This window comes from Atractosteus spatula, chromosome 5, assembly GCF_055471065.1.
Source record: "Atractosteus spatula isolate fAtrSpa1 chromosome 5, fAtrSpa1.hap1, whole genome shotgun sequence".
Classification (NCBI taxonomy): domain Eukaryota; kingdom Metazoa; phylum Chordata; class Actinopteri; order Semionotiformes; family Lepisosteidae; genus Atractosteus; species Atractosteus spatula.
Genome location: NC_142710.1, coordinates 9854669 through 9957012, shown reverse-complemented (window position 1 = coordinate 9957012; position 102344 = coordinate 9854669). Strand labels below are relative to the sequence as shown.

The 102344-nt window shown below is 46.0% G+C and overlaps 3 protein-coding genes and 1 pseudogene across 6 annotated transcripts; 3 read left to right on the top strand and 1 right to left on the bottom strand.

Annotated features, from left to right (window-relative positions):
• Positions 1-4810: 4810 nt before the first annotated feature.
• LOC148834037 (E3 ubiquitin-protein ligase TRIM39-like) lies at positions 4811-24088 on the top strand. Of its 2 annotated transcripts, XM_088916218.1 has the most exons (10): positions 4811-5452; positions 6587-6682; positions 6828-7061; positions 7188-7347; positions 7669-7728; positions 13260-13292; positions 14281-14307; positions 18441-18473; positions 18916-18942; positions 23209-24088. In XM_088916218.1, exons 1-10 carry the CDS (start codon positions 4862-4864, stop codon positions 23760-23762), a joined length of 1815 nt encoding a protein of 604 aa, XP_088772344.1. In that variant the 5' UTR covers positions 4811-4861; the 3' UTR covers positions 23763-24088. The 2 variants fall into 2 exon arrangements, with proteins under 2 accessions (XP_088772344.1, XP_088772345.1); XM_088916219.1 differs by lacking the exons at positions 13260-13292; positions 14281-14307.
• Positions 24089-26929: 2841 nt separating this feature from the next.
• On the top strand, positions 26930-30321 carry LOC148834036 (uncharacterized; annotated as a pseudogene).
• Positions 30322-46522: 16201 nt separating this feature from the next.
• Positions 46523-63012, top strand: LOC148834035 (E3 ubiquitin-protein ligase TRIM39-like). 2 transcript variants are annotated; one of them, XM_088916225.1, is made up of 8 exons: positions 46523-47184; positions 50513-50608; positions 50754-50987; positions 51112-51271; positions 51593-51652; positions 57251-57283; positions 58145-58171; positions 62242-63012. In XM_088916225.1, exons 1-8 carry the CDS (start codon positions 46594-46596, stop codon positions 62784-62786), a joined length of 1746 nt encoding a protein of 581 aa, XP_088772351.1. In that variant the 5' UTR covers positions 46523-46593; the 3' UTR covers positions 62787-63012. The 2 variants fall into 2 exon arrangements, with proteins under 2 accessions (XP_088772351.1, XP_088772352.1); XM_088916226.1 differs by lacking the exon at positions 62242-63012 and adding an exon at positions 59111-60661.
• Positions 63013-73621: 10609 nt separating this feature from the next.
• LOC148834034 (E3 ubiquitin-protein ligase TRIM39-like) lies at positions 73622-84828 on the bottom strand. Of its 2 annotated transcripts, XM_088916230.1 has the most exons (7): positions 84186-84828; positions 80809-80904; positions 80430-80663; positions 80146-80305; positions 79765-79824; positions 75560-75585; positions 73622-74493 (listed from the first exon to the last, which is right to left on the bottom strand). In XM_088916230.1, the coding sequence occupies exons 1-7, from the start codon at positions 84774-84776 to the stop codon at positions 73906-73908; spliced, it is 1755 nt and encodes a 584-aa protein (XP_088772356.1). In that variant the 5' UTR covers positions 84777-84828; the 3' UTR covers positions 73622-73905. The 2 variants fall into 2 exon arrangements, with proteins under 2 accessions (XP_088772356.1, XP_088772355.1); XM_088916229.1 differs by lacking the exon at positions 75560-75585 and having other exon boundaries at positions 73622-74459.
• Between the last annotated feature and the right edge of the window lie 17516 nt (positions 84829-102344).

Here is a 102344-nt window from a genome sequence, read left to right as displayed (position 1 = left end):
CAATCTGTCCTCAGATCCAGACTGAAGACCCATGACTGCAGCCTAGTCTACTCACAGCTGACATCATAGCCTGTACCTGCGAGTCAATCTGTCCTCAGATCCAGACTGAAGACCTACTACTGCAGCCTAGTCTACTCACAGCTGACATCATAGCCTGTACCTACGAGTCAATCTGTCCTCAGATCCAGACTGAAGACCTACTACTGCAGCCTAGTCTACTCACAGCTGACATCATAGCCTGTACCTGCGAGTCAATCTGTCCTCAGATCCAGACTGAAGACCCATGACTGCAGCCTAGTCTACTCACAGCTGACATCATAGCCTGTACCTGCGAGTCAATCTGTCCTCAGATCCAGACTGAAGACCTACTACTGCAGCATAGTCTACTCACAGCTGACATTATAGCCTGCTGCAGCCATGGCTGCTGGTGCTGCTGTACAGGCCATTGTGTGTCTGTGTTGGCCCACCAGGCAGATACATCTGTTCTGACCAGACTATCCTATTCTCCTCCCCACGTCTGGATGGCACCCAGGCTGGGCACCATCTGAGCTGGATGCTGCATCACTGCCATGGATCCAAGAGGGACATCGTTGATATAGCTGTCGTTTAGGAGGATTTACTGGTCCACAGAGATCTGCATGGAGTACTGACACACAGAAGACATGATGGATGGATTAATACCCTCATTCATTTATTCCTTTTTTAATTCTATAATGTTAGCATGCCCAGAGGGGTTGGGCAGCCAGCTGACCTTGGACCCCCAGAGGATTTTTTCTCTCCTTACTGAGGGGTTTGTGGTTTCTCTCCTCCGTTGTCTCCTGGTCTTTTCTGTCCTGTGTTCACAACTTGAGGGTCACTTGCTATGTTAAGCACCTGGGGGCAACCTCGCTGTGAAAGGCACTATATAAAAACACCTTGAAATGAATGGAATATTCTGTCAAGATGAACAACACGAGTGCTTGTGCCTAGTGCTCTGCTGCTCTAAAATGATAGATTATACGGTCACATCGCCGCCGCCGCCGCCGCCAACCTGATTCTCTCAAAGTTATCGCTCTCAGGCTCTACTGCAGCAGCCCTGAGCGTCACACGATGAAGCGGTGCGGACGTCAGCTCTGTTTAATTTCATTTGAACTCGTCTGGATCATTCTGAAGTGATTTCGTCATGTGTACCCGTTCTTTTTATCTCGAGATGTTAGATGCTCTCTGGTTTGGATTGTATTTCTTTTGTTATCGTTTATGCAGAAAGTTAAGAAAAAGACCGTTAGTGGTGGTGGTGGCGAGGGCGCAGACCCCCCTGAACCCCGAAAGCGCTACATCATTATATGGCTCTGCGGCTCAGGCCCTGCGCCTCCTTCAGGTGTGCAGTTCACAGCTGAAGAAAGGAAGAGGAGCTGTTACCTGTAGAAATTCCTTAACTTCCTTCATGTTGTCCTCAAAGACAAACTGCAGGCAGCACAGATAAAAAGACCATTACCTTTGCTGACCGCCCTGTCTCTCTCACACCTGAAGATGCTCCACAGCCGGGGCTGGAGGGAAACAGGGGTGTTCGGGGGAGGTGTGTCCCCCGGCTCCAAGACCCTCTTACAAACTGCAGGGCCACGCCGCTGACGACACGCAGGGCCCCTTTGACGCAGAAGAGCTACAGCAGGGAAACCGGCCGGCCGAGCGCGTCTCTTTCCGGACCCTGGGCAGACGGCACAATCCGGGGAGGAGTGAGGAAAACAGGGGGAAAGAGGCAGGCAGGGGGCTGGAGGGAAACAGGGGCGTGTCCACGGTGTTCGGGGGAGGTGTGTCCGAGGCAAACTGTCCAAGGGAGTCCGAGGTGAATCCATGAGTGTAGCAATAGTCCAAGACCGGGTGATCCATCCTGACAGACGAACAGAGTTACAAGCCGGAGCGGGATCTGGCGGAGGGTCGGGGGAATAAAAGGGGGTCACGGGGCCAGACGCTCCCTCATCCCGGACCCAGAAGATCAGGACACCGTGATGAAGCCTGTGCCGCTGAGTCGCTCCTGGACTTCCGGGTGTCCATCTTCCACAGCTGAGCCCAGACTGGCAGGAACGCCTGGCTTGTATAGCACGGGGGGCAGGAACCGGAGGCAGGTGCAGGAGATCAACACTAAACTAGGAAGGGCTGGAGCCTCCTTAAGAGGAGGGGTTTACGAGCGTGACAGGTGTTTGTATTAAGGATTCCATTTGCTTGTGGTTCTCTTCCTAAAAGAGGGAACTTGCTTGTGTTTTAGGATGCCTTTGTTGTAAAAGACTTGAGGACAAAATCCTGGCTTTTCCCAGGAGTACAGCCCTGAGATTCCAATTGGTTGTGACCAGACGACCTCTGAAAACGTCACACTGAACACCAGTGAATCTCAGCTGCAGGAGATACAGGAGGGACTTACTGTATCCAGACTGATTAACTTCTCAGAGGTGTTGACAAGAAAGTGGGTTTCCATCACAGCACAGGAGTACTGCTTTACACAAACAGTGGTGGGAGTGTGAAACAGGTTCCACAACCCCTAAGAGCAGTGGTTCTCAAACTGTGGTACGCGTACCGGCAGGGGTACGCGGAATGCCGCTAGGTGGTACGCCAAATGATCCTGGAACTGTGTCGTGTGCGCTGAAAAATCTGGATGGGATTTCATATTTTGTATTTTAATACGTGTCGAATACGCAGCCTACGTACTGCGATACAGTGCGCGCTAATACTTCAGTGGACACAAGAGATACTCTGTAATTCTATACCACTCTATAGGAATGCGTGCTACGGACGCAAGTGACCAATTGTATTTAAAAAAGCTACTTTATCTCCAGCAAATAAGGAGAAAGGAGAATGTGCGTGATTGTGGAACAATGCCAACGTTGTAAACACAGGAATGCATAGAAATACGTGCTACGAACGCAGGTAATCTTGTGAGCACAGGAAAGCGTGATAGATAACAGAAAAATATTTAAGAACTGTTCTAAGTTAATTTGAGAAAAATACACCGTCTCTGTGTTTCGCTCCCATGCACATGAAATAAAAACTTTAAATAAATACGGAAATAAAAATGGAAACGCGGAAAAATGCGAGCTTGCAGAATGCTAAAGCAGGTAAGCTACACTATTTCTGAAGAACCTTATTTACCGTTGGCAAAAGAGCTGACACGTATTATGTGTGGAGAAAAAGCTGCTAAACAGCTCGACCTGCTGCCCCCCTCCCCCTGAAAGACACAGTCATTCATACAATTATTGAAATGAAGGATTATATCAAAAGTACACTGATAGAGCGCGTTAAGATGAGCAGATGTTTTTCACTGCAATTAGATGAGTCTGTAGTCGATTTGGCCAATTTGCTCGTTAACGTTAGATACGAGTTTGAGGGCATGTCCCATGAGGACTTTCTGTTCTGTAAACCGCTACCAACAGGAACTACAGGAGAGCATGTATTTCAGCTTCTGAATGAATTTATCGAAGAGAATGGCCTCGACTGGATAAAATGTGTCGGCGTTTGTACAGACGGCGCTAGAGCAATGACAAGCCGACATAACGGTGTAGCTGCACGAATTAGAGAGGTTGCTCCAGAAATTAATGTACGCATTACAACATCCACCGCGAGACCTTTGCCGTCAAGAAAATGCCTGACGATTAAAATCTGTTAGACTCTGTTGTGAATTGTATCAAGGCTCGAAAAATTAATTCACATCTGCTTTGCTCGACTAAACAGACTCACCCCTCTCACTGAAATGGTGCTTTTTTATTAGTTGTTGTTACTGTTTTTTTTCTGTAAAACACTTTGAGAAGCCACCTTTAAAGGCGCTATATCAAATAAAGTTTATTATTATAATATTTATTATATGTATGTATGAGTGTGTGTGCACGCGCGCTCATGTTGGTCATTGAGAATTTCTGGGGTTCCTATGAGATGATGATGTAGGTGGTACTTGGATGCTTTGGTTGGATTAGGGGTGGTACTTGGTCCAAAAAGTTTGAGAATCACTGCCTTAGAGTAACATGAGATGATCAGACTAATGAGTTTCTAGTAATTATCAGACACGCGGGGTGTTGTCAGTCCCTGTGGAAGGAAGGAGAGCTGCTGCACACAGAGATCAGGGGCTCGCTGTTGCGCTGGGTGGATGGAGATCACAATCACACCCACATGACACTGCCCTGTCCACCTGCTCCTCTAGCGTCTCTCGGGGGAGAGATGGGCTCGTGAGTCTCTGCAGCGCTCCGCAGGTCTGTGCGGCTCACAGGGGGGTCACTGCGCAGGTGAAGCACGAAGCCCTGGACGTACCCTGCTGGCCCACACGCTGCAGGGCAGAGCCAGACAGCAGGCTGGGCTCACTGGCCTGGAGAGAGAGACACAGCAGGCTGGACTGCTCGCAGTAAGAGCTCACACCCGGACAGTGAAATCCTCTGCACCATGTGGAGCTGTGACACCCCTCTGTCACAACACAGCTGGAGGAGATCCTGGAGCCAAATAACTCCCAACGATTAAACAGCTGGATGGGCCAGCTGGCCTCCTCTTGTCTGTCACCATCATGCTCTGATCTTCTCATGCTGTGTGAGCGAGTTAGTATTTTATTGTTTTGATTATTGGGAACACAAACAACTGGATTGACTTCACCTGAGCAGGTACTGACATCGACGTTTATTAAAAAAACTTTAAAAAAAACAAAGCCGTTTCATAACTGCAGCTCTAAACCACACCCCCTGACAACCCTAATCACACCCCTAACAACCACACCCCCTAATAATCACACCCCTGCAGCTCTGTGCAGATCCAGGAAGTGAAACTCAGAGATCAGTTTCGTTTTACTAGAAAAAGCCTCACTGCAGCTCCGTCTCTACTGCTCCTCTCTGTGTAGGTTTTACTTGTCAGAAAAATGGCAGAAGGCAGTATTTCAGTTTCTCAGGACCAGTTCAGCTGCTCAGTGTGTCTGGATTTGCTGAAGGATCCAGTGACTCTGCTCTGTGGACACAGTTACTGTAAGGACTGTATTAAGAACTGCTGGGATCAGGAAGATCAGACTGGGATCTACAGCTGCCCCCAGTGCAGACAGACGTTTACCCCAAGACCTGATCTTCACAGAAACACCATCCTGGTTGAAGTGGTGGAGAAACTGAAGGAGACAGGGTGCAGTGGCCCTCCTCCTGCTCACAGTCCTGCTGGCCCTGGAGATGTGCTGTGTGATGTCTGCACTGGGAGAAAGAGGGGAGCTGTGAAATCCTGTCTGGTGTGTCTGGCCTCTTACTGTCAGACTCACCTCCAGCCTCACTATGAATCTCCTGCTTTCAAGAGACACAAGCTGGTTGAGGCCACAGGACAACTGCAGGAGAAGATCTGCTCCACTCATGACAAACCGCTTGAGGTCTATTGCCGTACTGACCAGAAGTGTGTTTGTTATCTTTGTGTAATGGATGAACACAGAGGCCATGATACTGTCTCAGCTGCAGCAGGAAGGACAGAGAAACAGGTGAGGACTTTGTGTCTGTTCATAAAGTGTCTAGTACAACATGTAAAAAGGATATTAAGGATATTTGGAGGCTTTAAGTGATCTCTGGACTGTATTTACTGTATCTGTAATGCTGGAACTCCACTGTTGAGTCCTGCTCATGTACTCAGCTGTGATCCACACTGGTTGTGTCTCTGAAGTGTCTCCTGTTCTTCTGTCTGTTGTTCATTATCTCGTCCTCCTCTCCTTCACTGTTTCCCTCTTTACTGTCCTCATGAAGCACCAGTGAACCTGTACAACTGCACACAGCACACTCAACACCTCTAGAACAGACTGCACCCTCATTAATGCACAACACACTCAACACCTCTAGAACAGACTGCACCCTCATTAATGAAGTCCTGCTTTAATTTCAGCACAATAGTATTATTATTTATAATAATAAACTCTATTTTTATATACGCTGGGCTCTCATGGAGTCAATCTGACACAGAACATGTTTCCTTTTGTCCTCTGAAATGATCTGCCTGGTCCAGAACCTCATCCAGCGGTCAAGCATGTCAGCCACAGGGTCTCCTCTGAGCACTCAGAGAAACTAGTGGCAGCAAGGCTCATCAGCACTGCTGTAGTCCTCTGTTTTGAGATGCCGAGAGCAGTCAGGACACTACTGTATATTGAGATGAATGAAATCTGAAATCTCTAGATCATGAAGGAACAAGTAATAGGTTTATTCTTCTTCAGGTGTGAGAAGGCTCCACGGCTGAAACGTTGTGTTTTCTTTCTTCTTTTTTTTCAGTATGGAATAAACCTATTGCTTGTTCCTTTGCAGCCTACGCATGCTGACGCAGCTCCCCACCTGAACTATCTCTAGATGATGTTTTATATATCATTTGAAACACAATTATCTTCTTTTTACATTTCACCTCACATACAGATGTGCAGACCCAGGTGTCAGGTGTCTGCTGCGCTGCACACGCTGCCGGTGTAGATTAGACATAAAACAGGAGCATCTCAGACAGGACCAGGAAACACATCTCGTGTGGATAAGACATCAGGGATACAGAGTGTGGATTTCCCAGGGTGACTCTAAGGGGTGTCTCTGTGATGTGATTCTCTTACAGCAGAAATGTCCTGAGTGTCTCTGTTTCTCCACAGAAGCAGCTGGGGGAGACACAGACACAAACCCAGCAGAGACTCCAGGAGAGAGAGAAGGAGCTGCAGGAGCTGAGACAGGCTGTGGAGTCACTCAGAGTGGGTATTCACCAGATGAGTGGACACACAGACACACATTTCCACAGCTGGACACTGGACAGTACCCTTTGGAAACAGAGCATACAGCATAATGTAGTTTGAGTGTTTTCCTGTGCAATAATCCACTGTGTGTCTCCTCCCTCAGAGCTCTGCAGGCACAGCAGTGCAGGACACTGACAGGATCTTTACTGAGCTGATCCGCTCCATTGAGAGAACACGCTCTGAGGTCACAGAGCTGATCAGAGCTCAAGAGAGGGCTGCAGTGAGTCAGGCTGAAGGACTTCTAGAGCGACTGGAGAAGGAGATCGCTGAGCTGAAGAGGAGAGACTCTGAGCTGAACCAGCTCTCACACACAGAGGATCACATCCATTTCCTCCAGGTAACATCACTGCTCTGTGACTCTGCAGTACAGAAGGGTGTCTCTCACACAGAGCTGCTCCTGGCTTCTCCCCAGGAATGTGTGTTGTGTTTGACTGGAAACTCCTCTTTCTCTTCCCTGCTGCAGGATTTCCAGTCTGTCTGTGTCCCTCCTGGAGCTGGAGACTCACCCAGCACCCCTGTCCGTCCACACTTCTCTCCTGAGGCAGTGAGGAGAGCTGTCTCTGGACTGAAAGAGCGACTGGAGGATCTTTGCAAGAAGGAATCAATAAAGATTTCCACAACAGGTTAGTAGAGAAACACACTGATGTCTTTCTGGACAGCTTATATATTTCCTGTTTCTCTCTTATATTGTCAATGGATTTTCTGTGCAGTGACTGTATTTATCAGAGCAGCTTATCAGTCAATGATTCAAATTCTAGGTGAAATATCTTAAAATCTCCAGTCTCACAAATCTTTATGACAGTAAGTGTGTTGTTATATTGTGCTGTATATATTTTAACAGGAACGTTTTAATAGGGGCTACAGTCCCAGTCCAGTAGAACATGTTATTCCTGTTACTCTGTTACTGCAGCCCTGATGAGACATTTCTCTGTGTGTCTCCCCAGTGACTGAAGTCTACAGTCTGCTGACTCCAGAGCCCGGGTCCAGAGCAGAGCTTTTACACTGTGAGTCTGTTTTCGCAACAGTTCCCCCCTGAAATATACCTGGAGCTCAAACACACAGCAGGAACAGTGATACAGAAACGGATACACACTCTGACACACACACTGATTCACACTCTGATACATGCTGATACACGTCTGAATTCAGAAAGTCAAGCTTGCAGACAGTCACTCTGTGTGGATCAGAGACACACTGTGTCAAACACACAGATGGACACAGAAGTTCCAGTGGGTGTAGTTTATTTAAGAAAATGCACTTTATTACATCAATGTGCAGTGCACAGTGCTTACAGAGAATACAATTCTGACAACAACTCTTCTACAGAATTTAAATCGTCTCAAAAAGAGTGATTGTCCATTATCAATCATTCTATTTTGCAAGTGGTCAGTGAGGCTGGTTCACACAATAAGAGCCCCTCCAAGCCTCCTGGGTGTTACCACTGGCTGCAGTCCTGGCTTTGAAACTGCGATTGTCCATTTCTCAACAGGAGCACTAAGGAACAGTTTTTCTGGGTTTTCTTCAGCCCTCAATACTGTGCAGTGCTCTGATGAAACAGTTCAGCAGTTCAGGAGTCGTATAGAAACCAATGCTCTCAGACAGCGGACGTGAGGCGTCCTGGTGCTAGGCGGGTCTCAGGACATCCGAACGTCAATGGTGAGCCAAGGGGAATGAGAGACCCGGAAATATATATCTCCAGAGAGAGAGAGACACCGGAATGACAGCAAAGCACAAGAAACTAGGGTCAGGACAAAGTAGGAGCTCCCTCTGGCTGCAGAGGCCATGACAGTACCCCCTCCCCTTCATGGGCGGCTCCTGACGCCCATACAAATAAGCTGGGGGAAGGAAAAACCTCATTTACCTGAAAGGAAACCTCTGGGAGTCCATGGCTGAGAGCTACCCACTCCTCCAGGGTAGAAACCTTTATTGGGTAGAGGAAGGGGGGGCTGGGGTAGTGCTCCGGAGACATAAAACTAAAAAAAGGCAAGTAAACAAGCACAAACAACGACAGAAATAAACCTGGGAGACCAGGGTAACAAACCACAATAAACAGATAGGAACCAAGAGTTCTACAACACAGGGGACAGGGGGACCAGAGAGAAGGGGAAACCAGGAAGTGAAAAAAGCAAAACACCAGGCAGAAACAAACAAAAGGACAAAAACCCGGGAAAAATACCGCAGACTGGGCAATAGGCACCTTCAACATTCTATCACTGATATCGGAGTGGACAACCCGAGGAAAGCCAGGCACACGGCCCGCTCACAGGCACAGGAGTCGGAAAAAGAATCTCGCGATTAGAATAGGAGAGCTGAGAGAAAAAAAAAGCCCAGGGGAAAAAAAACTGCGGAAAAACAAAAAAGCGCTGCTCGCAGGGTCAGTAGGAGGCTCAGCATTCTGTCACGGATGTCGGAGGGGACAAATCGTGGAGAGGCAGGAGAGTGAAAAAGACCCTATGCGTAGTGGTGGGACAGGGGTTAGCCTGGGCTCAGCTGTTCAGGAGTCGTATAGAAACCAATGCTCTCAGGCAGCGGACGTGGGGCGACCTGGTGCTGGGCAGGTCTCAGGACATCCGAACGTCAATGATGAGCGAAGGGGAATGAGAGACCCGGACATATATATCACCAGAGACAGAGACACCAGAAGGATAGCAAACCACAGGAAACTAGGGACAGGACAGAGTAGGAGCGCCCTTTGGCTGCAGAGGCCATGACACCTCTCTGGTCACCAGCTCTGGTGCACAGTCATCCAGCTGAGGGCCTTCAGCTTGTTGTCTAGTCCTCTGGGTTGAGTCTTTACCCAGGATTCCCATGGGATCGTCAGCCCCTCCCCGGTGACCTGTAGGATCATCTGTCTCTCCCTGGTGACTAGTTCCTCCCTTCTCTTCCTTGTATAGTGCCTTTTGTTGGTGCAGAGCTCTGGCTGTCTCATGGCCTCATACCTCCTAGTAGGTCTCCGGTCAGTTTTCTGCTTTAGGACTAGTGTTTGACACCGGATCAGATGCTTCACTGGGAGGGAGAACCACAGCCTGACAAAGTACTGAGAATTGTGACCGATGGGGTCCAGCCCCTAGTGACAGAGGTTGCAGAAGAAGATGCAGTGGAGTTTCAGGGGGAAATTCGGCACATCTCTCCCCCTTCCTCACTGTCTGGCACATCTGGCTCCTTGTGATGTACTCGTACCTGTTCCACCATCCCTTGCAGCGCTTGTCTGAGTCTGGCTGACAGAGGGTACACCACGACCAGGTCAGCTAAAGCCAGCAGGGTGTCTGCCTTCAGCACCCTCACTTTCCCCATGAGAGTCAGTGTGCGAGTCCTCCACAGGCCCAGTTACACGTTGACCTTGACGGTCCTCTCTGTCCAGTTTATGTTGTTGTTGTCCTGGCTCTGGAATGAAACCACCAGTATCATTAGGGGCTCCATGCAAAGCTTGAGACCTGCTGGCGGCATGTTCCTGTCCCTCCAGGGTCCAAAGAGCTTGCCCTTGCTCTTTCTGTTTATTAGCCTCAAGTCTGAGGCCCTGCAGTACTGCTCCCTGACCTGCAGCCCACTCTGCAACCCCCTGTCTGAAATCAGGAACAGCGTCATGTGTACTGGGAGATCGTGAGGACTTCCCCTGTTCCTCTGCCTACAGCTCTATAATGAGAACATAGAGAAGAGGAGAAAGAGGACACTCTTGTCCTACTCCAGATTCCAGGGGGATTAAATCCCAAAGATGTCTGTTCATGTTGACCCTACTGCCCACTTCAGAGTACAGTATCTCTGTCCAGCAGCTGAAACTTTCTCAGAATCTGAAGTGCTCCAGCCCTCTGAACAGATAGCTGTTCTTTACTGTGTCGAAGGCTTTCTCCTGGTCCAGGCTCACCACCATCATGGGCACGTTCTGGTCCTCGGCCCAGGTGATGGCATCTCTGGTGAGCTGGAGGTTCCAGCTGACTTATCACCCTCCCACCCCACATGTCTGGTCACTGTTGATGAAGTGGGGCAGGGCGGTCCTCAGTCTAATGGCCAGTAGCTTGGACACGATCTTGATGTCCATGCAGAGCATCTTTTGAACCCCTCCTGAAGTGCTGAGAGATGACACCTTCCCTCATCCTGTGTCCAAGCTTTTTGCTGATGGAAGAGCTCTTGTTCCACCTCCACCAGGTCTGCCACTGGGGTGTCCCAGAAGCAGGTGTGGAATTCCTTGGGAAGTCCGTCTTGCCACAGCCCCTTGCCATTCTTCATCTGTCAGAATGTGTCAGAGTCTGAGACCCTGGATTTGTGAATAACTGGAATATTCAGGAGCAGAGCCAGTCTCACAATAATGATGGTATGATGACAGTGCTCTTCCCCTGCAGCTTCACAGACACACAGCCTCTTGTGAGAGGCAGCAGTGGGACTCTGGTACAGGGGCTCCTCTGGGGCCTGTAGGCCTCTCTCTTGTCTGAGAAATGGCTGCTTCTCTTCACACATTAACCAGGCTGATGGGTCAGCAGGAAGAAACAGTCAGGACTTGATCTGTCTGAACAAACAGAGCGATAGAAAAACCCAACATCATTTATTCTTGATATCCTGCCAAAATAAGAATGTCTTAGGTTATTGTTGGTCAGTCACTAAATCTTTAAGCACAAAAACCTCAAACGCTTTTAGACTACAGTCTGCAGACATCAAATACACTTGAACTGGGAATTACACAGTAAAATGCAGGAGAGGTATAAGTTGAAGGGGGAAGAAACAGTATTTCTGTGTATTTTGCGCAGATGACTGTGAAGAGATAGGGGAATGACAGACAAAAAGAAAAAGAATTCAGGACGACACACAACCCGTTACACAGTTTGTCCATTGCTGGCTTGCTGTTTACTGGGACCAACAGTAACAGGAAGCCAACAGCAGGTATAAGTCATCGTAAATGTATTCTGTTCAGTGTTGAAAGAGTGAGCAAACACTCTGTACAGGACATGTTTCTGCAGTTTCACATCAAGAAGAACAGATGTTTGGAAAGCTGTGTCAATTCTACTTGTCACAGAAATGGTAAAAATGACACACGTTTAAGATCAAGATCTCTTTATTTGCCATATACAATCTCTTGCATTAGGAATTCATCTTTTCACATACAGGACCCCAGCTTGCTCTCCATGAGACACAGACACACAGACAGAGAGAAGCTTGGGGTCACAGTACAGCCTGTTTTCCTCAGAGCAGCTCAGACATGTCAGAGTCAGGTGCTCATGGTTAAATTAAGAGGAGTATTTACTGGGGCTGCAGGGCTCCTCTTACTGGCCAGGGGTAATAACTTTGGGGTCTTTCTCTTCAGCCCAGCTGGTGTTCTCACATGGTCCTGGTCATTAAGAGAGCCAGTGGTGTGTTTCACTAAGAATGACACTGGAGTGTCAATATTATTTCACTAGTCCCACCAGAGTGAGTGTGAGAGAGGTTTAAAAAGAAAGGGGAGCAAAAACCTGTTTAAAAACATAATGGAAGAGATTCTATTAAAAAACAAACAAGGAAACGGAATACTGGAAGTAACAAATGAGGTTTAATTCTATGAAATGCATGAAGACTTCAAAGGTGAAATGTTGCATATTTTGCTGTCTTACATTACTTTGCAGCATAGAATTAGCTTCTTCTTTTTCTTTTGCAACCTGCAACAGCTTATACAGCTCTCCCACTCTACACAAATAAGTAGAAGATTATGTTTTAAATATTTGACATATTTCCCACACCATAAACCTATTCACTTTCCTTAAAGGACATTTTTCTCATCATAAATAATAGCTTGCATCTTGTTTTACATTCAGGTTTTTCTGAAATATTCTGTGTTTGGGATAGCAGATATTTTAATGTATTAAAATTAGGTACAATTACCATTTTTTGTAAGATACTATATATCATTTATTTATATTCTACACATGTGTACGATGGATGAGGTTGTCTGAGATGTCTTGATGAATGCATGAGCCATACACAAAAACACAGGAGCGCACTGTCTGTGTGTCAGTCTTCCTGGATCAGGCCTGGTGTGGACATGTGCTCACCATCGAGTGTGACTAGTCATCTCTCACTGTCCAGCTGATGTCCAGAGATCAGGCAGTGTGACCAGTGAGCAGGACATCACTGTATCTCAGTCAGTGATACTGGTCACTGTGGGGACGGGTCACTCAGGCTGTGTGAGAATTGCCAACACTTTCACTCATCTGACTGAACAAGGAACAGTTTTCAGTATCAATGATTGGTCTTGAAATGTGAAATATTCCTCACTGTTGTTAACAGCAGACTGTTAATTTCTCATCTCTCAGTGGTCAAGCACCAGACTCCAGGGTGTCCTGTGATGTGTCTGTGTGTCTTATTGCCTTGTGCTGCTCAGTCTTATTGAGTGAGACTCCAGTCTTACAGCCACTGCTGCTCACACTCCCTGACACTCTGATCCACACTGCAGTGGAGACTGGGGATCCTGAAATGGACTGACTGCAGACTGTAGGATAAACTCTGGTATAATAACAGGTATGAAGCAAGAAAGGTCTTTAATACAATAAAGATCTACTCTCTCTTTCTGTAGATGCTGTGAAGCGAGCTCCTATCCCAAAATCACGTATGTACACTGTGTGAAACTCTGCTATCTGACAGCACTGACTGTACTGACATCTTATTACCAGTGTGTGACTGTGATTAACAGTGTCTGTGTCTCTGTGTTCCAGTGTGTGTCTGTGATTAACGGTGTCTGCATCTCTGTGTTCCAGTGTGTGACTGTGATTAACAGTGTCTGTATCTCTGTGTCCCAGTGTGTGACTGTGATTAACAGTGTCTGTATCTCTGTGTTCCAGTGTGTGTCTGTGATTAACAGTGTCTATGTCTCTGTGTCCCAGTGTGTCACTGTGATTAACAGTGTCTGTATCTCTTTGGTCCAGTGTGAGACTGTGATTAACAGTGTCTGTGTCTCTGTGTTCCAGTGTGTGACTGTGATTAACAGTGTCTGTATCTCTGTGTTCCAGTGTGTGGCTGTGATTAACAGTGTCTGTATCTCTGTGTTCCAGTGTGTGTCTGTGATTAACAGTGTCTGTATCTCTGTGTTCCAGTGTGTGTCTGTGATTAACAGTGTCTGTATCTCTGTGTTCCAGTGTGTGTCTGTGATAAACAGTGTCTGTATCTCTGTGTTCCAGTGTGTGTCTGTGATTAACAGTGTCTGTATCTCTGTGCTCCAGTGTGTGTCTCTTATTAACAGTGTCTGTATCTCTGTGTTCCAGTGTGTGACTGTGATTAACAGTGTCTGTATCTCTGTGTCCCAGTGTGTCACTGTGATTAACAGTGTCTGTATCTCTGTGTTCCAGTGTGTGACTGTGGTTAACAGTGTCTGTATCTCTGTGATCCAGTGTGTGTCTGTGATTAACAGTGTCTGTGTCTCTGTGTTCCAGTGTGTGACTGTGATTAACAGTGTCTGTATCTCTGTGGTCCAGTGTGAGACTGTGATTAACACTGTCTGTATCTCTGTGTTCCAGTGTGTGTATGTGATTAACAGTGTCTGTATCTCTGTGCTCCAGTGTGTGTCTGTTATTAACAGTGTCTGTATCTCTGTGTTTCAGAATGGCAGTGGATCTGCAGTGCTGCAGGTAGGTCTGTCTCCTCTTGATGACACAGGGGCTGTTTTAAGCCCTCGTGTCAGAGGTTCTTGAATTCACTCTCAGACGATCTCTTTAGTGTTAATTGGTTGTTCCTGTTAGGTAAATAGAAGATGTATTTCAGTGTCACGTCTGTAATGTAGTACATGAAATCCTATTGGGATCCTTAAGAGATCTTCACCTAGTGGCCAGTAGAAAGTTCTTCCAGAGGGGCTGAAGGTGTTCCAAAACTCATTCTACCCAAAGGCCATGTCCTGTGAGCTCTGCTCACTCCTTAATCAGTCTCACTCCTTCGTGAGGGTCTTCAGGCTGAATTTTGCAGAGCCTGTGACCCTGGATTTTGAGAATAAATGTGAAATATCAGAGGAATCAGGAGCAGAGCCAGTAACAATCAGCTGTCCAAATCCTAGGGTACATGACCGTTATACATGAAAAAACTGACAGCAACATCTTCACCTTTTGTAGTACAGATAATATAAAAAATACAGTCTCTTGCTCATTTCTCAGCTGCTGTAATCTTTCTGTTGGTGTCGGTCATTGTCCTCTGGGCTCTCCTGCAGCTTGTTGTCCCCTGTCTCTCTCTTACTCTGGGCTCTCCTGCAGCTTGTTGTCCTCTGTCTCTCTCTTACTCTGGGCTCTCCTGCAGCTTGTTGTCCTCTGTCTCTCTCTCTCTTACTCTGGGCTCTCCTGCAGCTTGTTGTCCTCTGTCTCTCTCTCTCTCTTACTCTGGGCTCTCCTGCAGCTTGTTGTCCTCTGTCTCTCTCTTACTCTGGGCTCTCCTGCAGCTTGTTGTCCTCTGTCTCTCTCTCTCTCTTACTCTGGGCTCTCCTACAGCTTGTTGTCCTCTGTCTCTCTCTCTCTTACTCTGGGCTCTCCTGCAGCTTGTTGTCCTCTGTCTCTCTCTCTCTTACTCTGGGCTCTCCTGCAGCTTGTTGTCCTCTGTGTCTCTCTCTTACTCTGGGCTCTCCTGCAGCATGTTGTCCTCTCTCTCTCTCTCTCTCTCTTACTCTGGGCTCTCCTGCAGCTTGTTGTCCTCTGTCTCTCTCTCTTACTCTGGGCTCTCCTGCAGCTTGTTGTCCTCTGTCTCTCTCTCTCTTACTCTGGGCTCTCCTGCAGTTTGTTTTCCTCTGTCTCTCTCTCTTTTACTCTGGGCTCTCCTGCAGCTTGTTGTCCTCTGTGTCTCTCTCTTACTCTGGGCTCTCCTGCAGCTTGTTGTCCTCTGTGTCTCTCTCTTACTCTGGGCTCTCCTGCAGCTTGTTGTCCTCTGTCTCTCTCTCTCTTACTCTGGGCTCTCCTGCAGCTTGTTGTCCTCTGTCTCTCTCTCTCTCTTACTCTGGGCTCTCCAGCAGATTGTTGTCCTCTGTCTCTCTCTCTCTTACTCTGGGCTCTCCTGCAGCTTGTTGTCCTCTGTCTCTCTTTCTTACTCTGGGCTCTCCTGCAGCTTGTTGTCCTCTGTCTCTCTCTCTCTCTCTTACTCTGGGCTCTCCTGCAGCTTGTTTTCCTCTGTCTCTCTCTCTCTTACTCTGGGTTTTAAAAAAATATCTTCCCATTCCATGTTTAAAAACCAGTTTCCAATCTGAAAATGACATAAACTAGATTTGACCCCCTGTAAACCAGTCCTTGTACCTGGGGACAATTTTTGCTTCCTGTACCTGTTTAACTACCGTATGTCTCCTAACAGCAGTGCCCTTTTTCAGATTACCGTTCGTCTTGTAAGACTGGGCCAAAACACAGAACACACAACAAACCCCATTTTTCTCTGTTTTTATATATCCTGATTTTCAGGAGGATGTATCAAGTAAGAAAAGTTTATTTTCATCTGGGTATGAATGTTTTTCCCCATATGCTCCCCAGTCTCAGTGTGTGTTTCAGTCTATACAGCCCATGCAGTGTATAAAAGTGGAGTGAAGGCAGTTCTGGTCAGGCCTGTCTGAAGGCACAAGAGAAGCACTGTCTCTCTTATAGGGCTTTAAAGCTGGTGCTAAATCCTTGGAAGTAGGGTGAGTTTTTTTTTTGCAATATAAGGATTATTTTTGTGTTTTTCTCCATGGTAAGGATTGTTTTTCTTTTTGTACAGTTTGTGGCCTTATTCATCTTGTTTGGTGTTTCTTCCCTCTTTTGCATTGCTTTTCCAGGGAAACTGTAGCTACACTTTGTCTTTTTCCCACTGTGCTGCGCTAGGAAATCAGACCCTTCCCACTGCGCTCCCTGAGGCTGTGATTGATCTGGAGAATACATCTGAGAGCTGTGAGCTCTACTGAGACAGGCTGCAGTGATGGGGGTTCAGTAAGAGACTCAGTGGGGTGTTTGTCTCAGAATAGATCAGTAATTTCAACATCAGCTCATTAATCACTACTGTCAGTAGAGATTGGGGTTTTTACCTCAGATTTTGGTGTTTCTTTACAGGGCAGGGGGAGTAAATTTAGCTTCTGTGTTTCCATATCAGACAGGTCTTTATCTCCTTAGTGTGACACAGTGACTGTGTGTCTAAGAATGTATGTGTGAATAAAACTACTATAACAGTTGGGGATATGTAATTTGAATTGAGGGACTATTCCTAGGCCAAGAGTAATACAATAAATAATGTATTTCCTACCAAAATAAGAAGTTCAGTTACTCATGCCAGCACTGTGAAAGGAAGGAGCAGTAGAGTATTGAGCTGAGAATTGCCCTCCTCTCAGGACAGGGGGTAATTAATTCTGATCTCTCTTTACTGACAGTGTTTCAGTGACATGAAGTCAGTCAGTGTCTCTGTGGCCTGTTTTCTTCAGAGCAGCTCAGACATGTCAGAGTCAGGTGCTCGTGGTTAGTTTAAGAGGAGTATTTACTGGGGCTGTAGGGCTCCTCTTACTGGCCAGGGGTAATAACTTTGGGGTCTTTCTCTTCAGCCCAGCTGGTGTTCTCACATGGTCCTGGTCATTAAGAGACCCAGTGGTGTGTTTCACTAAGAATGACACTGGAGTGTCAATATTATTTCACTAGTCCCACCAGAGTGAGTGTGAGAGAGGTTTAAAAAGAAAGGGGAGCAAAAACCTGTTTAAAAACATAATGGAAGAGATTCTATTAAAAAACAAACAAGGAAACGGAATACTGGAAGTAACAAATGAGGTTAAATTCTACTGCATGAAGACTTCAAAGGTGAAATGTTGCATATTTTGCTGTCTTACATTACTTTGCAGCATAGAATTAGCTTCTTCTTTTTCTTTTGCAACCTGCAACAGCTTATACAGCTCTCCCACTCTACACAAATAAGTAGAAGATTATGTTTGAAATATTTGACATATTTCCCACACCATAAACCTATTCACTTTCCTTAAACGACATTTTTCTCAACATAAATAATAGCTTGCATCTTGTTTTACATTCAGGTTTTTCTGAAATATTCTGTGTTTGGGATAGCAGATGTTTTAATGTATTAAAATTAGGTACAATTACCATTTTTTGTAAGATACTATATATCATTTATTTATATTCTACACATGTGTACGATGGATGAGGTTGTCTGAGATGTCTTGATGAATGCATGAGCCATACACAAAAACACAAAAGCGCACTGTCTGTGTGTCAGTCTTCCTGGATCAGGCCTGGTGTAGATGTGCTCACCATCGAGTGTAACTGGTCATCTCTCACTGTCCAGCTGATGTCCAGAGATCAGGCAGTGTGACCAGTGAGCAGGACATCTCTGTATCTCAGTCAGTGATACTGGTCACTGTGGGGACGGGTCACTCAGGCTGTGTGAGAATTGCCAACACTTTCACTCATCTGACTGAACAAGGAACAGTTTTCAGTATCAATGATTGGTCTTTAAATGTGAAATATTCCTCACTGTTGTTAACAGCAGACTGTTTATTTCTCATCTCTCAGTGGTCAAGCACCAGACTCCAGGGTGTCCTGTGATGTGTCTGTGTGTCTTATTGCCTTGTGCTGCTCAGTCTTATTGAGTGAGACTCCAGTCTTACAGCCACTGCTGCTCACACTCCCTGACACTCTGATCCACACTGCAGTGGAGACTGGGGATCCTGAAATGGACTGACTGCAGACTGTAGGATAAACTCTGGTATAATAACAGGTATGAAGCAAGAAAGGTCTTTAATACAATAAAGATCTACTCTCTCTTTCTATAGATGCTGTGAAGCGAGCTCCTATCCCTAAATCACGTATGTACACTGTGTGAAACTCTGCTATCTGAAAGCACTGACTGTACTGACATCTTATTACCAGTGTGTGTCCGTGATTAACAGTGTCTGTATCTCTGTGTTCCAGTGTGTGACTGTGATTAACAGTGTCTGTATCTCTGTGTCCCAGTGTGTCACTGTGATTAACAGTGTCTGTATCTCTGTGTTCCAGTGTGTGACTGTGGTTAACAGTGTCTGTATCTCTGTGATCCAGTGTGTGTCTGTGATTAACAGTGTCTGTGTCTCTGTGTTCCAGTGTGTGACTGTGATTAACAGTGTCTGTATCTCTGTGGTCCAGTGTGAGACTGTGATTAACACTGTCTGTATCTCTGTGTTCCAGTGTGTGTATGTGATTAACAGTGTCTGTATCTCTGTGCTCCAGTGTGTGTCTGTTATTAACAGTGTCTGTATCTTTGTGTTTCAGAATGGCAGTGGATCTGCAGTGCTGCAGGTAGGTCTGTCTCCTCTTGCTTACACAGGGGCTGTTTTAAGCCCTCGTGTCAGAGGTTCTTGAATACACTCTCAGACGATCTCTTTAGTGTTAATTGGTTGTTCCTGGTAGGTAAATAGAAGATGTATTTCAGTGTCACGTCTGTAATGTAGTACATGAAATCCTATTGGGATCCTTAAGAGATCTTCACCTAGTGGCCAGTAGAAAGTTCTTCCAGAGGGGCTGAAGGTGTTCCAAAACTCGTTCTACCCAAAGGCCATGTCCTGTGAGCTCTGCTCACTCTTTTGTCAGTGTCACTCCTTCGTGAGCGTCTTCAGGCTGAATTTTGCAGAGCCTGTGACCCTGGATTTTGAGAATAAATGTGAAATATCAGAGGAATCAGGAGCAGAGCCAGTAACAATCAGCTGTCCAAATCCTAGGGTACATGACCGTTATACATGAAAAAAATGACAGCAACATCTTCACCTTTTGTAGTACAGAAAATCTAAAAAATACAGTCTCTGCTCATTTCTCTTGTAATCTTTCTGTTGGTGTCGGTCATCATCCTCTGTGTCTCTCTCTTACTCTGGGCTCTCCTGCAGCTTGTTGTCCTCTGTGTCTCTCTCTTACTCTTTGCTCACCTGCAGCATGTTGTCCTCTGTCTCTCTCTCTTACTCTGGGCTCTCCTGCAGCTTGTTGTCCTCTGTCTCTCTCTCTCTTACTCTGGGCTCTCCTGCAGCTTGTTGTCCTCTGTCTCTCTCTCTTACTCTGGGCTCTCCTGCAGCTTGTTGTCCTCTGTCTCTCTCTCTCTTACTCTGGGCTCTCCTGCAGCTTGTTGTCCTCTGTCTCTCTCTCTCTCTCTTACTCTGGGCTCTCCTGCAGCTTGTAGTCCACTGTCTCTCTCTCTCTTACTCTGGGCTCTCCTGCAGCTTGTTGTCCTCTGTCTCTCTCTCTTACTCTGGGCTTTCCTGCAGCTTGCTGTCCTCTCTTACTCTGGGTTTTAAAAAAATATCTTCCCATTCCATGTTTAAAAACCAGTTTCCTATCTGAAAATGACATAAACTAGATTTGAATCCCTGTAAACGCATCCTTGTACCTGCGGACAATTTTTGCTGCCTGTACCTGTTTAACTACCGTATGTCTCCTAACAGCAGTGCCCTTTTCAGATTACCGTACGTCTTGTAACTGGGCCAAAACACAGAACATACAACAAACCCCATTTTTCTCTTTTTATATATCCTGATTTACAGGAGGATGTATTAAGTAAGAAAAGTTTATTTTCATCTGGGCATGAATGTTTTTCCCCATATGCACCCAGTCTCAGTGTGTGTTTCAGTCTATACTGCCCTGCAGTGTATAAAAGGGGAGTGAAGGCAGGTCTGGTCAGGCCTGTCTGAAGGCACAAGAGAAGCACTGTCTCTCTTATAGGGCTTTAAAGCTGGTGCTAAATCCTTGGAAGTAGGGTGAGGGTTTTTTGCAATATAAGGATTATTTTTTGTGTTTTTCTCCATGGTAAGGATTGTTTTTATTTTTGTACAGTTTGTGGCCTTATTCATCTTGTTTGGTGTTTCTTCCCTCTTTTGCATTGCTTTTCCAGGGAAACTGTAGCTACACTTTGTCTTTTTCCCACTGTGCTGCGCTAGGAAATCAGACCCTTCCCACTGCGCTCCCTGAGGCTGTGATTGATCTGGGAATAAACCTGAGAGCTGTGAGCTCTACTGAGACAGGCTGCAGTGATGGGGGTTCAGTAAGAGACTCAGTGGAGTGTTTGTCTCAGAATAGATCAGTCATTTCAACATCAGCTCATTAATCACTACTGTCAGTAGAGATTGGGGTTTTTACCTCAGATTTGGGTTTGTCTTCACAGGGCAGGGGGAGTAAATTTAGCTTCTGTGTTTCCATATCAGACAGGTCTTTATCTCCTTAGTGTGACACAGTGACTGTGTGTCTAAGAATCTATGTGTGAAGAAAACTACTATAACAGTTGGGGATATGTAATTTGAATTGAGGGACTATTCCTAGGCCAAGAGTAATACAATAAATAATGTATTTCCTGCCAAAATAAGAAGTTCAGTTACTCATGCCAGCACTGTGAAAGGAAGGAGCAGTAGAGTATTGAGCTGAGAATTGCCCTCCTCTCAGGACAGGGGGTAATTAATTCTGATCTCTCTTTACTGACAGTGTTTCAGTGACATGAAGTCAGTCAGTGTCTCTGTGGCCTGTTTTCCTCAGAGCAGCTCAGACATGTCAGAGTCAGGTGCTCATGGTTAGTTTAAGAGGGGTATTTACTGGGGCTGTAGGGCTCCTCTTACCGGCCAGGGGTAATAACTTTGGGGTCTTTCTCTTCAGCCCAGCTGGTGTTCTCACATGGTCCTGGTCATTAAGAGACCCAGTGGTGTGTTTCACTAAGAATGACACTGGAGTGTCAATATTATTTCACTAGTCCCACCAGAGTGAGTGTGTATTGGGGTGTTTGCCTGCGATATTGGGGACCTCGTTTCAAACAAGAGTGATCTAGAGGGTGTCTGTGTTTCCAGACTGATAGACTCTCCTGTGGAGTAAGTCAGTGTTTGACACTGTGTCCTGTTCTACACAGAATAAGTGTGAAATATCAGTGGAAGATGTTGTCATGATGGCTTCAGAGTTGCAGTGTCCAGAAGAGGGCGACCTCTCTCATCACTGAAATAAAGGCGCTCTGAGCCCAGAAATGAATTCAGGTATTAATAATAATTGCTTACACTTATATAGCGCTTTACAGGTAATGGGGACTCCCCTCCACCACCACCAGTGTGTAGCCCCACCTGGATGATGCGACTGCAGCCATAGTGTGCCAGAACACTCCCCACACATCAGCTCTCAGTGGGGAGGAGAACAGAGTGATGAAGCCAGTTCAAAGAGGGGGGTTATTAGGAGGCCATGATGGGTAAAAGCCAGGGGGAAATTTGGCCAGGACACCAGGGTTAAACCCCTACTCTTTTCAAGAAACACCCTGGGATTTTTAATGACCACACAGGACCTTGGTTTTAAGTCTCATCCACAGGACAGCACCTGTTTACAGTATCATGTCCCCATCACTATACTGGGGAATTAGGACCCACATAGACTGCAGGGTGAGCACCCCCTGATGGCCCCACTCACACCTCTTCCAGCAGCAGCCTTAGTTTTTTCCAGGAGGTCTCCTATCCAGGTACTGACCAGGCTCACACCTGCTGAGCTGCAGTGGGCTGCCAGTTGTGAGTTGCAGGGTGATATGGCTGCTGGTGTTTTTATAAATTCATGTAGGTGACTGTGTCAGCCTTTCTAGGCTCCAGGAGTCAAAAAATAAGAGCTGATAAGAATATCTTTGATCTTCACTAGATTGACAGGCAGACAGGCAAAGGGGAGTATTTACTCAGTATTAAGTATTAAGAGTTTACACTGAAGTATTAAGTATGAGGAGAGTATTCAGTCAGTGTTCATTAGTCATGCGAATAAAGCTTCTTGAATCGATTAAAACCCCCATTCGCTCTGGACATGTATAAGCCCCGCCCCCGTCTCTCAGTGGTCAGAGCTCACTGATTGACAGCTGGAGTCTCCTATCAGAGAGGCGGACAGTGAGCGCGAGCAGTCTGAAGTCAGTATGAGCGCCTCTGTTTCTCTCGTCTTTCTCTCCGGGTTTCTGGATGTGTTATTTCTGCTTTAAACTGAACACTTTGGATATTTCTTCGCATTTTCAAAGGAAGTGGGAAGGCTTTCTTATATTTCAGCAAGGTTTTGCTTTTTCCATTATATTTTTTTCTGTAAAAACGAGCATTATTCAGCATTTGAATTCAGCACTTTTTTATTCTGCGTCGTCAGGAAAATGGTCTCAGAGAAGATGAACGAGCTGCTGAACTGGGATTTGAAATAAACCGGTTTAACAGACAGGCTGTCCAGTTTCTTACAGTATACAGGTCGCTGTGGTGGGTTGTGAAGTGTTTGAAAGCGAGTGGTCGGGCTGTAGTTTCTCCTGCAGTCCGGTCGGTCCTGTGTTTATTAATAATGTCGTTTAAAAAAATAAAGTTTCATCGCTGTGAAAACAAGTGTTTAATGTTTGTATTTAGAGGATATTGGGATCACTCCCATGTGTAACACTAGTGAAACAGTGAAGAAGATGTCGTTTCTCTGGAAGGGAAGAGCAGTCATTAGTAACTGACTGGTGTTTCTCTCTCGGTGTGTTTGGGGACAAAGACATTTCACAGTCTGATGGAGTTGAGTTGGACTGTGATCGGCAGGAGCCTGTTGTGATGTTTGTGTTTTATTCCCCAGCTGCTGTGACTCTGGACCCTGATACAGCTCACTGTGAGCTCAGCCTGTCTGAGGATGGGAAGAGAGTGAGACTGGGAGAGAGGAAGAGTCTCTCTGACAATCCTCACAGGTTTGATTACTGGGAATGTGTCGTGAGCAGGGAGGCCTTCACCTCAGGGAGACACTACTGGGAGGTGGAGGTGAATCGATACTGGAGAATAGGAGTGACCAGAGAGTCTGCAGAGAGGAAAGGGAGGTTCAGCTTCTCTCCCCAGCTGGGTTACTGGTGTCTGGACTTTGACCCTGGTGTTTTATCTGCTCTCACTGACCGTGAGACCCGTCTCAGTCTCCCCCTCAGTCTGAAGCCCAGGAAGCTGGGGGTGTGTGTGGATATTGAGGAGAGGAAGGTCTCCTTTTACACAGTGGAGTCCAGAGCTCATCTCTACACTTTCACTGACATGGCCTTCCCTCAGGGGGAGAAGATCTATCCTGTCTTCTATACTGAGGATTCAGATAAAGACCTTGAGCTGCTGCCTGCTGTCAGTGTGGAGATTAAACCCGTCACTGACTCATGAACACAGGCTGACTCTCTCCCAGCTCTCTGGCCCACTGCTCCTGCTGGGAGACGGGTTTACTGACGGGCAGTGAGGTGAGGTCAGAAATATAGTAGTTATTGTAGAACTGATGATGTTGTGTCGTGTTTAATTTTTTTTATTTACTATAACGCATTTAAACGGGGAAAAATAACATGTACGAGAGAGGGCGAGATAACTCGCTACCAGCCTGCTGTACTCCTGACTTGTAAATATCTCTGGAAACCCTCCCGTGTTTTTTTTCTAATTTTTAAGAAAATAAACTTTTAAAAATGAAATCCCGTGTGAGTCTCTCCTGCGCGCGCCGGTGACTGTGAAGCTGTCAGAACGGGGAGGGACCCGCTGACGTCACCACAGCCAGGAGGAACAGGGACTGTGACGCAGACAGGAAGTGGCTCAGGGTGGTTATGGGAGTTGTAGTTTATCACCAGCGCTGTGTCTGTGAGCAGCTCCAGCCAGTCTAATACCCGGCTCCCTTTAATACAGGGATACATGACTATATTCAGTATTGTATGTTCGTTTGGGGTTTATTTTTACTGTGGTGGTTTGTGAGAGACGTTTTATTTGATCTCTGATCGTGATCCAGGGAAAAGTGGATGCTTCTTTCTAGTCTTTTCTTTATTTTATTTCCCAATGAAGTTTGGTAATGGGCCAGTGAAAGGTCTGCTTTCCTTCATATGAAGCCCAAAAGTTTGTTGGTAGCGGCAAGTTTTTTTCTTCACGGACAGAAACTTGGGCTCCGTGTCAGTCTTGTCTTCCGTCCTGCCGTTTGGACATTTTATGTGGACGATTCTCTGTCCACAGAGGGACTGTGTCGTGAGAGGTAGTTTTAACACACTCCCTTGTGCGCTGGTTAGTGTGGTAGTTGTGAGACGCTCCCTAGAGCAAGCGGGTTAGAAGATGGCGACAGACCTGCTGTTCTAGTAAGAAGTGAAGTTAAACTCATTCCTGGTGTTGTGTTCAGCTGTGTTTAATATATATAAACTAGCCTGAAACACGAGAGACTGCACCGGGAGATTACTGCACCGCTTCGGCAGTTTGTGTATTCAACATCATTATCTGAGGGATTCTTTGTGAAACTTTGGCATGTACAGTATATAAATATATTTCATTTCGCTTATTTTAGTTCCTCTGTATTGGAACAAAACGCGCTACAATTCGTTACTTGTTCCACTTTTGTTTTAATCCCAGCCGTGTCCAGACTCTCAGAACAAGCTGAGAAACGTCCAGTTCAGGACTCTCAGTACCGCCCTCTCCGACCGCATCTGAGATATTTCACTTTGTTCACTTCGTGACGCAGCGCTGTACCGCGGGAAAACACTGTTGACAAAATGAGTATCGAACTTCGAGCTGTTCATTTATTCTCTTAGACATACATTTTATTATGCACATAAATTAAACCGCTTGACTAAAATGTCTCTATGACTACAATGTGGTAAAAACAATGTTGGTGGTGTTTCATCACCACCATTAACATCTGTGGTGATGAAATGCCCGGAGAAGCTGGTGTTGTCACACATCAACTCCTCCATCGCAGAGTCCCTGGACCCCTTGCAGTTCGCCTACCAGAACAACACATCAGTGGATGATGCCGTCTCCCTGGCTCTGCATACCTATGGAAGCCCGTTTCCGCCAGGGAGTAAAAAAAAAAACGCGCTATGGTATCTCAGAATTGCGACTTCAAGTCTCACAGTTTTGACGTCACTTCTGGCGCCAGCAATGAAAGTACAGTAGGTTGCTCATCTGGCATAGGAAATCCACTGTTCACAATCCAGTCCAGGTACAGCGCCACTGATACTGATACCTTCATACAATTCACAGACTTAAATACCGTCTGCGTAAACTGTACAGAGACTAACGTAGCTAAGTAAAAAAAAACATATGCAAGAGCTACTTGGATGGTTTTGGTTGATCGATTTAACCTTTCCAAGAGCAACCTAATTAATGAGGCAAAACTAACAGTAGGCCTGTACTCTTGTGGGGGTTTCGCCCGTTTGTACAAGGCAGCTCCTGCAAACACTTTACCAGCAGCTGTTTCAGCACAGTCACATAGCTGTGGACCCATATGAGCGAGGATGGTGCTATGAGCTTCTACGCGAGTCAATCTGGGGTCGCCTATTCACGATCAAAACATAAATTTGCTTCGATACAATTAATGAAACCCGTAACAATACAGACATACATTAAAGGGAACGTCTTTTATTATTTTTGTTTACTCTCCCCCTTTGTACGTTAAGAGATTTGATATGCTTATTTATTTTCAATATCCTTCCAATAATGTACTTGGCCAAACCCCAGTATCTCTCCGTCTAATTGCTCAGATACAATTCTGTGATCGCGTATCTCTCAGAAACATACCAGGATCACAAGCATGTTTATGTTGACTAAACATGATCAGGCGACATTAAACTGTCGCAAACGTCCTGCCATGGGAGCGGCCCGTGTGTCTCCCGAGCCGGACTTTGATAGGCACAACGGTCTCATTTTTACAAACCCTCCATCCGGTCCTTTCGGCTTCCTAAGGCTGTAAATTACCAAGTGACACGCACAAAACAACCGTAATCATAATGAAGACATTCGTGTGTGTTTAGTAACAATTCCAAAACTTAGTTATATCAATTTTTGTTTTACAGAACATGTTTTTACAGCTGTGGTTTGATTCAGCTTTCTGTAACTTTTTGATAAGTTAGCTGCTCTTAAGATGATTACAAGGTAGAGTAGGTTAAAACTAGTCACTAGGTTAGTATTGACCAACCCTCTTTCAGGAGCTATAACTTTCTGCAGAGTTTAGACTGTTTCAAATCTGTATCTTTGAGCTCAGGCTAACCGGGTGTTCTATAGACAGTGATTAGTTGAGTGAGGTGCTGCCTGTGTATGCATACTGTGTGTGACAAGTCAGATTAAATTGAAAAGCCTACTCTACATTTGTCATTCACATACCCTTGGGGTGTGACCTACTGTATGTGCACCCTGTGAATGCAAATGTGTGGCGAGTGTTGGTCATCGTTGCCTGTCCTGGACTACTTCTAAATGTACTACAATGCATACTGTTGGAGTCTGGGCAAACAGGAGGCTAGGTAATTCCACTCTGCTAACTACTCAATGCTGCACCACTGTCCCATGTGGGCTTCCTAGGCCACAATTGCAGGATGGAGGATCTTATCGATTTCCTCAGGGAGAGGGACATTCCAGAGTCCACTATCGGAAAAATGAAGGAAGAAAAGGTAGTTAACAGAATGAGTGTGTTCATGTTTATTATAACTAACTCCCACTGACCTACTGTAGATATTGACAGCACTTTCAGTACTGTGAAAAGTCAGAGACCACCCTTTCGCTTATTTAATTTCCAGTCAAAACGGTCATTAAGTGCAATTGATTTATTTTTCAATGTCAGGAATTATTCCAGGAAACATATATTTAACACAAAATTACACAAAAGCATCCACAACTAAATATAATGTCAGATCTTTCATTGTTTAGTGTGTCCACCCTTTGCCTTTATTACAGCTTCCATTATTTACAGGAGACTTTCTTTGAATTTTTCAAATAAATCCACTGGGATATTTTTTCATGCTTCCTGTAAACACCTCCAAAGTTCAGTCTTAGAAGTTGGTTGTATTTTCTGCTTCTGCTGGTTCAAATCCAAATCCACTCTGTAACTCATCGTCCATAAAACCTTACTTATCTCAAGTGTCCAGTTTTGGTGTTCTAGGGCAAATTTTCTTCTCTTTTGTCTATTTCCTTTTCAAATAGTGACTTTTTGACAGATACACATCCCTTCAGACCCATAGCATTGTGTTGTCTTCTTACAATGGAAGTATTGACAGAAACACTTGTGGATTTTTTTCAGATCTGATGCAAGAGTGATCAAAACGTTCACTTCTGTCTATGTGATGGTGATGCTCTCAGTGGTCTACCAGGCCTTGCACGATTGTTAGGAGTCCCATTTTCTCTATATATTGTAGTAATTTTTATCTCCAGTTTTGGAAACTTGTTTTTCACTTATTTTCCTTTGGCTTATATTTTCCTAATGCCAGTGAACTATCTTTATAGCCATTCTCATCAGAAATATCGCCTCTTGCCATTTCAGATGCACATGACAAAGACATGTGCAAGGCAGCTGTGGTGTGTTTGGGTAGTTGTTTGAATGTCAGTGTCACTTTTAATGGAAAGTGTTCTAATATAATGTCCGTGACAGTTTTGGGATCAACTTGTGTTGGGAGGACACAGCTGTAACTTGTTTGATTGGACGGATGGAAGACTTAAAGTGCCAGAGGGTGCACAAAAGTAAAGAGTGGGCAAATTAAATACTGATAGATTTGATATTATATTTAGTGTACTCTTCTGTCAAATATATGTTTCTTGCATTATTTTCTGACACCAAAAACTAAATAATTTGCACTGAATGGCTGTTTGAACTGGAAATTAAATAAATGCAAGGGTGGTCTCTGACTTCTGCACAGTACTGTACAGTATATTGATATTTTCACGTATTGTAGATTTTTTCACTTCATACAGTAGCTCCACAATCCCGAATGGACTTTTTCCTTAAACCAGTATCAGCATATTGATCCACATAAAATGATGCTTTAAGTATGGTATTTTGAAACTGAAAATTGATAATACACTATTCATTTTTAGATTGATGCCAGTGTCCTGATGTTAATGACAGATGAACAGATGAGGGATTATTTGCCGTCTTATGGAGACAGATTGGCAGTGATGGGATATTGTAGGAGACACGAAAAAGAGCCCAACAGTAGGAAATCAAAGCTTTTTGATAGACTGAAGTCAAAACTGAATAAAAGAAAAAAGTGTAAGCATCCAGAAAATATCACTCCTCATCAAGAGGTGACCACAGAGAGGAAAGTAAGGAAAGTGGAGTTGGGCTGGATGCTGTATGAGGAAGGAAAAGGAGGCTTGATCCAGGTGAGAACCAAAAAGGGTGGTGGAACACGAAAGTTAAGTGTTTCAAAGCACTGGAAAAAAAAGACCTCATAACGGAGGCAATACGTTTGTTTTTCCCAGATGGAAAGAATGCACATGGAAATATTTCTGGGTTTGAGGTGGATCTGACAAATTATCAAGACGTTTCCTTAGATGAGGACAGTACAGTGGGAGCTCTATATGAAGCCTCAAAGTTAACTGTCATGAGGTTCTATCAGTCAATCAAAAAGAAACATGACAGTGGTGGTGTGGAGACACAGCAGGAATCAAACACTACAGGTCCCTCACAGGAAAACACACAGGAGTTTCCCTCTACAGACTCACTGATTGATCCAGCATTGGAATTAGAAACATTAGATGTCATCTATGTTGGAAATACTGGAAATGATTTGAACTTAGACAGCGATGACGTGGCACAATTTCATCCTGCAGATGTCACAGACGATTCCAGTTTAGCTCAGCAAAGTTCTACCATGTTTACTGGGGAAAATGTGGAGGATAGCAATATCATTACAATTTTCAATGGAGACCTCTCTGAGATGGGAGAACAAAGTCTAGAAGATACTTTGCCTCTGGCACAAGAACTCAGGGAACCAGACAAAAAAATCCTTGTTGTCCATCACAGCCAGATACTATCTGAGCTTATTGAACATTTCACTGATGAACGCTTTTCATATACTCAATCAGAAATTCAAGTAAAGCTTCTACTACCAAATGGGCAGTATGAGAATGGATATGATGAGGGAGGCGTTCTCAGAGATGGCCTCTCTGAATTCTGGCATGAATTCTATGAACAATGTACAACAGGCAGCACTTTCAAGATACCATTTCTCCGACATGACTATGGCAAGAAAAAGTGGCAGAGTATAGGTAAAATTATTTCTCTTGGTTGGCAGAAAGAGAAGTATTTGCCCATCAAGCTTGCTCCTGTAATCTTGGAACAGGCAGCTCTTGGATATGTGAAGAGTGATCTGGTTGACAATTTTCTAAAGTAAAGTATGTCTCAGAATCTGACCGTTATACCTTGGAATGTTGTCGCAGAGACTTCAACAGTTCTGACCAAGATGAATTACTGGAAATCTTGGACAACTACAGCTGCCGAAGAATGCCAAATGCACACAACATTGAACAAATTCTGCAAGAACTGGCTCACAAAACCCTTATTCAAGAGCCTGCTTATGTTATCGAACAGTGGGAAAGTGTACTCGCTCCCCTCAGCAAAGCCCTTGAGGAAATGGAAACTGTGTATGAAAACTTGCAGCCAACGGCAAGGAAAATCATACGGTCACTGAAGTTTCCCTGCACAATGAATGCACAGGAAAAGGAAATATCAAAGCGTATTACAACATACCTGCGAGAGTGTGATGGAAGGAAACAGTCTCTGTTCCTGAGGTTCTGCACAGGCTCAGATCTCTTTCTTGGCAAGACTGTAACTGTTGACTTCACGGACATGCAAGGATTTGAGAGAAGACCTATGGCACATACATGTGGCTGTTATTTGAGAGTGTCTATTCATTATGATAGATATCCTGACTTCAGGTGTGAAATGAACAAAATTTTGGAAAGTAATATATGGGTAATGGACATAGTTTAGTATTTTAGTCTGTCGACCTACAGACTACACAGATTAGAAATATGTGCATCTTTCACCATTCAAAACTTTTGGTAAAGTATACTTATTCACAGTATGCATGTAAAGGCCATCTGACCTAGTCTGTACCTTTACACATATAAGCATATAAGATATACTGAGTTTTGAGTGTACTTATGATAGAATGTTCATAATTTCACTGAAGAAATTAAAAAGTCTCAGGTTAAATTGCACTTTTATTTTTGTCATTTTGGTACAAGAAGTTCTTTTAGACTGATTGTTCATGCAGTATATTGAGTGATAAACTAATGGATGTTTTTTCACCTTAAAAAAAATATGGTGATGCAGTTTAATAAAAGTTCTTTTTTGAGCGATGTGCATTCTCTAAGCTACCAAGCACTTTTGTGCCAATGAACTCTGGTGCCATGTAGTGTCTAATAATGTTACAACTTTTGCGTTGTATGTAATTTAGTCACAATATGGCAGCAGAGTTTATTTGCACAATAACTGGACAGTTCATGGCAAAGATGAATTCTAAGTGCTCACTTTGGTCAGCACTTGATTTAGAATGAATCTTTGTCATTAACTCTTCAGTTAGATGTTTCTTGGGGTCGCGGTAACTTTGCAGAATCTGAATTTGTTTATTTGTGTTTGACTAGTTTGGCTATTTGTAGATTTTGTCTGACATTTTTATGAAACGTCAAGATTGCAGATGGGTTCAAATGCCTTGCGTTTAGTGAATATTATTTGTACTGTATTTACATTGCATTTGGTGAAAGGAAATGAGAGAAGTGAGGTAATGTTATTGTCAAACATTTCATATAATGTTAGATAATGTTATTGTCAAATCAAAGTTGGGTTGCTTTTATGTGTGAACATTATCTATAGTCCATTAAAGATTGTTACACTGTTTGCATCTTTTGGCACATTTACTTTCATTTGTTCCTTGTTTCATCCTATTTCACACTCAATGTTAAATCAGATCTAAAGACAACACATTAAAAGTGGTAACATCTTTACCACTTTTAATGTGTAACATCAAATGCTGTGGCATTTGAGAAAAACAAAACACCCTTATACCTAGATCCCACATTTGTAAGCAGTTTATCTTATCCAGAGAGTGCAAAGTCCCCTATTCCTACTCAAGGTCCAGCCCATTGAGGACCATTTCACGTAGTCTTAAGTAAAGGTCAGTGATTTCAAACACATCATCTGGCATTGCAAGGTTGTGTTCAGCCATCAGTTCAACACAAAGATGGAAGACATCCTCATCACGGGGGTAGTCCTTTACACAACAGTCTTCTTGACAGATATCGACTTTGATTTGGTCAACTGCCTGCAAATAGTTCTGTGCGCCATATAAACTAGGGGCAGCATACATCACTGAAGGTCGTCCACTGGGAGCGCGAGGGTTGTGGGTCGGCCTTATTCTGTGATTATTCCAGGCAGTCAGCACTTCATTGAGCTCCTCCTACACAATAGAAATCAATTGTTTTGAAATAAGGTTTGTTAAATCACTTTATGGAACTCAAAGAAGAGATCTAGTAGAAATAGTAGAATTTTATGTTTTACTATTCATATCAAAATCTGTAATGACAGGTATGTTACATTTACCTGTATGGTGTTTTGGAAGCAAAACTGAATGAGTGATTTGTCGATGAAGGTGTCAACAAAATGCCCATCTTCTCTCAGCTGTTCAAAATGGTCCATCCAAAACTGACTGCACTGTGCTCTTAGTGTAGCCCACCAGCGTTCAATTTTCTGATTCCCAGTGCTTGGGCCAAGAGTGACACATTCTGTGCTATCCTCATTCATTTCGCGCAGAAACCTTTGCATTACAGCAACGTGGGTGTTTTCGGTTCCATGATCAAGTCGTACTCTTTGTGGAAGACCGTTGTTGTTATAGACAGCGTCTATAAAATAACCCGCAATAATTCGTGGGTCATTATTGGTTTTGTATGCTTCTAACCAGATCATTTTTCTCGAGAAGCCATCAATGCACCCATTGATGCATATCCCGTAAGGTTTTAATTTGTCATACCCATCAATATGCCACACATACAGATGCAGCCATTCAAAGTGCGCGTTACAGACACGTACCGTAGGTGAAGTCGCGAATTGTGACGCAAGATGACGCGCGGCACCGCAGTACATGATTGGTTGACCGACAGGGGCACTCGTGGTCCGTTGGTCTGTCGTAGAAAGACTTACAGTAAACGTCTTTGCTGTGCCCGTTGTAGATATTGAATTTTACCACTGAAGGGAAATCTTAGTAGCTGAGCATAAAAAGAATAAGAGCATACTGTAACGCGTGTGAAGGCCATAAACGATATTAATTTTGGAACATAAACATACAGTATATGGCTGGTCTTGGTACTTTAAAGAAAAAATACACACCAGTATTCCATTTCTCCCTAAACATTTTAAGCATCGAAGTCTTTAACTAAAGAGATACCGGAGTCAACAAGCATACTTTTAGAATTTGATTAAAAGGGAATATAATATTGAATCGCGTATATATTTTATGAAAGCAAGATTGCTCAGCTGGACAAAAGTACACAACCTACCTTTATCAGAAATATTTATACATCAAAGCCTTTACCGAAGATATTACTAATAGTATTAATAATGAATGACTTTGGACAAGCTGTATACTCAAAGTATAATTTCTTTAGCACATTTGTACAAGCACTTGGAATCTGTCCAAGCCATACTTTGTCAGGCATTTTGTTTTACTTCAACGGGCATAAAAACTCCCTTGCTTTTAACAGGTCGTTTCATAATTTCTAACTACGAAAATGATTTAAAATGCGACACTTATCATTCAACTAGAGCTCAAAATATCACAAGGATCCTCAAGAGCACAGCAAAGACTGTATTAAAAGATACTTGTATGAGATACATGAGAATCCAGGCTTTTTTTATCAATGCTTTCTTTTCTGTATACCAGATTTTATGGAACCACTTCAGAAGCTTTCTACCCGTTAAGATTTATATTTCTTGGGATTTTGGGATCAAATGTGGAAGGATAAGATTGTAATCGTTTTTTATTTGTCAAATACGTGATTGTATTTCTGAATGTTATGTTACACCTACAGTAGTTCACTGCTTTAAATACATCGAATTAAGAAAGTTAGGTGTAGCACTTTAGATCTTTTTGTCTGAACCAGGGAAAATCTGATCATGTTTCTCTATAACAATAATAAAAAACTTTATTTTACATATCACCTTTAAAAGTGGCATCTCAAAGCAATACAGTAGATCAAAAAACAGTTAAAAGGGACCAAAGTAAATACCAGACAAACGCAAACGCGTTTTTAATAAAATGCTTTTATTCATTCAGCAGAGAGTGAGAGGGACATCCAGCAGAGAGAGACACACACACCGGTTTCCACTGAAAAAATTGTTTTTTTTCCAATTCCTCTTGTCTAACAGGAATGTTTTGTTTGTGGACAGACTGTTAGACTAGAGGAAAAGAGCGCCTCCTTCTACGAAGCATTTCGTTGATCCGATCACGAATTCTTTTCCAGTCGCACGAAGTAAGGGTAAACTTACACCATACCGATGAGCTAATGCCAGGGAAAGACACCATTTCCTTTTTCTGATCACTCGCTTTCTGGATACACATCTCACCTGTCCTGTTCTTTGTTTTCCTGGTTTGCTGATTATGCCTGATGTGGTCCACTCCTACCCTCATACCTAAAGAATACTATTTTAAATTTCTTGGCGCAGTTCATTAACCCTTGTATGTGCTCTCCGCGCCCAAAATGCAATTTAAAAAAAAATCAAAAACCGCGCTCAAAATGCAATTTAGAGCTTTCTGGCAAGAGGAGACACCCAAATCAATGTAACATGCCACAGTTTGTGCATGAACAGGGTTATACTGCCTATTCCCTTCGATACCCGATTAAAAAAAAATAAAAAATGTTTTGAATCCCCGGCGGAACCGGGCATCCATATGAATCAAGTAACAGGTTTATTCCATGCTGAAAAAAAGAAGAAAGAAAACACATTCCATAAGAATTGCTTGAGCTCCGCTCTGTACCACAATGATCCCCCGGAGTCTCTGCCCCGGGCTATTTGGGTTTTTAGACAGAGGGTAAAAAACTCTCTCTCTGGCTTGACCTCCCCCTCCTTGGGTATTGTCTGTTTTTTTTTTTGTTAACAAGGCTCGCCAGCTAATGTGAATCGAAACCTCTTTCTAGCTTTTAAAGTCGTGCGATGTGTAAACCACAATTCAAATAGAGAAAAAAGACCTGACTGACAAGCCGATACGTACTCTTAGAGTTTGATTAATAGGGAATATAATACAAAAATATAGTACTAAAAATAAGATACACTCTACAGACATTCACAACGGCGACTGTCAGCAGATAGGACACAGCGGCTCAGGCACCCGCTGAATGGAAAAGGGGCACTTTAATGTTCTGTATGGCCAATACTAAAGCCAATACTGGCTCAATACCCTCAATGGGCTCTGACGTGCTAATGCGTTGGTTTAACAGTCCGGGTGTGGCAGGCTTCCAATGTCAACTCGACTCGATTGGAAGACAATGAACGTATTTTAGCCCTAAATGAATTAATAGCAAACATGGCTTACATAAAATACATTTTTCCAAGAAAGTTTATAATAATACGATCTATAGTTGAATTCTGAGCCTAAATATAAAGGAAAAGCATTTTCAGAGAGCAATCACGCTGTGTTTATGTAGAAAAAGCAATTAGGGTTTTTGAGCAATCTAATTACCTATTCGCCTAAAACGCTATATAAAATAAAGTTTATTTAGAGATGAATGATCAGTGTCGCAGTTTAATGCAGTTTAATGCAATTTAGAGCTTTCTGGCAAGAGGAGACACCCAAATTATAATGTAACATGCCACTGTTTGTGCATGAACAAAGTTATACTGCAATTTTCCTTAGATACGCGATTAAAAAAAAAAAGTTTTTTGAATCCCCGGCGGAACACACTCCATAAGAATCAGCGCTTTTATACAGTATATCGCCTTTAAACACATATATTTAAACACGCGTTTACGATTTAAATCAAAACGCGATTCAAATCAATATAAATGTTTATTTTGTAACGCATAGGTATTCATTGTTATTAAAAAGACTTAAATTTGATCATGTTGCGATATTTAGAAATATAAATTTGTTTGGTGCGAGTGAGGTTTTATTTAATCTCTGACCAAGGGAAACGTTTCATTTTTTCAAAGAAATGTTTGTTAAAAAATAAAGTGATACTGTACAGTAGTTCCATGGGATTCAATCACAGACCATGTGACATGGGAGTCAGGAAACTAACACACAGCGCCACCAGATTTGATAACGCTATAAAAACGCTATAAAATAATGTGACTAGGCACAGAACAAGTTTACAGCACAGTACAATAATAAATGCTGACCATGACTTTAGAAGCATAAATTACCTTACACTCAATTTAAACACAAGCTGTCTTTAGCCCTCTAAGCTGGTTCATACAGAAATGTAGAGATCCAGGCTCAGAACACACAGCTTCATACATGGCGAATACATATGCAGGACAACTAGAGAAGACGTTTTACAGAGGATGGATTTTTAGAAACATCCCATCAGTGACATCACTGAAGTCAACTCCTACTGTGGGTAACTGTCGTGTGGATAGTTTCACAAGAATCAGACAAAGGTTTAAGCATCGCTTGTTCTAGATAAAACTGCAAAAAAAACAACAACCCATAATGTACTTCTTTGCGGCTCTGTTTGCCCAAATCATATATTCACAAAGTTAAATTAGAAAATAATATTACGTAACCAAAATCCGCAATATGGAAACAGAACCTGTGTAATTGTTGACAGATGATGTTCTCGTAACATTTTTACAAGACGAACTACAACATTTAAAAAATGACTTGTATGTACTTGATATCTCTAATCAATCCACGGCGATATAGTTAAAGCAGTCCCGGCACAAAACGAAACTAAAACGCCCTGGGCATACCGTTTCGCGCTTCTTATCAGTTGCTCAAAAGTAATTTGACCGTATGAAATGCATAATATAAACCTAGAAACATATACAGTACGTGAGCAGTACTTACGTAGTATCGGTGTCAAGACATACCTCTCAAATACTGTAAATCAAGTTAAAAATATCTCAAGACCGATTCTGGTCATAATGAAACCATGTTTCGTGTATGTTTTCTTTAAAGTACCGAGACCAGCCATATACTGTATGTTTATGTTCCAAAATTAATATCGTTTATGGCCTTCACACGCGTTGCAGTATGCTCCTATTCTTTTTATGCTCAGCTACTAAGATTTCCCTTCAGTGGTAAAATTAGATATGACTATTCAATACTTAAACGCGCACAGTTAAGACATTAAATACACATATACATACTGTATACAGTACAGTTTGCAGACGGTAATATGTTTATGTTCCTAAATCAATCTCTTTTATGAGCATGTGAAAGGCATGGTGAATCACTGTACTTTGCACGATTGGAAACAAATGCGTGATTGTGAAATGCTGTGGTGTTACTTTTACAAAGACGGTCAATGAAAAAAAGAATGTGGACCAGGGCAATACTTTGAGTTTACAGCTTGTCCAAGGTCATTCATTATTAATACTATTAGTAATATCTTCGTTAAAGACTTTGATGGCCACAGCTCAAACATGAGAGGTTGAGCTTTATTAGCTCCACCTTGCGGAAATTCCGGATACTATTATTTTGCTAGCGGTATTTACCGGTAACTCGCGGTATTTACCGGTAGCTTGCGGTAGACTGCGTACAGCGCACCGGAAAATAATGCGGTATCGCCCGCGCATTTTGAATGGCTGCATCTGTATTAAATTTTTAAAAATTAAACGGGGGAAAATAACATGTACGAGAGAGGGAGATATACCTCACCACCAGCCTGCTGTACTCCTGACTTGTAAATATCTCTGGAAACCCCGCTGTGTTTTTTTCCCATTTTTAAGAAAATAAACTTTTAAAAATGAAAACCCGCGTGAGTCTCACCTGCGCGCGCCGGTGACCGTGAAGCTGCCAGAACGGGGAGGGACCCGCTGACGTCACCACAGCAGGAGGAATAGGGACTGTGACGCAGACAGGAAGGGGCTCAGGGTGGTTATGGGAGTTGTAGTTTATCACCAGCGCTGTGTCTGTGAGCAGCTCCAGACCCTGACAGTCTAGTACACGGCTCCCCTTAGAGTTACGTTTAATGTTTAAATAAAATCAGTTTTATTTGATCTGTGTCTCAGGGGAAAGTGCGGTGTGGACGCGCTGTGCCCGTTACTCCTTTTTCCTGCTCTTTTCTTTATTTTAGTTCCCAATAAATCGAGATAATCACCCGGTGAAAGCTCTGTTTTCCTTCATATTGTAACGCATACGCCATCAGGGTGTGTAAGAGCCGGCTTACCAGAGCGGTGACGTCGCCGCCCTTCCCTGTGATAGCAGGACCACAGCTACTGGGCTGTACAGAGATCTCTCTTTGGCTCACTGGGCTGGGTCCCTGTTGAGTGACGCGGGAGTCCCGGGTTCGAGTTCCTGACGGTGGGGGGCCGACCTGATGCGGGGAGGGCGCCCGCTTGAACCCCGAAGCGTTACAATATGAAAGCCCAAAATCCTAAACCGAACTCAGGATTTTACATCTGTTTGGTGGCAGCGGCGAGTTTTTTTCTTCACGGACAGAAACTTGGGCTCCGTGTCAGTCTTGTCTTCCGTCCTGCTGTTTGGACATTTCATGTGGACGATTCTCTGTCCACAGAGGGACTGTGTCGTGAGAGGTAGTTTTGACACACTCCCTTGTGCGCTGGTTAGTGTGGTAATTGTGAGACGCTCCCTAGAGCAGGCGAGTTAGTAGATGGCTGAGCTGCTAAATAACTGTTCGTGTAAACAGTGAAGTTAAACGCTTTCCTGGTGTTGTGTTCAGACTTGTTTAATCTATATAAACCAGGGTGCCCAATCAGTCGATCGCGGAGTGCTTGCCAGTCAATCGATCGCAAGAATGTTTGGCAAAAAACAAATGGGCTATTTATTTACTTTTTTCGAGAGCCTAAAATGTCATGCCGGAGGACTGCGGGGAGCACGGGGGGGGGGACACTGCTCGCTTTCCCCCTCAGCGCCGGACCAGGAGGGCACAGGGCATCATCCCCTGATCGAAACGGGGTCACCCGAGCGCTGGGACACGCCTCGCGCAGGCCTTACCCGCCACAGTCGACACGGTCGGGTTCGAGCAACGGGAAGCTGCCCCCCCCCAACCCCCCTGCAGACAGCACAAACGAAGAAACCCCCCCCCCTCCTTCGTCAGCGCTGCGCTCGTGTGCCGTTGAAGGTGGCGTTGGTGCTGCTGTCGTTCCCCAGATGTAGCGCCTTGTCGTTTCGGGGTCGTGACGTCACTCAGCCCCCCCACAACCTCATAGGGGAACTGGACCGGTCTCACTCGTCAGTGCCAGGTCAGACGTCAATCGTTAGACGTTATATCTCGGGAACGAGAGCAGCAGGGAAGTTACTTTCACCGGCACAAGCGCAGCGCTCGCGCACGAGACCGCTGTGGCTTCCCCGCCGCGTCTTCAGCGCGTTGCCAGGTGGCGCAGGCTGCCTTTTATCCATACACTCGCAGGTCAACCCCTCGTCAAGGGGAGATCTGCCCTCTAGCTCAGCTGGCTGGGTCCCTGTGGAGCGATGCCGGAGGCCCGGGTTCGAGTCCCAGTGGTGGGGGGACTGACCTGAGGTGGCAGTGGTGAAGGTGCAGACCCACCTGCACCCCGAACCCCGAACACCAGGTGATCCGCTGAAGCCCGTGTAGCCGGTTCAAGAGATCTGCTAAAGCCCGTGTAGCCGGTACTGGAGTTCTCCTGAAGAATACATTTACACGCAAAATCCGCGGAACACGCTTCGCCCCAACACTCCCAGCCTCGTTTGTCGTGAGCGTGAGGGGTGAGGAAGAGTGTGAACATCCACCTCTTTTCAGCCTGTACTGCAGTGACTCTTCGCTCATCTGCCTGCTCTGCTCAGCAGCAGTGTCAACGGACAATTCAAGCGCGTTACTGGACTTTGACATTAGTGCCACAATCGCAGAGCCACTAGCTCATTTCACACTTCCTGTTTCCTCCCTTGTCTCTGTCAACAAGGTAAAATCGCTTCTGAAGAAGAACGTGGTCAGTCACAGCGAAGTGTTGTGTAGAGAGAGAGAGAGAAACACAACTCCGAATGTGGAGATCTGTGTGAAACCCAGCGCCTTTCCCACCGCGGGGGAGAGGTTACCCACAGATCTGTGCGGGAGGCTGCTCTCCGATCCGCCTGGTGGCGTCTTCCCCGCGCGCACGGATCAAGGACTCGAGTGCCCCCCCCACCCCCGTCACGACCCGCCCACGAGCACGCAAGCACTCCGCCATGCCCACGAGCTCCAGTCACGCTGAACGGCCCCCGCACCCTGTTCACACCCCCCCTCTCTCTCTCTCTCCCTGAGCTCTGAAACCAGTTACTCGTCTCTTCTATTGGCTGGATTACCTTTCGCCTGCCGACTCCTCGCCCTCGTTTCAGAGCCCGGCTGCTCCTCTCGTTCTTGGCCCCACACTGTTTTGGGACCCAGTCGATCTCCCGCCCAGACTCCACCGGGGTGAGCCCCGCACCGGGTCCCGCCTCCTGACCCCACCTCCCCCGATCGAGAGACGAGTTTTCTTCGACACGGGCGGGAGCGTCGTCCGGGGTGCGCGTCCCCGTTTCCTGCGCGTCCGTGTGTGAGATTGTGGGGGTCTCCACAGGCGGCCTGTCGCACAGGTGCGTGTCAGGGGTGTCGATGAGGGCGTTACACCGGCGGCACAGCTTCTCTTCACGACTTGTGATGATTTGCGAGGTTATAAACCCCCCATTTCTCACAGCGACCGACACCCGCCGCCGCCCTTCTGAACGCGTCCCGACCCGAGACCTCGCGCACAGGGCGGTTCTGAACGTCTGCCTCCGTGCCGCAACACGCGGGACCGAAACACGTTTGACGGGCTTTAACGCCGGCGAGCGCGGCGCTGCCGTGGCGATCCGCGGCGTGGCCGTGACTGCGAAGATCCGCGGATCGATGACAACAGCTGGACTGTTTAAAAAGATGAGCCATGACCTTCCCGCAGTAGAACAAACAGCGGTTTAGATTCTGACGGCGGGGGACCCGGCGTGAAATATTTCCACTCGCCCCGCTTCACGGCACAGAATTTGAACGAGCGCCTCTGAGGGCTTTTTGTTAAAGAAAAAAGCTGCAGCGTCTGACAAGCTCGTCTCCCGATCCTCTGAGCGACCCGACTCGCTGCGTGTCGGCTCAGCCCCCTGTCGCCACAGCCAGTGTCCACCAGGCCGCGCACACGACCTGGCGAAACACAGAGGACCGTCGACAAGGTGCGCTTTTCCCCCGCTCAGCGACCCCCCTGTACAACAGGGATCGAGACCTCCTGCCGTCACCGTTCCGGACCGCCCGTCAGAGATCGGGCCAACGAACCCACTCGCGGGAGCCGGAGGAGTGACCCTGCAGGAGATCTGCACCGCCAAACAAGCCCACGTCCACAGGGGAAGCCAGTGACCCCCCAAACCAGGGAGAGAGGAACCGAAGCCAAGCCCTGATCCTGAAGCCGTGGTCGAAGGAGAGAACCAAGAGTCCGTAACCACAAAGCAGCAGAGAGGAATAAGGCAATTTTTTAATTAATATACAGAAATAACAAGTCACAACAAAAAAACTCAATCACGTTGCAGAGCGCAGTCCATCCTTATCCTAAACCAAAAAGGGTTTTCCCCCCCTCCTCGGCAGCACGGTAGCCCTGCTGGCTGTACTCGTATGTACTCATGGAGCTGGTGGCCGAGAGGAGAATGCTGACCAAGCTCACAGCCATCATGAACGACGCCTCTCCTCCGCTTCATGGGACTGTTACTGGGCAGCGGAGCACCTTCAGCACCAGACTGCTCCAGCTGCGGTGTTCAAGGGAACGTTTCCGCAGGTCTCTCCTCCCGGCGGCTGTCAGGGTGTAGAACGCTGCCCTGGGCGAGGACTGTCAGCCCTTCATCTGCTCGTCTATGGACAGCATGGTGCTCCATTGGACTTTTTGGACACTTTTTGGATGTTTTTACAGTGACTATGATCAGCACATTTTGCACACACCTGTGTATTTATTCATTGTTATTTATTTTGTTGTCTTTTGTTTTATAACTACTCCGATGTCTGTTTTTGCTTGTCTTGGGCTGTCCTGCTGTAACACATCAATGTCCCTACGGGATCAATAAAGTCTCCTCTATCTATCTATCTCGGCCGCCTGCGCGATTCGCCCCTCCCACGGCCGCTGGGACGAGGAACTAGGCGTAGCGCGACACAGCGGCTCACACCGAGGACCGGCGCTGAGCGGGGAGGGAGGGGGAACCGTGCTGGAGGACCAGGCGGGCGGGGGGTGTGGTGGGGGAGACGCGCTCTGAGACGCGGTCTCGCTGGACTCGGGCTTCTGCCTCTTCCGCTGCCGTGCCTGCCCGTCGGGGGGTGTCGTCTGTGAGGACCCCTGTGCGGCTCTGTGAGGGGGCCGGGGTGTGGCTGGAAGTATCGGCAGCGTTTCAATTCCCCGGGTCGCCGTCTGGGCGAGAACAGCGGGTTATTAAACCGGCCGGAAGACAAACGCAGCTGAACGAAATCGCTCGGCGACAGCTCGTCGGATGATCTCCGGGCGGCCCCATGCGCAGCGTCCATCGCCTGTACCTGCGGGTCAATCTGTCCTCAGATCCAGACTGAAGACCTACTACTGCAGCCTAGTCTACTCACAGTTGATATCATAGCTTGTACCTGCGGGTCAATCTGTCCTCAGATCCAGACTGAAGACCCATGACTGCAGCCTAGTCTACTCACAGCTGACATCATAGCCTGTACCTGCGAGTCAATCTGTCCTCAGATCCAGACTGAAGACCTACTACTGCAGCCTAGTCTACTCACAGTTGACATCATAGCTTGTACCTGCGGGTCAATCTGTCCTCAGATCCAGACTGAAGACCCATGACTGCAGCCTAGTCTACTCACAGCTGACATCATAGCCTGTACCTGCGAGTCAATCTGTCCTCAGATCCAGACTGAAGACCTACTACTGCAGCCTAGTCTACTCACAGCTGACTTCATAGCCTGTACCTGCGAGTCAATCTGTCCTCAGATCCAGACTGAAGACCTACTACTGCAGCCTAGTCTACTCACAGCTGACATCATAGCCTGTACCTACGAGTCAATCTGTCCTCAGATCCAGACTGAAGACCTACTACTGCAGCCTAGTCTACTCACAGCTGACATCATAGCCTGTACCTACGAGTCAATCTGTCCTCAGATCCAGACTGAAGATCTACTACTGCAGCCTAGTCTACTCACAGCTTACATCATAGCCTGTACCTACGAGTCAATCTGTCCTCAGATCCAGACTGAAGACCTACTACTGCAGCCTAGTCTACTCACAGCTGACATCATAGCCTGTACCCGCGAGTCAATCTGTCCTCAGATCCAGACTGAAGACCCATGACTGCAGCCTAGTCTACTCACAGCTTACATCATAGCCTGTACCTACGAGTCAATCTGTCCTCAGATCCAGACTGAAGACCTATTACTGCAGTCTAGTCTACTCACAGCTGACATCATAGCCTGTACCCGCGAGTCAATCTGTCCTCAGATCCAGACTGAAGACCCATGACTGCAGCCTAGTCTACTCACAGCTGACATCATAGCCTGTACCTGCGAGTCAATCTGTCCTCAGATCCAGACTGAAGACCTACTACTGCAGCCTAGTCTACTCACAGCTGACATCATAGCCTGTACCTACGAGTCAATCTGTCCTCAGATCCAGACTGAAGATCTACTACTGCAGCCTAGTCTACTCACAGCTTACATCATAGCCTGTACCTACGAGTCAATCTGTCCTCAGATCCAGACTGAAGACCTACTACTGCAGCCTAGTCTACTCACAGCTGACATCATAGCCTGTACCCGCGAGTCAATCTGTCCTCAGATCCAGACTGAAGACCCATGACTGCAACCTAGTCTACTCACAGCTGACATCATAGCCTGTACCTACGAGTCAATCTGTCCTCAGATCCAGACTGAAGACCTATTACTGCAGTCTAGTCTACTCACAGCTGACATCATAGCCTGTACCCGCGAGTCAATCTGTCCTCAGATCCAGACTGAAGACCCATGACTGCAGTCTCGCCTCCTCACACCTTACATTATAGCCTGCTGCAGCCATGGCTGCTGGTGCTGCTGTACAGGCCATTGTGTGTCTGTGTTGGCCCACCAGGCAGATACATCTGTTCTGACCAGACTATCCTATTCTCCTCCCCACGTCTGGATGGCACCCAGGCTGGGCACCATCTGAGCTGGATGCTGCATCACTGCCATGGATCCAAGAGGGACATCGTGGATATAGCTGTCGTTTAGGAGGATTTACTGGTCCACAGAGATCTGCATGGAGTACTGACACACAGAAGACATGATGGATGGATTAATAGCCTCATTCATTTATTCCTTTTTTAATTCTATAATGTTAGCATGCCCAAAGGGGTTTGGCAGCCAGCTGACCTTGGACCCCCAGAGGATTTTTTCTCTCCTTACTGAGGGGTTTGTCGTTCCTCTCCTCCGTTGTCTCCTGGTCTTTTCTGTTCTGTGTTCACAACATGTAGGGTCACTTGCTATGTTAAGCACCTGGGGACAACCTCGCTGTGAAAGGCACTATATAAAAACACCTTGAAATGAATGGAATATTCTGTCAAGATGAACAACACGAGTACTTGTGCCTAGCGCTGTGCTGCTCTAAAATGATAGATTATACGGTTGCATCGCCGCCGCCGCCACCGCCAACCTGATTCTCTCAAAGTTATCGCTCTCAGGCTCTACTGCAGCAGCCCTGAGCGTCACACGATGAAGCGGTGCGGACGTCATCTCTATTTAATTTCATTTAAACTCGTTTGAATCATTCTGAATTGATTTCGTCATGTGTCCCCGTTCTTTCTATCTTGAAATGTTAGATGTTCTATGGTTTGGATTGTATTTCTTTTGTTATCGTTTATGCAGAAAGTTAAGAAAAAGACCGTTAGTGGTGGTGGTGGCGAGGGCGCAGACCCCCCTGAACCCCGAAAATGCTACATCATTATATGGCTCTGCGGCTCATGCCCTGCGCCTCCTTCAGGTGTGAAGTTCACAGCTGATGAAAGGAAGAGGAGCTGTTACCTGTAGAAATTCCTTAACTTCCTTCATGTTGTCCTCAAAGACAAACTGCAGGCAGCACAGATAAAAAGACCATTACCTTTGCTGACCGCCCTGTCTCTCTCACACCTGAAGATGCTCCACAGCCGGGGCTGGAGGGAAACAGGGGTGTTCGGGGGAGGTGTGTCCCCCAGCTCCGAGACCCTCTTACAAACTGCAGGGCCACGCCGCTGACGACACGCAGGGCCCCTTTGACGCAGAAGAGCTACAGCAGGGAAACCGGCCGGCCGAGCGCGTCTCTTTCCGGACCCTGGGCAGACGGCACAATCCGGGGAGGAGTGAGGAAAACAGGGGGAAAGAGGCAGGCAGGGGGCTGGAGGGAAACAGGGGTGTGTCCACGGTGCGCTGGTGTTCGGGGGAGGTGTGTCCGAGGCAAACTGTCCAAGGGAGTCCGAGGTGAATCCATTGGTGTAGCAATAGTCCAAGACCGGGTGATCCATCCTGACAGACGAACAGAGTTACAAGCCGGAGCGGGATCTGGCGGAGGGTCGGGGGAATAAAAGGGGGTCACGGGGCCAGACGCTCCCTCATCCCGGACCCAGAAGATCAGGACATGATGAAGCCTGTGCCGCTGAGTCGCTCCTGGACTTCCGGGTGTCCATCTTCCACAGCTGAGCCAAGACTGGCAGGAACGCCTGGCTTGTACAGCACGGGGGGCAGGAACCAGAGGCAGGTGCAGGAGATCAACACTAAACTAGGAAGGGCTGGAGCCTCCTTAAGAGGAGGGGCTTACGAGCGTGACAGGTGTTTGTATTAAGGATTCCATTTGCTTGTGGTTCTCTTCCTAAAAGAGGGAACTTGCTTGTTTTTTAGGATGCCTTTGTTGTAAAAGACTTGAGGACAAAATCCTGGCTTTTCTCAGGAGTACAGCCCTGAGATTCCAATTGCTTGTGACCAGACGACCTCTGAAAACGTCACACTGAACACCAGTGAATCTCAGCTGCAGGAGATACAGGAGGGACTGACTGTATCCAGACTGATTAACTTCTCAAAGGTGTTGACAAGAAAGTGGGTTTCCATCACAGCACAGGAGTACTGCTTTACACAAACAGTGGTGGGAGTGTGAAACAGGTTCCACAACCCCTTAGAGTAACATGAGATGAGATGGTCGGACTAATGAGTTTCTAGTAATTATCAGACACGCGGGGTGTTGTCAGTCCCTGTGGAGGGAAGCAGAGCTGCTGCACACAGAGATCAGGGGCTCGCTGTTGAGCTGGGTGGATGGAGATCACAATCACACCCACATGACACTGCCCTGTCCACCAGCTCCTCCAGCGTCTCTCGGGGGAGAGATGGGCTCGTGACTCTCTGCAGCGCTCCGCAGGTCTGTGCGGCTCACAGGGGGGTCACTGAGCAGGTGAAGCACGAAGCCCTGGACGTACCCTGCTGGCCCACACGCTGCAGGGCAGAGCCAGACAGCAGGCTGGGCTCACTGGCCTGGAGAGAGAGACACAGCAGGCTGGACTGCTCGCAGTAAGAGCTCACACCTGGATAGTGAAATCCTCTGCACCATGTGGAGCTGTGACACCCCTCTGTCACAACACAGCTGGAGGAGATCCTGGAGCCAAATAACTCCCAACGATTAAACAGCTGGATGGGCCAGCTGGCCTCCTCTTGTCTGTCACCATCATGCTCTGATCTTCTCATGCTGTGTGAGCGAGTTAGTATTTTATTGTTTTGATTATTGGGAACACAAACAACTGGATTGACTTCACCTGAGCAGCTACTGACATCGACGTTTATTAAAAAAACTTCTTTCTGTCAGTCCAAAATGACACAGTAAGTCACATCTCTTACAACACCACACCTTCCCCAAACAACAACCACCAAAGCCGTTTCATAACTGCAGCTCTAAACCACTCCCCCTGACAACCCTAATCACACCCCTAACAACCACACCCCCTAATAATCACACCCCTGCAGCTCTGTGCAGATCCAGGAAGTGAAACTCAGAGATCAGTTTCGTTTTACTAGAAACAGCCTCACTGCAGCTCCATCTCTACTGCTCCTCTCTGTGCAGTTTCTACTTGTCAGAAAAATGGCAGAAGGCACTTTTCCATTTTCTCAGGACCAGTTCTGCTGCTCAGTGTGTCTGGATTTGCTGAAGGATCCAGTGACTCTGCTCTGTGGACACAGTTACTGTAAGGGCTGTATTAAGAACTGCTGGGATCAGGAAGATCAGACTGGGATCTACAGCTGCCCCCATTGCAGACAGATCTTCACCCCAAGACCTGATCTTCACAGAAACACCATCCTGGCTGAAGTGGTGGAGAAACTGAAGGAGACAGGGCTCAGTGGCCCTCCTCCTGCTCACAGTCCTGCTGGCCCTGGAGATGTGCTGTGTGATGTCTGCACTGGGAGACAGAGGGGAGCTGTGAAATCCTGTCTGGTGTGTCTGGCCTCTTACTGTCAGACTCACCTCCAGCCTCACTATGAATCTCCTGCTTTCAAGAGACACAAGCTGGTTGATGCCACAGGACAACTGCAGGAGAAGATCTGCTCCACTCATGACAAACTGCTGGAGGTCTATTGCCGTACTGATGAGAAGTGTGTTTGTTATCTCTGTCTACTGGATGAACACAGAGGCCATGATACTGTCTCAGCTGCAGCAGGAAGGACAGAGAAACAGGTGAGGACTTTGTGTCTGTTCATAAAGTGTCTAGTACAAGATGTAAAAAGGATATTTAGGATATTTGGTGTTTTAAGTGATCTCCAGACTGTATTTACTGTATCTGTAATGCTGGATCTCCACTGCTGAGTCCTGCTCATGTACTCAGCTGTGATCCACTGTGGTTGTGTCTCTGAAGTGTCTCCTGTTCTTCTGTCTGTTGTTCATTATCTCCTCCTCCTCACCTTCACTGTTTCCCTCTTTACTGTCCTCATGAAGCATGTCCTCATGTCGCACCGTACAACTTCACAGCATACTCAACACCTCTAGAACAGACTGCACCCTCATTAATGCACAGCACACTCAACACCTCTAGAACAGACTGCACCCTCATTAATGCACAACACACTCAACACCTCTAGAACAGACTGCACCCTCATTAATGCACAACACACTCAACACCTCTAGAACAGACTGCACCCTCATTAATGCACAGCATACTTCACCCTCATTAATGCACAACACACTCAACACCTCTAGAACAGACTTCACCCTCATTAATGCACAGCATACTTCACCCTCATTAATGCACAACACACTCAACACCTCTAGAACAGACTGCACCCTCATTAATGCACAACACACTCAACACCTCTAGAACAGACTTCACCCTCATTAATGCACAGCATTCTCAACACCTCTAGAACAGACTTCACCCTCATTAATGCACAGCATTCTCAACACCTCTAGAACAGACTACACCCTCATTAATGAAGTCCTGCTTTAATTTCAGCACAATAGTATTATTATTTATAATAATAAACTCTATTTTTATATGATAGATTTAAAATGGTTTCTCAAAGCACTTTACAGAACACAAAAGGTAGAAGGTAGAAGGGGGTTTTGGAAAACAGTATAAAAGCAAAGAAGCAGAAACAGACCCAGTTAAATTAAAACCCTTCTGAAACAGAAGATTGTGAGTCTGGATTTGAAAAAGCTCAGGGAAGGTGACTCTATGATATCCACAGGGATAGAATTCCAGAGCTCTGGGCTGCAGCAGGAGAAGCCCTGTCACCCAGAGTGCTGGCTTGGGGGACAGACAGGAGAGCAGAATTAGAAGAGTGAAGGTTGTGAGGTGGGGAGTAGGATGATAGTAACTCTGACAGGTACTGAGGTGTCAAGCCATGCAGAGACTTTTAGGGGATCATGAGGACTTTGAAGTCAACATGAAACCCGATAGGAAGCCAGTGCAGGGACTTCAGGACAGGAGTAATGTGATCACTTGCACTAGACCTTTTCAGAATTCTGGCTGTCATATTCTGGACATACTGAAGTTTGTTCACTGTGGGTTTAGATACTCCAGCGAGTGGAGCGTTACTGTAGTCAATATGAGTAAAGATGAAAGAGTTGACCAGCTTTTCAGCAACAATTAGATATAACATAGGACGCAGCCTGGCAGTATTTCTGAGGTGGAAGAATGATGTTTTGATCATTTGTTGAATATAGTTCAGGTGGGTAGCTGCGTCAGCATGCGTAGGCTGCAAAGGAACAAGTAATAGGTTTATTCCATACTGAAAAAAAGAAGAAAGAGAACACAACGTTTCGGCCGTGGAGCCTTCTTCAGGTGTCATAGGTGATCTTCTTCAGGTGATCCAGGATGACATATTTGTTGAATATGTCATCCTGGATCAGATACCACCCTCAAGTTATTCAATTTTGACTGTGACTCCAGTACAGTGTCATCCACAGATAAGGATACTGCATTGGTGTGCCAAGAAGCATGACTTCTGTCTTGTAGCAGTTTAAATGAAGGAAATTGTGAGTCGTCCATGAGTTTATGTCAGAGAAGCAATTAGAGCAGAGACATGTCAGTGTCAGTTTAGTATGGATGTACTGTACTGTAGATTTGAGTATCATCAGAATTCATACATGCTGAAGGGTAGGGGCCCAGTGTCAACCCCTGAGGAAGACCAGACTTAATGAGTCCAATTTCAGAGCTACAATCGCCGAGAGAGACAGAGTGAAAGTGATCAGTGAGGTAAGACTGGAACCATTGAAGAGCAGTGTCAGAAACTCCAAACACCGTCTCAAGACAAGAAAGTGAGAGGTCATGGCTGACAGTGTCGAAAGCAGCACTGAGTTCAGTAAGAATGAGGACAGAAAGAGAACAAGAATCAGAAGGCGTTAGAAGATCGTTAGTGACTTTGACCAGGGCAGTTTCTGTGCTGTGAGGTTGTCTGAAACCATATTGGAGTTCAAAGAGGATTATTTAACTGAAATCTAACAGCACACTGTAAACTTTCTGCATGAAAAGGTAATGAAAGGGTATGAAAGTTGGAGAGAGGGTGAAAGTTGTTCAGGCTGTCCAGAGCCATGATTCTCTTTCTCACACAGGGGTAACAGCAGCAGTTGTGAAGCCACTGGTACCACATCAGTGCTTAAGGATTCATTTCTTATACTGAGGACTATGGGGCAGAAAGCAGAGAAACAGGATTGAAATAAAGTGCTGGGAAGGGGATCTAATAGGCAGGTGGTGGACCTCAGACACATAAACCAGTGAACTGTGGTATAATACCTTCACCTGCTTTATTAAATACAAGACTCACGCTGGGCTCTGCTGGAGTCAATCTGACACAGAACATGTTTCCTTTTGTCCTCTGAAATGATCTGAATTTTCCCAGAAGCAGACAGGATGTGAGATGTGGTCGGACACAGGGTCTGCCTGGTCCAGAACCTCATCCAGCGGTCAAGCACGTCAGCCACAGGGTCTCCTCTGACCACTCAGAGAAACTAGTGGCAGCAAGGCTCATCAGCACTGCTGTAGTCCTCTGTTTTGAGATGCCGAGAGCAGTCAGGACACTGGTGTATATTGAGATGAATGAAATCTGAAATCTCTAGATTATGAAGGAACAAGTAATAGGTTTATTCTTCTTCAGGTGTGAGAAGGCTCCACGGCTGAAACGTTGTGTTTTCTTTCTTCTTTTTTTCAGTATGGAATAAACCTGTTGCTTGTTCCTTTGCAGCCTACGCATGCTGACGCAGCTCCCCACCTGAACTATCTCTAGATGATGTTTTATATATCATTTGAAACACAATTATCTTGTTTTTACATTTCACCTCACATACAGATGTGCAGACCCAGGTGTCAGGTGTCTGCTGCGCTGCACACGCTGCCGGTGTAGATTAGACATGAAACAGGAGCATGTCAGACAGGACCAGGAAACACATCTCGTGTGGATAAGACATCAGGGATACAGAGTGTGGATTTCCCAGGGTGACTCTAAGGGGTGTCTCTGTGATGTGATTCTCTTACAGCAGAAATGTCCTGAGTGTCTCTGTTTCTCCACAGAAGCAGCTGGGGGAGACACAGACACAAACCCAGCAGAGACTCCAGGAGAGAGAGAAGAAGCTGCAGGAGCTGAGACAGGCTGTGGAGTCACTCAGAGTGGGTATTTACCAGAGGAGTGGACACACAGACACACATTTCCACAGCTGGACACTGGACAGTACCCTTTGGAAACAGAGCATACAGCATAATGTAGTTTGATTTTTTTCCTGTGTAATAATCCAGTGTGCGTCTCCTCCCTCAGAGCTCTGCACGCACAGCAGTACAGGACACTGACAGGATCTTTACTGAGCTGATCCGCTCCATTGAGAGAACACGCTCTGAGGTCACACAGCTGATCAGAGCTCAGGAGAGGGCTGCAGTGAGTCAGGCTGAAGGACTTCTAGAGCGACTGGAGAAGGAGATCACTGAGCTGAAGAGGAGAGACTCTGAGCTGAACCAGCTCTCACACACAGAGGATCACATCCATTTCCTCCAGGTAACATCTCTGCTCTGTGACTCTGCAGTACAGAAGGGTGTCTCTCACACAGAGCTGCTCCTGGCTTCTCCCCAGGAATGTGTGCTCTGTTTGACTGGAAACTCCTCTTTCTTCCCTGCTGCAGAATTTCCAGTCTGTATGTGTCCCCCTTGGAGCTGGAGACTCACCCAGCACCCCTGTCCGTCCACAATTCTCTCCTGAGGTAGTGAGGAGAGCTGTCTCTGGACTGAAAGAGCGACTGGAGGATCTCTGCAAGAAGGAATCAATAAAGATTTCCACAACAGGTTAATATAGAAACACACTGATGTCTTTCTGGACAGCTTATATATTTCCTGTTTCTCTCTTATATTGTCAATGGATTTTCTGTGCAGTGACTGTATTTATCAGAGCAGCTTATCAGTCAATGATTCAAATTCTAGGTGAAATATCTTAAAATCTCCAGTCCCACAAATCTTTATGACAGTAAGTGTGTTGTTATATTGTGCTGTATATAGTTTAACAGGAACGTTTTAATAGGGGCTACAGTACCAGTCCAGTAGAACATGTTATTCCTGTTACTCTGTTACTGCAGCCCTGATGAGACATTTCTCTGTGTGTCTCCCCAGTGACTGAAGTCTACAGTCTGCTGACTCCAGAACCCGGGTCCAGAGCAGAGCTTTTACACTGTGAGTCTGTTTTCACAACAGTCCCCCTCTGAAATACACCTGGAGCTCAAACACACAGCAGGAACAGTGATACAGAAACTGATACACACTCTGACACACACACTGATTTACACTCTGATACATGCTGATACACGTCTGAATTCAGAAAGTCAAGCTTGCAGACAGTCACTCTGTGTGGATCAGAGACACACTGTGTCAAACACACAGATAGACACAGAAGTTCCAGTGGGTGTAGTTTATTTAAGAAAATGCACTTTATTACAACAATGTGCAGTGCACAGTGCTTACAGAGAATACAATTCTGACAACAACTCTTCTACAGAATTTAAATAGTCTCAAAAAGAGTGATTGTCCATGATCAATCATTCTATTTTGCAAGTGGTCAGTGTGGCTGGTTCACACAATAAGAGCCCCTCCAAGCCTCCTGGGTGTTACCACTGGCTGCAGTCCTGGCTCTGAAACTGCGATTGTCCATTTCTCAACAGGAGCACTAAGGAACAGTTTTTCTGGGTTTTCTTCAGCCCTCAATACTGTCCAGTGCTCTTTTGCTCTGATGAAACAGTTCAGCAGTTCAGTAGTCATATAGAAACCAATGCTCTCAGGCAGCGGATGTGGGACGACCTGGTGCTAGGCGGGTCTCAGGACATCCGAACGTCAATGCCGAGCCAAGGGGAATGAGAGACCCGGAAATATATATCCCCAGAGAGAGAGAGACACCGGAAAGCAGCAAAGCACAGGAAACTAGGGACAGGACAGAGTAGGAGCTCCCTCTGGCTGCAGAGGGCATGACAGTACCCCCTCCCCTTCATGGGCGGCTCCTGACGCCCATACAAATAAGTGAGCTGCACAGCACTGGGGGGAGGAAAAACCTCATTTAACTGAAAGGAAACCTCCGGGAGTCCACGGCTGAGAGCTACCCCCTCCTCCAGGGTAGAAACCTTTATTGGGTAGAGGAAGGGGGGGCTGGGGTAGTGCTCCGGAGACATAAAACAAAAAAAGAGAAGTAAACAAGCACAAACAACAACAGAAATAAACCTGAGAGACCAGGGTAACAAACCACAATAAACAGATAGGAACCAAGAGTTCTACAACACAGGGGACAGGGGGACCAGAGAAAAGGGGAAACCAGGAAGTGAAAAAAGCAAAACACCAGGCAGAAACAAACAAAAGGACAAAAACCCGGGAAAAATACCGCAGACTGGGCAATAGGCACCTTCAACATTCTATCACTGATATCGGAGTGGACAGCCTGAGGAAAGCCAGGCACAAAGCCCGCTCACAGGCACAGGAGTCGGAAAAAGAACCTTGCGATTAGAATAGGAGAGCTGAGAGAAAAAAAAAGCCCAGAGGAAAAAAAACTGCGGAAAAACAAAAAAGCGCCGCTCGCAGGGTCAGTAGGAGGCTCAGCGTTCTGTCACGGATGTCGGAAGGGACAAATCGTGGAGAGGCAGGAGAGTGAAAAAGACCCTATGCGTAGCGACGAGGCGGAGGTTAGCCCAGGCTCAGCTGTTCAGGAGTCGTATAGAAACCAATGCTCTCAGGCAGCGGACGTGGGGTGACCTGGTGCTGGGCGGGTCTCAGGACATCCGAACGTCAATGATGAGCGAAGGGGAATGAGAGACCTGGACATATATATCCCCAGAGACAGAGACACCGGAAGGACAGAAAAGCACAAGGAACTGGGGACAGGACAGAGTAGGAGCGCCCTTTGGCTGCGGAGGGCATGACACCTCTCTGGTCACCAGCTCTGGTGCACAGTCATCCAGCTGAGGGCCTTCAGCTTGTTGTCTAGTCCTCTGGGTTGAGTCTTTACCCAGGTCTCCCATGGGATCGTCAGCCCCTTCCCGGTGACCTGTAGGAATATCTGTCTCTCCCTGGTGACTAGTTCCTCCTTTCTCTTCCTTGTATAGTGCCTTTTGTTGGTGCAGAGCTCTGGCTGTCTCATGGCCTCATACCTCCTAGTAGGTCTCCGGTCAGTTTTCTGCTTTAGGACTAGTGTTTGACACCGGATCAGATGCTTCACTGGGAGGGAGAACCACAGCCTGACAAAGTACTGAGAATTGTGACTGATGGGGTCCAGCCCCTAGTGACAGAGGTTGCAGAAGAAGATGCAGTGGAGTTTCAGGGGGAAATTCGGCACATCTCTCCCCCTTCCTCAGTCTGGCACATCTGGCTCCTTGTGATGTACTCGTACCTGTTCCACCATCCCTTGCAGAGCTTGTCTGAGTCTGGCTGACAGAGGGTACACCACGACCAGGTCAGCTAAAGCCAGCAGGGTGTCTGCCTTCAGCACCCTCACTTTCCCCATGAGAGTCAGCGTGCGAGTCTTCCACAGGCCCAGTTACACGTTGACCTTGACGGTCCTCTCTGTCCAGTTTATGTTCTTGTTGTCCCGGCTCTGGAATGAAACCACCAGTATCATTAGGGGCTCCATGCAAAGCTTGAGACCTTCTGGCGGCATGTTCCTGTCCCTCCAGGGTCCAAAGAGCTTGCCCTTGCTCTTTCTGTTTATTAGCCTCAAGTCTGAGGCTCTGCAGTACTGCTCCCTGACCTGCAGCCCACTCTGCAACCCCCTGTCTGAAATCAGGAACAGCGTCATGTGTACTGGGAGATCTTGAGGACTTCCCCTGTGCCTCTGCCTACAGCTCTGTAATGAGAACATAGAGAAGAGGTGAATGAGGACACCCTTGTCCTACTCCAGATTCCTGGGGGATGAAATCCCAAAGATGTCTGATCATGTTGACCCTACTGCCCACTTCAGAGTACAGTATCTCTGTCCAGCAGCTGAAACTTTCTCAGAATCTAAAGTGCTCCAGCCCTCTGAACAGATAGCTGTGGTTTACTGTGTCGAAGGCTTTCTCCTAGTCCAAGCTCACCACCATCATGGGCACGTTCTGGTCCTCGGCCCAGGTGATGGCATCTCTGGTGAGCTGGAGGTTCCAGCTGACTTATCACCCTCCCACCCCACATGTCTGGTCACTGTTGATGAAGTGGGGCAGGGCGGTCCTCAGTCTAATGGCCAGTAGCTTGGACACGATCTTGATGTCCATGCAGAGCATCTTTTGAACCCCTCCTGAAGTGCTGAGAGATGACACCTTCCCTCATCCTGTGTCCAAGCTTTTTGCTGATGGAAGAGCTCTTGTTCCACCTCCACCAGGTCTGCCACTGGGGTGTCCCAGAAGCAGGTGTGGAATTCCTTGGGAAGTCCGTCTTGCCACAGCCCTTTTCCATTCTCCATCTGTCAGAATGTGTCCGAGTCTGAGACCCTGGATTTGTGAATAACTGGAATATTCAGGAGCAGAGCCAGTCTCACAATAATGATGGTATGATGACAGTGCTCTTCCCCTGCAGCTTCACAGACACACAGCCTCTTGTGAGAGGCAGCAGTGGGACTCTGGTACAGGGGCTCCTCTGGGGCCTGTAGGCCTCTCTCTTGTCTGAGAAATGGCTGCTTCTCTTCACACGTCAACCAGGCTGATGGGTCAGCAGGAAGAAACAGCCAGAACTTGATCTGTCTGAACAAACAGAGCGATAGGAAAACCCAACATCATTTGTTCTTGATATCCTGCCAAAATCAGAATGTCTTAGGTTATTGTTGGTCAGTCACTAAATCTTTAAGTACAAAACATTCAAACGCTTTTAGACTACAGTCTGCAGACATCAAATAGACTTGAATTGGGAATTACCCAGTAAAATGCAGGAGAGGTATAAGTTGAAGGGGGAAGAAACAGTATTTCTGTGTATTTTGCGCAGATTAATGTGAAGAGATAGGGGAATGACAGACAAAAAGAAAAAGAATTTAGGACGACACACAACCCGTTACACAGTTTGTTCATTGCTGGCTTGCTGTTTACTGGGACCAACAGTAACAGGAAGCCAACAGCAGGTATAAGTCATCGTAAATGTATTCTGTTCAGTGTTGAAAGAGTGAGCAAACACTCTGTACAGGACATGTTTCTGCAGTTTCACATCAAGAAGAACAGATGTTTGGAAAGCTGTGTCAATTCTACTTGTCACAGAAATGGTAAAAATGTCACACGTTTAAGATCAAGATCTCTTTATTTGCCATATACAATCTCTTGCATTAGGAATTCATCTTTTCACATACAGGACCCCAGCTTGCTCTCCATGAGACACAGACACACAGACAGAGAGAAGCTTGGGGTCACAGTACAGCCTGTTTTCCTCAGAGCAGCTCAGACATGTCAGAGTCAGGTGCTCATGGTTAGTTTAAGAGGGGTATTTACTGGGGCTGTAGGGCTCCTCTTACTGGCCAGGGGTAATAACTTTGGGGTCTTTCTCTTCTGCCCAGCTGGTGTTCTCACATGGTCCTGGTCATTAAGAGAGCCAGTGGTGTGTTTCACTAAGAATGACACTGGAGTGTCAATATTATTTCACTAGTCCCACCAGAGTGAGTGTGAGAGAGGTTTAAAAAGAAAGGGGAGCAAAAACCTGTTTAAAAACATAATGGAAGAGATTCTATTAAAAAACAAACAAGGAAACGGAATACTGGAAGTAACAAATGAGGTTTAATTCTACTGCATGAAGACTTCAAAGGAGAAATGTTGCATATTTTTCTGTCTTACATTACTTTGCAGCATAGAATTAGCTTCTTCTTTTTCTTTTGCAACCTGCAACAGCTTATACAGCTCTCCCACTCTACACACATAAGTAGAAGATTATGTTTGAAATATTTGACATATTTCCCACACCATAAACCTATTCACTTTCCGTAAACTCTATGATTTAGACCATTGTGAACTAGAAATATAACCCGAGGAGATTTTTCTCATCATAAATAATAGCTTGCATCTTGTTTTACATTCAGGTTTTTCTGAAATATTCTGTGTTTGGGATAGCAGATATTTTAATGTATACAAATTAGGTACAATTACCATTTTTTGTAAGATACTATATATCATTTATTTATATTCTACACATGTGTACGATGGATGAGGTTGTCTGAGATGTCTTGATGAATGCATGAGCCATACACAAAAACACAGGAGCGCACTGTCTGTGTGTCAGTCTTCCTGGATCAGGCCTGGTGTGGACATGTGCTCACCATGGTGCGTGACTGGTCATCTCTCACTGTCCAGCTGATGTCCAGAGATCAGGCAGTGTGACCAGTGAGCAGGACATCACTGTATCTCAGTCAGTGATACTGGTCACTGTGGGGACGGGTCACTCAGGCTGTGTGAGAATTGCCAACACTTTCACTCATCTGACTGAACAAGGAACAGTTTTCAGTATCAATGATTGGTCTTTAAATGTGAAATATTCCTCACTGTTGTTAACAGCAGACTGTTAATTTCTCATCTCTCAGTGGCTCAAGCACCAGACTCCAGGGTGTCCTGTGATGTGTCTGTGTGTCTTATTGCCTTGTGCTGCTCAGTCTTATTGAGTGAGACTCCAGTCTTACAGCCACTGCTGCTCACACTCACTGACACTCTGATCACACTGCAGTGGAGACTGGGGATCCTGAAATGGACTGACTGCAGACTGTAGGATAAACTCTGGTATAATAACAGGTATGAAGCAAGAAAGGTCTTTAATACAATAAATATCTACTCTCTCTCTCTCTCTCTCTCTCTGTAGATGCTGTGAAGCGAGCTCCTATCCCTAAATCACGTATGTACACTGTGTGAAACTCTGCTGACTGACAGCACTGACTGTACTGACATCTTATTACCAGAGTGTGACTGTGATTAACAGTGTTTGTATCTCTGTGTTACAGTGTGTGACTGTGATTAACAGTGTCTGTATCTCTGTGTTCCAGTGTGTGACTGTGATTAACAGTGTCTGTATCTCTGTGTTCCAGTGTGTGTCTGTGATTAACAGTGTCTGTATCTCTGTGTTCCAGTGTGTGTCTGTGATTAACAGTGTCTGGATCTCTGTGTTCCAGTGTGTCACTGTGATTAACAGTGTCTGTATCTCTGTGTTCCAGTGTGTGACTGTGATTCACAGTGTCAGTATCTCTGTGTTCCAGTGTGTGACTGTGATTAACAGTGTCTGTGTCTCTGTGTTCCAGTGTGTGTCCGTGATTCACAGTGTCTGTATCTCTGTGTTCCAGTGTGTCACTGTGATTAACAGTGTCTGTATCTCTGTGTTCCAGTGTGTGTCTGTGATTAATAGTGTCTTTTCTCTGTGTTCCAGTGTGTGTCTGTGATTCACAGTGTCTGTATCTCTATGTTCCAGTGTGTCACTGTGATTAACAGTGTCTGTATCTCTGTGTTCCAGTGTGAGACTGTGATTAACACTGTCTGTATCTCTGTGTTCCAGTGTGTGTCTGTGATTAACAGTGTCTGTATCTCTATGTTCCAGTGTGTCACTGTGATTAACAGTGTCTGTATCTCTGTGTTCCAGTGTGAGACTGTGATTAACACTGTCTGTATCTCTGTGTTCCAGTGTGTGTCTGTGATTAACAGTGTCTGTATCTCTGTGTTCCAGTGTGTGGCTGTGATTAACAGTGTCTGTATCTCTGTGTTTCAGAATGGCAGTGGATCTGCAGTGCTGCAGGTAGGACTGTCTCCTCTTGATGACACAGGGGCTGTTTTAAGCCCTCGTGTCAGAGGTTATTGAATACAGTCTCAGACGATCTCTTTAGTGTTAATTGGTTGTTCCTGTTAGGTAAATAGAAGATGTATTTCAGTATCATGTCTGTAACGTAGTACATGAAATCCTATTGGGATCCTTAAGAGATGTTCACCTTGTGGCCAGCAGAAAGTTCTTCCAGAGGGGCTGAAGGTGTTCCAAAACTCGTTCTACCCAAAGGCCATGTCCTGTGAGTTCTGCTCACTCCTTTGTCAGTGTCACTCCTTCGTGAGGGTCTTCAGGCTGAATTTTGCAGAGCCTGTGACCCTGGATTTTGAGAATAAATGTGAAATATCAGGAGGAATCAGAAGCAGAGCCATTAACAATCAGCTGTCCAAATCCAAGGGTACATGAGCATTATGCATGAAAATAATGACAGAAACATCTTCACCTTTTGTAGTACAGATAATATAAAAAATACAGTCTCTGCTCATTTCTCAGCTGCTGTAATCTTTCTGTTAGTGTCGGTCATTGTCCTCTGTCTCTCTCTTACTCTGGGCTCTCCTGCAGCTTGTTGTCCTCTGTCTCTCTCTCTCTCTCTCTCTCTTACTCTGGGCTCTCCTACAGCTTGTTGTCCTCTGTCTCTCTCCCTTACTCTGGGCTCTCCTGCAGCTTGTTGTCCTCTGTCTCTCTCTCTCTTACTCTGGGCTCTCCTGCAGCTTGTTGTCCTCTGTCTCTCTCTCTCTTACTCTGGGTTTTAAAACAATATCTTCCCATTCCATGTTTAAATACCAGTTTCCTATCTGAAAATGACATAAACTAGATTTGAATCCCTGTAAACACATCCTTGTACCTGGGGGGAATTTTTGCTGCCTGTACCTGTTTAACTACCGTATGTCTCCTAACAGCAGTGCCCTTTTTCAGATTACCGTACGTCTTGTAAGACTGGGCCAAAACACAGAACACACAACAAACCCCATTTTTCTCTGTTTTTATATATCCTGATTTACAGGAGGATGTATCAAGTAAGAAAAGTTTATTTTCATCTGGGCATGAATGTTTTTCCCCATATGCTCCCCAGTCTCAGTGTGTGTTTCAGTCTATACTGCCCTGCAGTGTATAAAAGGGGAGTGAAGGCAGGTCTGGTCAGGCTTGTCTGAAGGCACAAGAGAAGCACTGTCTCTCTTAAAGGGCTTTAAAGTTGGTGCTAAATCCTTGGAAGTAGGGTGAGGTTTTTTTTTGCAATATAAGGATTATTTTTGTGTTTTTCTCCATGGTAAAGATTGTTTTTCTTTTTGTACAGTTTGTGGCCTTATTCATCTTGTTTGGTGTTTCTTCCCTCTTTTGCATTGCTTTTCCAGGGAAACTGCAGCTACACTTTGTCTTTTTCCCACTGTGCTGCGCTAGGAAATCAGACCCTTCCCACTGCGCTCCCTGAGGCTGTGATTGATCTGGGAATAAACCTGAGAGCTGTGAGCTCTACTGAGACAGGCTGCAGTGATGGGGGTTCAGTAAGAGACTCAGTGGGGTGTTTGTCTCAGAATAGATCAGTCATTTCAACATCAGCTCATTAATCACTACTGTCAGTAGAGATTGGGGTTTTTACCTCAGATTTGGGTTTGTCTTCACAGGGCAGGGGGACTAAATTTAGCTTCTGTGTTTCCATATCAGACAGGTCTTTATCTCCTTAGTGTGACACAGTGACTGTGTGTCTAAGAATTTATGTGTGAAAAAAACTACTATAACAGTTGGGGATATGTAATTTGAATTGAGGAACTATTCCTAGGCCAAGAGTAATACAATAAATAATGTATTTCCTGCCAAGATAAGAAGTTCACTTACTCATGCCAGCACTGTGAAAGGAAGGGGCAGTAGAGTATTGAGCTGAGAATTGCCCTCCTCTCAGGACAGAGGGTAATTAATTCTGATCTCTCTTTACTGACAGTGTTTCAATGACATGAAGTCAGTCAGTGTCTCTGTGGCCTGTTTTCCTCAGAGCAGCTCAGACATGTCAGAGTCAGGTGCTCATGGTTAGTTTAAGAGGGGTATTTACTGGGGCTGTAGGGCTCCTCTTACTGGCCAGGGGTAATAACTTTGGGGTCTTTCTCTTCAGCCCAGCTGGTGTTCTCACATGGTCCTGGTCATTAAGAGACCCAGTGGTGTGTTTCACTAAGAATGACACTGGAGTGTCAATATTGTTTCACTAGTCCCACCAGAGTGAGTGTGTATTGGTGTGTTTGCCTGCGATATTGGGGACCTTGTTTCAAACAGGAGTGATCTAGAGGGTGTCTGTGTTTCCAGACTGATAGACTCTCCTGTGGAGTAAGTCAGTGTTTGACACTGTGTCCTGTTCTACACAGAATAAGTGTGAAATATCAGTGGAAGATGTTGTCATGATGGCTTCAGAGTTGCAGTGTCCAGAAGAGGGCGACCTCTCTCATCACTGAAATAAAGGCGCTCTGAGCCCAGAAATGAATTCAGGTATTAATAATAATTGCTTAGACTTATATAGCGCTTTACAGGTAATGGGGACTCCCCTCCACCACCACCACCACCAGTGTGTAGCCCCACCTGGATGATGCGACTGCAGCCATAGTGTGCCAGAACACTCCCCACACATCAGCTCTCAGTGGGGAGGAGAACAGAGTGATGAAGCCAGTTCAAAGAGGGGGGTTATTAGGAGGCCATGATGGGTAAAAGCCAGGGGGAAATTTGGCCAGGACACCAGGGTTAAACCCCTACTCTTTTCAAGAAACACCCTGGGATTTTTAATGACCACACAGGACCTTGGTTTTAAGTCTCATCCACAGGACAGCACCTGTTTACAGTATCATGTCCCCATCACTATACTGGGGAATTAGGACCCACATAGACTGCAGGGTGAGTAGTTGGCCCCACTCACACCTCTTCCAGCAGCAGCCTTAGTTTTTTCCAGGAGGTCTCCCATCCAGGTACTGATCAGGCTCACACCTGCTGAGCTGCAGTGGGCTGCCAGTTGTGAGTTGCAGAGTGATATGGCTGCTGGTGTTTTTATAAATTCATGTAGGTGACTTTGTCAGGCTTTCTAGGCTCCAGGAGTCCAAAAATAAGAGCTGATAAGAATATCTTTGATCTTCACTAGATTGACAGGCAGACAGGCAAAGGGGAGTATTTACTCAGTATTAAGTATTAATAGTTTACACTGAAGTATTAAGTATGAGGAGAGTATTAAGTCTGTGTTCATTAGTCATGCGAATTAAGCTTCTTGAATCGATTAAAACCCCCATTTGCTCTGGGCATGTATAAGTCCCGCCCCGCGTCTGTCAGAGGTCAGAGCTCACTGATTGACAGCTGGTGTCTCCTATCAGAGAGGCGGACAGTGAGCGCGAGCAGTCTGAAGTCAGTATGAACGCCTCTGTTTCTCTCGTCTTTCTCTCCGGGTTTCTGGATGTGTTATTTCTGCTTTAAACTGAACACTTTGGATATTTATTTGCATTTTCAAAGGAAGTGGGAAGGCTTTCTTATAGTTCAGCAAGGTTTTGCTTTTTCCATTATATTTTTTTTTCTGTAAAAACTTGCATTACACAGTCTTTGAATTCAGCACTTTTTTATTCTGCGTCGTCAGGAAAATGGTCTCAGAGAAGATGAACGAGCTGCTGAACTGGGATTTGAAATAAACCGGTTTAACAGACAGGCTGTCCAGTTTCTTACAGTATACAGGTCGCTGTGGTGGGTTGTGAAGTGTTTGAAAGCGAGTGGTCGGGCTGTAGTTTCTCCTGCAGTCCGGTCGGTCCTGTGTTTATTAATAATGTTGTTTAAAAAAATAAAGTTTCATCGCTGTGAAAACAAGTGTTTAATGTTTGTATTTAGAGGATATTGGGGATCACTCCCATGTGTAACACTAGTGAAACAGTGAAGAAGATGTCGTTTCTCTGGAAGGGAAGAGCAGTCATTAGTAATTGACTGGTGTTTCTCTCTCAGTGTGTTTGGGGTCAAAGACATTTCACAGTCTGATGGAGTTGAGTTGGACTGTGATCGGCAGGAGCCTGTTGTGATGTTTGTGTTTTATTCCCCAGCTGCTGTGACTCTGGACCCTGATACAGCTCACTGTGAGCTCAGCCTGTCTGAGGATGGGAAGAGAGTGAGACTGGGACAAAGGAAGAGTCTCTCTGACAATCCTCACAGATTTGATTATTGGCCCTGTGTCGTGAGCAGGGATGCCTTCACCTCAGGGAGACACTACTGGGAGGTGGAGGTGAATCGATACTGGAGAATAGGAGTGACCAGAGAGTCTGCAGAGAGGAAAGGATATTTCAGCTTCTCTCCCCAGCAGGGTTTCTGGTGTCTGGGCACTTACCCTGGTTTCTCTGCTCTCACTGCCCCTGTGACCCCTCTCCCCCTCAGTCTGCGGCCCAGGAAGCTGGAGGTGTGTGTGGATATTGAGGAGAGGAAGGTCTGCTTTTACACAGTGGAGTCCAGAGCTCATGTCTACACTTTCACTGACATGGTCTTCCCTCAGGGGGAGAAGATCTATCCTGTCTTCTGGACCCGGGATTCAGATAAAGACCTTGAGCTGCTGCCTGCTGTCAGTGTGGAGATTAAACCCATCACTGACTCATGAACACAGGCTGACTCTCTCCCAGCTCTCTGTCCACTGCTCACACTGGGAGACGGGTTTACTGACAGGCAGTGAGATGAGGTCAGAAATATAGAAGTAATTATAGAAACGATGATGTTGTGTTGTGTTTAAATGCGTTATATTAATTTTTTCAAAATTAAACGGGGGAAAATAACATGTATGACAGAGGGAGATACACCTCGCTACCAGCCTGCTGTACTCCTGACTTGTAAATATCTCTGGAAACCCTGCTGTGTTTTTTTTTCTAATTTTTAAGAAAATAAACTTTTAAAAATGAAATCCCGTGTGAGTCTCTCCTGCGCGCGCCGGTGACCGTGAAGCTGCCAGAACGGGGAGGGGCCCGCTGACGTCACCACAGCCAGGAGGAACAGGGACTGTGACGCAGACAGGAAGTGGCTCAGGGTGGTTATGGGAGTTGTAGTTTATCACCGGCGCTGTGTCTGTGAGCAAGTCCAGCCAGTCTAATACCCGGCTCCCTTTAATACAGGGAAACATGACTATATTCAGTATTGTATGTTCGTTTGGGGTTTATTTTTACTGTGGTGGTTTGTGAGAGGCGTTTTATTTGATCTCTGATCGTGATCCGGGGAAAAGTGGATGCTTCTTTCTAGTCTTTTCTTTATTTTATTTCCCAATAAAGTTTGGTAATGGGCCAGTGAAAGCTCTGCTTTCCTTCATATGAAGCCCAAAAGTTTGTTGGTACCGGCGAGTTTTTTTCTTCACGGACAGAAACTTGGGCTCCGTGTCAGTCTTGTGTTCTGTCCTGCCGTTTGGACATTTCATGTGGACGATTCTCTGTCCCCAGAGGGACTGTGTCCTGAGAGGTAGTTTTAACACACTCCCTTGTGCGCTGGTTAGTGTGGTAATTGTGAGACGCTCCCTAGAGCAAGCCGGTTAGAAGATGGCGACAGACCTGCTGTTCTAGTGAAAAGTGAAGTTAAACTCATTCCTGGTGTTGTGTTCAGCTGTGTTTAATATCTACAAACTAACCTGAAACACGAGAGACTGCACCGGGAGATTACTGCACCGCTTCGGCAGTTTGTGTATTCAACATCATTATCTGAGGGATTCTTTGTGAAACTTTGGCATGTACAGTATATAAATATATTTCATTTCGCTTATTTTAGTTCCTCTGTATTGGAACAAAACGCGCTACAATGCGTTACTTGTTCAACTTTTGTTTTAATCCCAGCCGTGTCCAGACTCTCAGAACAAGCTGAGAAACGTCCAGTTCAGGACTCTCAGTACCGCCCTCTCCGACCGCATCTGAAATATTTCACTTTGTTCTTCGTGACGCAGCGCTGTACCGCGGGAAAACACTGTTGACAAAATGAGTATCGAGCTTCGAGCTGTTCAGTTATTCTCTTAGAAATACATCTTATTATGCACATAAATTAAACTGCTTGACTAAAATGTCTCTATGACTACAATGTGGTAAAAACAATGTTGGTGGTGTTTCATCACCACCATTAACATCTGTGGTGATGAAATGCCTGGAGAAGCTGGTGTTGTCACACATCAACTCCTCCATCGCAGAGTCCCTGGACCCCTTGCAGTTCGCCTACCAGAACAACAGATCAGTGGATGATGCTGTCTCCCTGGCTCTGCATACCTATGGAAGCCCGTTTCCGCCAGGGAGTAAAAAAAAAACGCGCTATGGTATCTCAGAATTCCGATTTAGCAACTCAGAATTGCGACTTGGTAACTCAGAATTACGACTTAGCATCTCAGAATTGCGACTTCAAGTCTCACAGTTTTGACGTCACTTCTGGCGCTAGCAATGAAAGTACAGTAGGTTGCTCATCTGGCATAGGAAATCCACTGTTCACAATCCAGTCCAGGTACAGCGCCACATTCTACTGATACCTTCATACAATTACAGCTTCCATTATTTACAGGAGACTTTCTTTGAGTTTTTCAAATAAATCCACTGGGATATTTTTTCATGCTTCCTGTAAACACCTCCAAAGTTCAGTCTTAGAAGTTGGTTGTATTTTCTGCTTCTGCTGGTTCAAATCCAAATCCACTCTGTAACTCATCGTCCATAAAACCTCACTTATCTCAAGTGTCCAGTTTTGGTGTTCTAGGGCAAATTTTCTTCTCTTTTGTCTATTTCCTTTTCAAATAGTGACTTTTTGACAGATACACACCCATAGCATTGTGTTGTCTTCTTACAATGGAAGTATTGACAGAAACACTTGTGGATTTTTTTCAGATCTGATGCAAGAGTGATCAATACGTTCACTTCTGTCTATGTGATGGTGATGTTCTCAGTGGTCTACCAGGCCTTGCACGATTGTTAGGAGTCCCATTTTCTCTATATATTGTAGTAATTTTTATCTCCAGTTTTGGAAACTTGTTTTTCACTTATTTTCCTTTGGCCTATATTTTCCTAATGCAAGTGAACTGTCTTTATAGCCATTCTCATCAGAAATATCGCCTCTTGCCATTTCAGATGCACATGACAAAGACATGTGCAAGGCAGCTATGGTGTGTTTGGGTAGTTGTTTGAATGTCAGTGTCACTTTTAATGGAAAGTGTTTTAATATAATGTCAGTGACAGTTTTGGGATCAACTTGTGTTGGGAGGACACAGCTGTAACTTGTTTGATTGGACGGATGGAAGACTTAAAGTGCCAGAGGGTGCACAAAAGTAAAGAGTGGGCAAATTAAATACTGATAGATTTGATATTATATTTAGTGTACTCTTCTGTCAAATATATGTTTCTTGCATTATTTTCTGACACCAAAAACTAAATAATTTGGTCTCTGACTTCTGCACAGTACTGTACAGTATATTGATATTTTCACGTATTGTAGATTTTTTCACTTCATACAGTAGCTCCACAATCCCGAATGAACTTTTTTCCTTAAACCAGTATCAGCATATTGATCCACATAAAATGATGCTTTAAGTATGGTATTTTGAAACTGAAAATTGATAATACACTCTTCATTTTTAGATTGATGCCAGTGTCCTGATGTTAATGACAGATGAACAGATGAGGGATTATTTGCCGTCTTATGGAGACAGATTGGCAGTGATGGGATATTGTAGGAGACACGAAAAAGAGCCCAACAGTAGGAAATCAAAGCTTTTTGATGGACTGAAGTCAAAACTGAATAAAAGAAAAAAGTGTAAGCATCCAGAAAATATCACTCCTCATCAAGAGGTGACCACAGAGAGGAAAGTAAGGAAAGTGGAGTTGGGCTGGGTGGTGTATGAGGAAGGAGAAGGAGGCTTTATCCAGGTGAGAACCAAAAAGGGTGGTGGAACACGAAACTTAAGTGTTTCAAAGCACTGGAAAAAAAAGACCTCATAGCGGAGGCAATACGTTTGTTTTTCCCAGATGGAAAGAATGCACATGGAAATATTTCTGAGTTTGAGGTGGATCTGACAAATTATCAAGACGTTTCATTAGATGAGGACAGTACAGTGGGAGCTCTATATGAAGCCTCAAAGTTAACTGTCATGAGGTTCTATCAGTCAACCAAAAAGAAACATGACAGTGGTGGTGTGGAGACACAGCAAGAATCAAACACTGCATTTCCCTCACAGGAAAACACACAGGAGTTTACCTCTACAGACTCACTGATTGATCCACCATTGGAATTAGAAACATTAGATGTCATCTATGTTGGAAATACTGGAAATGATTTGAACTTAGGCAGTGATGACGTGGCACAATTTCATCCTGCAGATGTCACAGACGATTCCAGTTTAGCTCAGCAAAGTTCTACCATGTTTACTGGGGAAAATGTGGAGGATAGCAATATCATTACAATTTTCAATGGAGACCTCTCTGAGATGGGAGAACAAAGTCTAGAAGACACTTTGCCTCTGGCACAAGAACTCAGGGAACCAGACAAAAAAATCCTTGTTGTCCATCGCAGCCAGATACTATCTGAGCTTATTGAACATTTCCCTGATGAACGCCTTTCATATACTCAATCAGAAATTCAAGTAAAGCTTCTACTACCAAATGGGCAGTATGAGAATGGATATGATGAGGGAGGCGTTCTCAGAGATAGCCTCTCTGAATTCTGGCATGAATTCTATGAACAATGTACAACAGGCAGCACTTTCAAGATACCATTTCTCCGACATGACTATGGCAAGAAAAAGTGGCAGAGTATAGGTAAAATTATTTCTCTTGGTTGGCAGAAAGAGAAGTATTTGCCCATACTTGCCGAATATGCAAATACATATTTGCGCATACACCGAGCAGCTGAACTGGTCCTGAGAAACTGAAATACTGCCTTCTGCCATTTTTCTGACAAGTAGAAACTGCACAGAGAGGAGCAGTAGAGACGGAGCTGCAGTGAGGCTGTTTCTAGTGAAACGAAACTGATCTCTGAGTTTCACTTCCTGGATCTGCACAGAGCTGCAGGGGTGTGATTATTAGGGGGTGTGGTTGTTAGGGGTGTGATTAGGGTTGTCAGGGGGAGTGGTTTAGAGCTGCAGTTATGAAACGGCTTTGGTGGTTGCTGTTTGGGGAAGGTGTGGGGTTGTAAGAGATGAGACTTTCTGTGTCATTTTGGACTCAGCCTGACAATAAAATACTAACTCACTCACACAGCATGAGAAGATCAGAGCATGATGGTGACAGACAAGAGGAGGCCAGCTGGCCCATCCAGCTGTTTAATCGTTGGGAGTTATTTGGCTCCAGGATCTCCTCCAGCTGTGTTTTGACAGAGGGGTGTCACAGCTCCACATGGTGCAGAGGATTTCACTGCCCGGGTGTGAGCTCTTACTGCGAGCAGTCCAGCCTGCTGTGTCTCTCTCTCCAGGCCAGTGAGCCCAGCCTGCTGTCTGGCTCTGCCCTGCAGCGTGTGGGCCAGCAGGGTACGTCCAGGGCTTCGTGCTTCACCTGTGCAGTGACCCCCCTGTGAGCCGCACAGACCTGCGGAGCGCTGCAGAGAGTCACGAGCCCATCTCTCCCCCGAGAGATGCTAGAGGAGCAGATGGACAGGGCAGTGTCATGTGGGTGTGATTGTGATCTCCATCCACCCAGCGCAACAGCCAGCCCCTGATCTCTGTGTGCAGCAGCTCTCCTTCCGTCCACAGGGACTGACAACACCCCGCGTGTCTGATAATTACTAGAAACTCATTAGTCTGACCATCTCATCTCATGTTACTCTAAGGGGTTGTGGAACCTGTTTCACACTCCCACCACTGTTTGTGTAAAGCAGTACTCCAGTGCTGTGATGGAAACCCACTTTCATGTCAACACCTCTGAGAAGTTAATCAGTCTGGATACAGTAAGTCCCTCCTGCAGCTGAGATTCTCAGGGCTGTACTACTGAGAAGAGCCAGGATTTTGTCCTCAAGTCTTTTACAACAAAGGCATCCTAAAACACAAGCAAGTTCCCTCTTTTAGGAAGAGAACCACAAGCAAATGGAATCCTTAATACAAACACCTGTCACGCTCGTAAACCCCTCCTCCTAAGGAGGCTCCAGCCCTTCCTAGTTTAGTGTTGATCTCCTGCACCTGCCTCTGGTTCCTGCCCCCCGTGCTATACAAGCCAGGCGTTCCTGCCAGTCTGGGCTCAGCTGTGGAAGATGGACACCCGGAAGTCCAGGAGCGACTCAGCGGCACAGGCTTCATCACGGTGTCCTGATCTTCTGGGTCCGGGATGAGGGAGCGTCTGGCCCCGTGACCCCCTTTTATTCCCCCGACCCTCCGCCAGATCCCGCTCCGGCTTGTAACTCTGTTCGTCTGTCAGGATGGATCACCCAGTCTTGGACTATTGCTACACTCATGGATTCACCTCGGACTCCCTTGGACAGTTTGCCTCGGACACACCTCCCCCGAACACCAGCGCACCGTGGACACGCCCCTGTTTCCCTCCAGCCCCCTGCCTGCCTCTTTCCCCCTGTTTTCCTCACTCCTCCCCGGATTGTGCCGTCTGCCCAGGGTCCGGAAAGAGACGCGCTCGGCCGGCCGGTTTCCCTGCTGTAGCTCTTCTGCGTCAAAGGGGCCCTGCGTGTCGTCAGCGGCGTGGCCCTGCAGTTTGTAAGAGGGTCTCGGAGCCGGGGGTCCGCTCTTGGATGGTGACAGTTTCATCCGTGAGGGTCTGCTCATACCCCTTCTCCAACACTCCCTTGATTCTGGACACCCGCACCTGGTCACCCACATTGGAGTGAAAACTTGGGACGGTTTAATAATCATAATTCCTCACACTTCTATAGCGCTTTTCTGGACACTCCACTCAAAGTGCTTCACAGGTAATGGGGATCCCCTCCACTCCCACCAGTGTGCAGCCCCACCTGGATGATGCGACGGCAGCCATAGTGCGCCAGAACGCTCCCCACACACCAGCTCTCAGTGGGGAGGAGAGCAGAGTGATGAGGCCAGTTCAGAGATCACCCTAGACTGTTCTCCAGCCCTTAAGGGAGTCGTCTGGTGGGACGGAGGCCGGAGATCGCTCACTAGCCGTGTGGGAGAACTGGGGTTAGAAGAGCAAACGAGATCAGTTAGGACCCCAGTGGAGCGGGAGGTGTTTCTGTGGGGCGGGCGCCTCCACGTTTTTGTGTTGATAGTTCCGCTGAACCTCTCTACCGCCCCAGCCCCCACGTCGCTGGCCGGCACGAGATGTCCGGTCTTCTCGCGTTTGAGAGCACCTTGGGAGGTCCCGCTTAAGACATTCCTCTCCCCTCGGCCACTTGTGGCGTTGTGTAGGAGGAGCGCCCCTCTTAGGGAGTACACTTCGGGGGGAGAAGCCCCTACAGAGGCTCAGCCCCTCCAGAGGTTCAGCCCCGGCGGATTTAGACAACGCGACTATCCATGTGGAGATGTCCCGGAGACCGCCGTTGAACTCAGAGTAGTCTCTCTCCCCTGTCCACCACGTCGGCCTGCCCCTGCCCATCCATATCGGGCACCGGCGTCCTGGCTCTCTGCGGAGCTCGGCTAAGCCAGCCGATGGGACAGCCAGTCTGACCCAGGCTCACACCCCGGGATCACCAGACCCCCTAGGGGTATAATACAGCGCGCTCAAGCCCGCGGCGGACACGATCGCCTACCCTCTGACACGAATACGCACTTGTGTGCACATATTTCGGACACGAGGGGGCCGCGGAGGCGGAAATTTGGACCCAGAGACGCTGGAACACTTGGGAAGGCGGGGGCGGGACATCGCAACTCAGAACGACACACCATTGGCTCAGAAGGGGGCGGGACATCCAACACATAACGGGCGCCCGTTGGTTGAAAAAGGGGGGCGTGGCAGCTGTCAAAAAGTTTGATGGAAGGTGTTGCTTCTCCCTACTACAGTGTGTGATCTCCTGTCCCAGTCTGAGGAACAGACAGTGAGCCTGTCTCTCAATAATAATAATACAGTATGTGACCTCCTGTCCCAGCCTGAGGAACAGACAGTGAGCCTGTCTCTCAATAATAATAATACAGTGTGTGATCTCCTGTCCCAGTCTGAGGAACAGACAGTGAGCCTGTCTCTCGATAATAATAATACAGTGTGTGATCTCCTGTCCCAGCCTGAGGAACAGACAGTGAGCCCGTCTCTCGATAATAATACAGTGTGTGATCTCCTGTCCCAGTCTGAGGAACAGACAGTGAGCCTGTGTCTCAATAATAATAATACAGTGTGTGATCTCCTGTCCCAGCCTGAGGAACAGACAGTGAGCCCGTCTCTCAATAATAATAATACAGGGTGTGTTCTCCTGTCCCAGCCTGAGGAACAGACAGTGAGCCGGTCTCTCAATAATAATAATACAGTGTGTGATCTCCTGTCCCAGTCTGAGGAACAGACAGTGAGCCTGTGTCTCAATAATAATAATACAGTGTGTGATCTCCTGTCCCAGCCTGAGGAACAGACAGTGAGCCCGTCTCTCAATAATAATAATACAGGGTGTGTTCTCCTGTCCCAGCCTGAGGAACAGACAGTGAGCCGGTCTCTCAATAATAATAATACAGTGTGTGATCTCCTGTCCCAGCCTGAGGAACAGACAGTGAGCCCGTCTCTCAATAATAATAATACAGTGTGTGATCTCCTGTCCCAGCCTGAGGAACAGACAGTGAGCCGGTCTCTCAATAATAATAATACAGTGTGTGATCTCCTGTCCCATGCCTGAGGAACAGACAGTGAGCCGGTCTCTCAATAATAATAATACAGTGTGTGATCTCCTGTCCCAGCCTGAGGAACAGACAGTGAGCCCGTCTCTCAATAATAATAATACAGTGTGTGATCTCCTGTCCCAGCCTGAGGAACAGACAGTGAGCCCGTCTCTCAATAATAATAATACAGTGTGTGATCTCCTGTCCCAGCCTGAGGAACAGACAGTGAGCTGGTCTCTCAATAATAATAATACAGTGTGTGATCTCCTGTCCCAGCCTGAGGAACAGACAGTGAGCCTGTCTCTCAATAATAATAATACAGTGTGTGACCTCCTGTCCCAGCCTGAGGAACAGTGAGCCTGTCTCTCAATAATAATAATACAGTGTGTGACCTCCTGTCCCAGCCTGAGGAACAGTGAGCCTGTCTCTCAGTAATAATAATACAGTGTGTGATCTCCTGTCCCAGCCTGAGGAACAGACAGTGAGCCTGTCTCTCAGTAATGCTCTATATGCTGTATGTAAATGTACTATGATGTGTTCATTATATATGCTTTGGCAACACTGCAAAACAGCAGTAATACCAGCAGAGCTGCTTACAGTGTGGAGAGAGAGGAAGGAAGGAGAGAGGGAGGAGAGAGGGAGTGTGGAAAGAGAGAAAGAGGAAAGAGGGAGTGTGGAAAGAGGAGAGATATCACAGGACACTACTGGGCACTGGATATCACAGGACACTACAGGACACTGGATACCTGTAGCAGCGTGTATACAGTGTATACAGACACACTGACTGGACACTCCAGTAGCAAAGGTCTCAGGAAGCGGTGTGAGTGGGGCCAGCAGGGGGCGCTCACCCTGTGGCTCATGTGGGTCCTAATGCCCCAGTATGTTGTTCAAATAAAAGCTGCTGCAATTTTCACAAATCGCGATCTCTTAAACGCGTGTGATTTGAAGACTCTGTGTCATTTTCGCAAAGTTATTGACATCTGAAAAATCGTGGTCTCAAAAATAGGCATTTTAATAAGCGAAGGTTATGAAAACCGGAGAAAACAAATGACTCTGAACTACAGTATACCAGGGTTTCCTGTCTCCTTTTACAGATGGACGATAACATACCAGATTCACACTCACCTTTTTCTATACATACATTGTCACTGATCTCTGCAGTACTAAACACATCACACTGAATTAAACCTACAGTACAAGGTTCAGAAATATGTTTCTTGTCTTCTTCCACAGCTCGACAATAACACAGCAGATTTACACTCACCTGATTTTAAACAAACGGGATTTTTACAGTGTTAATTACAGTCCAGATTCAGAGCGAATTTTTACACACCGATATTTTACACAGAAGACCGACACAGCTTTGTGGATCTGTCTCTCGTGGTTTAATTGAATGTGGCGCTATGAGACAGGCAGTGCACTGGGATAGGGGGGTGCTGTTCACGAGCCAAGAGCATTAAAACACCCACACTGCTGCAGCTAAGTGTTTTACACCCCGGGGTTTGTGCAGCAATAACCCAGAGAGCGATCTTGGGCAGCGCACACACAGCTCCTCATTACAGAGCTCCTGCAGCCTTTCTTCAGTGTCAGCCAGCACTCAGGGAAGAGACTTGTACAACCCTTTCGACAAGGGTGAAACACACACAAGGGCAGTCAAGTGTATGACATGACATGGACAGATCTGAATGACATTTTAGGCTCTCGAAAAAAGTAAATAATTAAAGAGCCCATTTGTTTTTTGCCAAACATTCTTGCGATCGATTGACTGGCAAGCACTCCGCGATCGACTGATTGGGCACCCTGGTTTATATAGATTAAACAAGGCTGAACACAACACCAGGAAAGCGTTTAACTTCACTGTTTACACGAACAGTTATTTAGCAGCTCAGCCATCTACTAACTCGCCTGCTCTAGGGAGCGTCTCACAATTACCACACTAACCAGCGCACAAGGGAGTGTGTCAAAACTACCTCTCACGACACAGTCCCTCTGTGGACAGAGAATCGTCCACATGAAATGTCCAAACGGCAGGACGGAAGACAAGACTGACACGGAGCCCAAGTTTCTGTCCGTGAAGAAAAAAACTCGCCGCTGCCACCAAACAGATGTAAAATCCTGCGTTTGGTTTAGGGTTTTGGGCTTCCATATTGTAACGCTTCGGGGTTCAGGCAGGGACCCTTGCCGCATCAGGTCAGCCCCCCACCGTCAGAAACTCGAACCCGGGACTCCCGCGTCACTCAACAAGGACCCAGCCCGGTGAGCTAAAGAGAGATCTCTTTACAGCCCAGTAGCTGTAGTCCTGCTATCACAGGGAAGGGCGGCGACGTCACCGCTCTGGTAACCCGGCTCTTACACACCCTGATGGCCGTATGCGTTACAATATGAAGGAAAACAGAGCTTTCACCGGGCGATTATCTCGATTTATTGGGAACTAAAATAAAGAAAAGAGCAGGAAAAAGGAGTAACGGGCACAGCGCGTCCACACCGCACTTTACCCTGAGACACAGATCAAATAAAACTGATTTTATTTAAATGTTAAACGTAACTCTAAGGGGAGCCGTGTACTAGATTCAGACTAGATTTACAGACACAGCGCTGGTGATAAACTACAACTCCCATAACCACCCTGAGCCACTTCCTGTCTGCGTCACAGTCCCTGTTCCTCCTGCTGTGGTGACGTCAACGGGTCCCTCCCCGTTCTGGCAGCTTCACGGTCACCGGCGCACGCAGGAGAGACTCACACGGGATTGCATTTTTAAAAGTTTATTTTCTTAAAAATGGGAAAAAACACAGCAGGGTTTCCAGAGATATTTACAAGTCAGGAGTACAGCAGGCTGGTGGCGAGGTATATCTCCCTCTCTCGTACATGTTATTTTTCCTCGTTTAATTTTTAAAAATTTAATATAACGCATTTAAACACGACACAAGATCATCATTTCTACAATTACTACTATTTTTCTGACCTCATCTCACTGCCCGTCAGTAAACCCGTCTCCCAGTGTGAGAGAGCTGGGAGAGAGTCAGCCTGTGTTCATGAGTCAGTGACGGGTTTAATCTCCACACTGACAGCAGGCAGCAGCTCAAGGTCTTTATTACGATCCTCAGTCCAGAAGACAGGATAGATCTTCTCCCCCTGAGGGAAGACCATGTCAGTGAAAGTGTAGAGATGAGCTCTGGACTCCACTGTGTAAAAGGAGACCTTCCACTCCTCAATATCCACACACACCCCCAGCTTCCTGGGCCGCAGACTGAGGGGGAGAGGGGTCACAGGGTCAGTGAGAGCAGAGAAAAAAGACCAGTCAGAGTCAGAGTACAGACACCAGTAACCCTGCTGGGGAGAGAAGCTGAAATATCCTTTTCTCACTGCAGACTTTCTGGTCACTCCTATTCTCCAGCTGTCATTCACCTCCACCTCCCAGTAGTGTCTCCCTGAGGTGAAGGCCTCCCTGCTCACGACACAGCGCCAGTCATCAAACCTGTGAGGATTGTCAGAGAGACTCTTCTTCTGTCCCCGTCTCACTCTCTTCCCATCCTCAGACAGGCTGAGCCCACAGTGAGCTGTATCAGGGTCCAGAGTCACAGCAGCTGGGGAATAAAACACAAACATCACAACAGGCTCCTGCCGATCACAGTCCAACTCAACTCCATCAGACTGTGAAATGTCTTTGTCCCCAAACACACCGAGAGAGAAACACCAGTCAGTTACTAATGACTGCTCTTCCCTTCCAGAGAAACGACATCTTCTTCACTGTTTCACTAGTGTTACACATGGGAGTGATCCCAATATCCTCTAAATACAAACATTAAACACTTGTTTTCACAGCGATGAAACTTTATTTTTTAAACAACATTATTAATAAACACAGGACCGACCGGACTGCAGGAGAAACTACAGCCCGACCACTCGCTTTCAAACACTTCACAACCCACCACAACGACCTGTATACTGTAAGAAACTGGACAGCCTGTCTGTTAAACCGGTTTATTTCAAATCCCAGTTCAGCAGCTCGTTCATCTTCTCTGAGACCATTTTCCTGACGACGCAGAACAAAAAAGTGCTGAATTCAAAGACTGTATAATGCAAGTTTTTACAGAAAAAAAATATAATGGAAAAAGCAAAACCTTGCTGAGATATAAGAAAGCCTTCCCATTTACTTTGAAAATGCCAAGAAATATCCAAAGTGTTCAATTTAAAGCAGAAATAACACATCCAGAAACCCGGAGAGAAAGACGAGAGAAACAGAGGCGCTCATACTGAGTTCAGACTGCTCGCGCTCACTGTCCGCCTCTCTGATAGGAGACACCAGCTGTCAATCAGTGAGCTCTGACCACTGAGAGACGGGGGCGGGGCTTATACATGTCCAGAGCTAATGGGGGTTTTAATCGATTCAAGAAGCTTTATTCGCATGACTAATGAATACTGACTTAATACTCTCCTCATACTTAATAATTCAGTGTAAACTATTAATACTTAATACTGAGTAAATACTCCCCTTTGCCTGTCTGCCTGTCAATCTAGTGACGATCAAAGATATTCTTATCAGCTCTTATTTTTTGACTCCTGGAGCCTAGAAAGGCTGACACAGTCACCTACATGAATTTATAAAAACACCAGCAGCCATATCACTCTGCAACTCACAACTGGCAGCCCACTGCAGCTCAGCAGGTGTGAGCCTGGTCAGTACCTGGATGGGAGACCTCCTGGAAAAAACTAAGGCTGCTGCTGGAAGAGGTGTGAGTGGGGCCAACAGGGGGCGCTCACCCTGCAGTCTATGTGGGTCCTAATTCCCCAGTATAGCGATGGGGACATGATACTGTAAACAGGCGCTGTCCTGTGGATGAGACTTAAAACCAAGGTCCTGTGTGGTCATTAAAAATCCCAGGGTGTTTCTTGAGAAGAGTAGGGGTTTAACCCTGGTGTCCTGGCCAAGTTTCCCCCTGGCTTTTACCCATCATGGCCTCCTAATAACCCCCCTCTCTGAACTGGCTTCATCACTCTGCTCTCCTTCCCACTGAGAGCTGATGTGTGGGGATTGTTCTGGCACACTATGGCTGCAGTCGCATCATCCAGGTGGGGCTACACACTGGTGGTGGTGGAGGGGAGTCCCCATTACCTGTAAAGCGCTGTATAAGTGTAAGCAATTATTAATAATACCTGAATTCATTTCTGGGCTCAGAGTGCCTTTATTTCAGTGATGAGAGAGGTCGCCCTCTTCTGGACACTGCAACTCTGAAGCCATCATGACAACATCTTCCTCTGATATTTCACACTTATTCTGTGTAGAACAGGACACAGTGTCAAACACTGACTTACTCCACAGGAGAGTCTATCAGTCTGGAAACACAGACACCCTCTAGATCACTCCTGTTTGAAACGAGGTCCCCAATATCACAGGCAAACACCCCAATACACACTCACTCTGGTGGGACTAGTGAAATAATATTGACACTCCAGTGTCATTCTTAGTGAAACACACCACTGGGGCTCTTAATGACCAGGACCATGTGAGAACACCAGCTGGGCTGAAGAGAAAGACCCCAAAGTTATTACCCCTGGCCAGTAAGAGAGCCCTACAGCCCCAGTAAATACCCCTCTTAAACTAACCATGAGCACCTGACTCTGACATGTCTGAGCTGCTCTGAGGAAAACAGGCTGTACTGTGACCCCAAGCTTCTCTCTGTCTGTGTGTCTGTGTCTCATGGAGAGCAAGCTGGGGTCCTGTATGTGAAAAGATGAATTCCTAATGCAAGAGATTGTATATGGCAAATAAAGAGATCTTGATCTTAAACATGTGTCATTTTTACCATTTCTGTGACAAGTAGAATTGACACAGCTTTCCAAACATCTGTTCTTCTTGATGTGAAACTGCAGAAACATGTCCTGTACAGAGTGTTTGCTCACTCTTTCAACACTGAACAGAATACATTTACGATGACTTATACCTGCTGTTGGCTTCCTGTTACTGTTGGTCCCAGTAAACAGCAAGCCAGCAATGAACAAACTGTGTAACGGGTTGTGTGTCGTCCTGAATTCTTTTTCTTTTTGTCTGTCATTCCCCTATCTCTTCACATTCATCTGTGCAAAATACACAGAAATACTGTTTCTTCCCCCTTCAACTTATACCTCTCCTGCATTTTACTGTGGAATTCCCAGTTCAAGTGTATTTGATGTCTGCAGAGTGTAGTCTAAAAGTGATTGAGGTTTTTGTGCTTAAAGATTTAGTGACTGACCAACAATAACCTAAGACATTCTTATTTTAGCAGGATATCAAGAACAAATGATGTTGGGTTTTCCTATCGCTCTGTTTGTTCAGACAGATCAAGTCCTGACTGTTTCTTCCTGCTGACCCATCAGCCTGGTTGACATGTGAAGAGAAGCAGCCATTTCTCAGACAAGAGAGAGGCCTACAGGCCCCAGAGGAGCCCCTGTACCAGAGTCACACTGCTGCCGCTCACAAGAGGCTGTGTGTCTGTGAAGCTGCAGGGGAAGAGCACTGTCATCATACCATCATTATTGTGAGACTGGCTCTGCTCCTGAATAATTCAGTTATTCACAAATCCAGGGTCTCAGACTCTGACACATTCTGACAGATGGAGAATGGCAAAGGGCTGTGGCAAGACAGACTTCCCAAGGAATTCTACACCTGCTTCTGGGACACCCTAGTGGCAGACCTGGTGGAGGTGGAACAAGAGCTCTTCCATCAGCAAAAAGCTTGGACACAGGATGAGGGAAGGTGTCATCTCTCAGCACTTCAGGAGGGGTTCAAAAGATGCTCTGCATGGACATCAAGATCGTGTCCAAGCTACTGGCCATTAGACTGAGGACCGCCCTGCCCCACTTCACCAACAGTGACCAGACATGTGGGGTGGGAGGGTGATAAGTCAGCTGGAACCTCCAGCTCACCAGAGATGCCATCACCTGGGCCGAGGACCAGAACGTGCTCATGATGAGGGTGAGCCTGTACCAGGAGGAAGCCTTTGACAGAGTAAACCACAGCTATCTGTACAGAGGGCTGGAGCACTTCAGATTCTGAGAAAGTTTCAGTTGCTGGACAGAGATACTGTACTCTGAAGTGGGCAGTAGGGTCAACATGAACAGACATCTTTGGGATTTCATCCCCCAGGAATCTGGAGTAGGACAAGGGTGTCCTCTTTCACCTCTTCTCTATGTTCTCATTACAGAGCTGTAGGCAGAGGCACAGGGGAAGTCCTCAAGATCTCCCAGTACACATGACGCTGTTCCTGATTTCAGACAGGGGGTTGCAGAGTGGGCTGCAGGTCAGGGAGCAGTACTGCAGAGCCTCAGACTTGAGGCTAATAAACAGAAAGAGCAAGGGCAAGCTCTTTGGACCCTGGAGGGACAGGAACATGCCGCCAGAAGGTCTCAAGCTTTGCATGGAGCCCCTAATGATACTGGTGTTCACTCCAGAGCCAGGACAACAAGAACATAAACTGGACAGAGAGGACCGTCAAGGTCAACATGTAACTGGGCCTGTGGAAGACTCGCACGCTGACTCTCATGTTGAAAGTGAGGGTGCTGAAGGCAGACACCCTGCTGGCTTTAGCTGACCTGGTTGTGGTGTACCCTCTGTCAGCCAGACTCAGACAAGCGCTGCAAGGGATGGTGGAACAGGTACGAGTACATCACAAGGAACCAGATGTGCCAGACAGTGAGGAAGGGGGAGAGATGTGCCGAATTTCCCCCTGAAACTCCACTGCATCTTCTTCTGCAACCTCTGTCACTAGGGGCTGGACCCCATCAGTCACAATTCTCAGTACTTTGTCAGGCTGTGGTTCTCCCTCCCAGTGAAGCATCTGATCCGGTGTCAAACACTAGTCCTAAAGCAGAAAACTGACCGGAGACCTACTAGGAGGTATGAGGCCATGAGACAGCCAGAGCTCTGCACCAACAAAAGGCACTATACAAGGAAGAGGAAGGAGGAACTAGTCACCAGGGAGAGACAGATGATCCTACAGGTCACCGGGGAGGGGCTGACGATCCCATGGGAATCCTGGGTAAAGACTCAACCCAGAGGACTAGACAACAAGCTGAAGGCCCTCAGCTGGATGACTGTGCACCAGAGCTGGTGACCAGAGAGGTGTCATGCCCTCTGCAGCCAAAGGGCGCTCCTACTCTGTCCTGTCCCTAGTTCCATGTGCTTTGCTGTCCTTCCGGTGTCTCTCTCTCTGGAGATATATATTTCCGGGTCTCTCATTCCCCTTCGCTCAGCATTGACGTTCGGATGTCCTGAGACCCGCCCAGCACCAGGTCGCCCCACGTCCGCTGCCTGAGGACGTTGGTTTCTATACGACTCCTGAACTGCTGAACTGTTTCATCAGAGCAAAAGAGCACTGGACAGTACTGAGGGCTGAAGAAAACCCAGAAAAACTGTTCCTTAGTGCTCCTGTTGAGAAATAGACAATCGCAGTTTCAAAGCCAGGACTGCAGCCAGTGGTAACACCCAGGAGGCTTGGAGGGGCTCTTATTGTGTGAACCAGCCTCACTGACCACTTGCAAAATAGAATGATTGATCATGGACAATCACTCTTTTTGAGACGATTTAAATTCTGTAGAAGAGTTGTTGTCAGAATTGTATTCTCTGTAAGCACTGTGCACTGCACATTGATGTAATAAAGTGCAATTTCTTAAATAAACTACACCCACTGGAACTTCTGTGTCCATCTGTGTGTTTGACACAGTGTGTCTCTGATCCACACAGAGTGACTGTCTGCAAGCTTGACTTTCTGAATTCAGACGTGTATCAGCATGTATCAGAGTGTGAATCAGTGTGTGTGTCAGAGTGTGTATCCGTTTCTGTATCACTGTTCCTGCTGTGTGTTTGAGCTCCAGGTATATTTCAGAGGGGAACTGTTGTGAAAACAGACTCACAGTGGAAAAGCTGTGCTATGGACCCGGGCTCTGGAGTCTGCAGACTGTAGACTTCAATCACTGGGGAGACACACAGAGAAATGTCTCATCAGGGCTGCAGTAACAGAGTATCAGGAATAACATGTTCTACTGGACTGGGACTGTAGCCCCTATTAAAACATTCCTGTTAAACTATATACAGCACAATATAACAACACACTTACTGTCATAAAGATTTGTGAGACTGGAGATTTTAAGATATTTCACCTAGAATTTGAATCATTGACTGATAAGCTGCTCTGATAAATACAGCCACTGCACAAAAAATCCATTGACCATATAAGAGAGAAACAGGAAATATATAAGCTGTCCAGAAAGACATCAGTGTGTTTCTCTACTAACCTTTAATGGAAATCTTTCTTGATTCCTTCTTGCAGAGATCCTCCAGTTGCTCTTTCAGTCCAGAGACAGCTCTCCTCACTGCCTCAGGAGAGAAGTGTGGACGGACAGGGACACTGGGTGAGTCTCCAGCTCCAGGGGGGACACATACAGACTGGAAATTCTGCAGCAGGGAAGATAGAGGAGTTTCCAATCAAACACAGCACACATTCCTGGGGAGAAGCCAGGAGCAGCTCTGTGTGAGAGACACCCTTCTGTACTGCAGAGTCACAGAGCAGTGATGTTACCTGGAGGAAATGGATGTGATCCTCTGTGTGTGAGAGCTGGTTCAGCTCAGTGTCTCTCCTCTTCAGCTCAGTGATCTCCTTCTCCAGTTGCTCTAGAAGTCCTTCAGCCTGACTCACTGCAGCCCTCTCTTGAGCTCTGATCAGCTGTGTGACCTCAGAGCGTGTTCTCTCAATGGAGCGGATCAGCTCACTAAAGATCCTGTCAGTGTCCTGTACAGCTGTGCGTGCAGAGCTCTGAGGGAGGAGACAAACACTGGATTATTACACAGGAAAACACTCAAACTACATTATGCTGTATGCTCTGTTTCCAAAGGGTACTGTCCAGTGTCCAGCAGTGCAAATGTGTGTCTGTGTGTCCACTCCTCTGATGAATACCCACTCTGAGTGACACCACAGCCTGTCTCAGCTCCTGCAGCTTCTTCTCTCTCTCCTGGAGTCTCTGCTGGGTTTGTGTCTGTGTCTCCCCCAGCTGCTTCTGTGGAGAAACAGAGACGCTCAGGACATTTCTTCTGTAAGAGAATCACATCACAGAGACACCCCTTAGAGTCACCCTGGGAAATCCACACTCTGTATCCCTGATGTCTTATCCACACGAGATGTGTTTCCTGGTCCTGTCTGACATGCTCCTGTTTCATGTCTAATCTACACCGGCAGCGTGTGCAGCGCAGCAGACACCTGACACCTGGGTCTGCACATCTGTATGTGAGGTGAAATGTAAAAACAAGATAATTGTGTTTCAAATGATATATAAAACATCATCTAGAGATAGGTCAGGTGGGGAGCTGCGTCAGCATGCGTAGGCTGCAAAGGAACAATCAACAGGTTTATTCCATACTGAAAAAAAGAAGAAAGAAAACACAACGTTTCGGCCGTGGAGCCTTCTCACACCTGAAGAAGAATAAACCTATTACTTGTTCCTTCATGATCTAGAGATTTCAGATTTCATTCATCTCAATATACACTAGTGTCCTGACTGCTCTCGGCATCTCAAAACAGAGGACTACAGCAGTGCTGATGAGCCTTGCTGCCACTAGTTTCTCTGAGTGCTCAGAGGAGACCCTGTGGCTGACGTGCTTGACCGCTGGATGAGGTTCTGGACCAGGCAGACCCTGTGTCCCACCACATCTCACATCCTGTCTGCTTCTGGGAAAATTCAGATCATTTCAGAGGAGAAAATGAAACATGTTCTGTGTCAGATTGACTCCAGCAGAGCCCAGCGTGAGTCTTGTATTTAATAAAGCAGGTGAAGGTATTATACCACAGTTCACTGGTTTATGTGTCTGAGGTCCACCACCTGCCTATTAGATCCCCTTCCCAGCACTTTATTTCAATCCTGTTTCTCTGCTTTCTGCCCCATAGTCCTCAGTATAATAAATGAATCCTTGAGCACTGATGTGGTACCAGTGGCTTCACAGCTGCTGCTGTTCCCCTGTGTGAGAAAGAGAATCATGGCTCTGGACAGCCTGAACAACTTTCACCCTCTCTCCAACTTTCATACCTTTTCATTACCTGTTCATGCAGAAAGTTTACAGTGTGCTGTTAGATTTCAATTAAATAATCCTCTTTGAACTCCAATATGGTTTCAGACAACCTCAGAGCACAGAAAGTGCCCTGGTCAAAGTCACTAACGATCTTCTAACGGCTTCTGATTCTCGTTCTCTTTCTGTCCTCATTCTTACTGAACTCAGTGCTGCTTTCGACACTGTCAGCCATGACCTCTCACTTTCTTGTCTTGAGACGGTGTTTGGAGTTTCTGACACTGCTCTTCAATGATTCCAGTCTTACCTCACTGATCACTTTCACTCTGTCTCTCTCGGCGATTGTAGCTCTGAAATTGGACTCATTAAGTCTGGTCTTCCTCAAGGGTTGACACTGGGCCCCTACCCTTCAGCATGTATGAATTCTGATGATACTCAAATCTGCAGTACAGTACGTCCATACTAAACTGACACTGACATGTCTCTGCTCTAATTGCTTCTCTGACATAAACACATGGATGACTCACAATTTCCTTCATTTAAACTGCTACAAGACAGAAGTCATGCTTCTTGGCACACCAATGCAGTATCCTTATCTGTGGATGACACTGTACTGGAGTCACAGTCAAAATTGAAGAACTTGGGGGCGATATCTGATCCAGGCTTGACATGTGCAACAAATTGTCAAAACATCATTCTTCCACCACAGAAATACCACCAGGCTGCGTCCTATGTTATATCTAACTGTTGCTGAAAAGCTGGTCAACTCTCTCCTGCTGTCTCTATCTTTGCTCATATTGACTACTGTAACACTCCACACGCTGGGGTATCTAAACCCACACTGAACAAACTTCAGTATGTCCAGAATTTGGCAGCCAGAATCCTGATTAGGTCTAGTGCAAATGATTACGTTACTCCTGTCCTGGCATCCCTGAACTGGCTTCCTATCAGGTTTCATGTCGACTTCAAAGTCCTCATGATCCCCTAAAAGTCTCTGCGTGGCTCGACACCTCAGTACCTGTCAGAGTTACTATCATCCTACTCCCCACCTCACAACCTTCACTCTTCTAATTCTGGTCTCCTGTCTGTCCCCCAAGCCAGCACTCTGGGTGACAGGGCTTCTCCTGCTGCAGCCCACAGCTCTGGAATTCTATCCCTGTGGATATCATAGAGTCACCTTCCCTGAGCTCTTTCTAATCCAGACTCACAATCTTCTATTCATTAAGAGCTTTAATTTAACCGGGTCTGTTTCTGCCCCTTTGCTTTTCTGCTGTTTTTCCAAACCCCCTTCTACTTTCTCCTCTCACTGCGCATTTTTTGTGCTGTAAATTGCTTTGCCACTTTTAAAGGTATAAAAATATTGTTTATTATTATTGATCATACAGTTATAGTGAAATTAAATTAGGACTTCATTAATGAGGGTGCAGTCTGTTCTAGAGGTGTTGAGTGTGCTGTGCAGTATGTTCTAGAGGTGTTCAGTGTGCTGTGCAGTCTGTTCTAGAGGTGTTCAGTGTGCTGTGTGCAGTTGTACAGGTTCACTGGTGCTTCATGAGGACAGTAAAGAGGGAAACAGTGAAGGTTGTAAGAGGACCTGGGGAAGGGTCATCTCTAACCGGTATTTCAGGAACGAAACACTGAAAATACTAAACATGGACCTTAGCAAAATGGCGGCCAAAAAGAATCAGCTGACCAGGAAATGGAAAGGGTCTACCCTGAGAAACAACGAGACACAGCTGAGCCCCGGAGGCAGTGAACAGGGCGGGAGCCGGTAAGGTGAATGCAGTTTGGAGGAAAAGAGAGGAAAGAGGTGCATGTTAAGGAATAACGGACTACTGAAAGGAGAAAAGGTTTATGGTTTTGGATTACGGACACTGGTTAAGGATACATCGCGGATTGGCTTTATTACAGACTTTTGGAACTCGGATCGGATCAGGACTAAGGGAACGGATTACGGACTGTATTCGAAAGACAGTTGGAGGAAGAAACGCCACGGATCTCAGGAAAGAAAAGTGTGGTTTCATTTACATAAACTCTCCCCCGGAGACACCACAAGGTGTAGAGGAGGAGATAATGAACAACAGACAGAAGAACAGGAGACACTTCAGAGACACAACCAGTGTGGATCACAGCTGAGTACATGAGCAGGACTCAGCAGTGGAGATCCAGCATTACAGATACAGTAAATACAGTCCAGAGATCACTTAAAGCCCCCAAATATCCTAAATATCCTTTTTACATTTTGTACTAGACACTTTATGAACAGACACAAAGTCCTCACCTGTTTCTCAGTCCTTCCTGCTGCAGCTGAGACAGTATCATGGCCTCTGTGTTCATCCATTACACAAAGATAACAAACACACTTCTCATCAGTACGGCAATAGACCTCAAGCGGTTTGTCATGAGTGGAGCAGATCTTCTCCTGCAGTTGTCCTGTGGCCTCAACCAGCTTGTGTTTCTTCAATGGAGCAGCTTCATAGTGAGGCTGGAGGTGAGTCTGACAGTAAGAGGCCAGACACACCAGACAGGATTTCACAGCTCCCCTCTGTCTCCCAGTGCAGACATCACACAGCACATCTTCAGGGCCAGCAGGACTGTGAGCAGGAGGAGGGCCACTGAGCCCTGTCTCCTTCAGTTTCTCCACCACTTCAGCCAGGATGGTGTTTCTGTGAAGATCAGGTCTTGGGGTGAAGGTCTGTCTGCACTGGGGGCAGCTGTAGATCCCAGTCTGATCTTCCTGATCCCAGCAGTTCTTAATACAGCCCATACAGTAACTGTGTCCACAGAGCAGAGCCACTGGATCCTTCAGCAAATCCAGACACACTGAGCAGCTGAACTGGTCCTGAGAAAATGGAAAAGTGCCTTCTGCCATTTTTCTGACAAGTAGAAACTGCACAGAGAGGAGCAGTGGAGACGGAGCTGCAGTGAGGCTGTTTCTAGTAAAACGAAACTGATCTCTGAGTTTCACTTTCTGGATCTGCACAGAGCTGCAGGGGTGTGATTATTAGGGGCTGTGGTTGTTAGGGGTGTGATTAGGGTTGTTAGGGGGTGTGGTTTAGAGCTGCAGTTATGAAACGGCTTTGGTGGTTGTTGTTTGGGGAAGGTGTGGGGTTGTAAGAGATGTGACTTACTGTGTCATTTTGGACTCAGCCTGACAGAGAGAAGTTTTTTTAATAAACGTCGATGTCAGTAGCTGCTCAGGTGAAGTCAATCCAGTTGTTTGTGTTCCCAATAATCAAAACAATAAAATACTAACTTGCTCACACAGCATGAGAAGATCAGAGCATGATGGTGACAGACAAGAGGAGGCCAGCTGGCCCATCCAGCTGTTTAATCGTTGGGAGTTATTTGGCTCCAGGATCTCCTCCAGCTGTGTTTTGACAGAGGGGTGTCACAGCTCCACATGGTGCAGAGGATTTCACTGTCCGGGTGTGAGCTCTTACTGCGAGCAGTCCAGCCTGCTGTGTCTCTCTCTCCAGGCCAGTGAGCCCAGCCTGCTGTCTGGCTCTGCCCTGCAGCGTGTGGGCCAGTAGGGTACGTCCGGGGCTTCGTGCTTCACCTGCGCAGTGACCCCCCTGTGAGCCACACAGACATGCGGAGCGCTGCAGAGCATCACGAGCCCATCTCTCCCCCGAGAGACGCTGGAGGAGCAGATGGACAGGGCAGTGTCATGTGGGTGTGATTGTGATCTCCATCCACCCAGCGCAACAGCGAGCCCCTGATCTCTGTGTGCAGCAGCTCTCCTTCCTTCCACAGGGACTGACAACACCCCGCGTGTCTGATAATTACTAGAAACTCATTAGTCTGACCATCTCATCTCATGTTACTCTAAGGCAGTGGTTCTCAAACTTTTTGGACCAAGTACCACCCCTAATCCAACCAAAGCATCCAAGTACCACCTACATCATCATCTCATAGGAACCCCAGAAATTCTCAATGACCAACATGAGCGCGCGTGCACACACACTCACACATACATATAATAAATATTATAATAATAAACTTTATTTGATATAGCGCCTTTAAAGGTGGCTTCTCAAAGTGTTTTACAGAAAAAACACAGTAACAACAACTAATAAAAAAGCACCATTTCAGTGAGAGGGGTGAGTCTGTTTAGTCGAGCAAAGCAGATGTGAATTAATTTTTCGAGCCTTGATACAATTCACAACAGAGTCTAACAGATTTTAATCGTCAGGCATTTTCTTGACGGCAAAGATCTCGCGGTGGATGTTGTAATGCGTCCATTAATTTCTGGAGCAACCTCTCTAATTCGTGCAACTACACCGTTATGTCGGCTTGTCATTGCTCTAGCACCGTCTGTACAAACGCCGACACATTTTATCCAGTCGAGGCCATTCTCTTCGATAAATTCATTCAGAAGCTGAAATACGTGCTCTCCTGTAGTTCCTGTTGGTAGCGGTTTACAGAACAGAAAGTCCTCATGGGACATGCCCTCAAACTCGTATCTAACGTAAACGAGCAAATTGGCCAAATCGACTACAGACTCATCTAATTGCAGTGAAAAACATCTGCTCATCTTAACGCGCTCTATCAGTGTACTTTTGATATAATCCGCCATTTCAATAAGTGTCTTTCAGGGGGGGGGGGGCAGCAGGTCGAGCTGTTTAGCAGCTTTTTCTCCACACATAATACGTGTCAGCTCTTTTGCCAACGGTAAATAAGGTTCTTCAGAAATAGTGTACTGTAGCTTACCTGCTTTAGCATTCTGCAAGCTCGCATTTTTCCGCGTTTCTGTTTTTATTTCCGTATTTATTTAAAGTTTTTATTTCATGTGCATGGGAGCGAAACACAGAGACGCTCGGTGTATTTTTCTCAAATTAACTTAGAACAGTTCTTAAATATTTTTCTGTTATCACGCTTTCCTGTGCTCACAAGATTACCTGCGTTCGTAGCACGTATTTCTATGCATTCCTGTGTTTACAACGTTGGCATTGTTCCACAATCACGCACATTCTCCTTTCTCCCTATTTGCTGGAGATACAGTAGCTTTTTAAATACAATTGGTCACTTGCGTCCGTAACACGCATTCCTATAGAGTGGTATAGAATTACAGAGTATCTCTTGTGTCCACTGAAGTATTAGCGCGCACTGTATCGCAGTACGTAGGCTGCGTATTCGACACGTATTAAAATACAAAATATGAAAACCCGTCCCGATTTTTCAGCGCACACGACACAGTTCCAGGGTCATTTGGCGTACCACCTAGCGGACTCCGTGTACCCCTGCCGGTACGCGTACCACAGTTTGAGAACCACTGCTCTAAGGGGTTGTGGAACCTGTTTCACACTCCCACCACTGTTTGTGTAAAGCAGTACTCCTGTGCTGTGATGGAAACCCACTTTCTTGTCAACACCTCTGAGAAGTTAATCAGTCTGGATACAGTAAGTCCCTCCTGTATCTCCTGCAGCTGAGATTCACTGGTGTTCAGTGTGACGTTTTCAGAGGTCGTCTGGTCACAACCAACTGGAATCTCAGGGCTGTACTCCTGAGAAAAGCCAGGATTTTGTCCTCAAGTCTTTTACAACAAAGGCATCCTAAAACACAAGCAAGTTCCCTCTTTTAGGAAGAGAACCACAAGCAAATGGAATCCTTAATACAAACGCCTGTCAGGCTCGTAAGCCCCTCCTCTTAAGGAGGCTCCAGCCCTTCCTAGTTTAGTGTTGATCTCCTGCACCTGCCTCCGGTTCCTGCCCACCCTGCTATACAAGCCAGGCGTTCCTGCCAGTCTGGGCTCAGCTGTGGAAGATGGACACCCGGAAGTCCAGGAGTGACTCAGCGGCACAGGCTTCATCACGGTGTCCTGATCTTCTGGGTCCGGGATGAGGGAGCGTCTGGCCCCGTGACCCCCTTTTATTCCCCCGACCCTCCGCCAGATCCCGCTCCGGCTTGTAACTCTGTTCGTCTGTCAGGATGGATCACCCGGTCTTGGACTATTGCTACACTCATGGATTCACCTCGGACTCCCTTGGACAGTTTGCCTCGGACACACCTCCCCCGGACACCAGCGCACCGTGGACACGCCCCTGTTTCCCTCCAGCCCCCTGCCTGCCTCTTTCCCCCTGTTTTCCTCACTCCTCCCCGGATTGTGCCGTCTGCCCAGGGTCCGGAAAGAGACGCGCTCGGCCGGCCGTTTCCCTGCTGTAGCTCTTCTGCGTCAAAGGGGCCCTGCGTGTCGTCAGCGGCGTGGCCCTGCAGTTTGTAAGAGGGTCTCGGAGCCGGGGGACACACCTCCCCCGAACACCCCTGTTTCCCTCCAGCCCCGGCTGTGGAGCATCTTCAGGTGTGAGAGAGACAGGGCGGTCAGCAAAGGTAATGGTCTTTTTATCTGAGCTGCCTGCAGTTTGTCTTTGAGGACAACATGAAGGAAGTAAAGGAATTTCTACAGGCAACAGCTCCTCTTCCTTTCATCAGCTGTGAACTTCACACCTGAAGGAGGCGCAGGTCCTGAGCCGCAGAGCCATATAATAACGTAGCGCTTTCGGGGTTCAGGGGGGTCTGCGCCCTCGCCACCACCACCACTAACGGTCTTTTTCTTAACTTTCTGCATAAACGGTAACAGAAGAAATACAATCCAAACCAGAGAACATCTAACATCTCGAGATAGAAAGAACGGGGACACATGATGAAATCACTTCAGAATGATCCAGACGAGTTTAAATGAAATTAAACAGAGATGACGTCCGCACCGCTTCATCGTGTGACGCTCAGGGCTGCTGCAGTAGAGCCGGAGAGCGATAACTTTGAGAGAATCAGGTTGGCGGCGGCGGCGGCGGCGGCGATGCGACCGTATAATCTATCATTTTAGAGCAGCAGAGCGGTAGGCACAAGCACTCGTGTTGTTCATCTTGACAGAATATTCCATTCATTTCAAGGTGTTTTTATATAGTGCCTTTCACAACAAGGTTGCCCCCAGGTGCTTAACATAGCAAGTGACCCTACATGTTGCGAACACAGAACAGAAAAGACTAGGAGACAACGGAGGAGAGGAACCACAAACCCCTCAGTAAGGAGAGAAAAAATCCTCTGGGGGTCCAAGGTCAGCTGGCTGCCCAACCCCTTTGGGCATGCTAACATTATAGAATTAAAAAAGAAAGAAATGAATGAGGGTATTAATCCATCCATCATGTCTTCTGTGTGTCAGTACTCCATGCAGATCTCTGTGGACCAGTACATCCTCCTAAACGACAGCTATATCCACGATGTCCCTCTTGGATCCATGGCAGTGATGCAGCATCCAGCTCAGATGGTGCCCAGCCTGGGTGCCATCCAGACGTGGGGAGGAGAATAGGATAGTCTGGTCAGAACAGATGTATCTGCCTGGTGGGCCAACACAGACACACAATGGCCTGTACAGCAGCACCAGCAGCCATGGCTGCAGCAGGCTATAATGTAAGGTTTGAGGAGGCGAGGCTAAAATAATAGGTCTTCAGTCTGGATCTGAGGACAGATTGACTCGTAGGTACAGGCGATGATGTCAGCTGTGAGTAGACTAGGCTGCAGTAGTAGATCTTCAGTCTGGATCTGAGGACAGATTGACTCGTAGGTACAGGCTATGATGTCAGCTGTGAGTAGACTAAGCTGCAGTAGTAGATCTTCAGTCTGGATCTGAGGACAGATTGACTCGTAGGTACAGGCTATGATGTCAGCTGTGAGTAGACTAGGCTGCAGTAGTAGATCTTCAGTCTGGATCTGAGGACAGATTGACTCGTAGGTACAGGCTATGATGTCAGCTGTGAGTAGACTAGGCTGCAGTCATGGGTCTTCAGTCTGGATCTGAGGACAGATTGACCTGCAGGTACAGGCTATGATGTCAGCTGTGAGTAGACTAGGCTGCAGTAGGAGGTCTTCAGTCTGGATCTGAGGACAGATTGACTCGTAGGTACAGGTTATGATGTCAGCTGTGAGTAGACTAGGATGCAGTGGTAGGTCTTCAGTCTGGATCTGAGGACAGATTGACTCGTAGGTACAGGCTATGATGTCAGCTGTGAGTAGACTAGGCTGCAGTAGTAGGTCTTCAGTCTGGATCTGAGGACAGATTGACTCGCGGGTACAGGCTATGATGTCAGCTGTGAGTAGACTAGGCTGCAGTAGTAGGTCTTCAGTCTGGATCTGAGGACAGATTGACTCGTAGGTACAGGCTATGATGTCAACTGTGAGTAGACTAGGCTGCAGTCATGGGTCTTCAGTCTGGATCTGAGGACAGATTGACTCGTAGGTACAGGCTATGATGTCAGCTGTGAGTAGACTAGGCTGCAGTAGTAGGTCTTCAGTCTGGATCTGAGGACAGATTGACTCGCAGGTACAGGCTATGATGTCAACTGTGAGTAGACTAGGCTGGAGTAGTAGGTCTTCAGTCTGGATCTGAGGACAGATTGACTCGTAGGTACAGGCTATGATGTCAGCTGTGTGTAGACTAGGCTGCAGTAGTAGGTCTTCAGTCTGGATCTGAGGACAGATTGACTCGCGGGTACAGGCTATGATGTCAGCTGTGAGTAGACTAGGCTGCAGTAGTAGGTCTTCAGTCTGGATCTGAGGACAGATTGACTCGCTGGTACAGGCTATGATGTCAGCTGTGAGTAGACTAGGCTGCAGTAGTAGGTCTTCAGTCTGGATCTGAGGACAGATTGACTCGTAGGTACAGGCTATGATGTAAGCTGTGAGTAGACTAGGCTGCAGTAGTAGGTCTTCAGTCTGGATCTGAGGACAGATTGACTCGTAGGTACAGGCTATGATGTCAACTGTGAGTAGACTAGGCTGCAGTCATGGGTCTTCAGTCTGGATCTGAGGACAGATTGACTCGTAGGTACAGGCTATGATGTCAGCTGTGAGTAGACTAGGCTGCAGTCATGGGTCTTCAGTCTGGATCTGAGGACAGATTGACCCGCAGGTACAGGCTATGATGTCAGCTGTGAGTAGACTAGGCTGCAGTAATGGGTCTTCAGTCTGGATCTGAGGACAGATTGACTCGCAGGTACAGGCTTTGATGTCAGCTGTGAGTAGACTAGGCTGCAGTCATGGGTCTTCAGTCTGGATCTGAGGACAGATTGACTCGTAGGTACAGGTTATGATGTCAACTGTGAGTAGACTAGGCTGCAGTCATGGGTCTTCAGTCTGGATCTGAGGACAGATTGACTCATAGGTACAGGCTATGATGTCAGCTGTGAATAGACTAGGCTGCAGTAGTAGGTCTTCAGTCTGGATCTGAGGACAGATTGACTCGCAGGTACAGGCTATGATGTCAGCTGTGAGTAGACTAGGCTGCAGTCATGGGTCTTCAGTCTGGATCTGAGGACAGATTGACTCGTAGGTACAGGCTATGATGTCAGCCGTGAGTAGACTAGGCTGCAGTAGTAGGTTTTCAGTCTGGATCTGAGGACAGATTGACCCGCAGGTACAGGCTATGATGTCAGCTGTGAGTAGACTAGGCTGCAGTCATGGGTCTTCAGTCTGGATCTGAGGACAGATTGACCCGCAGGTACAGGCTATGATGTCAGCTGTGAGTAGACTAGGCTGCAGTCATGGGTCTTCAGTCTGGATCTGAGGACAGATTGACTCGCAGGTACAGGCTATGATGTCAGCTGTGAGTAGACTAGGCTGCAGTCATGGGTCTTCAGTCTGGATCTGAGGACAGATTGACTCGTAGGTACAGGCTATGATGTCAGCTGTGAGTAGACTAGGCTGCAGTCATGGGTCTTCAGTCTGGATCTGAGGACAGATTGACTCGTAGGTATAGGCTAAGATGTCATCTGTGAGTAGACTAGTCTGCAGTCATGGGTCTTCAGTCTGGATCTGAGGACAGATTGACTCGTAGGTACAGGCTATGATGTCAGCTGTGAGTAGGCTAGGCTGCAGTCATGGGTCTTCAGTCTGGTTCTGAGGACAGATTGACTCGTAGGTACAGGCTATGATGTCAGCTGTGAGTAGACTAGGCTGCAGTAGTAGGTCTTCAGTCTGGATCTGAAGACAGATTGACTCGTAGGTACAGGCTATGATGTCAGCTGTGAGTAGACTAGGCTGCAGTCATGGGTCTTCAGTCTGGATCTGAGGACAGATTGACCCGCAGGTACAGGCTATGATGTCAGCTGTGAGTAGACTAGGCTGCAGTAGTAGGTCTTCAGTCTGGATCTGAGGACAGATTGACCCGCAGGTACAGGCTATGATGTCAGCTGTGAGTAGACTAGGCTGCAGTTATGGGTCTTCAGTCTGGATCTGAGGACAGATTGACTCGTAGGTACAGGCTATGATGTCAGCTGTGAGTAGACGAGGCTGCAGTCATGGGTCTTCAGTCTGGATCTGAGGACAGATTGACTCGCAGGTACAGGCTATGATGTCAGCTGTGAGTAGACGAGGCTGCAGTAGTAGGTCTTCAGTCTGGATCTGAGGACAGATTGACTCGTAGGTACAGGCTATGATGTCAGCTGTGAGTAGACTAGGCTGCAGTCATGGGTCTTCAGTCTGGATCTGAGGACAGATTGACTCGCAGGTACAGGCTATGATGTCAGCTGTGAGTAGACGAGGCTGCAGTAGGAGGTCTTCAGTCTGGATCTGAGGACAGATTGACCCGCAGGTACAGGCTATGATGTCAGCTGTGAGTAGACTAGGCTGCAGTAGTAGGTCTTCAGTCTGGATCTGAGGACAGATTGACCCGCAGGTACAGGCGATGGACGCTGCGCATGGGGCCGCCCGGAGATCATCCGACGAGCTGTCGCCGAGCGATTTCGTTCAGCTGCGTTTGTCTTCCGGCCGGTTTAATAACCCGCTGTTCTCGCCCAGACGGCGACCCGGGGAATTGAAACACTGCCGATACTTCCAGCCACACCTCGGCCCTCTTACAGAGCCGCACAGGGGTCCTCACAGACGAAACCCCCCCGACGGGCAGGCACGGCAGCGGAAGAGGCAGAAGCCCGAGTCCAGCGGGACCCCGTCTCAGAGCGCGTCTCCCCCACCACACCCCCGGCCGGCCTGCTCCTCCAGCACGGTTCCCCCTCCCTCCCCGCTCAGCGCCGGTCCTCGGTGTGAGCCGCTCTGTCGCGCTACGCCTAGTTCCTCGTCCCAGCGGCCGTGGGAGGGGCGAATCGCGCAGGCGGCCGAGATAGATAGATAGAGGAGACTTTATTGATCCCGTGGGGACATTGCTGTGTTAGAGCAGGCCAGCCCAAGACAAGCAAAAACAGACATCGGAGTAGTTATAAAACAAAAGACAACAAAATAAATAACAATGAATAAATACACAGGTGTGTGCAAAATGTGCTGATCATAGTCACTGTAAAAACAATAACATATGTGCAAAATGTGCATAGGTTTATACAGACTGAGTGTCCAAAAAGTCCAATGGAGCACCATGCTGTCCATAGATGAGCAGATGAAGGGCTGACAGTCCTCGCCCAGGGCAGCGTTCTACACCCTGACAGCCGCCGGGAGGAGAGACCTGCGGAAACGTTCCCTTGAACACCGCAGCTGGAGCAGTCTGGGGCTGAAGGTGCTCCGCTGCCCAGTACCAGTCCCATGAAGCGGAGGAGAGGCGTCGTTCATGATGGCTGTGAGCTTGGTCAGCATTCTCCTCTCGGCCACCAGCTCCATGAGTACTGTAACGCTTCAGGGTTCATCTGGTCGGCCCCCCACCCTCAGGGGCTCAAACCCAGGACTCCTGCGTCACTCAACAAGGACCCAGCCCGGTGAGCCAAAGAGAGATCTCTGTACAGCCCAGTAGCTGTGGCCCTGCTATCACAGGGAAGGGCGGCGACGTCACCGCTCTGGTAAGCCGGCTCTTACACACCCTGATGGCGTATGCGTTACAATATGAAGGAAAACAGAGCTTTCACCGGGCGATTATCTCGATTTATTGGGAACTCAAATAAAGAAAAGAGCAGGAAAAAGGAGTAACGGGCACAGCGCGTCCACACCGCACTTTCCCCTGAGACACAGATCAAATAAAACTGATTTTATTTAAACATTAAACGTAACTCTAAGAGGAGCCGTGTACTAGACTGTCAGGGTCTGGAGCTGCTCACAGACACAGCGCTGGTGATAAACTACAACTCCCATAACCACCCTGAGCCACTTCCTGTCTGCGTCACAGTCCCTATTCCTCCTGGCTGTGGTGACGTCAGCGGGTTCCTCCCCGTTCTGGCAGCTTCACGGTCACCGGCGCGCGCAGGAGAGACTCACACGGGATTTCATTTTTAAAAGTTTATTTTCTTAAAAATGGGAAAAAAACACAGCGGGGTTTCCAGAGATATTTACAAGTCAGGAGTACAGCAGGCTGGTGGCGAGGTATATCTCCCTCTCTCGTACATGTTATTTTCCCCCGTTTAATTTTTAAAAATTTAATACAGATGCAGCCATTAAAATGCGCGGGCGATACCGCATTATTTTCCGGTACGCTGTACGCAGTCTACCGCAAGCTACCGGTAAATACCGCGAGTTACCGGTAAATACCGCTAGCAAAATAATAGTATCCGGAATTTCCGCAAGGTGGAGCTAATAAAGCTCAACCTCTCATGTTTGAGCTGTCGCCATCAAAGTCTTTACCGAAGATATTACTAATAGTATTAATAATGAATGACCTTGGACAAGCTGTAAACTCAAAGTATTGCCCTGGTCCACATTCTTTTTTTCATTGACCGTCTTTGTAAAAGTAACACCACAGCATTTCACAATCACGCATTTGTTTCCAATCATGCAAAGTACAGTAATTTTTGAGAATCGATTCACCATGCCTTACACATGCTCATAAAAGAGATTGATTTAGGAACATAAACATATTACCGTATGCAAACTGTACTGTATACAGTATGTATATGTACATTTAATGTCTTTACTGTGCCCGTTTAAGTATTGAATATTCATATCTAATTTTACCACTGAAGGGAAATCTTAGTAGCTGAGCATAAAAAGAATAGGAGCATACTGCAACGCGTGTGAAGGCCATAAACGATATTAATTTTGGAACATAAACATACAGTATATGGCTGGTCTCGGTACTTTAAAGAAAACATACACGAAACATGGTTTCATTATGACCAGAATCGGTCTTGAGATATTTTTAACTTGATTTACAGTATTTGAGAGGTATGTCTTGACACCGATACTACGTAAGTACTGCTCACGTACTGTATATGTTTCTAGGTTTATATTATGCATTTCATACGGTCAAATTACTTTTGAGCAACTGATAAGAAGCGCGAAACGGTATGCCCAGGGCGTTTTAGTTTCGTTTTGTGCCGGGACTGCTTTAACTATATCGCCGTGGATTGATTAGAGATATCAAGTACATACAAGTCATTTTTTAAATGTTGTAGTTCGTCTTGTAAAAATGTTACGAGAACATCATCTGTCAACAATTACACAGGTTCTGTTTCCATATTGCGGATTTTGGTTACGTAATATTATTTTCTAATTTAACTTTGTGAATATATGATTTGGGCAAACAGAGCCGCAAAGAAGTACATTATGGGTTGTTGTTTTTTTTTTGCAGTTTTATCTAGAACAAGCGATGCTTAAACCTTTGTCTGATTCTTGTGAAACTATCCACACGACAGTTACCCACAGTAGGAGTTGACTTCAGTGATGTCACTGATGGGATGTTTCTAAAAATCCATCCTCTGTAAAACGTCTTCTCCAGTTGTCCTGCATATGTATTCGCTAATGAAGCTGTGTGTTCTGAGCCTGGATCTCTACATTTCTGTATGAACCAGCTTAGAGGGCTAAAGACAGCTTGTGTTTAAATTGAGTGTAAGGTAATTTATGCTTCTAAAGTCATGGTCAGCATTTATTATTGTACTGTGCTGTAAACTTGTTCTGTGCCTAGTCACATTATTTTATAGCGTTTTTATAGCGTTATCAAATCTGGTGGCGCTGTGTGTTAGTTTCCTGACTCCCATGTCACATGGTCTGTGATTGAATCCCATGGAACTACTGTACAGTACCACTTTATTTTTTAACAAACATTTCTTTGAAAAAATGAAACGTTTCCCTTGGTCAGAGATTAAATAAAACCTCACTCGCACCAAACAAATTTATATTTCTAAATATCGCAATATGATCAAATTTAAGTCTTTTTAATAACAATGAATACCTATGCGTTACAAAATAAACATTTATATTGATTTGAATCGCGTTTTGATTTAAATCGTAAACGCGTGTTTAAATATATGTGTTTAAAGGCGATATACTGTATAAAAGCGCTGATTCTTATGGAGTGTGTTCCGCCGGGGATTCAAAAAAAATTTTTTTTTTAATCGCGTATCTAAGGAAAATTGCAGTATAACTTTGTTCATGCACAGTGGCATGTTACATTATAATTTGGGTGTCTCCTCTTGCCAGAAAGCTCTAAATTGCATTAAACTGCATTAAACTGCGACACTGATCATTCATCTCTAAATAAACTTTATTTTATATAGCGTTTTAGGCGAATAGGTAATTAGATTGCTCATAAACCTAATCGCTTTTTCTACATAAACACAGCGTGATTGCTCTCTGAAAAGGCTTTTCCTTTATATTTAGGCTCAGAATTCAACTATAGATCGTATTATTATAAACTTTCTTGGAAAAATGTATTTTATGTAAGCCATGTTTGCTATTAATTCATTTAGGGCTAAAATACGTTCATTGTCTTCCAATCGAGTCGAGTTGACATTGGAAGCCTGCCACACCCGGACTGTTAAACCAACGCATTAGCACGTCACAGCCCATTGAGGGTATTGAGCCAGTATTGGCTTTAGTATTGGCCATACAGAACATTAAAGTGCCCCTTTTCCATTCAGCGGGTGCCTGAGCCGCTGTGTCCTGTCTTCTGACAGTCGCCGTTGTGAATGTCTGTAGAGTGTATCTTATTTTTAGTACTATATTTTTGTATTATATTCCCTATTAATCAAACTCTAAGAGTATGTATCGGCTTGTCAGTCAGGTCTTTTTTCTCTATTTGAATTGTGGTTTACACATCGCACGACTTTAAAAGCTAGAAAGAGGTTTCGATTCACATTAGCTGGCGAGCCTTGTTAACAAAAAAAAAACAGACAATACCCAAGGAGGGGGAGGTCAAGCCAGAGAGAGAGTTTTTTACCCTCTGTCTAAAAACCCAAATAGCCCGGGGCAGAGACTCCGGGGGATCATTGCGTGGTACAGAGCGGAGCTCAATCAATTCTTATGGAATGTGTTTTCTTTCTTCTTTTTTTCAGCATGGAATAAACCTGTTACTTGATTCATATGGATGCCCGGTTCCGCCGGGGATTCAAAACATTTTTTATTTTTTTTTAATCGGGTATCGAAGGGAATAGGCAGTATAACCCTGTTCATGCACAAACTGTGGCATGTTACATTGATTTGGGTGTCTCCTCTTGCCAGAAAGCTCTAAATTGCATTTTGAGCGCGGTTTTTGACTTTTTTTAAATTGCATTTTGGGCGCGGACAGCACATACAAGGGTTAATGAACTGCGCCAAGAAATTTAAAATAGTATTCTTTAGGTGTGAGGGTAGGAGTGGACCACAGCAGGCATAATCAGCAAACCAGGAAAACAAAGAACAGGACAGGTGAGATGTGTATCCAGAAAGCGAGTGATCAGAAAAAGGAAATGGTGTCTTTCCCTGGCATTAGCTCATCGGTATGGTGTAAGTTTACCCTTACTTCGTGCGACTGGAAAAGAATTCGTGATCGGATCAACGAATTGCTTCGTAGAAGGAGGCGCTCTTTTCCTCTAGTCTAACAGTCTGTCCACAAACAAAACATTCCTGTTAGACAAGAGGAATTGAAAAAAAACAATTTTGTCAATGGAACCCGGTGTGTGTGTCTCTCTCTGCTGGATGTCCCTCTCACTCTCTGCTGAATGAATAAAAGCATTTTATTAAAAACGCGTTTGCGTTTGTCTGGTATTTACTTTGGTCCCTTTTAACTGTTTTTTGATCTATTGTATTGCTTTGAGATGCCACTTTTAAAGGTGATATGTAAAATAAAGTTTTTTATTATTGTTATAGAGAAACATGATCAGATTTTCCCTGGTTCAGAAAAAAAGATCTAAAGTGCTACACCTAACTTTCTTAATTCGATGTATTTAAAGCAGTGAACTACTGTAGGTGTAACATAACATTCAGAAATACAATCACGTATTTGACAAATAAAAACGATTACAATCTAATCCTTCCACATTTGATCCCAAAATCCCAAGAAATATAAATCTTAACGGGTAGAAAGCTATACTGAAAGTTTATTAAGATACTTAGAAGACAAAGATACTGTATCAATTTATGTTGCATTAGCCTGATTACGATTAAAAAACACATATAATTAAACACGCGTTTGCGATTTAAATCAGAACACGATTTAAATCAATATAAATGTTTATATTGTAACGCATACTGTCCAGCCTCCATTTCTCTATAAAAATTTACTCTATTGCACACACACACAATAGAAGCAGGAAGCAGAAGCAGGGACCGTTGTCAGAAGGGAAGAAGGTGACTATTCATTGTTATCAAAAATGACTTAGAATCGATCATGTTGTGATATTTTGAAATATAAAAGTCAATTGATTGTCCATAATATCGCTATTCTATTTTTTCGAAGAAATGTTTGTGAAAAGAAAAGTCCAACACCAGCTGGATTTGAACACACAACCCGTGAGTTGGTAAGCAGGCACGTAGACCAGTAGGCTACAGGGGGAAGTCGCATGAAGAGGGAGGCGAAACAGCCCTACACAGCCCTGTCGCAGTACACGAATATAATCATACCGTTATTAAATTCTTTAGATACGCGATTCCATATTATATTAGCAGAAAAGTTTAAAACTACCACTTTTTCACACGATATTTCACATGCTAGTTAAATACTTCGATGCTTGAAATGTTTAGGGAGAAATGGAATACCGGTGTGTATTTTTCCTTTAAAGTACCGATTCCTGGAATCTGACTGGCTGACACCCTTCTGAAGTGGTTCCATAAAATCTGGTATACAGGAAAGAAAGCATTGATAAAAAAAGCCTGGATTCTCATGTATCTCATACAAGTATCTTTTAATACAGTCTTTGCTGTGCTCTTGAGGATCCTTGTGATATTTTGAGCTCTAGTTGAATGATAAGTGTCGCATTTTAAATCATTTTCGTAGTTAGAAATTATGAAACGCCCTGTTAAAAGCAAGGGAGTTTTTATGCCCGTTGAAGTAAAACAAAATGCCTGACAAAGTATGGCTTGGACAGATTCCAAGTGCTTGTACAAATGTGCTAAAGAAATTATACTTTGAGTATACAGCTTGTCCAAAGTCATCCATTATTAATACTATTAGTAATATCTTCGGTAAAGGTTTTGATGCATAAATATTTCTGATAAAGGTAGGTTGTGTACTTTTGTCCAGCTGAGCAATCTTGCTTTCATAAAATATATACGCGATTCAATATTATATTCCCTTTTAATCAAATTCTAAAAGTATGCTTGTTGACTCCGGTATCTCTTTAGTTAAAGACTTCGATGCTTAAAATGTTTAGGGAGAAATGGAATACTGGTGTGTATTTTTTCTTTAAAGTACCAAGACCAGCCATATACTGTATGTTTATGTTCCAAAATTAATATCGTTTATGACCTTCACACGCGTTACAGTATGCTCCTATTCTTTTTATGCTCAGCTACTAAGATTTCCCTTCAGTGGTAAAATTCAATATCTACAACGGGCACAGCAAAGACGTTTACTGTAAGTCTTTCTACGACAGACCAACGGACCACGAGTGCCCCTGTCGGTCAACCAATCACGTACTGCGGTGCCCCGCGTCATCTTGCGTCACAATGCACGACTCCACCTACGGTACGTGTCTGTAACGCGCACTTTGAATGGCTGCATCTGTACATGCAACAAATACATACATTATATACATATACAGTAACCCTTTAACATCTTTCTTTTCACAATCTTCCATCAGTGCTCTTAACTGGCTTGCTGCGCTGAGGCAGTGGAGGGGCATTTTTCCGATTGTTAGCACCTCGAATTCTGTTGTAACGGCTCAGCCTGATCTCTGTTCTCCCTCATGCATCAGAGAGGACCCATCAGTAAACAGTATTATATTTTCTTAAATTTTCACGGTCCCCCACCTTTTGGCTACAGTATCTAATGGTATAATAGTGCCTACCTCCATGCTCCTGCGTCAGCACAGCTGCCCAAAACCCTTTGTCCACACTTACATACAAAGAATGGTTGATCCATCTGAGGAAACCCCAGTCTCAGCACCTGTAAGAGAGCTTGTTTCAAATTATTACAGGCGGCTTTTGCTGCTGGAACCAAGGCAATCTTGTCCTTGTACTGCACTCCCCCCTTAAGCAGATCTGTTAAGAGTTGTGCACCCCGTAAAAACATTGCACCCAGGCCCTGTTAAAATTTCACAATGCTAGACACAAAAGGGCCTTATCATAACTGCTTCTATTAGACACTCTAAAGCTGAAGCAACTCAGACTTGTGGGTTTCCTTGTCAGGGGAAGCACTCAGAATACCATCAACATACTGAGTGATCACAGTCAGTTGAAGCCACGTGATACCCTGTTCTGGATAGTCATTCTTTGTAATGCATAATATTCCAACCCACTAGATCTGGGATAAAACCACCCACATTCGTGTGATAAGTGCACGTGAATGTTAAAATCTGGTACTCAGCAAGTAAAACTTGCTACCCCAATACTCCTGTGGCTTCCTGCCATCTCCCCATATACATTACTCTATAGCACACTGTTGAACAGAGGAGTGAAACAAGCAGGACAGTAGTGCTCCAGTATCCCCTAACAGAGAAACCAACACTCCATTAACAGTACATTTTTATCCACTGGACTGGGACAAACTTAGGGAGGCTACAAGGGATTTACAGGATCTAATCGTTAGGTAAACAGATCTTCTCACAAGACGTTATTCTCCCCAGTCTCGATTCTAAACCTACAGCGTTTCAGCATGTCTGGTTTTGAGGCATTCGGATAAATCCAAATTGTTTCCAATATTGCAACTAATTGTATAAAAATACAAAAACTGTTTATCTAACTACTTTTACGTCCACCTGTACTGTACTTATACGTTTCAGACGCTCTTATATTTTCCAATCTCCTTAAGTTGATTTTCGTCAAGTCTTTTTAGTTACGTCTCTAGCCAGTCCCGCTGGCTAAACACACTCACACCGCCATTTAGTATACCAAAACTCACAGTTACATACATACATGCCGGCACACAAATTCATAAAACACACATACACATCGAGAATATATTTTTCTCTTCGTACTAAAATGTGTTGTATTCTTGTTTCACTTCTACATGAATCCTTTTAATTCCTGAAGCGCACTCCAGGTTCGCTGCGTTCCTAATTTCGGGTGCGGTACTTTACCCCACAGGTCAATATCTTCCGGTTTTGGATTTGATCGTATGGGGGAATCGGGGAAGGTAGGTGCAAGTGCAGACCCCCTTGACGGGGTGCGAGACAGTTAGAGTGACGCTGTCATCACCAGCGCCAGCCCCCGCTACATCAGGCCCTCTGTTTAAGAAGGGAGTTCCTATTCCGTCTCTATCACACTCGTACCAGGTGTCATCCCACTCAGACCCCCCGTCTCCATATGGTCACTGTGGGAATTGATCCCAATTATTTTCATTTCCTGCCTGTCTGTTCCCCCATGGGAGAGCAGGATATAACACATGAACTAGTGCAGTGCGACCAGGAACTAATTCTTCTTTTAGTTTCCGATTCTCCTGCACTGCCTCTTTTCGCTTTTGTTCATACTCTTTCGTAGCGAGTAAAGTATCTTTTCTTCCGGGTTTTTGTTTTCCCCGTAAACACACTTTTAAGAAGTCACATCCTAATTTCTTTCTCTTTTTTCTCTCATGTATCTGCCACCACTGGTGCCGGCCGTGCACCAGGGTGGGAGCCACATGCTTGTGCTTTTGCCAATCAATACGCATATGCTTTCTTTACAGGCGTCTTCGCCCCAAACTCCCTCTGACAAACTCAGCTTTTCCCATATTTTTCTCCTTCTTTTCCGTCAACTTACGCTTTTCCGATATATAAACGGACCCTTCCACCACTTTCTCAAACCATCAGTTAGCACACATGTTCGGTCTCTTTTACTTTTGTCGTGTGTGAGGTAACAGCTCATTCAGTAGGGGGGTGCTTTCACTTGAAAAATCTGTGCATTACTGCACTCATTCAGCTAAGGGCGTCTGTTACCTCCAGATCTAAATGCCTCTCAGAGCCTTTAGAGAGGACTTACACCGCACTGTTCACAGGTAAGGGATGAGACCTCGAAAACCCCCTTTCCTGATCAGTAATTCACCATCCCCAGAACGCCAGCATCGCTGCTTTTGCCCCGGGGTGGACTTACACACTGAGCTCAATCAGGGCGATTCTCGGGTTTCAACTTCCTTTAAATCCTGCTACTTAATGCTTTGCTCTTTTATTATGAGGTGTGTTTA

Bases quoted from the DNA above. Each gene is read 5' to 3' on its own strand.
- LOC148834037 (XM_088916218.1), top strand. From the start codon at position 4,862: ATGGCAGAAGGCAGTATTTCAGTTTCTCAGGACCAGTTCAGCTGCTCA. The intron at 7,062-7,187 runs GTAACATCACTG...TCCCTGCTGCAG, and splicing joins ATCACATCCATTTCCTCCAG to GATTTCCAGTCTGTCTGTGT. The intron at 13,293-14,280 runs GTATGTACACTG...TCTGTGTTTCAG, and splicing joins AGCTCCTATCCCAAAATCAC to AATGGCAGTGGATCTGCAGT.
- LOC148834035 (XM_088916225.1), top strand. From the start codon at position 46,594: ATGGCAGAAGGCACTTTTCCATTTTCTCAGGACCAGTTCTGCTGCTCA. The intron at 47,185-50,512 runs GTGAGGACTTTG...GTTTCTCCACAG, and splicing joins CAGGAAGGACAGAGAAACAG to AAGCAGCTGGGGGAGACACA. The intron at 51,653-57,250 runs GTGAGTCTGTTT...CTCTCTCTGTAG, and splicing joins CAGAGCAGAGCTTTTACACT to ATGCTGTGAAGCGAGCTCCT.
- LOC148834034 (XM_088916230.1), bottom strand. From the start codon at position 84,776: ATGGCAGAAGGCACTTTTCCATTTTCTCAGGACCAGTTCAGCTGCTCA. The intron at 80,905-84,185 runs GTGAGGACTTTG...GTTTCTCCACAG, and splicing joins CAGGAAGGACTGAGAAACAG to AAGCAGCTGGGGGAGACACA. The intron at 80,306-80,429 runs GTAACATCACTG...TCCCTGCTGCAG, and splicing joins ATCACATCCATTTCCTCCAG to AATTTCCAGTCTGTATGTGT.